At 41.5% G+C, this 144,179-nt stretch overlaps 3 protein-coding genes across 4 annotated transcripts; 2 read left to right on the top strand and 1 right to left on the bottom strand.

Annotated features, from left to right (window-relative positions):
• Positions 1-27,309: 27,309 nt before the first annotated feature.
• On the top strand, positions 27,310-52,580 carry HDAC10 (histone deacetylase 10). 2 transcript variants are annotated; one of them, XM_063445075.1, is made up of 21 exons: positions 27,310-27,503; positions 29,535-29,601; positions 32,306-32,440; positions 34,413-34,509; positions 35,149-35,246; positions 36,019-36,123; positions 36,726-36,794; positions 37,109-37,235; positions 39,521-39,586; positions 40,708-40,767; positions 41,088-41,177; positions 42,174-42,280; positions 42,711-42,778; positions 43,522-43,771; positions 43,951-44,041; positions 46,793-46,878; positions 48,079-48,135; positions 48,222-48,303; positions 49,182-49,370; positions 50,672-50,834; positions 51,997-52,580. In XM_063445075.1, the coding sequence occupies exons 2-21, from the start codon at positions 29,537-29,539 to the stop codon at positions 52,002-52,004; spliced, it is 2,013 nt and encodes a 670-aa protein (XP_063301145.1). In that variant the 5' UTR covers positions 27,310-27,503; positions 29,535-29,536; the 3' UTR covers positions 52,005-52,580. The 2 variants fall into 2 exon arrangements, with proteins under 2 accessions (XP_063301145.1, XP_063301144.1); XM_063445074.1 differs by having other exon boundaries at positions 27,310-27,528.
• Positions 52,581-55,728: 3,148 nt separating this feature from the next.
• Positions 55,729-88,689, top strand: TUBGCP6 (tubulin gamma complex component 6). The gene is made up of 26 exons (XM_063446800.1): positions 55,729-55,800; positions 58,363-59,189; positions 61,200-61,366; positions 64,162-64,372; positions 66,592-66,765; positions 72,046-72,167; positions 72,628-72,703; positions 73,804-73,913; positions 74,590-74,681; positions 74,763-74,902; positions 75,640-75,789; positions 76,604-76,685; positions 76,775-76,863; positions 77,668-77,783; positions 78,336-78,474; positions 78,606-78,728; positions 79,077-80,307; positions 80,879-80,934; positions 81,024-81,219; positions 81,573-81,741; positions 81,847-81,988; positions 83,543-83,737; positions 84,514-84,646; positions 84,819-85,032; positions 85,950-86,149; positions 88,117-88,689. Exons 2-26 carry the CDS (start codon positions 58,443-58,445, stop codon positions 88,206-88,208), a joined length of 5,166 nt encoding a protein of 1,721 aa, XP_063302870.1. The 5' UTR covers positions 55,729-55,800; positions 58,363-58,442; the 3' UTR covers positions 88,209-88,689.
• Positions 88,690-93,023: 4,334 nt separating this feature from the next.
• Positions 93,024-114,636, bottom strand: LOC134601589 (fibrinogen-like protein 1). Its single transcript, XM_063446113.1, has 7 exons — positions 114,481-114,636; positions 114,142-114,423; positions 102,463-102,490; positions 101,411-101,502; positions 97,810-97,933; positions 95,161-95,346; positions 93,024-93,322 (listed from the first exon to the last, which is right to left on the bottom strand). The coding sequence occupies exons 1-7, from the start codon at positions 114,634-114,636 to the stop codon at positions 93,024-93,026; spliced, it is 1,167 nt and encodes a 388-aa protein (XP_063302183.1).
• Positions 114,637-144,179: the final 29,543 nt, after the last annotated feature.

Genomic DNA, 144,179 nt, shown 5'->3' with positions numbered 1-144,179 from the left:
TGCTAGTCAGCCTAATGCTGCCATGTTCAACCTACATGGATCAATATGTAGAGTAGCTTTAGTGGTGGGACGATAGCCTCTAGACAGGGTAGACTGCGAGCAGTGTGTGTCACCTAAACATGGGAGTGATATGCACGAATAAAAGCAAATTAAAGATAATTAAAGAGTTCGAGCTTGAGTGGGTTAATCTTTACTCCATCCCTGCAGTCATGTTCTCCGTGAATGGTGTGATGGGTTCAGCCACCATTTAGCTGGGCCCAGTGCAGTCGGAGTGTGGGCTAGAACGGGCCGCAGGAGCCTGTGTGCCAGATTGGTGGGGACCAGGATAACTCCCGCCGGTTCATAGGGGGGGGAACAGAAGCTCTTAGTAGGATAAGCCGAGGATTGTGGCAGTGGGAGAGCGTCCGTCTCCCCCATGTCGCCCTAGCGTCGAGGCCTCAGGAGTTTTCCGAGCAGAGCTGATTGGAAATCTTCATGGAGGTCATAAAGTCCCCTGTCTTTTGCCAGCCAACTTTTGCCAGGTTCCAGCTTCTGCAAAAATTAATAAGATTTGCAGTATGTCGCAAGAGCTATTGCAACCTGCTTCCGCTCTGCTCTGTGGTTAGGCCCCGCCCCCCCACATATGAATTTTTACCCAACTTTTCTACTTTTAACATTTCATTTCATTCCATTCCTTAGCCACATGTCTTTCTTCCTTACCTCACCAACCCTTAGCCACATTTACTCTCTCAAACCATGCAGAAACGATATCTCTTTCCCATAAAGGAACACTCCAATAATCATAACCACTACAGCTCAATGTATTGTAAGGGTTATATAGTGTCATGAAAATGAGTTTATTTTCCTGACACTATAGTGATCCTTTAAGGGTGTACAGATTATACATTAACAATGCCACCTGTAAAACATTATCTATATACAGTGGTTTGGTTTTATTTCACTTATTGTATCTACTAAACAGTGATTTCTAATTTGGGCAGTGGAGTGTTCCTTTGCCAAGAATTGGGTAGGACGGGGTGGGATATCTGATGAAGTGGATCCTATAGGAGGACACTGTGCGCACTTTTAATTTAATGTCTTGTGGACACTTGCTATATTGATAAATTGCTTTATTGAAGTGGGTATAAATATGCAGGTTATAATGGAATTTAAATTTGATAAAGACCACATAGTGTGGTCGAAACATCGCTATCATGTATTTTGACTCCAGTTAAAGTCTACATTTTTCCATTTCGACCGATTGGATCCATTATTTGCATGTAAAATGCAAGAGTTTTCAATTCTCCACTAATCCAGTTCTCCACTAATCTCAAACCTCACCTGTCCTAGCTCTGCAACCTCCTTCTACAATTCCACCCTCTCCTCTCAACTAGACATCATGGCACCTCCTACATTTAAACGCAGCAAGCGCCCCCAACAACAACCTTGGCACACCAAGTTGACTCGATACCTCCAAAAATGCTCCAGAACTGCTGAACACTGTTGGAGAAAGTCTCACTGTGCGTCTGACTTGTTCCACTATAAATTTATGCTGAGCTCATACAGCCAGGCTCTTTCCTCTGCAAAAGTAAATTACTTCAATACCCTCATAACCACACACTCCCTCAAACCCAAACGACTATTTCACACATTTAACTATCTACTTTGCCCTATTGTTCCTTCTCCACCTACTAACTTGACCGCCTCAGACTTTACAACTCACTTCACTGACAAGATCTCTACAATCAGGGAAGAGATCTCTCATTTTTCTTCCATCCCTTACAATACTCCCTACCCCAACTCCCTCTGCTGTTCTATGTTTATTCGCACCCGCTACAGCGGAAGAGGTTTCTGCTCTGCTCCAGTCCTCCCGCCCCACCATTTGCTCCCTAGATCCAATTCCTTCACATCTCATCCGTACTCCGTCTTCATCTCTTTCTCTACCTCTCACTAAAATTCTCAATCTCTCTCTCTCCTCTGGCATATTTCCATCGCCCTTCAAACATGCAACTATAACCTCAATGCTAAAGAAGCCCAACCTTGACCCTAACTCCCCATCCAACTACTGTCCTATCTCGCTATTGCCTTTTGCATCTAAGATCCTTGAAAGAGTGGTGTATGCAAGATTGACAGACTTCCTGGAGTCCAACTCTCTGCTAGACCTGCTTCAGTCTGGTTTCTGCGCTAAGCGCTCTGTGGAAACGGCACTGACCAAAGTATCCAATGATCTACTCGCTGCAAAATCTCGTGGACACTACTCTATCCTAATTCTCCTTGACATTTCTGTGGATTTTGACACTGTTGATCATCAACAGCTTCTTCTCATCCTCTGCAATATCTGTCTACAAGATATTGCTCTCTCCTGGTGCTCCTCCTATCTCTCCCAGTGCTCTTTCAGTGTTTCTTTCTCTAGCTCTGCTTCTTCTCCCCAACTCCTCCCTGTTGGTGTCCACCAAGGTTCAGTCCTTGGTCTCCTACTGTTCTCCATCTATACTGCCTCCCTTGGTAAACTCATTAGCTCCTTTGGCTTCCAATATAATTTCTATGCAGATGACATGCAAATCTATCTGTCCTCTCCTGATCTCTCCGCGTCCCTCTTGACTAGTGTTTCTGACTGCCTCTCTGCTATTTCTAACTGGATGGTTGCCCACTTCCTTAAACTAAACTTGCCAAAAACTGAAATACTGGTCTTTCCTCCCACTCAAGTGTTGCTATTCCTGGGTCTGTCTCCCTCCAAGTCAACTGTGCTAACATCAGCTCCACCACGCAGGCTCACTGCCTAGGTGTTCTCTTTGACTCCGATCTCTCCTTCACGCCTCATGATCAGTCTATTGCCAAATCCTGCCGCTTCCATCTCAAAAACATTGCGCGCATCCAACCCTACTTAACGCCAGATGCAACTAAGATGCTGCTCCATTCCACTGTCCATTCTCATCTTGACTACTGTAATCCGCCTATCAGTGGGCTTACGTGCTCCCAACTTGCGCTGTTACAGTCCGTAATGAATGCGGCAGCGAGGCTCATCTTTCTGTCCACCCGCACCTCCCACGCCTCACCCTTCTGTCAGTCCCTACATTGGCTTCCTGTAAGATATAGAGCTCAATTTAAAATTCTGGTTCTTGCTTTCAAATCTCTACATAATGCTGCTCCCACCTACCTATACTGCCTAAAACACAAGTATGTCCTGTCTAGGCCCTTACGCTCTGCTAAAGACTTCCGTTTATCTTCTGTCCGTACTCCCACCTCTGATGCTCGCCTACAAGACTTCTCGAGGGCTGCACATTTCTTGTGGAACTCACTTCCCTCCTCCGTTAGATGCTCACCCAGTCTCCACTCCTTCAAAAATCATTAAAAACCCACTTCTTCATAAAAGCGTATCAATTAAACTGTTAATAGCTCCCGACTGATTCCTCTCTTGCAACTGTCTGTCTAATACTATCCTTACCTTTTGTGTCACTTTACCCCACTCCCTCTAGCATGTAAGCTCATTGAGCAGGGCCCTCAACCCCTCTGTTCCTGTGGGTCCAATTGTCTGGTTACAACTACATGTTTGTTTGTTCCTCCACCCACTGTAAAGCGCTGTGGAATTTGTTGGCGAAGTATAAATAATAACATAATAATAATAATAATAATAATAATAATTCTGTTTTTGATTGACTGCAATTCACTTTCTAATGAATAGACACTTGAATCAGGGAACGGCAAATCGTAGGCCACATAAAAACCGAATTTTTTCAGTATGGCTATTTCAGCCTACAAATATTGATTCATTGAATAACTCCATGTTTTCAAGTGACACTCGGGGCACCAATAGAACTTTAATGCATTTGATAGATTTTGGCCTCATTAATATTCTGTACTTTTTGCATGCTCGAATCTTTATAGTTTTTGCACAAAATAAATAAATGCTTTGCAGAATGCTGCAACATAAGCTTGCCTCTTTAACCACGCCTGTTCATGTCAGAAATACTTCCTTATTAACCCCTTAAGGACACATGACGTGTCTGACACGTCATGATTCCCTTTTATTCCAGAAGTTTGGTCCTTAAGGGGTTAAAGGCTCTCAGCCCCAACTGCACAGAGTGAATGGCTTTTAATTCACAACCTGACTGCAGACAGTCAGAGAAACTACAAACAGGTAGTGATATCCTGATTATATGTCTCCCTGGGTGTCCTCTGCATATAATGCAGCCTGTTTTGTTGTTCAGATCATTCAGTATTGTCAGTGGCTGAGCTGTGTACATTTGATAAGGAAGTCTTTTTCTGGAGTGAGTGGGTGTGGCTAAAGAGGCAGGCTTTTTCAGCAGGATTCAGCAAAATGTTTTTTCTATTTTATGCAAAAACGATAAAGATTTGAACATGCAAAGAAAAAAAAAACACACAGCATATTCATTAAGCTAAAACCTATCAAATGCATTAAAGTAGTATTTTGCATATTAAAAAAACAATTAATATGTGTTTGTAAATGATCTCTTACTCTCCAGACATTCATTGTCCCTTCAAACAAACAAAAAACTAATGCACAGGGCAGGTGAGAGTATAGAAAGCCATCACCCTGTCTGCCTCTGGTCTGCATATTAATGAGTCCCCCCCCCCCCCCCCCAATGAAAGGAGAAGGTCTGTCTGTCTAGCCATTGCTGCTTTGAAAAGATTTGCAAAGAACTAGCTGACTTTGAGAGATCTCAATCCCAATCATAGAAACATAGAATGTGACGGCAGATAAGAACCATTCGGCCCATCTAGTCTGCCCAACATTCTAAATACTTTCATTAGTCCCTGGTCTTATCTTATAGTTAGGATAGCCTTATGCCTATCCCTTGCATGCTTAAACTCCTTTAATCACCCTAGGACAGCTATGATAAAGCTATCAAAGTCTTCTTAAAGTTGTAAACATGGATTAAGTACAGCTGCCTGGGGTGACTGGGCAACTTGCCCCACTCATAATTGAGTCTATCACTTTTGAGTTGAAATGTTGGCAGCTCACCCCATGGTAACTGTAATAAAGGCATATTTATAATAATAATAATAATGCTAATAATAAATGGCAATAATAATAATAATAGTAATATTTGAAACTTTAAAGGGATACTTTGAGCCCCAATACAACTTTAGCTGAATGAAACAGTTTTAGTGTATAGATCTGCATTCACACCAGGCTAACATACCAGTAATATGGATGGACATGCCCCTTTTCCAGACAGGCACAATCTCTTCGGGACCACCCACTTTTCTCCCCTCCCACCGGCGTCCTAATTCTTGGACTGCCGATGTTGGAAGGTATGGCCTAAGGCTGCACAAACAAAGTGATTTAACTCCGAAATGGCAAAGAATTGGGCAGTTAGACTTCATTGAGTTAATGTTGTTTTTTTGTGAATGGTGTCACTTTAAGCGCCCATTTCACATAAAGTAAGAAGGCATCGGGCCATGGAGGGGCATTACAAGAGTTAAGATGCCTCTGTGTTAGACCCACTTGTCCCAGATTTTGTGGGGGAGTTCTGCTTTCTGTCCCATCTCTTGCCATGATAAGTTTGTATTGGGGATAAAAAACAAAAAACAAACAAAGCATAAATCACGGCACTTCATTTGATATGCTTACTATGTGCGGAAGAAATGCTGAGATTTTCTACCCATACAGAGCATATTACAGTATAGGTAAACCCCGAGAGTCAGGTCAGCATGCCTTCCTAACAGCCAAGGAAGAATGTATGCCAAGCTGACCCTCCAACTTCTGAGTCTGAACTCCCTCAAAATACGTTACCTGCTCAGCACCCCCTGCGCGGTTGCACACAGATTCACAAAATACACGAAATGTATTCTAAGATAAACATTATTACCCTACAAATGTTAAAATTGTAACACAATAGGAAAAAAATAATAACTAGACATGTTCCATATCCTGTGATGATACACAAAGAGAACAACATGAATCCAAAGACATTTTAAACTCCTTTCCTGTTTTCCCAGTGCTATAATTCTAACTTTTAAAGATGCGATGCAGTTTTATTTTTATACTCTAAGTGACATTTATTGTCCTATTAAAGCTAGGATGCCGATAAATTAGACACATCTAAACTCTCCCCCTGGCAGTCATTTTGTTCCAGTTTCGTGGAGACAAAATATGTTTAGTACAGAAATATGAAGCGTAGTCAGCCTTAATAGAATTATCTTGGTTCTTAAAAATAGCTGATCCCTGCATGTTAGAAGGGGTTTGATTAATTGCAAGTGGCGCAATACATTTTGCATGCCTTTTATATGTTACAACTAATGGAACCCTGCGGTCAGAAAATGTGATAATGTAATTAATGTAAGTCTAAGTAAAGTTATTAAAGTAAAATTTCTTTAGAACAAATTCCGCTCTTCGAGCTTTTTTAAACAGCATGTCCTGTGAATTACAAGGATGATCTTCAGGGCAAGTCTGAAGCCAGTCCGAACACTATGCTTACTGGTGGTATTGCTCCAAAGCACCACTACAAATGAACCCTTTCCCCATGCCTTGGCTTTCCCCTTACTGTAATTTTATAATGGTTTTATTTCTCACACAGGGTCCACGGGGTGCCGCTCCCTATGGAAAGAAACAGTTGTTAAAGAAACACTACAAGTACTATAGCTACTTCAGTGCTCTGTGCAGGGCCGGATTAACATAGGGGCTGATGGAGCTGCAGCTCCAGGCCCAGGCCCATGGAATAGGCCCATTTAAAAAAAATAATAAAAGAAAAAAAATTTTTTTTACTTTTTTGTTTTGTTTGTTTTTTACACACTACTCTTAAGTTTTCCTTCTGATTGTTTTTTTAAGGCACAGCCTGTATTTGAGGCTGCCTGGCCGTGCTGGTATTGCAGTATTACCAGCAATACAAATGCAAATATTTTTCTCCGTATAACCGGAGATTACTCTGCAATACCAGCACTGGCCAGTAGGGGTCACTGTGTATGGAGAGAGGCAGGGATAGGAAGTTACAGCATATCCCTCCCTGCCTCTCTCTACTCACTGATACGCAGGGGAGCAGCTACCCAGTACAGAGAGTTCAGACAGCTGCTCCCAGCCTGCAGAGACAGACTACAGCTCAGGGAAGTGAGGGATGAGGGGAAAGACATCAGGGAGACACGAGACACACAGACACTAGGGGACACTGTGAGACATGCGGACACAGACACATGGGGATGCTGTGAGACATAGGTAGACACATTGGGACACATGTCTCCCAGTGTCCCCATGCCTCCCAGCCAGTGTCCCTAGTGTCTGTGTCCCCATGGCTCCCAGTATCCCCATGCCTCCCAGTGTCTCCATGCCTCCCATTGTCTCCATATGTCTGTGTCCCCATGTCTCCCAGTGTCCACATGTCTCCCAGCCAGTGTCTGTGTCCCCATGTCCCTATGTCTCCCAGCCAGTGTCCCTAGTGTCTCAGTATCCCCATGTCTCCCAGTGTCTGTGTCCCCATATCTGTGTCCCTAGTGTCTGTGACCCCATTTCTCCCAGTGTCCCCAAATGTCTGTGTCCCCATGTCTCTCAGTGTCCCCATGTCTGTATCCACAAGTGCCCCATGTGTCTCAGTGTCTCAGTGTCCCCGTGTCTCTGTGTCCCCATGTATCCTAGTGACACAGGACACACTGAGACATGGGGACACTGGGAGAAATGTGGACACAGACACTGGGAGCAGGGCCGGATTAAGAGCACACTGGGCCTGGTGCTGACAATTATGATGGGCCTAATTACGGAATCTTATTGACCAAAAACACTAAAACAGTCCTACCTCCCAAGCGTCATGTATCTGATGGAGATGGTGCTGTAGGGAAACTCATAGGATGCAGCTATAAGAAAACATTCTCTATGCTAATCTCTCTAATTTATGCTTTCATCTTTCAAGTAAATCCATACCCCTAACAGCAGTGAAGCAGGAAGTCAATGGGCAGGGTAAAAAGTTGGGCCACTGCTGCGAATCACGTGACCAGACCTGCCAAAAGGGGAGAACATGCCCAAAAAGGGGGCATGTCTGTCCAAAGAATTTGAAGGACAGCCTGGCATGAATGCATGTCAGGCTGCCCACCAATCCTGCAGGGTGTCCAATTAAGGGCATATTATGCAGGCAGCACCCTGAGCTTGACATAAATGCATCTAATGATGCGCTCACTCCATGCTTTCTAAGGACTGTCCCCTAGCACTCACTGGTCCACTTGTCTCCTTACCTTCTTACTAGCAGGCAGAAGTTCCTGGTATATAGTCTGAGACAGAGAAAAGGTGTATGTAGTGAGTGTAGAAGAAAGGGGACATGCCACAGTGTTAGAGAGACCAACGTCTGCATTACCTAAACTAATTTTATTGTCAGCCAGTCCACATAAGTTTTGTTCACATACATCCCTCTTAAGCTTCCAAAACTTAAAGGGACACTATAGTCACCAGAACAACTACAGCTTATTGTATTTGTTCTGGTAAGTAGAATCATTCCATTCAGGCCTTTTGCAGTAAACATTGTCTTTTCAGAGAAAATAACTCCACTGGCCACTCCTTAGATGGCTGCTAGAGGTGCTTCCTGGGGCAGCACTGCCATTCAGTGTCTCCACCCTCTGCATGCAGACACTGAACTTTCCTCATAGAGATGCATTGATTCAATTTATCTTTATGAGGAGATGCTGATTGGCCAGGGCTATGTTGGACTTGTGCTGGCTCTGCCCCTGATCTGCCTAGTTGACAGTCTCAGCCAATCATATGGGGAAGTATTGTAATTTGCTCAGACCACCACTTCTGATGATGTCAGCAGACAGTCAGTTCAGAGGCAGAGCCAGCAGCTGCAGACCTGAATATTAGTTATATTTTACTATACTTAGGGAGGCAAGAAGGGGCCAGGTGGTTTTAACATAATCGGGTCAGAAATACATGATTGTGTTCCTGACCCTATAGTGCTTCTTTAAGCAAGAGTATGTGAAGAGTAGTTAGGGTTGCCACCTTTCTTGGAAAAAAAATACCAGCCTTAATCATTTGTATAATCACAAGGAGTGACATCAGAGAAAATTCTGTAAAATCACCAACAAACTACTCACAGTTTGATTCTGCTGTATAGATGGATTGCTCCCAGTGTCTCAGTCTCGCAAGTCACCCAGTGTCTCAGTGTCCCTATGCATTACAGTGTCAGTGTCCCCATGTCGCCCAGTCCCCTAGTCTCTCAGTGTCCCTATGTGTCCCAATGTCTCAGTGTGTCCCCATGTCACTAGGATACTGGGGGACACAGTGAGACATGGGGACACTGAGAGACATGGGGACACTGAGAGACCCGGGGACACAGAGACCCGGGGACACAGAGACCCGGGGACACAGAGACATGGGGACACAGAGACATGGGGACACAGAGACATGGGGACACAGAGACATGGGGACACAGACACTGGGAGACATGGGGACACTGAAACATTTGGGGACACTAAGACACTAGGGACACAGAGACATGGGAACACAGACACAGGGAGACTAGGGGACACTGGGAGACTAGGGGACACTGGGGACACTGGCTGGAAAACAGACACATGGGGACAATGGGACATATAGGGACACTGGGAGACATGGTGACACTAGGCACACTGAGACACTAGGAACACAGACACTGGGAGACTTGGGGATGCAGACACTAGCGACACTGGATGTGGGACACTGGGAGAAATGGGGACATAGTGTCTCCGTGTCCCAATGTCTCAGTGTCTCCTAATGTCCCTATGTCTCACAGCGTCCCCATGTGTCTCAGCATCCCCATGTGTCCCAGTGTCCCCTAGTGTCTCAGTGTCCCCATGTGTCCCTGCTGCCTTTCCCCCTATCCCTCACTTACCTGAGCTGTAGAGCTGCTGTCTGAACTCTGTGCTGTGTTGCTGCTCCCCCACAGATCAGTAAGTAGTAGAGAGAGGCAGGGATATTCTGTAACTTCCTATCCCTGCCTCTACCCACACACAGTGACCCCTACTGGCCGGTGCTGGTATTGCAGAGTAATCTCCATTTATTCGGAGAAAAATACCTGCATTTGTATTGCCGGTATTGCTGCAATACCGGCATGGCCCGGCAGCCTCAAATATTGGCTGTGCCAGTAAAATACCAGTCAGGTGGCAAACCTAAGAGTAGTGTGTAAAAAAAAAAAAAAAAAAAAAAAAATTTTTTTTTTTTTTTTTTTTAAATGGGCCTATTCCATGGGCCTGGGCCTGGAGCTGCAGCTCCATCAGCCCCTATGTTAATCCGGCCCTGACTGGGAGACTAGGGGACTGGGCGACATGGGGACACTGACACTGTGATTCATAGGGACACTGATGCCAGGCTGGCCTTCCAATTCTTTGGACAGACATACCCCCTTTTGGGGCATGTTCGCCCCTTCTGGCAGTTCTGGTCATGTGATTCGCAACAGTGGCCTACTCTTTTACCCCGCTCATTGGCTTCCTGCTTTACTGGACACTGCTGTTGGTATGGATTTACTTGAAAGATGAAAGCATAAATTAGATAAAGAGATTAGCATAGAGTATGTGTTTTCTTATAGCTGCATCCTTTGAGTTTCCCTCCAACAATTAGGCCCCATCATAACTGTCAGCACCAGGCCCACTGGGCTCTTAATCCGGCCCTGGCTCTGTGGTAATTATGGTGCCAGGAGTGAAGACAGGGAGTGGGGCCCAGCGCATCCCAGGTACAAAGTCACTCGTGCTAAAGTGATTTCACTCCTTAAAATGGGGGAGCGCCAGGCCCCCCATTCCTCCTGGCACCATAATCACCATAGAGTGCAGCAGTGGCTATGGTGATTGGTGTATGAATTTAACCACTGTATTTCTTTACCTGTGCGGCTGTTTCTCAATCCATTAAATATTGTCCCTCTCGCTGTGACTCCCTCAATCGTTGGTCTTTAGTGACCTTAAGTCTATATCCTCTTGTTATTAATAAGAACAATTGAGGTCACAGGTAACAACCCCTCCATTACAAACTGGAGTTACCAGTAGTCTTTGTGGAACAGAAGCAATAACTAAATACAAAGTAACCGAAGAATACCCATCGTCTCACTAGTTGAGAATGATGTAAGTTGGTAGGAGGTGAAAGATAAAACCCAACACCAGGCAAGCAGTGGCACTTGTCTTGTTGCTTAATCTTGCCAGAGTTTTAAGTGGCATGAGTAGTGTACCCACCCCAGGAGTCATGTACTGGGAGGGCTCTGCGGCTGTGAGTGCTGTGAGTGTATGACTCTCCCAGCACAGAGACATGAAGCAGGTGCAGGGATGCTTGTTTTTTTTTCAGTAAGTGACAATAGTGGCACAGGGACCTAGATTCAATACGTCTGCCACCAATAATCGCAAGTAAAATGCCACTTCCCCATTCATTTTCTAGAATAATTAAGCGCTGGTTTCGTTTATATATGCAATCACTGGCTTCTCTTGTTTGATGCTATTTGAATAAATTACAACGTGCAGTCTAAGAGCTTAGTATAGTGTCTATAGCATAGCTGGAATATACTTGGGAGAATGTTTCTTGATTGCCATTCACTGTTAGTCTCGGATCTCTTTTCGATGATTAATGCTCTTACTGTGAGTCGTTGAAGAATAGTACTTTCTATTAATTGAAAGAGCAAACATGGTGTATAAAATCCGTGGTAATTCTAATAACGGGGGTGGAGGGGGGGGGGGTGGAGTATAGTGAGAGCAATAACCAGCAGGTCATTCTACGGATCAACTTCTAATTAACAATTATTTCTAAGTGCCATAAAGACCTAACATACTGACATTTCTATATAAAGTATATTCGTATATTCCCATTGAATTCAGCAAGTCCAATTTACTTATTGTCTGTATATATATATATATATGCTCTCATTGCTTCTTTGTATAATGTTAGTCTGACAAATTTAAAAGATCCATTTTACAGCGCACCCCCCCTCCCCCCCAAAGCGATAACATGCATGCCCCCCAATGTGCTGTGCGTGGAGTGTGCTTGCGGTGCTTCATGTTTGTAGCTTGTGGTGTTACGTGTGTATGAGGATGATGCATGTGTGACTGCATGTGTGCTGGGACACTACTTGTGGAGTTACATGTGTGGGGGGATTGCATGTGCATGTGGTGTTGCATGTAGGAATGCTGAGTGTGGTATTGCGTGTTTGTAGGGATGCTGCTTGTGGGGATCAATGTTTATGGTGACACGTGTGGAGAGAGGCAGCTTGTGAGATTAAACTTCTTGGAGGGTTGTGTATGTGGATGGGCATGTATGTGGTATAGTGTGTATGGTGAGAGGTGTTTGTGGTGTACAAACACAAAATGACTAAAGTCATTAAATATATGGGATACGTGATATTGTGTAGAGATTAGTGCACTCTGCTATTTGTCCAATCCCTCCCATCTCATGTGCCAAACTTTATGACCAATTGTAAACAAAACAGGATATACCTAAACCTATAAAACAAAAGAAAATACGCTCATAGGGGATTAACGTAAAAACATAGATAGCCCCTTGTCAATATATTGCACTCACAAAATTGAGGTGATTTTCAGGCACATCAAATAAATGGATCCTCACGACTTCCTCAGAATCGGGGTGATGAGTATTTCATGAAAAAAATAAGAAATTGGCATAGTATAGCACTGTAATGAAGTATAAATCAGCTTTTAATGTTTGCACTTACAATGTAAAAGGTATAAAAAGGCCCATCAGTACAAATCTGTTTGTCCCATCGCTGTGGAGTATAATAATCCTCATAGAAATGTCCAGCAGGAAAAACAGGTATACAATAAAATAAATAAAACACAAACAAATAAACAGCTCACTCTACGCGTTTCGTCTGTCTCTCAGACTTCCTCAGGAGTGATGAGATGCTTTGAACCTTCTGTGGACACCATCTTCTTTTTATACGGGTTCCCGACGGTTTTTCGGTCTAATTTCCTCCATCAGCTGATTCCGATCAGCTGCGCTTTGAAAGTCCGTTCCCACTTTCCATATAAGGAGTTCCGGAAAACGTCAGTGGAACGCATATGCGTTCCACCAATCCAGAAGTGTCTTCGTTCTTGTCAGCCGTGCGGAAGTCCTATATATCGCTGGAACGCAAATGCGTTCCACTTCATTCACTCACGGACCTCACAGGAAACATAAAGTCCCGGGGTTCAAAGCATATAAAACAAAAATAAAACAAAATAAAATCAGATTATATTACATTCATAGCTTGTTCTCTGTATATTCTAGACAGTATCACTCCTAAGCCATTTCCTAGTATATATTCATGAAAGATCAAAATAGAACATAAAGTATAAGGTGTAAACATATACAAATATAGGATATCTATACAGCATTCCTATTATATAGTCGTTTAATACCTATATTATAATACATCATCAATTTTATATTAATGATTATTAATTAATTTCTTGGGGGTATGAAAAAAGGGCAACAGAAAGAGTGAAAGTAAATGAAGGGAAGGATTCTGGATCATTCAGAACTAACAAACTAATCAAATAAATAAATAAAAAATGAAAAATGAAAAAAATGAAAAAATGAAATAAAAGATGAATAAAAATATGATAAAAAATGAATAAAGGGGGCGGGGCCTGACTGCAGAGGGGAGCAGACGCATGTCGCTGCTGCTCCCGCTAATCAACTCGCCTAAAGCCGATTATCGATCACCAGAGGCAGTAAACTGGAGTCCCGGTGCTCCCAAGCGATAGGGGACATCGAGACCAACATGATGACACCACGCAAGTGGATCTATGTTCCGGACCCGACCCACGCAAGTTTGCGGCCTACAAGCATGGTAGCGGTGGGAGAGACGGCCGCTCCCCCACTGCTGACACACAAGGCAAGGCAAAGCTGGAAACCCCGTTCCCCCCCTATGGACCGGCGGGGGTTATCCCGGTCCCCACCGATGCGACACACATGGCTATGCGGAAGGCAACTGCCCACCCGGGCTTGGGCTCCGGATGCTCCGGGCCTAGCAACTCTGCAGAAGTCCCTAGCCTTATAATTCCTGAAACCGCACAAGCCACAAGCCTGGATTTAATCTTCCAACAATTCATGGAAAAGCTGGACAGAATTTCCAGCACCCCAAGTACACAACGTAGGTACAGAATGTGGGCCGGGGAAAAAGGGACGGAAAGGGCCTACTACGGGCACCATATACCCTTCAGCGCTAAAATCTAGCACCGACCGCCCTCCCGGGCCGGGGGTCACCAGGAGGCTAACTCCACAGCATCAGCCACATCGCCGGAAGCCTAACCGCCGCTGGCGGCGACGAACCACCGGGGCTATCCGAAGCGCCCTCACAGGGAAGAACTCGCCCTCTTGTGGCACCCGAGTTCGTGGATCCAGGATGCAGACCCCACACGGAGCCTGGGGCCAAGGGGAGACCCGACCGCCCCCACCCCCCCCCCCCGCACTCAACGCACACAGCCCCTCACAGGCAGCAGACACGGATGGAGGTACCCGTCAGGAACTGCCGGAGAAGACGACTCATCAAGGCATCATTCCGACCACGATACTTGGCCCGTCCAGCCAGCACTCAGAGCCGGCATAGGCTGAGCAAACCGAACTGTATGTACGATACTCCTGATGACCTCACAGTGGAGGCAAGACTGGACTCTGTCGGACAATATATCATTTAAAAACTTGTTAGCAGTATAGTGTTTAAGCATGCAGTATTTACCTTCCTTTGAATATTGCTAACAGATTCTCACTGCTCACAATGCTAATGAGTCTTAAGCTCCCGTTTACCAGTCTATAATAATTAGACTAGACCTCCAGCTAAGACTAACTAAATTTGTATACCAATAATACTTCTAGCATATAGCCTGTTACATCTGTTAATTGACGCATGGGACCAAAACAGCTTTAGGTAACCTTATCTATTTGTTCAGCTTGAATGTCTAGGCCTCTCCTTCTACATTGTCGATGTACATAAACTTGTGTAGCAGTGTTCCATGCCTGATCAGCCTGGCACCAGCTCAGAATACCTGATTAGCCAGGTTGTGGGCCCCATAGCCTGTTTATCTCTCTGTTTTTTCCATGCCAAATTAAGCATAGATTGTATATTGTAAGTTAATCATCAGTTATACTCTTGTTTCTTTTACTTTATCGCTGACGGTATCACCGTATAGTCCGAAGCTACCTTTCTCGTTACTACTTTACGCAGGATCTTAACTATTTGGAAAGCGAACTTAATAAAAAATAATGAGGCTCCCAATCGTAGGAGATGTACTACTGTGTTACAATGATCCCACTATGTATTTATACTATACATCCCCTCTTCTTCATTCTGTATCCCATTTAATCCCTGCCTCAATAAAAGAAAGATTGACAAAAAAAAAAAAGAATAAAAAATGAATAAATAGAATGAAAAATTGTAAAAAAAAAAAAAGGGGTATAAGAAAAACCAATTAGAACTAGAGGCTCAAAAGGATTAAAAATATTAATAGAGGGGACCTTTTGATCGATAAACCCAAATCATTAACCCCTTAAGGACAGAGCTTCAGAAGCTTGTCTTTCACTTAATGACAACGGCATTTTTTGCATTTTTTGCTATTTGCGTTCAACTGCAATTTGCATTTTACTAATTTATTGCACCGACACATATTATATACCGTTTTTTAAAGGACAGAAATGGCTTTAATTTGATGTAACACATATATATATAAATGCTTATTTATTATAAAAAAATACAGAAATATGCAAAAAAAGGAATTTTTGTGTGTTTTTTTTTACAGTTTTTGCAATAATAATGTGTACATAATTAGTGCAGGTTAAGGAAAGTAATTAAAAATAAATTCATTTAGTTGTTCTGAATTACAGAATATATAATGTGTCTGGGATTTTAAGTTTTTTTTGGTAGTTACAGGTCACAAAGCACAAGGAGTAAAATAAACTTTTTATGTGGAGCGATTTTAGAATTTGGTATGTTTGTCTTGTAAGCCTAATAGCCATAAAAGAAAACAAAATTGCCACACAAAAGTATATATTTATATAAAGTAGACACCACAGGCTATTTACCTAAGGTTGTTTTGACACTTTCTACGTAGCCATTTCACCGCCAACCTCTGCTAAATATTGGAGTAAAATTGTGTTTTTTGGGGGTTTTCGCACACAAACTTATAACAAAGAACTTCTCATGTGTATTTTGTAAAGTTGGTGTGTGCTATTCCTGTACAAAGTTTTATTATGTGTTCAGTTACTTCTGCTGAGTACAACTGTACCCCCATTGTATGTCTTTGGCACTATTTCGTGAAGCTACAGTGCCATATAGGAGACCTGTCCTTTTCAGTATTCACAGTAGAATTTTGAGAGACGGATTTAATGAGCCTATGCTTCCATTTGGGGTATTATAGTAGTTTGACTGTTCAAAAAAACCCCACAAAGGCCTACCATTTGTAAAAGTAGACACTCCAGGGTATCTCATAAGGTGCATATTGTGCCTTAACATGCCCCCATTTTTTTACCATTACATGCCAAAGTATGTGGTAAAAAATTATTTTGTGCATATTTTACATACGGATTGCATTTTTGCTGGGAATTTTGTATATTTCATGTGTGCCACTAAGTTCAAACCCCCCAAATTATGCTCAGCTAAGTCTTCTGAGTAAAAGGACACCCCCATTGTATGTCTATGGCACTATTTCGTGAAGCTACAGTGCCATACAGGAGACCTGTCCTTTTCAGTATTCACAGTAGAATTTTGAGAGACGGATTTAATGAGCCTATGCTTCCATTTGGGGTATTATAACAGTTTGACTGTTCAAAAACACCCCACAAAGGCCTACCATTTGTAAAAGAAGACACTCCAGGGTATCTCATAAGGTGCATATTGTGCCTTAACATGCCCCCATTTTTTTACCATTACATGCCAAAGTATGTGGTAAAAAATAATTTTGTGCATTTTTTACATACGGATTGCATTTTTGATGGGCATTTTGTATATTTCATGTGTGCCACTAAGTTCAAACCCCCCAAATTATGCTCAGCTAAGTCTTCTGAGTAAAAGGACACCCCCATTGTATGTCTATGGCACTATTTTGTGAAGCTACAGTGCCATATAGGCCATATCAGTTTTGACCGAACTTTGAATTTTTACGCCGGGCCTATGTGCAATTTCCAAGCATCTTTGCAGGTTTTAAATTCAAACTACCCCACAAAGGCCTACCATTTATTAAAGTAGACACCCCAGGGTATTTCAAAAGGCATATTTTGAACCTTAGCGTGGGATCATTTTTCCGCTAGCGTGTACCAGGTGTAGTGGTTATAAGCGGTTTTTTTCTGCCTTTTTGACACACAAAGTGAGTTTGCACAGTATATTTTGCAAACCATATGTGTACTACCACTGTATAATACTTCATATTTTGCTCAGCTATGTCTGCTGAGTACAAAAATACCCCCGTATGTACCTTTGCCAGGTATATGTGGACATCGGAGGGGCACATTTGGGACACAGCCATTCCATTTTTTTTCAAATTTTGAATTTTTACGCTGTGCCCATGTCCCATTTTAGAGTATTTTACCAGGCTATATAAACCAAATACCCCATAAAGCCATACCATTTCTTAAAGAAGACATCCCAGGGTATTTCAAAAGGCATATTTTGAACCTTAGCGTGGGATCATTTTTCCGCTAGCTTGTACCAGGTGTAGTGGTAATGAGCGTTATTAAATGTATTTTTTTACTTTTTAAAACTTTTTTTACTTTTTAAAACTATTTTTTACACTTTTGTTTTGATTATTCATTTTTTTAAAGTTTCCTAAACTTTCGTAAAACTTTTTTTTACAGATTTAACATTTTTCTAAGCTTTTTTTTTTACGTTAACCCCTAACTAGCAGTAAGCAGCACTAACAGTAAATTCCCCATTTTCCCATAACTCCCACCCACCCCAGCTAGCAAAATATTTAATTATACAATATTTAAATTAGTTAATTAAATAAATTTAACCCCTGAGGGTTAAAAAATAAATAAAAGTTAATCGTCAGGGGTTAAAAAAAAAATTAGAACAGTATAATACTGTGATCTGTATTTTGATCACTGTAGGCAGTGATCGACTGGCAGGGAAGGGGTTAATTTTTATTTGGACTGGGTAAAGGGTTTATTTTTTAAATTTTTTACTTAAATGTTATTAAAACTTTTTTTTTAACTTCATTTTTTAACTTTTTAAAGCTTATTTTTAAACTTTTTTTGACGTTAACCCCTAGTTAGCGTAATACTAAATCCCCCAATTCCCCACTAACTTCCACCCTCCCCAGGTAGCTAAATTTATAATTTTAAAATATTTAAATTAATTAATAAAATAAATTGAACCCCTGAGGGTTAAAAAAAAAGAATTAACCCTCAGGGGTTAAAAAAAAAATCAGATCTTAGTAAAATGTAATCCCTGCCAATTGATCACTGTAGTCAGTGATCAATTGGCAGGGAAGGGGTTAATTTTTTATTAAAATGGGTAAAGGGGGGTTAAAGGGGGGTGGGATTTTAATTTTACTATTTTTTTTTCCACCAGGGGGCAGGATCACTGAAGATCCGTCTCCCTGCACTTCACACAGAACCAGGAAGTGCAGGGAGGCGGAGGTGAGTATACAGAGCACATGTGCCCGCTCAGACATGCTGTCAGAGCGGGCACATGTACTCTGACAGCCCGATCCGGTGCTCCCGGTCTGCCTCTAATGCACAGGCAGACCGGAGCACCATTAACCCCACGATCGCCGCGATTGCGGCGATCTGGGGTTAATTTTAACGGGTGACGGACGAGGTCCGTCACTTGTCATTAACGCATTCCCCTGAGTGACGGACCTCGTCCGTCACTCGTCGTTAAGGGGTTAATGAAATCAAAAAATCATTTTGAATATTCATTTAACACACAATATAATTCTAAAGCCTTTTCAATCAACAAAATAATTAAGAAGCATTGGTCTATTTTGCAACATGACGAATTCTTGGGATGTCAACTGCCAGACATGCCCAAGATCATATATAGAAAAGGGAGGAATTTATCAACCTATCTTACACCCAGCCTATTCCAACCACCAAATAAAAATGGGGCGAAAAATAGTAGAAAGGGATTTTACACCTGTGGAGAATGTAAAGCATGTAGACTTATGCCAAGTCATGTACAAGGCTTTAAAAGTACAACAACTGGAGAGGAATTTAAAATTAAAGGATGTGTTACATGTCTATCTACCAACGTAGTATACCTCCTTATGTGTGGATGCGGGGACCAATATGTGGGGAGAACAGGACGGAAAGCGAAGGTACGCTTTCTGGAACACCTAAATAATATAAGGAAAGGCATTCAGAACCATTCAGTCCCCACACACTGTAATTCATGTCCCAAATTTAAAGTGTGTAATTTATCATGGACAATTATTGAACAGGTGAATCTAGATGCAAGAGGAGGGGATATTACCACCAAACTTAGACAAAGGGAGGGATTCTGGATCCACAGACTAAAAACCCTTCAACCATTAGGTTTGAATGTGGATTTTGATTTAATTTGTTTTTTATAATTTATATTTTTATAATTTACAATTTTTCATTCTATTCATTCATTTTTTATTAATTTTTATCATATTTTTATTCATCTTTTATTTCATTTTTTCATTTTTTCATTTTTCATTTTTTATTTCTTTATTTGATTAGTTTGTTAGTTCTGAATGACCCAGAATCCTTCCCTTCATTTACTTTCACATATTTTTCCCTTGTTAACTCTTGTCACTCATTTATCACTCTTTCTGTTGCCCTTTGTTCATACCCCCAAGAAATTAATTAATAATCATTAATATAAAATTGATGATGTATTATAATATAGGTATTAAACGACTATATAATAGGAATGCTGTATAGATATCCTATATTTGTATATGTTTACACCTTATACTTTATGTTCTATTTTGATCTTTCATGAATATATACTAGGAAATGGCTTAGGAGTGATACTGTCTAGAATATACAGAGAACAAGCTATGAATGTAATATAATCTGATTTTATTTTGTTTTATTTTTGTTTTATATGCTTTGAACCCCGGGACTTTATGTTTCCTGTGAGGTCCGTGAGTGAATGAAGTGGAACGCATTTGCGTTCCAGCGATATATAGGACTTCCGCACGGCTGACAAGAACGAAGACACTTCTGGATTGGTGGAACGCATATGCGTTCCACTGACGTTTTCCGGAACTCCTTATATGGAAAGTGGGAACGGACTTTCAAAGCGCAGCTGATCGGAATCAGCTGATGGAGGAAATTAGACCGAAAAACCGCCGGGAACCCGTATAAAAAGAAGATGGTGTCCACAGAAGGTTCAAAGCATCTCATCACTCCTGAGGAAGTCTGAGAGACAGACGAAACGCGTAGAGTGAGCTGTTTATTTGTTTGTGTTTTATTTATTTTATTGTATACCTGTTTTTCCTGCTGGACATTTCTTTGAGGATTATTATACTCCACAGCGATGGGACAAACAGATTTGTACTGATGGGCCTTTTTATACCTTTTACATTGTAAGTGCAAACATTAAAAGCTGATTTATACTTCATTACAGTGCTATACTATGCCAATTTCTTATTTTTTTCATGAAATACTCATCACCCCGATTCTGAGGAAGTCGTGAGGATCCATTTATTTGATGTGCCTGAAAATCACCTCAATTTTGTGAGTGCAATATATTGACAAGGGGCTATCTATGTTTTTACGTTAATCCCCTATGAGCGTATTTTCTTTTGTTTTATAGGTTTAGGTATAGGCCTCTCCTTTGTGCACTGTAATTATATGCCGCTTACTACCAAAAATCGATGCACTGCAAGCATGGTGTTCACACTACAAGCCCAAAATCATTGTGCTCTCTGAATCGTGGCTAATCGCAAAAATACTTGACTCTGACATTGCAATACATGGGTATTCATGCCATAGAAATGACAGAGCAAAAAGAGGAAGCAGCATAGTTATTTATGTTGACAATTTCATAGAGTTCACCCCCTTACAAAACTTTAGCTCTCCTGCCACCTTTGATTTCCTTTCTGGCACAATTGATATCCCGTGCAGTAAATCAATCATTGTTGCAGGAATCTACCGCCCACCTAGCTCCCCAGTGCATTCCCTAACTGACACAGCCCATCTCCTTAGTGAAACCATAGCTCAAAACCCCAAAAGTTAACTCTTGGACTTAATATTGATTGGCTGAATCCTAAAAATAATAGTTCTTGCTCGCTGCTTAAGACTTTGCAGCTAAAGCAATTAATCTCCTCCCCAACTTGCATCAACATTAAAAGCCATAACCATATCCTCCTCGATTGGATTCTCTCCACTTCTCCAGAATCCAGGAGGCAGGTGTTCTCCCTGAAAGTTTCAGTTACCACTGCTTAGTGTACTGCGTGCGCAAAATAAAGGCTACTAAATCCTATCCCAAGGTTAAAATCACCAGGTCCTTCAAAAAATGTAATCTTGAATCCTTTCTAAATGACATCAAGAACCTCCCATGGCACAGATAAAACCTATTCCCAGATCTAGACTGTGCAGTTGAATTCTTTCAGTCTGAACTCCTACAAGTTTGGAATGTGCATGCCAAACTGCATAAGGTGAGAGCAGTGGCGTACGTACCGCGGTTGCAGGGGTCGCAGCTGCGACCGGGCCCGGCACTCCATGGGGCCCGGCCGCCCTGCGGACCCCCGCGACCGGGTAGCAGCTGCCACGCTTTGCGGCCCCGGCCCGTGCGGCAAACCGCCGGGGCCGCATGTTAAGGGGTCCATCGGGTGGCCCATGCTGTCAGGGTGTCAGGGTACCTGTGGTCTCTACCTCCGAAAGAGGTAGAGACTTAGCTGTTCCTCCATCCAGATGGTCTGATGGCTCCCTTCCCCGCGGTCTATCCGGTCATGCTAGGCCGGCCGCGAGGGAGTGACTGCCTTTTACAGCATCTAGGCAGGAAGTAGTCATCAGGACACTCCCCCGGAACGACCTGTCAGTCAATTGCTGCAGGACCAATCAGTACGCCTCGGAGGTGTGGTTACTGCTCTGAACAGGGTATTTAACAGAGCTTCTTTCATTAGCTCATTGCCCTGTCGTGGTTCTAGCTTGTTCTAGTCACTCAGTGCTTGTGTATTCTATTATCCCTTTTGGTTTTGACCCGGCTTGTTTACCTTACTCTGCTTATCTCTGTTACCCTTGATTCGGCTTGTCTCTCGCTTACCTGTCTTCTGTTACCCTCGACCTCGGCTTGTCTTTGACCATTCTATACTGTACTACTTACGTTAGTCCGGCCATTCTAAGGTCCGGTATACGTATCTGGCTACTGTTTGTACTCTGCGTGTTGGATCCCTGTCCCGATCCTGACACAGGGCCACCCGATGGACATGGATTGTAAGGGGGCCCGGTCTGCGCTGGGTGCTTTAAGAGCGCGACCGGGCCCCCTGTGATTACATCATCACGGCTGGGAGGAAGTGACCGCACGTCACTCCTCCCAGCATACTGAGAGCCCGCGCGGGAGGAAACCGAAAGGAGGAGGGAGTCAGAGTCGGAACTCTGACTCCCATCAGGCTGAGCCACCACTGGACCCCAGGGAAAGTCACACATGGTAGGAAACATTTTGTGTATTTGTGTCTCTGTATGTCTTTGTGTGTGTGTGTCTGTGTCTCTGTATGTGTGTGTGTCTGTGTCTCTGTAGGTGTGTGTCTGTGTCTCTGTATGTGTGTGTCTGTGTCTCTGTATGTGTGTATGTCTGTGTCTCTGTATGTGTGTATGTCTGTGTCTCTGTATGTGTGTATGTCTGTCTGTGTCTCTGTATGTGTGTATGTATGTGTGTGTGTCTCTGTATGTGTGTATGTGTCTGTCTCTGTATGTATGTGTGTCTGTCTCTGTGTGTGTGTATCCGTATGTATGTCTTTGTATGTGTGTGTCTGTCTGTGTCTCTGTGTGTATGTATGTCTGTGTCTTTGTCTCTGTGTGTGTGTGTGTGTGTATCTGTACGTATGTCTGTGTATGTATGTTTGTGTCTCTGTGTGTGTGTATGATTGTGTGTCTGTGTCTCTGTATGTGTGTGTGTGTGTCTCTGTATGTGTGTATCTGTATGTATGTCTGTGTGTGTCTGTGTCTCTGTATGTGTGTGTGTGTCTCTGTATGTGTCTGCGTGTGTGTCTCTGTATGTATGTGTCTGCATTTGTGTATGTATGTATGTGTCTGTCGGGGGTGTGTGTATGTGTTTGTGTCTGTATGTATGTGTCGGGGGGGGGCACAGTCAGGGGGGAGTGGGTCAGGGTAGGGGGGGCCCACGGATCAGTTTCGCACCGGGGCCCCATGGAGTGTGTGTACGCCACTGGGTGAGAGTAAAAGAGGCACATATGAATTGTATCACAGCTGACCTTATTCAAATGTACCAGTTCCGGGACTCATTGTGGTCAACGTTCAAGCGTACTGGCTCTATGAAAGATCACTGTGCATATAGATAATGGCGAAATATATGAACTAAACAAACAAAATTGGCCAAGGCCCAACATTTCTGTGAATATTTGAATAATAACATCTCAAACCCTAGAAACATTTGGAAAGTCATAAATAACGTACAAACTCCCCCAATCCACTCCCAACCCTCCACTGTCAAACTGGACAACCAAATCCTGCAACTTCCCTTAGAAGTAGTAAATGCCTTTAAAAGGGACACTATAGTCACCAGAACAACTACAGCTTATTGTATTTGTTCTGGTGAGTAGAATCATTACCTTCAGGCTTTTTGCTGTAAACACTGTCTTTTCAGAGAAAATGCAGTGTTTACATTACAGCCTAGTGATAACTTCACTGGTCACTCCTCAGATGGCTGTTACAGATCCTTCCTGGGTCATGGCTGCCTAAAATGCATCCAAACATTCAGTATCTCCTCCCTCTGCATGCAGACACTGAACTTTCCTCATAGAGATTTATTGATTCAATTTATCTCTATGAGGAGATGCTGATTGGCCAGGGCTGTGTTTGAATCATGCTGGCTCTGCCCCTGATCTGCCTTTTTGTCAGCCTCAGACAATCCTATGGGGAAGCACTGTGATTGGATCAGGCCACCACTTCTAATGAGGTCAGCGGACTGCTTGTTTTTCTGAGTCTAACAGCATGCAGAGTTACAGCTTCAGGCTTGAATACAGTAAGATTTTGCTATATTTATGGAGGCATGAGGGGCCCAGGGGGGCTAGATGGCGGTATTAACACTATAGGGTCAGGAATACATGTTTGTGTTCCTGACCCTATAGTGATCCTTTAACAATTATTTTGTCAGATGCTCCACAACCCTGATTGCCAAGCTAATAAATGACATACATCCTGAAACTACAAATGTGAATCAGGCCCCACTAAATTTGCAAAGACCCAATAGAAACCCAATAGAAAAAGTTAAATTTTAGACCTGTACCTATTAGTGTCATTAAGAAACACCTTAATAATCTAAAAATGAAAAGCCAATCTGGACCCAATCAAATCCCAGCAATGCTGTTGAAGCTCAGTGCGCCGGCAATTGCCAAACATGTCACAACCCTAATTAATGAATCCTTGGTGTCTGGATACATACCCAAACATTGGAAGACTATGAGAATAGCGGTGACATTACTTTGGTTTCTAACTGTGACAAACGCTGCTTTCCACAGACGTTTGCCACGGACTCCTGGAGGAGTGTGGAAGCTGGCCTCCTGCCCACCGACTTTGGGCCAGGTCAGTGACTGTAAAGACACATATTTTATTTCCCCTGGCTCCCCTGGTTCGGCACTTTCCATTTGTGCACATAGAACCGAACGCTAGCTCCCTGGCAGCCATCGCATGGACCAAAACCACGAATAGGCTTCAGGGGCCTTAGCCGCGAATGCCCTGGAACTATTTTCGTCATGAAGACTTTACGGTTCCCGGTCAGTCCCCAGCGGCACTCTGACTTCCAGGAGATTCCTGAACCCGTTGAACCGATTTGGGTGATTCTTGGATATGTTGGTCACCCAGATCAGGGCTATCAGGCGATGTAACTTTTAGGGTGTTTTATATATTTTTTAAGGTATTTTTGGGGTGTTTGGTGTATTTTTTGTACCTGTAATTGAATTTAATACAGTGCTTGACTCAATTATCTCCCAGGCACAGGGGAGGGATTATCTTGTTTTGTATGGACCTGAGAGCCAAAGTAATCGTGTGTATGTTTTTACTGTAGTCTACTCTCAGGTCCAGGGAGTTGTGCCCCTTGCATGGGGACCTGCATATAAGGCCAGGTATGGCTGCCAATCAACGTATTCCAGCTTGTACTCCCAGAACTATGTGTCGTCTGGTTACTGGGAGGGGAAAGGGCTAATCACTGTTCCAGCTTGTTCCAGTGTGGCAGATTTAGCGGGGAAAGTCCTTGTAAGGACTAGAGCTCCCAGGACTGAGTGTTGTCCAGTGCCCGGGGGTGTCTAGAGCGAATTCCCTATTCGGCTCCAGGAGGGAGCGGTTCCAGGACCCCAGTCAAGCCACGGCGACTGTGGGCAGAAGTGCCTTGGCGGAGGTACCCAGCCGGGGTATAGGGAGCTCCGCTACACTAAATATCATTGCTCCCAGTATTGTCAAAAATCTTAGAAAAATGCGTCCACACACATCTATGTGAGTATTACCAACAATCTAACACCTGATCAATCAGGTTTTCGCCCGAATCACTCCACTACAATTCTGTCCTCTAAAAAGTTTGCAATGACATTCAAACTGGCACGGAACAAGGAGACCTAACTGGAGCTATTTTAATTGATTTTGCAAAGGCCTTTGACACAGTAGACCACGACATTCTACTGCACAAACTAAAAAACTCTGGCATTGGTGATCGTCCGCTAACCTGGTTTCAATCACAAGTATCGGATCGATCAAAATATATGTCCATTTCTGACAGGGATTTCCTCCCTTTCCCAGTCATGTGTGGTGTTCCCCAACGTTCCATTCTCGCCCCCTACTATTCACATTATTTATAAATGATCTGCGTAATGTCTGCAAATCCTCAAATGTACACATGTACACAGACGACACAGTAATCTATGCAAGCAATTCCGATCTACCGCAGTTTGAGGTTGTGCTCCAAGACCAATTCACAGAGGTAGAAAAGTGGATCGCAAAAAACAAACTCTTCCTAAACACTGACAAAACTGTCACAATGATCTTTGGAACAGTACCTAAATTACACAAATTCCAAAATTCCCATCTATGCATCAAAATAAAATCAAATAGCACACTGACTGCAATCCACTCTTTCAAATACTTGGGTATGTTGTTAGACCCCAATCTATCTTTTGGCCTCCACATAGAAAAATTTGCATCTAAACTTTATCCAAAACTAGGTGCCCTGTACAGAAACAAATCCTGCCTAAGCCCTACAGTAAACTAAAAGATTGTACAGCAAATGCAGATGCCAATCATTGATTATGGGGATGTAGTACCTGCACCGCAAGCCCACCTTAATAAACGTAATACATTGTATAATGCGCTCTGCCAATTTGTGCTACAATGTAATTACAGGACCCACCATTGTGACATGCTAAAAGAGCTAAACTGGCTATCGCTGGAATCCAGACGCACCCTTCATCTTTCCAGCCTTGTGTTTAAGAGCTTTTCTGGGAGGCTCCCACCCTACCTGAGCAGAATACTCTCACCAGCTGTTCCCAAGAAATTCGAACTGCATTACAATTATTAAAGCACACATCACTACTATCTGCCATTTAATTTGTTTATTTGGAATTTAAACTGTCCACTACCAGCCAGCAAAGTGCTAAGAACCAACCGTGGACCCATTACAATGTCTGCATGATTTTCATGATTGGACCCTAGTAGGGGACAGGTGGAACCGCCAAAGAATAGAATTAGACTTGACTACATGATGAGGGCCTGACTGCGGTCTGCACCAGGCAGAATATGAATGCTTTCCTATTGTATCCAGGACTGTTGAAAATCTGTGAAAATCTGAGATATTGTGGTCTGGCAGCATGTGACTTCCATGCAGCACTTTTCATGCACCTTTCAACAGACTCAACTCATAGCATTCTGGGAAAACCTGGGACCTACTGCTAAAGTGACAATATCCCCCACCCCACTAGCATTTCTATTTTACCCCAATATATTAAAATTATATTTCATATCATAGGAGCTATAGTTTTAGTGAAAACTCCTAATATAGGGTGTAAATGGCAGATAGCCTCCTACCACACCATAAATTCTGCAGCCCTACATTTTAATTATATTATTAAAATCCTTTCTATATTCAGAATGACTGAATGGGTACAATATTTTTAGGTGCCCTTATTAAAGATGGCGGCACAGGAAGTAGATTCCCCCACCCTCAGAAAGCGAGTTCTAAACACACCAAAGATGTGTAATATGCTGAACCACCTTGTGAGCAGCGCTAGTCTAGAGCTTGGTCTCCATGCAAATGGTCGCCCTATTGTACTCTGTGATCGGCAGCAGCTGAGAGGCTCTCTATGGCCAGGTGCCAGACATGTCTCTAGTACTTTGAGCTCATTCGTGTTGCAGCCTTTAGAGTACAGAAGTCATTAATTACTTTGGGGAAGTTGCAATACCTGCACCCTCTTCTCCCAGCACTGCCCAGGGACAGGCAGCAGTGAGCAGACAAGAAAGACTCCCAAGTATGTGCACCCCAATTGTTATTTATTATCATCCTATAGTGCCCAACATGTAGCTTTTAGCTGCAGTTAAACTACACTTCCCACTATACTTTGCCAGGCTGCAGACTGGGAGAGCATGATGGGAGTTGTAGCACAGTGGCATCAAGCTAGATAGATAATATTTAAAGGGACACTATAGTCACCCAGACCATTTCAGCTCAATGAAGTGGTCTGGGTGCCAGGTCCCCCAGGTTTTAACCCTGCAGGTGAAAACATACATTGCAGGGTTCATCTAGCCTCTAGTGCAGGCTTCCCCTAACTCCGGCCCTCCAGATGTTGCTGAACTACAACATGATTCTATGAATGAAATAGACTGAGAATCATGGGAGTTGTAGTTCAGAAAAATCTGGAGGGCCGGAGTTTGGGGAAGCCTGCTCTAGTGGCTGTCTTCCTGACAGCCGCTAGAGGCGCTTCTGGAATGCGAAAATCGCATTCCAGAAGCACACAGAACGTCCATAGCAAAGCATTGAAAATCTTCCCTATGGACTGTTTGCATGCGCATTTCGCTCCACTCGGGAGCTGACATTGCCGGGGGAGCCTGGCGCTGGATAAAGGTAAGTGGCTGAAGGTGTTTTAACCCCTTCAGCCCAGCAGGAGGGGGACTCTGAGGAGTACATAGTGTTAGGAAAACTAGTTTGTTTTTCTGACACTATAGTGATCCTTTAACTATGTAGAGCCTGCTTTACAAAATGTAGCAATGAATGATTGGTATCGTTAAAGAGGAAGAGTCCCCACAGAGATTTCAGCAAACAGTTTAGCTATAGTTTTAATTTAAAGACAAGATGAATATGTTATTAACCCCCACCGTGCCATACATGTGGACACAGAGTTAGTGAATGAATGACCAGGTTTGCAGCACAATAAAGTCCTATAATGCTTCAGCAGCATCTCATGGTGTAAGGAAACAAAAATAATTGTCACTATTAGACGAGTGACAGGTGCGCTTTTGGGAATACTCAAAGTACCGTAACCACTAGTGCCCTGCCCGCTGGGCCCCCCATTCTCCAAAATACGCATGACCTCTTCATAAGAAAAAAAAAAATCAAAGGTTTAATTGTGGTGACTGTAAAACAGAGCGGGCATATTCAGTGAACACCAAATCGTAGTGTCCTGGAAACTGAATTGCAGAATTTAGACCAAAATAACTGATTTAGAAACACTCTTTATCTTCACATAATTATACCCCAATTACTTGATAAATCAAATGCATTACTTGTGCAATGGCTTCTACAAAATTAAATTTTGTCACTTTTTTTCTCATATAAAATGCAGTGCTTTTATAGAAAGTTCCACAAGTATAAGAAAACAAGCACCTTGTAAACTCCCAGTAAATTACTTTAAAGGGACACTCCAGGCACCCAGACCACTTCAGCTCATTGGAGTGGTCTGGGTGCCAACTCCCACTACCCTTAACCCTGCAAGTGTAATTATTGCAGTTTTTTTAAAACTGCAATATTTACCTTGCAGGGTTAAGTCCTCCCCTAGTGGCTGTCTATTAGACAGCCACTAGAGGACACTTCCTGCTTCATAGCACAGGTTTTCTGTGCTAGAGCGTCGCTGGACGTCCTCACGCTGTGTGAGGACCTCCAGCGTCGCTCTATTCCCCATAGGGAAGCATTGAAATTCATTTTCAATGCTTTCCTATGGGGTGCGCTAATGCGCATGCGCGGCATTGCCGCGCATGCGCATTAGGTCTCCTCGGCCGGCGGGCGAGATCAGTCTCGCCCACCGGCCGACGTAACCAGAAGGAGGAGCGGCGGGGGAGGAGGAAGCAGCGACGTGGGACCTGTCGCTGCCCCTGGTAAGTGACTGAAGGGGTTTTCACCCCTTCAGTAACCGGGGATTGGTGGGTGGGAGGGAGAGGGACCCTCCAGTGCCAGAAAAACGGATCGTTTTTCTGGCACTGGAGTTTCCCTTTAATATTAAATTAAAATATATCTTTTTTTTTTTTTTTTTCCCCTTTCTAGAAATGGCTTTGGGGACCGCTCTGGTTTATGATGAGGAGATGACGACGTATAAACTGCTTTGGGACGAGTAAGCATTCTATGCCATATTATAAAGTCTTTGGATACTGGTTTAAAAGAAAATTAAATCGTACTTTTTCAACTTGGATTTGACCATGACTTAATGTTTATAATACATTCATACTTAAATATATGTATTGTAACAAACCACCTCTTTTACCGGTAGGATTTTGTCACAGATCATATGGTAACCACAGCCTTCTAGGGTAATCAAAGTCCGGGACACATCCAGCTCAGTTTTTCTGATTTATTTGGTGCAAAATAAACAGGTGCTTCAAAATAAAATAAACAAAACAAAATTCCTTGCTCTTGTTTGAGCACTTACTAAACACAGTAATCACTATCTGGAATTGGGTGGCTTTCCCACTTACTAATTTACAATAACAAAATATAGAGGCAAGTCACACCATTCCTCTGGCTCTTTCTCCCTCTCTCTGCAGCAGGCAGATCCCTTCTTTTAAAAGCCTGCCCGCTAGTTGACCAGCTACATGTGAGTATCAATTAGTTCACATCTCTGCAACTTATAAAAGGTATGCACAAGTCCTAGTCTGGCTATTACATAGCAAATAGTGCTATTGGAGCACTAGCCCACCCTGCTCTCCAAATGCTCTGCTCCGGGGACCCTTACAATGGTTTGCAGAGTACCAGCAATGTATCTTGCAAACCTAACATCTCTCCCTGGGACATTTTAATTGAGAAACCTCAGGCTGCTGTTTAGTAAAGCAAGCCTAATATATCTTCCACCGACAACCATTCCACATTTTCTCTCACAGTATGTAAAATTAAAACCCTAAGTAGTTACTGTTTTCAGGCAAATTCCAGACCTTTAAGAAACATCCCAAACCAAACCAGATTGTTTATTTTTTTTTGTGTAAAAGAGGAATTGGAACTTCTATAAAACTTTTGGGTTGCACCCTCCCAGCTGTTATTCATACAGCGCAGAAGGTGCCTTTCCTCACTCTCCTTGAATACTCACTCATGGTGGAAATGAGGACTTCTCTTAGAGAAGCATTGGTTACAATGTTTCTCTATGATAAGCATTGACGCGCATGCACCCTCCTTCCAATGCTTCTTCTATGAGAATTATTGGATAGGCTTGGAGATCATCCTCAGCTATCATCTCCCGGGCACAGAGGGGAGCAGTGGCAAGATGCTGTCTTACTTCTGGTTTAGAGGTAAGTAATGTGTTTTTATTTTGGGGGGGAAGGAGGGGGAGAATCAGGGGAGAAGCACAATACTCCTAATCATCATTTAAACAATCCATGTTATAAATAAAGGTATTTTTATAGAGTGTTTCCAAAAAAAAAAAAAAAAAGTTCCTTACCTGTGTAGTGTTTCTAAATGCATTCCCTCTCTTTCCCCTACACAGGGAAACATCCTGCACACTTTAAAACCCCACCCACCCTTTTTAAAAAATTTTTTTTTTTTTTTTTAAACTTATCTTAATTCCGGCACCGAGGCTCCTTTGGCACTGACTAGGTTTCCTCCTACCACATCGTCACAGTGCTGGTCTGAACTAATGCCCATTCACGGAGCTTGCCACATGCTCATTGTACCTTCACCATAGGAAAGCATTGAATCAATGCTTTCTTTTAGGGAAGTTGAAAACGTTAGACATCCTTATGCAAAGCATGAGGATGTTCAACGTCGGATGGCGAAGTAAAACTCTGTTAGGGAGCAGGTAACACCTGTAGTGACTGTCTGGAAATTGCAATGTTTTACATTGCAGGGTTATACAGTCAGGGGCACTGCACCCAGACCACTTCAATGAGAAGAAGTGGTCTGGGTGTGTAATAAATATATATATATGTTAAGGTTGAATTAAGTATTTTTATGTAAATATCTGCATAGTGTCACTTTAGCAAACATGTTTGGGAAATTTGATCATGTAATGATGTAGTTATGGTAAATTACCAAGTATACGTGTATTGATGCCCTGTTATAAGTTTTTCAAGTTATTTTTGTGTAACACACAAGGCTCAAGTCATATTATTATGTGTCTTTATAAAACCTCTCTCAGATATACTCTATTGATAGCAAATCTTTTTGTGCAAAGGAACTGAATCTTTTAGGCCAAAGTTGTCAGACTGAAACAATTCTTCAAATACATAATCTTTTGAGAGCAGGTATTTTGGCAAAATGGTTGCTGATCTTCCCAAGGGCAGGCTAGTTCAGCTGCTGCCCGTTCTCAGTATTCTCTTGCGACCCATTTTTTGCTCTCCACTGATCTTCACAAATTCCAACATTCGTGAAAAACGCTGCATGAATCCATTTGATCAGTCGATACAGTGGAAAATTGTCAAGGGAGATACTTGCATGTCCAAAATAGCTGAATTTATCTGGTCAATTTTTCACAATTCCTGGTTTAATGAATAGTTATATTCAGGCTTATTTACTGAAGGGAGAATTAAAGTTGAATTTAAAAATGTAGGGCCAAATTAGTCAAACATGAATCAAAACTGACTTACAGGGTTCTTTGCTACAGTGCATTCAAGGTGAATTTTACATTTAAGGCCGAAAACTGAAAGCACAGCTGACAGATCATTTTTTTTTATCAAGTTTGACTATTTTCACCTTACATTTTATTTTAATTCTTACTTTAGTTAATAACTATTGTTTTTGTGACATAGTCCATTCAATCGTAATAGTCTCCAAATGTAAAAAAAAAAAAATTTAGTTTTAAAAGATTTATCTGTTTTTCATTTTGTTCCAAGCCCAGAGTGTGCCATCGAAGTCCCTGAGCGGTTATCTAAATCTTATGAGCGGTTGCAGCATTATCACCTCGTGGAGAGATGTGTCCGGTTACCTGTCCGAGAGGCTTCCGTGGAAGAGATTACCTTGGTGCATAGGTATGAGCCCTATTCTGATGAGCTTAGACAAAGAAGGACAACTAAGAACGGTCACTTATGAGAATATTGCCCAAATGAATAGCTAACTAAAATGTTGTTGCAGATTTTGCTATCTTTTTATTTAAAAACCTCACTAGTTTTCTAGTTGCCCCAAACGAGGGAGTGAAGCACACAGAAGTGTTTGATTTTTTACCTTTTCATCCCAGTAAAGAATTCAATAGCATTTACTCTGGTGAGGAAACAGGGAAGCGTCACTATGAGAGAAGTGACAATTTTTTTGAAAAGGGCAATATGTCAAATTTATATGCAACATAAATTAACATCAATTCGTTAATCATGGATCATTGCCAAGGAATTTGTCTCTCGTGTAATGAATTACGGTCATCTTCCAGAATTTTAATTCTACTTATAAATCTATTTTACTGCCTGTTTGAAGTAAGAGAGATCTAATTTTTAACCCCTTAAGGACACATGACATGTGTGACATGTCATGATTCCCTTTTATTCCAGAAGTTTGGTCCTTAAGGGGTTAAACTGTAAGGTAGGTATTTCTGTTGCTTCATTATTTCAAGGAGTAATATTTTCTGACGTGTTTTTGATCATAGCTAGTGGCTAAAGTTAATGAATGTGCCATTAAAGCTCTGCACAGCTGTAATATAGATACGTCAGAAAATTCATAAACCTCTTGTCACTTTTTGCCATCTTTCCCAACCTCTCTGAAATGGGGTGTGCTGTTATTCGGGCAGATTGCTGCATGCAAACATGTTCATAAAACTTTGACCTGTGTTTAGAATAGGCTGATGGCATGCACTGGATGAGTGCTCTTGGCTTACTAAGCCTTGTAAGACGTCACTGAAAAACCATGACTTTGGGAAAGCCTGGGGGATTCTTCATTCATTATATTTGCCCTCCTCGTTTCCTTTGCTTCTGTAACCCAGCTCTCTCTTCACCCTCCCACTCTTCAGATCTTCCATACAGAACATTTATTAGCTTATTTTAACACAGGCATTTTATCCGTCAAACACCCCTCCCCTCTGACATGCTGTTCTTCCTCTTGTGTGTATTGACTTCTTGCTTGGAGATTGTAAGCTCATTTTGAGCAGGGCCTTCTTTGCTTCTTGTTGCTTTTAACAATTTATATGCCAGTCACTCGTTGTCAGATATCCCCATTCTATAATAGTAAAGCGCTACAGAGTATGTTGGCGATATATAGCTGAAGATTATAATGCTAATAAGTAGTTCCTCTTGTACTTGTTATGGAATTGGGACTGGAGGATAAACTAAATAAAATCTTATTGGAACACAGGTTTGAGTTTAAAACAAAAACTGAACCCATAGACCAGAATGAGAGGTTAAGTGAGGTATGTTTTTTTTTTTTTTTTCACATTTTGTCAATTCATTATGTATGTTCCTGCCTGTTGTTTCCCTTTCCAAAACCCTTACATTTGATTTCTCTGCAGGCACCCAGCTTGTAAAACAACCTTGTTGACATATTATTTTTGTGAATACAAAAAATTGCTTTGTTCACTGAGAATTGACAAGAAAATTATTTTATTTACACCGAACTACACCAAGAACAAAAACTATTTCTCTTGCATAGCTAACTTGGCCTGAAATTTGCAATTTTCTTTTCAGTTCCTCATCGGTCTCATTGCTTGCATTAACCCCTTCTTTGTTTTTAAGCAATGCTATCTGATTAGATCAGTTGTAGTACACCCGTGTTGTGAAGCACCTTACGCGACGTCAACCGTCCAGATTAAGGAATCACCCGGTTCTATTCCAACAGGGATCTTTGATTAAAACAGTGCTTTTTTTGAGTTCTAGAAATAAATCATAACATTTTCATTTTTATGTGACATTCATATTTAAACCGATTTCACATTATTTTAATGTAATACAAACACTGTTTGTTAAGCATAGTAGGTTAAAGTATCTTACTTTGGTGTAATCACACCTCCCCTTCCTCTCCCAGCCCTGATTATCTGGATGTTGTTAAGAGCACGCAGACCATGAATGAAGAAGAACTTAGGACAACGTCGAAGAAGTACGTTGCTGCTTATTTTCACCAGGTAATCTGAATCGTATCATCTGTATTTAGAGTTTATGGATATGGACGTGTCCAGTTCAGTTTTCTCTTTAGGTTAATCAGTTTAAAACGGTACTGCCGACAAATAAATATTTTCACCTAACCTGCTATATTTAGTAAGGCTGGCGGTAATTACCACTTGACAATCTGTCATTTTAACTCTGTGGAGGTGGTTGTAAGGGAACTTCAAATGGTGACAATTATCAATTAAATAGAAAAAGTAATTTCGACCAAACCAGTTTAAAGTGAACTGCTGCTCCTCATGTTTTAGCATTAAGTCCCTCAACTACCTATGAATTGTCAGTACTTACCCTGAACTTTTACAAAAAAATAATTCTATATAACCATGCAGTGCCACCTGTTGAGCGTTTGCAGTATTGCATGTATAGATTTAACAAGGCAGAGACTATATACTAGAGAACAAATAAGCACATTACACTGCTACCAAGATAACCCTTGTCATGTGAAATTCTTTACAAATTATATGTCAGAATTGGTTCTTTTAATTCAGGTTCGCTAGTGAGCTCAGTGGAGATCAAGAGTTAATTTTGAAACAATGCATTTTCGGCAATGCCTCACAAAATTTCTGAGCGTTTGAGTTAAATCTGTATTTATTTGCCAGAATTCCTATCGCTGTGCCAAGCTGTCCCTTGGTGGCACCTTACAGCTGGTGGATGCAGTCCTGTCTGGGGAGGTGCAGAACGGAATGGCTCTTGTAAGGTAAATAGGAATGACTAGCTACATCTCAGTTTGAACAGCAGTGTTTCATTAAGTTTAAAATATATAATGGCTTTATAAATGTGATGCCTGTCTTGATGGCATCATGCTCAGTAAGAGATTCGTGTCCTTATCTACGCAGAAGCATATGTTGATATATTTTAAACATAACCAACATCACAGCAAAAGTAACACATCCATAATAGCTCCCCTTTAACTCATTATTCATTATACTGCAGAATATGTGGTCCATTTCTAAATGACGACAATTAATTTACAAGCAGCCTTAGATTTTATTTATATAACACTAACAGGTGTACTCAGCACTTTGCTGGATGCATTACAGTAGAGGGAGATACAGTGAGTGCAGTAAGTATACAGCATATGTGTAGTTACATAGCAGGTGTACGTAGCAAATAACAGGTTGAATAGGATGAATTGTACAGTAAGTTCTGTAGTTATACTTTTATAACAGAGGGACATTGCATCAGCCTCTCCGTCTGTCTCTCTGTCAACATAGACTGCTCCTCTCGAGGTTACAGAGTAATTGGAAATGGAAGGCGTCCAATGACGTAGAAGAGAAGGGAAGTGGAGTTTGTGATCGTTCTGCAATAAACAGACGTTGGTTTTGTGATATTGTTATCTTTGTTGAGTAATGTTTGCACCTTCGACTTTACAACTTAACAAAGGTTTTCTTGTTGATTTTATGTGCAAACTCACACTCTGCCATTAATGCTGCTCTTTGGCCGTATTTATCAATAGTAATATCTTTCAGACCTCCAGGGCATCACAGTCAACGCGATCAAAGTAATGGATTCTGTGTTTTTAATAATGTTGCAATTGCTGCAAAATACGCCCAAAAAAAGTACAATTTGCAGAGGTTAGTATACAGTTGATCTGTTTGATTTTGCCATTCTTATTGTTATGTGTAGTATTTTTCATATACTTTCATTGGTCCCTATCCTATGTGTGTGGACATTCTTTAACCCTCACTTTTGGTTTGACCTTCCAGTATACAATGATCACATGTTTGCATGTGTCTGCATGATGCTCATTTGATCAGGAGGATGAACCACTCCTAAAAGTGAACAACAACAGTTTAATCGGGCATGTACAGTTGTCCCATAGACGGATGATGAGCAGAGAACATTTGTCACTTTCCCTGTTAAAGAGATCTGAGACGGAAAATCATTTGCTTCAAAAAAGACTGATCTTATTTTTATTAATGATTTAATGCATCATCTCCATAATTGGTATTAAAAATAGCAAATTCATGCTGGTCGGTTAATTCTCATGTGGCTTAGTTGATGCTGACACCTTGGCAATAGAAATGCTTCAAGATTTTTCGTAATTGGCCATTTTGAAATAGATTTTGTCGTTTTTTACATAACTATATAATCCTGTACAATGAATGAACGTCTTGCCCGAATGAAGTTTCACTACCACCAAACATAAGCTTTTAACTTTCCTCCTTTTATTTAGAATCCTGATTGTTGATTGGGACGTACACCATGGACAAGGAATTCAGTACATCTTCGAGGATGATCCCAGGTTTGTTTTGTGCTTTTAATTCATTAAATATTTTTATTTTCTTTAAAGAAGATAGTAGTATAATTAAGGAGGACATTTAAAAATGAGTAAAGAAATGAAGGGTGCGCCAAGGATGAGTTAGATCTGGTATATTACAATGGAGACAATGGGTTTTACCTGTCTCCATTGTAATATACCATATCGAACTCATCCTTCAAATGCCAGTTACTTCTATTGGTATTTATGTTGAAAAGATTACTACATAGTGTTTTGAACGGCTGTATAAATAAGTGCTTCAGAAATTAAAATATCATTTGTATCCCCTTTCCTTTCAGCGTTCTTTACTTTTCTTGGCATCGTTATGAACACAAAATATTTTGGCCAAATCTCACCGAATCAGACTATGACTGTGTCGGAAAAGGGCAAGGAACTGGCTTTAATATAAATCTCCCGTGGAACAAGGTGACAGTCGTTAATGTTATCTGAGTAAATTCCCCTATTCCCCTGTCAAATGCCAGATACTTCATGGTTGCTGAATTATGGAAATAACTGGACTAAATACACACACTATATGTTATCATAGTCTTATACATGTCAAATGATGTCCATATTGACTTTCAGTTAGACTATGATAACTACATGTCATAAAAATAAACAATTTATTATTTATCGCAGTGGTTCCCAAACTTTTTAGCTTCAAGGCGTCCTTAATATTTCAATATCTTTCCAAGGCACCCCAAGTCAAACCTATTTTCTAGGTTGTATATATGTACAGCGCTGCGGCATATACTGGGCCCCTAATCTTGGGACTGTGTGTGAGGGTTGCAGTGTGCGTGTGTGTGGGGTGCAGTGTGTGCATGAGGGGTACAGTGTGTGTGTGCGTGTGTGAGGGTTGCAGTGTGTGCATGAGGGGTACAGTGTGTGTGTGTGTGTGTGTGTGTGTGTGAAGAGGGCAGGTTGTGTGAGGGTTGCCGTATGCGTGTGTGTGTGTGAAGAGGGCAGGTTGTGTGAGGGTTGCAGTATGCGTGTGTGTGTGTGAAGAGGGCAGGTTGTGTGTGTGTGTGTATGGGGTGGTGCGTGGTCTGTGGGGGTAGGAGGGCAAATTAATAAATATATACTTTTATTTATTTTTTAAATTAAAAATAAAAAGGATATCCCCCCCCCCCCTTTCCTGCTTACCTTTGCCTGGGAGGGGAGACATTTCCTATAATCCCTGGTGGTCCAGTGGGGATTTCCTTCACTTCATCGTTTAGTGGTTTTAATGTTGTGAATGAAAAAAGAAAGTATCAGATAAAATCCAATAAATATTTTAGGAGTGGTATACCTTTAAATGAATATTTTGCAGAGTTGAACAGACAATATAAAGCTAGTAAAAATAGGTAATAAACAATATGTGCAGATATATATCTTGAACTTATTTTCATATAATGTTAAAAAACATAATATTGTTACCAAGTAAAATGCAATATAAAATGTCTCTGTATAGATACAATAGTATCTTTCAAGTAGAAGTTCACAACAGTCCGTTTTATGTGAGCTATTACAGCTATTTCCAGTTATAGTCAAACTGGAATAATAAAGCTGGATAAGCGGAATTGATATTGTACAAAATTATATATTTTAGCAAGTATTGCAGTGTATATAACATTATAAAAATGTACCTGATCTAAAACTAAGTATAATAACTAACAGATCATATTATGTGGTCTGTAGTTTAGTAGATAAATTCTCTTTTGCTAGTGGAAAGTGAATTCAAATCCAAAGTGCTTGGTGCATTAAAATCCGTTTATTAGATAAAAAATAAAAAAGAGGAATAAGCACTCACAGTATTGCAAAGAGTTTCTAGTGCTAAACTGGAAACTGGAAAGTTCGGCGTTAGCAGCTTGATTTCTTCAGGTCTGCCGGCAGATGAATGGACCTGTGGATAGCCGCGTGCGTGTCACCGATCTCCCTGCGTTCCAAGTGAAGCCCAGTCTTCTTTGCGACGGATTTTAATGCACCAAGCACTTTGGATTTGAATTCACTTTCCACTAGCAAAAGAGAATTTATCTACTAAACTACAGACCACATAATATGATCTGTTAGTTATTATACTTAGTTTTAGATCAGGTACATTTTTATAATGTTATATACACTGCAATACTTGCTAAAATATATAATTTTGTACAATATCAATTCCGCTTATCCAGCTTTATTATTCCAGTTTGACTATAACTGGAAATAGCTGTAATAGCTCACATAAAACGGACTGTTGTGAACTTCTACTTGAAAGATACTATTGTATCTATACAGAGACATTTTATATTGCATTTTACTTGGTAACAATATTATGTTTTTTAACATTATATGAAAATAAGTTCAAGATATATATCTGCACATATTGTTTATTACCTATTTTTACTAGCTTTATATTGTCTGTTCAACTCTGCAAAATATTCATTTAAAGGTATACCACTCCTGAAATATTTATTGGATTTTATCTGATACTTTCTTTTTTCACTGCATTCAAAGAGACTTTTTAGTGGAGTCCTTCTTTCAGTTGAGAGGTTTTTTCCTTTAGCCGTTTTTTATACTCTTTTATATTAAGGTCCATATTTGGACCTTATCTTTTTATTTTTGATTTAATGTTGTGAATGATCAGTGTATATGGAGGTGGTGTTAAGCTCATTCATCCTGTGACTACAACTTACATTATTCTCTGCAAGAAACTAAACAGACCATCCCCTATTTATTGAATTTATTTTCAGATCGGCATCGGTAACGCGGATTACATTGCAGCCTTTCTACATGTGCTCCTGCCTTTAGCCTTCGAGGTAATTGCTTTATTAACCTTTGAATTGCATGTTTTACTCTCTTCATTTCAGTTTATTTGCACATGGATGCACATTTTATAGTTCGCATTGGAAAGTGACCAGATAAGAGAGAAATCCCTTTTAAATTAAAAACATTTTTGTTTGTAATTTCCAAGTCAATTGTCGTTTTATTTGGGGGGGGAACGAGGGGGGTTTGTGTGTTTCTTTTGTGTTTTTTTTTTTTTTTTTTCTTTATCCATGTTAATGTTGATAAAAAGGTAGAACAAAAACCAGCTGTATAAAGTTATACAAGTGGAGCTTACATGTCTATTTAGGGATATGATAATTAGGTCACCAAGTATTGGCATAAGGATCGTCTTCACATAATATAATTACATTAGGCTGAGGATAATTCATCATCTTGTCAGCTTCTGCTTTGATGAGCTGACATCATTCTGGTAAGTAGGGCTAAGTAACCCACCCATAGTATGCGTGAGATTCATGAAGATCACATTCATGCTGGTAGACAGAGCCAATGGAAAAGAGATGCAATGAATGGGAAAGGACGAAAGACCGCGAGCGAGTAGAGATGAGACGTGATAAGTAGCCAAAATGATCCAGGAGAACAGAAACACCATATAATTCCAGAATTCAGGCATTTACACATTTTTATAATGAAAGCAATGAAAACGTAGGGAACGGGAGGAAGTTACTATGGCAGGATGTATCGCTAACTATCTGGGAAATTGTGAAGCACAAGCTCATCCCACCAGATCTGGAAATGACACTAATCTTCCATGCAGAAAGAAGAGAGGATCCCCACCCAGGGAACGTGTGAGCATTATAGAGCAGTTTTACGTAGTTGGTCATCCCAGTGGGTGTTTGCCAGCGATTCTGTCTCCAGGGTGGGCATCTACTGGAGGTGGTGTAGCAGACCTGTAGCTCAAAAAGAGTCATGGAATGTGATACATAAAACAAAATCTTCCTGTCTTATATCTTAGTGGTCGTTGTTATATTTTTGATTTTTTCTTTTAGGGGTAGAGCAGACTGTGTGTGTGTGTGTGTGTGTATATATATGTGTGTATATATATGTGTGTATATATATATATATATTCTAAAACAAATCTTCTCATTTCTCACAGTTTGATCCTGAATTGGTTCTGGTGTCTTCTGGATATGATTCTGGAATTGGTGATCCAGAGGTGGGTGGTGAGATTTGTTTCACTCTAGATTTTTGATTTAGATTTGTGATCAAGTATTTTGTAATGAGGTTTAAATCCTCTAGAATGTAAGCTCATGGAGCAGGGCCCTCCACCCCTCTGTTCCTGTACGTCCAGTTGTCTGGTTACAATTACATGTCTGTTAGTCCACCCATTGTACAGCGCTACGGCGAGTCTGATGGCGCTATATAAATAAATAATAATAATGTGTTTCAATGATGGGTCTCAAACACAGGATGTAACCGTAAGATGGAGTGCTAAATTAATCTGTGTATAGTAACAGCATCCTTCTTTATTTGCAGGGCCGTATGAACGCCACCCCAGAATGCTTCAGTCATCTCACCCATCTGCTCACAAACCTTGCTGGTGGGAAACTATGTGTTGTTCTCGAGGTAAAGCCAACTGTACTTTGCATCTCTGTGTATTGATATGCAAAAGGAACATTAGAATATTTGTTGATGTAGGTGTTTTGTAATTGTACATAGTGTTTGATGGGTGTGTGCGTTTCATCTAAAACATTACAGTATCTGAAAATAATGAGCTCCAGTCCATTTTTGAATAAACTATGTAAAATGAATAACATTTTAAATTCACTTTTATATAAGGCTGTAGATTAACTCTGTAAAAACTGTTATGAATAGCAATTTCTGTGGAAATGTCTTGCATAGCCCAGGGAGAAGAATACTGTAAACTTGTTAGGATTAGTGTCTTTGTGGTAATGCTCACAGAGCTATTTGGAGAGCTCTTGGTTTCTGTGCTCTTTTTGCTTTTAATAATACTATTACTCCAAGCTAGTGTGTTTATTTTTTTTGTTTGTTTTTTTCTGTTGTAGTCTGTTTTATTGGACCAGGGCTGTATTCTCCGAGAATGGTTCAGGACACACAGAATGCTCCAGCTACTCAGAGTATTCTGTCCAGACATGCTACCTGACTGCTATGCAGAGAGTGATAGGGGTTTGCTTTCCTTAATCGTCCAGTTTAGTAAACACTTACCAGCCCCTTCCTGTGGAAACTATGCTTCAAAATATTATAACCAAAATCTCTATATAAATATTTCTAAATATTACATTATTTGAAAAGCTTATCCAGCAATATTAAATAAGGCCTTGTAATTGTGTCTATTATTGGATTATTTTCTGTAATACACAGGGAGCTGATTCACTAAGCTGGAAAGTGCAGAGAATTGACACTAGAATATCTGAGCTGAAAACATACCTGCGCTAGGATATTTATCCAGTCCAGCTATAAGTGTAGAATTTAAATTTCCCTTGTTAATTCCCTGTATTGCCTGGTTCAGTAAATGAACCCCGCAGAGTTTATTTTTCTATTAAATGTTTGCATTATCTGGATATACAATGTTTCATGAGATCTAATATGTCATCCATTCAGGGTGGATATCATCTGACGTCACTGTCTGAATCTGTCTGCATGACTGTAAGGACGTTACTTGGAGACGCAGTGCCCAGGCTATCGGGGGACATGACTCCGTGTCACAGGTAGACATTGAAATCTATATAATTTCCTTAAGAAGTGTTTAATATACACTGTGATTCCTGACAGAGTGCCAGGACATATAAATGCTTTTTTTGCTTCGTCAATGTTTGAAAATGCATTCCGGTAGGTAGGTAGGTGCCTGTCTCACGAGAATGGGGAACTTTGTGCACCACCATGTAGTGAGCAGATGTCCCCCGCCTAAATGCCATGAAGTACATCCCTCGTTCATTCAGGGGGCGGGTCAGTTGCTCACTCACCCTTAGTTATCCAGTCTTTTACTTATGGCATAGCAGTATCCTCTTTTATATGGGGAAAATGCTCTATTTTTCAGCTCCTACGGTGGCAACAGCTGACCCATTCCTAAGGTAAATGATGCCTTTACAAGGAAACAAGCGTTTCATTAATACATTTTCACTACCTCTTTTTTTTTAGTGCTTTAGAATCAATACAGAATGTACGCACCGCACACACTCCTTACTGGCAGTGCCTATCCATGGATGGTAATTATTTTATTTGGGAGATACTTGGGAGTGTATTGGATCAGTGTGAAGTAGTATAGTGATGTATGGTATTTGTAAAATGTTTTCGTATTTGATAATTGTGTTTTGAACATTTATATTCCTTGTTTTCAGTTGCAATGTTATTTATTTCCTTAATTAATTTTTTTTAGTGTACAGATAACCATAGCCTATCTCAAACATTGTTGAAATAATTTACTACTTGTTCTAAAAAAAAATACATCTCGGAGTGATCTTGTTTTAAATGAAAACTCCCCATAAAAAGCAAAAATTCTCCAAGACATCTGTACACTAAAGCATGACGTCTCTTGTATTTGTTAATGATATTATAGCTTGTTTACGTTGGATGTGAAACAGCCATTGGCCACAATTGGGTTCTCAGATATTGTCTTCATAGGATCTAAGTATCCTACATTATGATTTATAAGTTATGGCTTTTCAGAATTGTACATGTCATGGTACACACACACACATATCTTGTAAATTGAAGTTCACAAACCTCTTTACACACTGCTAGCTTTTATAAAAAAACACAACTCTCTATTAAATTATTTACTACATTCTCTTAAAATAATGATGTGATGTTTACAAACCGTAATCATCGAAGTACAAAATATGAAAAGGCATATTTAATAATTACGATTTTCACTTTGCTCTTTCATTCACTCACATTTATTAATATAGTAATATAATTATATAATATTTTCATGTCATTTTATTTTAAGAAACCAAGCCGGTGCAACAATGCAGTACTAAAGGCAGTTCCACTCTAGAGCTTCCTTACGAACAGCAAGAAAGCGCTGATACAGCCAGGTTTGACAGCTTGATTGAGTCTCACATGAAAAACATCCTGTCCCCTGCACCTCCTTTCCGAACCTCTGCTGTAACCCCTGATGGGAACACATTTATTATACCCGCCGGCGTGCATGTTGAGGACCAGGTTGCTCCAAGGGAACAAATTGATGCGGCCTGCAGGTATAAAAAAAATTATATTTTATAAAAATGCAGAATTCACACTAGGCTTTAACTTGAAAAAGTGTTTGTGTGTGTGTGTGTATCTATCTATATATCCTAGTTAGATAGCTTTATTTAACTGTTCCACTTGACTTGATCTACATTAATATTACAATATTTCTTTTTGTTTGTCTCTGCAGTGGAATTAGTATGTCACACTTAAATGAAGGGCATCTAGTACATTCTGTGGGCAAAATGTTAACAGTCATCAACAAACTGGTGAAAAAGCAGGTAAGGCGCACAGCTCCAAAGAGAACTTCTGCCATTTTTATAGTTTCTTATTTAATTCTTTATTTTATTCGTGCATAGGCTAGGTATACAAGATTGCACTGCCACAACAGCTGGGGCATGAATAACTGCAAATAGAATATAACAATTGTGTGACATGAGGAACAGTGCACATTTTATAATGTGAAGGGAAAGGCATGGTTACAAGAAAGGCCTATATGTCTCAGCAGTTAGTAGCATTAGAATTGGCTTGTCTTAAAACCCTTAAGGTTAGCATGCTTAGGTAATATAGTTAGGTGGGGTTTATTATGTAGAGTCTCATCGTATTAATATCTAGGCTTATAATAAGATAACTGCATGCTTCCCAGGTATAGCCAGCTCTTGGTCAATTGTAGGTAAACATTGAAACATTCAGGCAATTTTGATATATATATCGCTTTTCAAATGGGAAGCATGTTAGGTCGTTAGGTAAGGTTACTCCTTGTATAGGTAACTAGAGCAGAAAACCATATCGTGTTATGCCACTGGGTAGTAACCAAAATACACAAACTATAAAAATACACAAAATATAAAAAACAAATGCCACTGGGTAGGACAGTGTGTAAAAAGAAAGAAAATAATGACTGCTTGTGCCACCGCAGTTGTAACATTTAAGTATTAAACTTCTAGTTCAGCTCGTAGAGCACTGCTGGAGCCTAACTATGGGAGAATCCGTTACACTGGTAACTTCAAAACCGCTGCACACTGCAAAAATATATATGGCTAATAACAGTGAGGCCACTAAACACCTCCAACAAGGTTTGTGTGTAAGTCAGTGAGTTCCCCATGAGGGTGACAAGGCTAGGGCAAGCGGATGTTTGTTTACTGCAGTTTTATGCCGTTTGCATCTACACTTCTCCTCTCTCCTTAAGGTGTTGCCTACAGCTAAATCTGCAAGTGTGTATATCACCTTAATGAAATATTTTCAATATTGTACGGGTAGGAAAACTTATGCATTTTTTTACCACGCTAAAACTAATGGTATCATAAGAAAAAAAAAACAGTAAAGGAACGTAACCCAAAAGTCAATTCACTTTGGTCGCATAGTGACCCCTGTCTTGTAATGGATGTTCAGCTATGGTGCCCTCTTTAAGTGTGGGGGTAGCCGTTCAGGGGTTACGAGTCCCAAAGAGTCCCGCCGTGTTTACCCATCAGCCTATGCCCTGTATGTTCATCTCTTCGGGCCGTGGCGTGCTGGTCAGGCCTTCCCGCCACAGTGCAAGTCGGACGGTCAGTGGGCGAAAGAGGTGTATTGGTAGTCCTTTTTGGCCTGCGGGTTGTTGCACCTGAGTATTCCGGACAGGTAATTGCATAGTGGCTAATTCGGCCCATCCGTGGATTCCCTGAGCAGGCCTTCCTCTGCGTCTTAGGTGCTGGATGGAGGTTGTCGTCCGCTTTTGGTGCCGGCCTCCTGATGCTGCCGTGTGTGGGTCCTGCTGGCTTCGCCGGACGGGAATCCTCCAAGTGTGTCTTTTTGGTTGCCGCTGCGCAAGGCTGTGTATGGAGACCCTCCGTCTGTGCCGAGGCTCTGACATGCAATGCCCGGTGAGTGGTCTGCGTCTCATGAACCAAGGCATATTCCCCGCCATCTTCTTATGTTTCTTCACTGTTAATGGTCTGGCTTTGCTGGCTTTGCTTTTCGGAGTTGGTTTCAAGGTATGTGAAGTGCTGGGCTGTCGAGAGGTTGTTTCAGTCGCTTGGGTCTGTGCCCTTATAGCCCCCAGTTGTGCCCAGAAATGGTCAAAGGCTTGTGCTATGCGGTCCTCGTGGGGGGTCCCGCCTGTTGGGCTCCGTGGTGCCGCCATCTTGGCTAATCGCTTGCGGTTCTGTCGTTTGGCCTCTGAGGACTTTGTGTTTCGGGCTGTGCCCCAGTGGGGACCGGGATGACCCCCGCCGGTCCAGAGGGGGGGGGGGGGGGGGTAGGAGTCCGATCAAGATGGGTGGTGGGTCTAGGATCGGGGAGAGTGGCTGCTTCTCCCCGGTTTCAGCTCTGCTAGGCCGCAGTGCAGCGTTACGGTCTCCCGGTCTCGACAAGCTCTTGCGAGGTATCTGTCGGTTTGGTAGTGCACCCCCAGCATTGGTAGTGCACCACTGTGTAAATGTGAGCCCTCGAGCTTCAGGTTTTGCCCCAAAATCGTCAGGCCGCACGGGAGCTCGCTCTGCATGCGACCGCTCTGCTCAGAGGTCAGGCTCCGCCCCCTATAGTTTCTTATTTAAACAAATCCCATACTGTACAGGGGTGATGTCACTCTGTGCATTATAAACTATAATGCACAGCTTTGATAACGTAAGGCAGAGAGTGCGGTTGTCTTTCCTCAGCACCTCTCCCGACATATAAGTAGGAGCTGAATAAGACTGCTGCTTAGGGATATAACTTACACCAGTTTCAGGAAGACCAAGGATACGCATGTCCCACTGCTGCCCTAAGATTAAAGGAACTATAGCCCTAACCATATTTTTTCTAAACAGAACTGGGATTAAAGATACTGAAAACGAAAGCCTGTATAATGGAAAAACATCTTCTCGAGGTCTCTGGAGACATTAGGACTTTGAGTTCCTATGATGTCTCAGAACCCAGTTGCACTATTTTCCTAATAATTGCTTTCACCATTATGCATGCGCTATGAAGCATGCCATGAAGTAAATGCTCCTTTTTCGATTGTTTCTATAATAAGCATGATTCACAGGAGATGCCAATTGTTTTTACTCCCACAGACAAAGAATGCTGTGGTTTTATCACCAAGTACGTCACTATCGGCAGCTGTGGCTCTGCAGACTTCTTTGAATTTGGGTATTGAGAGGTACGTATATACTTTTAGAAGGCACACGGTGTAATATATTAATAAAGTGTGTTTTTTTCTTCATTTGTGTTGTATTGAAAATGATTGGCTACAGAGAAAGGCAACAAAACAATGAGGGGGCGTTGCAACAGTATCCCAACAAACACACCTTTGTATTCCATACTGTGCTTTTAAAATAGCACATACCCTAGGCTCTAACTACATAGTTACATAGTAATCTAGGATGAACAAAAATAGTCCATCAAGTTAAAGGGACGCAACAGGCACCCAGACCACTTCACCTCATTTAACCCCTTAAGGACACATGACATGTGTGACATGTCATGATTCCCTTTTATTCCAGAAGTTTGGTCCTTAAGGGGTTAAGTTGTGTGGGTACAATGTCCCTATCACCCTTCATTTTTGAGAAACTACTAAGACAGTCACTAGAGGCGCTTCTGTGAGTTTACCGGACTCTGGGTCGCCTAACTGATGCTGAATGTCCTCACATGCTGCATTAGAATATCCAGCGTCTTTAAAATCCTCATAGGAAATAAATTGATTCAATGCTTTCCTATCAGGAGGGCCTAATAAGCTTGTTGTGTTCAATGCGCATAAGGTCCCCTCCATTAGATGACGTTGGAGGAGGCAGCTCACCAATCAGGTAAGTAAATAAAGTTTTTTGTTGTTTTTAACCCCTTTATGTACTGCAAGTTAGTTGGGGAGGAGGGCGCAAGGGAGGGGGAAAACCAGAGGGCACTATAGGGTTATGAATTCAACTTTGTATTCCTAACGCTATAGAATCCCTTTAAGCCTTTAATATTCTATTTAAAAAAACAAACAAAAAACATCCAAGTCTTTATATTTTTTTAATGCTTATCTGATAAAACAATATGAGAAAATTCAGCATTGTTATTGTTCTTACTTTAAAGAAACAATTTCCTCTGCTGTATAAGCTAACTATGAAACTATATTGAAAACTTCCTCCACACACAGCATGGCACCTTGGACTAGAAAACAGTTATGTTTTCAGATTCAATATTTTTAAATTCACTTTGAATTCCTTGCATTTCATACTGTGTATTATGTAGCTCTCAATATTAATTTATAGAACGGTTGTTGTTTCTATATCTCCCCTTTTATCTGAAACTGAATGAATTGTTATTCCTGCTAATGGAATGGAGAAAACTCCCGATTAAATGAATGGCTTTGTGCTTGCAGGGTGCTCTATGTTCATGTTGGGGATTTGGATTCAGAACGTGATTTTGAAAATGATCAGTAAGTACCTTACTTTATTTTTTTTTTTTCATAAATGGTAGTGCATTTAGTTGTTAAAACATCTCTGATATGTGTTTATTTTGCAGGAAAACACTGTTTGTTAAAGTTTGTGGAGACCAACCATCCAAAGTATTTTCAAAATATCACATTTCTCTAAAATGGAAAGACGTAAGTTGTGTAGAGAAAAGGACCATATGGTTGGACATTACATATGGAGTGATGCTGGTGAATTTCATGCAAAAATATAGCTTGATCTTTATATATATATATATATATTTTTTCCCTAGTAATTCAGTTAATAATTACAAGTATACTTGTATGTTCACACAATCTGCAAAGTCATCAAAGCTGAGTTTTTTTATCATGCTTTTTGAGTGGACCTTCCACCATGCTTTTTGAGTGGGCCATTAAAGGGACACTATAGTCACATGAACAACTTTAGCTTAATGAAGAAGTTTTGGTGTATAGAACATGCCCTTGCAGCCTCACTGCTCAATCCTCTGCCATTTAGGAGTTAAATCCCTTTGTTTATGAACCCTAGTCACACCTCCCTGCATGTGACTTGCACAGCCTTCCATAAACACTTCCTGTAAAGAGAGCCCTATTTAGGCTTTCTTTACCGCAAGTTCTGTTTAATTAAGATTTTCTTATCCCCTGCTATGTTAATAGCTTGCTAGACCCTGCAAGAGCCTCCTGTATGTGATTAAAGTTCCATTTAGAGATTGAGATACAATTATTTAAGGTAAATTACATCTGTTTGAAAGTGAAACAATTTTTTTTTTCATGCAGGCTCTGTCAATCATAGCCAGGGGAGGTGTGGCTAGGGCTGCATAAACAGAAACAATGTGATTTAACTCCTAAATGGCAGTGAATTGAGCAGTGAAATTGCAGGGGAATGATCTATACACTAAAACTGCTTTATTTGGCTAAAGTAATTTAGGCGACTATAGTGTTCCTTTAAGCAGTTGCTGTAGCATTTGGTCAGGATAGGTGACTGCCATACTTTCCACAATTCCACTAAACCTTTTTCTCTGTTTGCTTTTTAGACTCCTGATGAAAGTAGCAGCTTCTTTTATTTGGTTTTGCAAATTCTACTTCCTTTGGCTTACAGCTACCAGCCTGACTTTATTCTACTGAGTGCAGGAAGTAACAGGAGCGTTGGCAATAGAGATATATTGCTGCTTTCCAACATGCTGCAAGTTTTGGCGGAAGGATGGATTCTTGCTATAATCCCGGTAAGAAACTGGCACATTAAGCGAATGCTCCCTGTAAGGACTTGGCAAGAGTTATTCTTTTCTTAGAAAGTTCCGATCAGTATTTGTGAAAAACAATAAAAACACAGTAATTCCTCTCCCTACAATAGTCTACCTGTGTCCTACTATCTACCTTATATATATTTATATAAATCTTAGTGTATCCGTCTTGGTAAATATTTTATAAATACTTATATTGGTATGCAGTCTTTTTCAATAATCCTTGGGCAACCTTTAAGTGTTTGCTTTGGTAATGAAAAAAATAAATAAATGAAATGTATCCTACACCCATAAAATAACCACATTGACCTCACAAAGCTTCTGGGCGTCCATTTAAAATCTGGTCACAGATAGAACCATACAGGACAACGTGACCACTAAAAAAAAAAAAAAAAAAAAAAAATACATCTGCAATACCTGCTTTATTGAAATGCAGAAATTCTTAAAATTAAAGAATGATTGCCATGACCCAGCATCCCAGTGTTCAGTAAGGTGTGCCTCGGTGTTGTAACCCCCCCCCCCCCCCCACCCAGGTGAGCTATTAAAACAGATGACAATTGCATGAATCTTTGTTCCTGAGCTAGCTACAATTTCTGTACTCTTTTCAACAGTGTATTGTGGCCACTGTACTTATGAGAGAATAATTTGCTGAAAGAAACACTTCAGTGTTAAAAACGTATATTTAATCTTTTTTGGGGGGTGTTGTTGTCTGCTGTGCCCTTGTTCCCTCCAGTTCCTGTAAAATGAAGAAAATACTTGCCTCTAACCCACCCGCGAGAGGCTCTCCTAAACACAGTGACGCTCCGCCTCCAGGAGATCACAGGGAAACATGGGAGGCAGCAAGTATGTGCAGTAATGCTTCTAATAGAGAACTATTGAATTCAATGCTTCACTATGAGAAGCACTGCTTCCTTCTATAGCACAAAGGAATCAGGAATAGCATCCTTCCAGCTACAACTTAGGAACTTTATAAAATGTCTTGAAACTGGCACTTTTTGTAAAATAAGAAAAAAGGGGCACTTTGACCCCTAATGCCCTTCAGCAAGCTTTGTTTTTTGTTTTGAAGTGTTCCTTTAAAATCAGAGTTTGGAAATCTTCGCTGTCTCATTTACACCTTAAGAAATATTTTGCCATCTTCAGTAACTTGTGTGAGCAGCTAACGTTACATTTCTTTTTTTATGTTGATTGTAAACCCCCCTCAGACTAATTTGCTGTAATCACTAGTGTCACCAAAGTTCAGTTTTCCTGTATTTAGTTAATTATCGTGGTTTCCTAAAAAACAGGATACTGAACCAGAGCTGGCAGTGGGTATTTCCAGCAGCTTAGCGGGATGTTCAACAGCAATGCACTACGGGCCGTATAAATGTCCTACTAAAGAGTGCGTGAACAGCTTAAAGGAGATACAGCGCGCCCTGCAGGAGGACTGGAGAATGCTCAGGAATTATGGTGAGTAGGTTTAGTATTATGCGAAATTGTTTAGCAGTAGCTCACCTTATACATGCAAGATACATAATGTTCTAATGCAGATCCAGGAAACAAATGTTTATTCTATCCAAATATACTGATCTGTATAAAACTATATAATGTCATTTTTAAAGCAAAATCTAAGATACTTAACAAGTACTGTTTGGGGTAGTGGTTATTTTTGCCTAGAATCTATGGATGCTGTCCTTGGGTTTTTTTGTCAAATCATATCGAAGCAGTTTGAACAAAATTGGGGCCCTCAATAGCCCAATGCACAGACTTCGCATCAGCTGCCTTGCTTACACAGAAGTGACACATTCACATTGTCACTGTCCTTTTCCTGCTACCTGGTTGGTGGTAAATGTGTGTGAATGCTGGTGGGCAGGTTAACCCATTGCTCTGAGCCTATAAAAACAATGCACGTTGGAAAAACTGATGTTCTATATGTATGTTTGTATTGCGTATATGTACTGTATGTTTATGTAAAATTTAGATATAGTGGTTTTAATTAAAAATTATTATTGTACAGTAGCATGTGTTGTCACTGGTGCTCAAGTGGGTTCGAAGTACAAAGATTAGTGCAGTCGTAATAGTTACCGGAGAATTTCTAACTAGTGCAGACCACTATGAGAATGAAGTCGATAAAACACAGGGGATACCAAATACTAGAGTACACAGTATTATTGTGAGTAGTTTTTACCGGTTATCCTAAAAGTAGAAATGGGAGGTCGTATCTAATTTAAAGATTTGAGGTCCACGCGGTCTGCTACTGGTTACATAAAACCTGCTTCAAAATCGTATTGTCAAATGAACATTGCATACTAGAATATTGCACAAGAGAAGGTGGGATTTTAGGACTTTGTAAAAGTCTTCAGTTTCGTTGTCTACAATATGGTCTTCATCACTTGGTGGCAAATAATGTTTCCATTAATTACACCACTATGTCAAATTTTGAAGAGTCATTTACCAATGAATAGTGTTTGTACACCCCTTTTCTACAAGAACAGCTATAACTGCTGATTGTAAGGGGATTTCTGTTTTTAATATTTATTGCTAGCGTATATTGGACGAGCATCTTTAAAAATGCCATTATTGTATCATGTAATTCTTGTCCCTTTTTTTTTTTTTTCTTTTCATGCTGTAGCTGCGTAAAATACATTCTGCTGTGTACACGGATATCCTTAGAAAGCTCTCTGAAATCCTTTCTTGCAAAGCCTCTGTGATGGATAACCTGGCACTTGCAAACGAACAAACCACCGAACGGAGTCAATAGTCTTACGCTTGAGCTTGTTCCCTTCATCTTGACGAATGATCTTACTGAACAGTGCCCTTCTAAGCTGAATAGAAACAAATGCAGGCGATGATGGAACTTCAGCTCGGGGAATTTATGTATCCGATTTCAGTTCCATGAGATTCATGCCCAAACACCGCTGCCTGCATTCATACGAACAAGATGGCCGCCACCTTGTGGTTGTTGACTGGAATCGCGGCCACCTAGACGAACAATTAGAACACTGCAGTGAGAAACGTTCCAAGTTGTTAATAGGTGTTAACAAGGTCCCGGTGGTCCCTGTTTGAAGTATATTAACCAGTTCTATTGCAGAGCCCATAGTCACAGGGTAAAAGGCTGGCAAGTAGTCCCCTCCAAAAACCAGTGGCGAAGTTGCTTTCGTCGCAGCCTCTATCGTCTTTCACAATCAAGTGCTGCAGCATCAAGTTACAAGGGACTGTTAAAAGTGTTGAAAGAGAAATATTTGCCCACGTATTTCAAATAAAGCACAAAATACAAATGTCTTCACATTGTGGTGGGTTATTCATTCAAGATGTTGGGCTAGCCTGTAGGGTCCAAACATGGCAGAGCTGTTGTGGAAACCTCAGTAGGCGAGACACTTCCACCTTCCACTCACAGGTTAGGCTGTTGGACCCATGGTGGTTGCTGGGATTTTATCGATTGACCCAGCCACCAAATGTATTAAGACCTATCTGCACGACAGAAACTTGTAGTCATATTGACCAAAATTGCAAATAGATAATAATGACAGGCTTCAGGTGGGTAATATAGTCCAAAACAGACTGGATCGGCAACTGAAAATGGATCAGTAGAGTTAGTGTAATGAAGGAAAAAAATAAACCAAATGGGTGGTGGGGAGTCAGAGATGGGTAGTGGACTACAAATTCACTGGATGCCAGATTGTAACGGTTGCTTCCCTAATTTAGAGGAATGACCTGTAATATCATAACTTCCTACTTGACACCATGGCATTTTGACATGATTCACTGCTTTGCCAAGGACTTCATTGGGAACAAGCCACCAGAGCAGCAGAGATGCTAACCTTTGAGTTGGAAACCATTGCTTCCCCCCAACCTGCCCAGCAACTGCTGAGCGTATACCAACTTGTATATTTAAAGTTAATGGTGTATGTATAAATGATCCAGGTGAGTACCTGTTCTAGTAATTCTAAACCTTATCCAAATAAGAAACAATACAATAGACACATTTATATAGACTAATTTATACCTCTGTGTCCCAGATTAAAATGCCATTTACAATATCGTCTAAAGCAGTCCATGGTATACCAATTGGATAGGGCTACACAGTGGTGACAGAGTTCACAAGACACAATGGCCTCGACTTAATTCTTGTTTTGGATAAGCTTTTAAATTGATCAAAATCTGTTAGAAACACTTTTCAATTGATTTATCCACATAAATCACTATTGGTCTATGGGATATATGTAGAAAATAATTTGAAAAGATTGTGATGATTTAAATAAGCTTATTCGAAAGAATACAAATTGCAGCCTCTGTGCTATCAGAAGCTGGAAAACACATATTCATGTGCTTTAAAATCTGGGTACGACTATTTCACAGCTTTTTAGTTACAGACAGGACAATTTATCCAGTATGCAAAATGAACATGGTAAGCTACAGAGTGAGGCATACTAAATATATCCACTTGTCATGCCAATATTCTTTATAATACAGCAATTAACGGCAAGGCCTATGTGCACATATAGCATTCCCATCAGGTATGATCATCATATGCAAAGTATGATACCCAGATCTAACCAGGGATCTAGGGATCTTGAGGACTTTTTTTTTTCTTTTTAGCATAGATTGCATTGTCAAAGTGCCTGTGGTTTACTGGAGGCCACATGGACCCAGAGACTAGCCATATCCTTGAGCGATAGAGGAAGCATCATTGTTGTAACCCAAGGAACCAATGGTTTGGAGTAGTTGGACAAATGTTGGTCTGTGGTCATGGGCTACTCTGAGAAGGGTGTTTCAATGGATGTGGAGAAACTTACTTTAAAGGTGATCTCTTGCCTAGTGGAAAAAACAATGCAACCCACACAAAGTCTGAAGAGTTTACGCTACTTGTTTCCAGTTTGCATATTTTTGTCTTAAACCTGAATTCACTTTGATTACAGGCATTTCACACTTTTAGTGAATGTCTAATCTAGTTGTACTCTTCAATAGTGATGCCAAATTTCATCAAAGCTTGTGGAATCTGTACCCACTGTTGTCTAATTTTCCTGCATGCGCACCAAAGCATCTAACCTATATCCAGAACTTTAAGCCTTGGAATGACCAAGCTGAGGGATATAGGGGGTCATTCAGATTATGGGGCATATAAATTAGGGGCACCAAAGTTAATTATACAGGGTATACCTGTAACCTCGATTAACTAGTATAATCCTGATCTGGGGCCCATTTCCCACAATCTGGGGTCCCTGGTGCACCACTTTACTGTGAGACTATATATAAATTCAGAAAGAGTGCATTGTAAGCATCAACAATCGTGCTTGTGGCCATATTTGGAATGCTCAACCAGCAGTGCCCTATGCATACATGTGCAGGTCTGAGAAGGATGTCAGTACCTTACATGGCATACGTTTGCATTATACCCTGAGCACATCAGTACTGACATAAGTGTATATACACCCTCTTACGTGCCCCTCAAGAGCTATTTATGCAGCCATATTCTCCCTTATAACATTGTATTTGGTTGAAGTCAGAGAGTATGCTAACAGAGAAAAACTCTGATATTATTAAATGCAGTGATATTATTATTTGCAGGTCAGCCGATAGCTGTGATATTATTATATGCAGGTCAGCCAATGGCAGTGATATTATATACAGGTCAGCCGATAGCTGTGATATTTTTATATACAGGTCAGCTAATTGCTGTGATATTATTATATGCAGGTCAGCCAATAGCAGTGATATATGCAGGTCAGCCAATAGCTGGGATATGATTATATGCAGGTCAGCCAATAGCTGTGATATGATTATATGCAGGTCAGCCGATAGCTGTGATATTATTATATACAGGTCAGCTAATTGCTGTGATATTATTATATGCAGGTCAGCCAATAGCAGTGATATTATTATATGCAGGTCAGCCAATAGCTGTGATATTATTATATGCAGGTCAGCCAATAGCTGTGATATTATTATATGCAGGTCAGCCAATAGCTGTGATATTATATACAGGTCAGCTAATTGCTGTGATATTATTATATGCAGGTCAGCCAATAGCTGTGATATTATTATATGCTGGTCAGTTAATAGCTGTGATATTATTATATGCTGGTCAGCCAATAGCTGTGATAATATTATATGCCGGTCAGCCAATAGCTGTGATAATATTATATGCCGGTCAGCCAATAGCTGTGATAATATTATATGCTGGTCAGCCAGTAGCAGTGGGGGGTTGGATGGGCGTAGTTAGTTTCAGCTCAGCCAATAGATGACGAGGGCGTGGTGGAGAGCAACCAATAGTTGCAGAGTTCAGGGCGCTACCAGTATCCATTCGTTGCTAAGCAACCAGTGGCGGCTGCCGGAAGTTGTGCCTCTGCTGGGCAGCTGTCAGCCGTGACCCGGAAGTAGAAGCTTGTTTGCTTTGAGGCAGAGAGCGCTGTCTGTGAGGGCTGCACCGGCCGAGGTAAGGGCGGGAAACCGAGCACGGCTACTGTAACTCCCACCATGCTTAGCCAGCCATTGGAGTATTACAACTGCCGGGCACTATTTAACCTGCCTGTGTAATAGCCACACACTCCCATTATCCTCACTGCCACACACTCCCATTATCCTCACTGCCACACACTCCCATTATCCTCACTGCCACACACTCCCATTATCCTCACTGCCACACACTCCCATTATCCTCATCCTCACTGCCACACACTCCCTTCATCCTCACTGCCACACACTCCCTTCATCCTCACTGCCACACACTCCCTTCATCCTCACTGCCACACACTCCCCTCAGCCTCACTGCCACACACTCCCCTCAGCCTCACGGCCACACACTCCCCTCAGCCTCACTGCCACACACTCCCCTCATCCTCACTGCCACACACTCCCCTCATCCTCACTGCCACACACTCCCCTCATCCTCACTGCCACACACTCCCCTCAGCCTCACTGCCACACACTCCCATCATGCTCAGCCTCACTGCCACACACTCCCATTATCCTAACACTGGGAACCATGGTCTGAGGGAGCTGGTCCTGGTAACACCCTTCTCAGGCTGTTTGCTGACACACAACTCTACCTGGACCATTATCACATGTACAGGTTGATTGTATTTATATATTACTGGCAGTTATAAAACGCCAACATATTCCATAGCGCTGTACAATCTAAACAGACCCATACAAAGGGTAAAGAGGGCGCTGCCCGTGAGTGGAGATCGAGCCCCTGAAGATATGTTATACAGAGTGCTTTGCTAGATAGCCCGGGAGCTTACAATCCAAAGGTTGGACCGTATGTGGTATTCATATACTGCAGGAGGGAAACAAAGTGGCGAATGCTTGAGGGCACACGTGACATGAATTCTATATACTGCAGGGGTATTACATTTTCATGTGCAGTCCATCAGCATTGAGATGTTCTTTCTGTCCAGGAAAATCATGGTGAATCCGAGAACCCTAAGTCCCGTATGCTTTGGACACAGTGCTTATTCTAATATAAATGCTTAATGTGAAACATTTCTCTGGTGACCATTCCTTGTTCCGCAACATCAGTAAATGTTGTTGTGTTTTATAGTGTAAATAAAGCAGCTGGAGAAAGTGTAAAACATTTTTACCTATCCAAGTAACTATGACTTTCCCACCCCAGCTAGCTTCAGATGCCTTCATGCTGCCTTGGGCTTCTACACAGAAATGGCAAAGAAATGTGTTCACACTCTGGCATTCTTTCAACAATGCCATACACAGGCGTGTGCATGGCACTGTGTGGTTAATCTAAAGTGGCTGGAATGGAATGTAAAGGGTTAAAATAGGACGCAATATACACAACCATTTTTCACAAATCTCACATGTAAACAATTCAGGTTAACTGAATGAGCTCATACAAATCCTAACACTGACATCCGTGCTGAGATGGTGCAGGATTCACCATGTCTTTCTGGGCAAACATCACTTATGCATGGTTATGGGCAGCAGATTTAAAGTGCTGCTATGTAGTATTAAGAATTCATATGGGAGGAGAGTGGAAATCTATTAATTGATGAAAGATGAATCCCAGAGGAACTTGATTAGATAATTACATTGGCTCCTGCAGCATTGGACTTCTATATACTATGGGGCAGCACTTTGCAAAAAACAGACCATCAATTTGTAGAAGTGAAAAGTAACTAGGAAACCAAAGTATCGTAATTACGCTATTGCTATGACCTGAAAAATAAGTCTGCACATCATCTATTATACATTATTGCATAAAATAATTGATATCTGTAAAATAGATAATAAACATGCAAAAACTGTAATAAGTCTCACAATTTTCTGTATTTTTTTAAATTCTCTTTTAGTATTTACTAAAGTGACACTCTAAGTTGACATTGTCTCCCTCATTCCAATTTTCAAGCATTATAAGAGAATGTATACGCCATAAATCTCGCCCAACATTTACCTAATCGTTAAGTCGACATCTCTCGAGTACTTTCATTATAAAAAGTCACACCTTTGCTACTTGCAGTATCGCTTTATTCATGGATTTTATTATGTGTCTTATTAAATATTTAATATCCTTATTCCACTTTTAATACATTAGCTACATAATGTCTTATAGATTGTTGGTTGCAGATCAATTCCTATTTAATAAAACAGTCGGTGTGCTGTCTTTGGCAGAGTCATGATCTCCAAGTTTGCAGTTTGCATCTCCACTGCTTCTCCTGGGAAGAGATGGAGCTCACTTCAAGTTATTTTATTTTTTTAAAACAAAAATGATTTCTCCAGCAAAAACAAAGGCATTTTTACAGCATTGTGTTTATATATTTCAAGAACTGCATTTAGAAGGTCTACAGCAGGATAGGCAACCCTCAGCACTTTCAATGTTGTAGACTACATCTCCCCTAATTCTTTGCCAGCTACAATCTATGACATCTGTAGTGCTGAAGCTCGCCTATCTCTGCTCTATTGGGTTTTAAGTTGTGCTGTGCTTATAATACTTAGTGATATGTTTAGTGATATAATGTGTTAACGTGCTGTTTATGTTTTGCAGATGTAGCTGTGTATAATGTCACCCATTAAAATGAAAGAATGTAGATTCCTTCTAATTAGCTGAATAATCTAACAATCAAGATGAACAGCATAACCCAGCTTTTTAATGACCTTTGTGAATCTCACATGGTGGGGTTCCCATGGACAACGGGAATTGGTACCAGAAAGAGGAACAAGAATAGGACCAAACAAAGTCTTAAGAGGCTGGCCTATGACTCGCTTTTTGTCCACTTATTTCAAGAGGAGGTCCGTAGGCTGCAGCCGAATGCCACAAAACTCCCAGTGAAAAATAAGATGCTTATGTTGTCTTTTAATCTACGTATGGGTGGGATGGATTTAGAGGCTGAGCGGCTAGAAGAACTAGTGGAACATCTAGAAAAGACCAGTGGCACTCAAGTTGGGGATGTTTATGCAGTTCTTGAGCTTTTAATAGATCTTGCAGGAACTGGACCACCTCAGGTTCTTCCACCAAAACGAGATCTCTTCCAAAATAACAAATATGTGGGGAGAAAACCACGCTACCATGGCTATGATTACTATGATGTTAGCATATTTGAAGCTGACATTGGGACATTTCTGGCTCATCAAGAGTGTGAGATAAGCAACACTGTGCACAGAACCCTTCAGATAATGGAAGGAGAACCTGGTACTGGTCTTCCAGCCATAGGCCTCTTTTCTCAGAACTTTACCACCATTGACAAATTTGAAAGAGACACTCGTGTGTCACTTTTTGGGGCACTTGTTCACAGTCGAACAAATGACATGGATATTAAGCTGGATTTGCCTCCTGTGCCAGACAGCGCAGACCTTTCCGGACTGGCTATAAAAGTAAAGTATATTCATTATTTTATTTATTAAATTTCTAGTTGTGCATTTATGTTATGGATATCTGGAGAATTGCAAAATTTAAAGGGAAACTCCAGTGCCAGGAAAACAATCCGTTTTCCTGGCACTGCAGGTCCCCTCTGCCTCCCACCCCCAAATCCCTGGTTGCTGAAGGAGTGAAAACCCATTCTGTGACTTACCTTAGGCAGCAACGGTCCAACATCGCTGCTTCTTCCTCCCAGTGATTGCGTCGGTCGGTGGGCGAGGCTGATCCCGCCCACCGGCCGGGGATACCTAATGCGCATGTGCGGCACATTAGAGCTCCCCATAGGAAAGCATTGAAAATGCTTTCCTATGGGGAAATGAGTGACGCTGGAGGTCCTCACACAGCCACTAGTAGACAGCCACTAGAGGAGGAGTTAACCCTGCAAGGTAATTATTTCAGTTTATAAAAACTGCAATAATTACACTTGCAGGGTTAAGAGTAGTGGGAGTTGGCACCCAGACCACTTCAATGGGCAGAAGTGGTCTGGGTGCCTGGAGTGTCCCTTTAAGCAACATTTGCTTATTTGGGAGGAAAAGATCATGTACTTGGCTTTTTTAACCTAAGTGTTGCAATTTGGGTTTCAGTAAATAATCCTGGCAATGTTTGAAGTAAGCTAAATACCTGTTTACAGTGCTATTAAACAGGTACTGCTATGATCATAGGGTGCTTTTACTTATAAAATGCTATTACACTTTAAGGTGTACCTTTCTGGCCATATATAACATGTTTTCACTTTGAAGGGTGTTGTCTGATGACACCTCCATGTACCACATACATGTTTGTATAATTCATAATTCAAGTTGGAGTTACACACAGCCCTAGCCATACCAATCCATACCAGCAATGAGCGGCTGAGATTGGCTGGGACTGCTGGAAGTTGTCAGCTGATGTTCCCAGCCAATCACTACTATCGTCGCTGCTCGCATTAGCACTGCCTCGGGAAGCACCTCTCGTAGCCATCTGACTAGTGCCCAGTGGAGGTATCCCTAGGCTGTAATGTAAACACTGCCTTTTCTCTGAAAAAACAAACAAACTGTGTTTACTGCAAAAAGGCTGAAGGGACTGACTATACTCACCAGAACAAATACAACAAGCAGTAGTTCTGGTGACTATAGTGTCCCCTTAATATCCTCTCTCTCTTCTCCCCCCCCCCCCCCCCCAAAAAAAAAAAAAGTAAATGTGAACAACATTCTCAAAGTGGCACAATAACAGACCTCTCAACATCGGGAAATTATTTGTGCATGTATGTACACTGTGCATTGTGGAATTGTTGTAAAATGTTGTTGTTTTTGTGTTATGACCACAATATTTATTCTATTTCTTGTAAATGGGATCACTTTGTGATATCGTTTATAGCATTTTCCTTCTTCTGACATCACAGGTTCAGTTAATGTGTTGTTTTTGCATAGCCCTTTGGGAAACAGCTAGTGTTTGTGGTAATGTTTTCTGTAAACTGTTTTTTTTTTTTTTTTTTTTGTGTTTTTAGTTACTTCTAATCACCTGTGTTATTTTGCTCTGTTGATGGTCAAGGTGTAAACTTGCCTTGCCTATCATCATTTGAAGGATGTGTGTTAATGTATTGTGTGGCACAGGAAACACTCCAAACACCTAAAGCACTTTAGATGACTTTGTTTTCCCATTTTAAACAGGAAGGACAGAAATAGGCACTTTTATAAATTTATCTTATCAAACCCCTTGGCTGCCAATCAAACAACTAGTCCTGTTACTTCCTGTAGTTTAGTTCTGTGCTTGGACAGACACAGCAGGTAGGGGAGGGCTTGCAAAGGCTGCAGAAAGCAGATCTGTATCTTTTGCAAGCTATTTTTTTTTTATACCCCAATGAAAAATACTCAATTTAATGCTTGCGTGTTTTCATTAGAGATTTATCTACTAAATGTTTTTCTGCATTTGTTATTTGTAATTAAGGTTTTATTTTGACATTCTAATGACCTATGTCTGGTCTTCAGGTTCCGCAGAGTATTGACCAGTCTGAAGATGAAGGTTTCCAGTCTGCTTCAAATATGACCCCAGATTCTCAGTCCGAGCCAAGCGTGACCCCTGACATGGGAGACTTATGGGAGGCAGTTCTCACCTATGGACCCAGCAAACGTCGCTGCTGGGAAAGAATTGGTTGGTGAGTCACAGTCAGTAACAGGAAGACTTGAATTGCTCTATAGTGATAAAGACAAAAATCAAACTAGACTGTTTGTATGTACACACACACTTCACTCTTACATTAAACCCCTGGTCTTTGGTACTCCTCTATTGTTGTTCTTGTCAACCAAGCTACAATAAGTGGTTGTGGTATCTAAGCCAATCTCTAGGCTCCCTTCTCTTCCAGTGAGGAAATAATGAAGATTTGCGATCATGATGTCATGTCCCTCATTGGAATGAATACAAACTTCACTGACTCTGACACTGCAGGCTGCAAATGACCAATTTGTGTGTATCATGTAGATAATAAGAATGATATATTTAAGGCTGTTGCAGTTAATTCCCAAATTTCAGGTACTCCATTTTCTTACAGAAATCCTCTTTGAACAATTGTCACACTTTATCCAACCACTTTTACCATGTGTAATAGAATGCATTTTTGCCCCTAAGTTGTTCAATCTAACATGATCCAGTCATTAAATCGTAATGGATGTAATGTGGATATGCAGTGTTTTTATTATCTGACGTTAAAATAAATAGTTTCTCTTCTATCATTATAAATTGTGTCACATAGTTTACAATCCTTGATAATATTTTAATAAACCGTGAATTGAAAATCAAGTACTACAATTCAGAAGGAAATATCCAAACTCTAGATATTTTAATATTGTTGGATACACTTTCCAAATCAGTGTTAATTTTGTCGACTAACCATTTTAGTCCGGTTTTAGGCAACTAAAAATGTTTAGATTAAAAATAGCTTTTTAGTCAAATGACTATAACTAAAAATAAATTGAAATATGCCACCGAAATTAACACTGGCGTGTAGACACGTGGGGGGACTGTGGGGATTGAAACACGTGGGGGGGTGGGCTGTGGGGATTGAAACACGAGGGGGGGGGGGGGGGGGGGGCTGTGGGGATTGAAACACGTGGGGGAAATGCATGAAGGGCACAAAGCGACAGAGTGGCTGAGGGGAAGAGACTCACAAATAGGGTAGACATAGCAGGGCTGTGGAAGGGGCAAAAGAGACAGACCTGGGGCTTGGGAGAGAGATAACCAGAGGGGCTGGGGGGGCACAAAGAGATGCTGTGGGATGGTGCAAAAGAGACAGACAGAGGCTTTAACAAAACCCATGAGTTTTTAGTTGTGTCGACTAAAATCTACTGGAGATTTAGCCGACTAAAACGAAAACAATTCAGATGACTCAAATACAACAAAAACAAAATGGCTTTTTAGTCTAAAGACTCTTTCAAAACTAAATTGAAATTTGCCGCCAAAACACTTTTTTTCCAAATGATTTAAAAACTGTCAAACTATTGCAAAACGAAACAATTTTTGCATAATATTAAACAAGCTCAAAATTGCCTCCTATGCTGATGTCAAGAAGGTGAAGTATAGACTGTCTGGTGTTTGGAAATCAACCTGTGTCAGTCTTTTCAGAGATTTCCGACAAGTCTGTTTGTCCTTGTGCTACATCATGAAGGACTGGCCACACAAAGAGAGGCTAGGTTGGCACTTTGTATTGAAGCCTGGCGTCGTTCTTTCATTTTATAACTGTGTGGAACTGCCAGGCAAACGCATCCTCTCTTAGCAGAAGCAACATATTTCAGACAGGGAGAGAAGTAAAACCAGCATCTATCCTGTGATTGTCTGTGTCTGCATACTGCGTAAAATGCACCAAATATATAGCAATAATAATCAAAGGCAGGTTTCTGCACTTGTTAATGGAAAAGGGCCAATTCATCTTCTGAGTAAGTGCACATAGGCATCTCCAGCCAATTCATTTTGTTAATACACTCTGTCCATTTGCCAACATGATCTGCAGTTGGTTTTACAGTAGGTCCGACTCCCCAGTGACCATGCAGCACATTGCAGAGCTAGTGTACCTATTACTTGTATTAATTATTGTTTTATGTGCTTGTGAGTCAATTCTCTGCTTCAATGAAATAGTCTTTCTATGGAGGGTCTTATTTTGCATTCAAGGTAATCTTGTTTTGGGTCAGTTTTGTTTTTACATGTTGCTGCAGTTCACTGTTTCCTTGTTGTAAATGGGCCTTTTGCACTTTTTTAAGGCCTTAAATAGGAAGGCATGTGTGTCAGTAGCATCAGATACTTTCTTAACGCGTCCACTTTAAAATATTTTTATAGTCTAAACTGCTTTTTGTAATTTAGAATTATTGTTTGGAGCGAATGCGTCCCAGAAGACAGGTTCATCATGGTTTTTAAATTATTATTATATATTTTTTGTGTGTGTGTGAATTCGTTGATTTAACGTATAATGCCCATGAGAGGAAATAGATCTTATGTGCACCTTCTGTTTATTTAAAGGTGTCCCCATTCCAATTTGTTTTGTCTTATTTAGTAACTGCAGTATTTTTGTAGATATCTGATTCTTAAAGTGCACTTTTGAAAATATGACGTCGGTATTTAATAAAACGTGAACAATTTAATCTAACCATTGTGCTAGCCAAACATTCAGAGGAAAGCAATCAGCGCGTGAATTTTGCAAATCCCTGGAGGCACAATGCTATGGATCCAAATTTATTTCATATTTGTCTCCTGCCGGTTTAATTCGACAATATTGAGCCTGTGAGAATGAATCCTAATGAAAAGTTTTCTATGGGTTATATGAATATGTGTATGTAGATCAATGAAAGATGCAGTGGATGTGTTATTATTTATTTGTATTTTTTGTTTCTGTTGTTTTTCATGAAACTCACTGAATGTAGTTGTGTATTTTCTTCTAATTAATGCATTTTGATTTTTATACAGTCCACCTGGCAAGAGAGAAGATCCGTACCTTACCGAAGCAGGACGGGAAGCTTTTGACAGACTATATAAAATCTATGAAGGGACTCTGCAAATCCTGAATAACACGGTCCCTCAGCCATCACAAAATGTCATGGTTACAGAACCAGAGCTGGTGAAGGATGCGCTCAATGCTCTTCTTGGTGTTGTGTCCTCTACATTCTCTTTTAATCAGGTAACTGAACACCGTCAATGCTGTACCTTTATGCATAAAGTTAGTGTATAAAAGATTTATATTGGGTGGCCCAGTGCTTCCCAAACCTGTTCTCAAGGCACCCTACCAGTCCAGGATATAGGGATTACACGGTTGTGTCTAAGGTATTTTTTTTAATTTCTAAAAACGCCTTGGACATAACTGGGTAATCCTTAAATCTTGGACTGATAGGGTGCCCTGAGGACTGGTTTGGGAACCACTGAGATAGACAAAGCAAGTCCAGTTCCCCAGTGATCATTAAAATTTGCCCCACTAGGTGGCAAGGGTGGAACATATTCAAAAGTTTTCCTTAAGTTCTTACAAGCCGGTCAAATCTTTTCAGACCTCCACCTTAACCCAATTGCTGCCATATTTTTTTTTTTTTTGAATTCTTTATTTTTGGGTGCATGGATATACAAGACCGCTTACTCTGCCACAGTAGCGTTCGAAAGCATAAACATATCACAACGATATTACAATAGTGGCATTTGAGCAGTGCACATTTTTATATATGGTTCTAGAAACAAAACATGAGTCAACATTGCTTGCTCGTTACCGTCGAAGCTACTAGGTTAATCTGCGCTAAATCAGCTTGGCTAAATAGTCACTCATAAACTTTCTATCGTGTCGCTAAGTTAAAGAGTTGGGTGACAAGATGAGTAGCGCTTGTGCGCGTCCTGGCTTAAGTGTGTAGGCTTAATTTGCATATTATAAACAGGTTCAAGTTTTCTAGCATGTCACATATGTAAAGAGTTGGATGATGACATGTCTTGGTGTTAGTTTTACAGGCTGTGTGCCTAAGAGTAAGCTCAATAAGGTAGGTGATACATGAGGGGTTAACATGCTGTGCTGGTCAGGTTAACTTGAACCCACAAGGGTGCTGAATTTGAATATGCTAACTGACTGTTTGATTATTGAGAGTGCCTTCAGATATGGAAAATAAAAAAGTAAAAGGAGATTTAAACAAAAAAGAAAAACTGTTGATTTAGCAGGTATTATGAGTTAAGATTATAGGAGTCATCCCCTGGGATAACTGGGGAGATTGAGAAAGTCCCCCTTCTTGCCGGGCTTCATCCAAAGCTGCTTCTGTAGGGCCTCAAGTGTCTTAGGTATAAGTCCATCACGATCTGGACCAGGTCGAGGACTAGGGTGTTGTGTGCTGGGCTCCTTACAGCTCACCCTCCGCGTTGTCACTGTGTGGCTGTCTGCAGGAGCTGTAGCTCAGTCACAGAAGGCACTGCGGTCTAGATCGAGGGTAGGGTGAGCCAAACGCTTCGGTAAGCCTGTGTCTGAGTCGCTCGGTGATGTTTCATGCTGTGCCTGTCAGGTGCTGTCTCCTCGCGTACCTTGCCTCATGTGAGCCCGTGCGTCGTGGCAGTTTTGATCCGGCAAGCATCGGAGTGGTGTGTCGCGGAGATCCCTCCTGTCAGGCTGCCTCATGCAGGTATGTGGCTTCTGCCTTGCATGTGTAAGGGCCTGAACCAGCGAGGGAGGAAAGATAGCTTGGTTTCCATTGCGAGCTGGTGGATTTGCGTTTGCCGCCATTTTAGTGGGGCCTCGTGGTCTGGGCAGTGGGATCACTGGTGCGGTAAGGGCTACAGCGTGTGGGCCGGGATCACCCCCACCGGCCCAAGGGGGGGGGAACGGGGCCCTGTTTGCACATCCGTTGGAGTCCAGCACGATACAGTCGGGCAGGATAGCGGGGTAGCGGCCGTCCACCCCACTCACCACCTGAGTAGGCCTCATCCTGTAGGGACGACTGTTATCGTCTCGAGGGACTAAAACAAAAGGTTTGCAAGCCTCTCCTCTGAGCCAGTGCTCCCTTGTGCCTCGGACCACAACTGCTGGTCGTTAATCAGGTGTAAGATCTGCTTTTGTAGGTTTATAGTTTCGGGGTTGCAGGAGCTGCTGTTGTGTGCGACCATTCGAGTTGGCGGTCAGGCCCCGCCCCCTTGCTGCCATATTTTTATCCAACTTAATATGCTTGTAGGGAAGACAAAATAGTTTTAATTTCCTCCATATTGCAAGAACAATGCAAAGAGAGTATAGTGCTTTATAATGAGGGAGAACCAAGAAGAGACACTGTAAGTAGATTGTCTGCTATCCCTAATGAATGTAGTGTATTTCTTTGACATGGACACGTTTATAGCACCTTCTGACTTCAATGTCAATTTTTTTCCTTTCTCTCTCTCCACTGCTAGTCCACTCAAGCTTTTATAGTGAAACAAGGAGTGTACATATCTGGAACAACTCCCGAGAACATCAGCAATCTGTTGACCCAGGTTGGGGAATACGGGACCTATTACACAAGACTGAGCTGCTTCTCGTTACAGACTGTTCTGGACTCGTCACATAGTAATGGACTTGTTTTTCAGGTAATTTTAATAATGTTGCCTATGACCACGTGCAAGTCTGCATGATATGTATAAGGTGATTGTAGCGGACCCAGGGTAACCCGACCGTTTACCTCCACTAATTCCCTTCCTTCAGCCAGTCAGTTAGAGTAGAAAGAGACCCATTTTCTCCCCAGTAACTGGACAACACACAGTCCTGGAGGTACAACACAATTTTATTGGCCACACACGGCTTTTATGCATATCCCCATGCAAGGGGTCTCCCACACAACTGTACAGGGTCACATCCCAGGATCCTCCCCCTCTCTGGGACCCTAGCGCGGGAAGAGGACTCTGTTCCCTTTGTCCCCAAAGCCTGCCACTAAAACACAGGGTTTCCCACACCAGATGCCAGGGGGTCTTCTCCCCAGGAGCCTCTGTGCCTGGGAGTCCAGGTGGGGGAAAAAGGGACTGTCCCTTTGTCTCCTAGGCACAGAAAAGCCCGCCCGTGAGAAAAGAGCTAGTCTCTTTGTCCCTCGGGCACAGGAAAGCCCGCCAAACTCGCTAGTGCCCCTAAAGCATCCACACCAATCTCAGGGACCCGCACAATGGCTCATCTCTCGGCTAGCCTCCGTTCGTGAGGTCGCGGTGTGAAACCCAGACAAGGGAAGCGTCTCCTTTCGGGGTATGAATGCTCCCCCTGGCTGATGCTAGTCGGTAAGAATGCCAACCTGAGGAGCACTCATTAATTACTTCTCTTGCGGTTTCACACCTATGTTGCAAGTGCGAAAGTTCTGATTAATTGGTGTGAACATTCTAATCGGACGCTGGGGAGATCCTCGTTCAGGGAACGAATGAGCCGGGAAACAACCCACGAACGCTCCTCCTGGTTGGTGTTCGTCTAACAAAATAGCGTCCACTCAGGGGGGCGCTCATAGTTTCCCCTGTGGTTTGACACTTATGTTGTGAGGTGAGAACGTTCTAACCTGGCATTCTTAATGATGTATCGGGGTGGTCCCCATTCGGGAGACAAATGAATTCCCTTTGTGGAAGCACTCCCGAACTGGGAACGGGCACAATACACGAAAGGATCGGGAAACACACAAATTATAAAACTGAAAATTCACGAACAGGCAGTATTTCCGCCACAGTGATGTTTCAAGTGCTTATATGATCCATACTGGGACCCAGCCTCGTGAATTGTTAATAATGGCCACAGTAAAGTTGACTTTTTAGTTTAACAAAGGAGATCTAGTTTACAAAGTGTAACGGATCAACTGGCACCCCAACTGGGTACCTCCGTTGAAAGATGCTCCTAGCGCTTCCAGAGGACTCCAAGCACTCCACCAGACACCATAAGCACCGCAGGCTGCAGCTATCTCCCTTCAGAACGAAGCAGGAACAAGCTCTTACAAGAGCTCAGTGATTATAGCAAGGGAATATGCCTAGCATAGCAATCCCTTGTAGCAGATTCCCCCAATAAGAGACAGGACTCAAGTTGAGGGTAAAAATAGAACTCTCTGGCTGCTAGCTTGCAGCCCTTTTTATTAGGTGCTCCCATGAAGGGGAGGGACACACACAGTAACGTACATTAACCAATCACACAATAGTTACATCCCACACATAGCCCTCCCCTCTACCTGTAAACTAATTATCTGTACACACAGGAAAATACAATTATCCTAGGTAGGGAAAATACAGTTTTTACACAACATTCATAACTCCCAAAATATACACCACATTGTATAAAAATACATATACACAATCAATCCATTCGGGGGAACAACATACTCAAAAATCATACGAATTGGACCAGGGGTTAAAAAGTTAGTACAAATGTGCATTTGACCTTCTGGAAGCATGGTTTTTAGAAGCTCAAACTAGTTCCCCAGAATCCTCTATCCTGGAGACAATGGAGAAGCTGATTTAATTATATCCAGGGACAAACACAGCCTCCATTAAGCACATGTTACCAGCAACCACCAAAAGACATAAAAATACATAACTCCTGTTATACTAAACAGAACCCCCACATTCAACCCATCCCCAGATGGCTTGGATCTGAGCGCTCAACATATCCAAACAGCGTTTAGATGACACAAACACAGTTCAAACGCCATGGGGTTTAAGTTTCGTATGGGCTGATGAGAGGGCCCATAATCCTGGGGCAGCCCAATAACCCACAGTATGCCCAAATACCGTGCATAAAGGGCCAAATCGCCCAGGGACCGTAGTCACAGGGTAAGAGGCGGGCAAGCAGCCCCCTCCAAACCACAGTGGCGAAGTGGCTTTCGCTACATATCTTCCCATTCGGGGGTAGACTAACCAGGTACCTGACCTTCTGCCGGTCAGTACCTAGATTAGTCGGGCAGCCCACCCATAAAATAAAATTAGCAGAGTAGCCCACCCACAAAACAAATTTAGCAGTGTACCCCCCCCCACAATAAATAATTCACAGAATAGCCCCCCAACAATAAGTCATACTGGCCTGTAGGTCCCAAGTTGTGGGGTGAAACTGTGGCACCCTCGGCCTTGCTGGGCAAATGGCTGTGAGTACTTGGGGGCCAGATGCCCGATGTGCTCTGCTCCGGGGTCAGAGCTGGGGTAGTCTCAGGGTAAAGAAAAAAGGAAGGACAGAGGCCAGCGGCGCTCTGCCCAGTTGCCAGCTCTTCCGCTGAGGCAGCCTGTAGAAAGTCAGGCTCAGGGGAAGGAAACAAGGGAGGACAGAGGCCAGCGGCGCTCTGCCCAGTTGCCAGCTCTTCTGCTGGGAGGTCAGGGAACAAAGGAGTTGACTGGGGAGGAGAAATATCACTTACCTCCCCCTGGTACTCCGGCTGCTGCTGGGGGGGGGAGGTCGATGCTCTCCACTTTCTGTAACTCCAGCTCTAGTTGGGGATCTGGGCCGGTTGCCCAGCATCCCTGTAGGGCCGGTGGAGAGATCTCGGTCCCATCTCCACCTGCCTGCAGGGGGTCCTCCCAGGACCAGTCTATGAGGTCCTCTACCTCGGGTACCTCTGGTTGCTGTTGGGGAGGGAGACCGGTTGTCTCTTCCTCCAATAACACATTCTGCCGCTGGGGAGTGAGACCGACTGTCTCCCCTCCCTGTAAAACATACTGCCGCTGGGGATCTGGGCCGGGTGCCCAGCATCCCTGTAGGGCCGGTAGAGAGACCTCGGTCCCATCTCCACCGGCCACCTCGGTTTCTTCCTAGTCCCACTCTACCTGTGGCTGGAGTTTCTCCCAACGTGCCCACTGGCCTTCCCTCAACGCCCTGTGTTGTAGGTTCCGGGTCACCATGTCCCACACGAACCGCACGTATTTCTCCTCTGGATTGGGTCCGTAAAACTTCAGGCGCAACCCTACCATCGTGCCAAACTCTAGTACGGAGTAGCTATACGCCATGCTTGCTGTAGCCACTGCTGGTTCCATTATGTTGCTGAAGATAGGGACGCTGCACAACTCCACACGTTACCGGTGTCTCTGAGCTGCTTCTCCTCGCACTAGGACGCCATCCCACCGCTTGCCACCAATGTAACGGATCAACTGGCACCCCGACTGGGTACCTCCGTTGAAAGATGCTCCTAGCGCTTCCAGAGGACTCCAAGCACTCCACCAGACACCATAAGCACCGCAGGCTGCAGCTATCTCCCTTCAGAACGAAGCAGGAACAAGCTCTTACAAGAGCTCAGTGATTATAGCAAGGGAATATGCCTAGCATAGCAATCCCTTGTAGCAGATTCCCCCAATAAGAGACAGGACTCAAGTTGAGGGTAAAAATAGAACTCTCTGGCTGCTAGCTTGCAGCCCTTTTTATTAGGTGCTCCCATGAAGGGGAGGGACACACACAGTAACGTACATTAACCAATCACACAATAGTTACATCCCACACATAGCCCTCCCCTCTACCTGTAAACTAATTATCTGTACACACAGGAAAATACAATTATCCTAGGTAGGGAAAATACAGTTTTTACACAACATTCATAACTCCCAAAATATACACCACATTCGCATAAAAATACATATACACAATCAATCCATTCGGGGGAACAACATACTCAAAAATCATACGAATTGGACCAGGGGTTCAAAAGTTAGTACAAATGTGCATTTGACCTTCTGGAAGCATGGTTTTTAGAAGCTCAAACTAGTTCCCCAGAATCCTCTATCCTGGAGACAATGGAGAAGCTGATTTAATTATATCCAGGGACAAACACAGCCTCCATTAAGCACATGTTACCAGCAACCACCAAAAGACATAAAAATACATAACTCCTGTTATACTAAACAGAACCCCCACATTCAACCCATCCCCAGATGGCTTGGATCTGAGCGCTCAACATATCCAAACAGCGTTTAGATGACACAAACACAGTTCAAACGCCATGGGGTTTAAGTTTCGTATGGGCTGATGAGAGGGCCCATAATCCTGGGGCAGCCCAATAACCCACAGTATGCCCAAATACCGTGCATAAAGGGCCAAATCGCCCAGGGACCGTAGTCACAGGGTAAGAGGCGGGCAAGCAGCCCCCTCCAAACCACAGTGGCGAAGTGGCTTTCGCTACACAAAGCTTTGTTGGACCTTTCAAGAATGTATAACATTCTATTTGTGTCCAACAATACATAGGATTGCCTATGGTATGTCTCATATTAAATTAGTTTTGTGACCCATTCTTCCATTGTTATATAATATACAGCAACATCAGTTCTGCAAACCCTCCTCTGTTTGATCCTTCCCAGAGTTAAAGGGGTCTCCATTAAACGTACTTCTGCAACAGTAAATGTGTTGTGGACAGCTGCTTAGTGTCTGACAATACCGATTTCTACCAATTGTGACCCACTTAAACATTGTTGGAGACCCAAAATTTGGGTCTGGACCCCAAGGTTTACAGTCACAGTATTAGTAGCATGTTTGGCTTCATGTAGTACAACATTTTTCAGCACTGTGCTTACAGTATGTCTACAGTATTTTTATTTGAAATACACTAAAGTTCTTTTATTTTTATTTTTTTTGGTGCAGATATCTCATTTATTATTCCCGAATGTGGGGATTAGGTACAATAGCTATTTTGTCCCCCAATTCCTTCACATTAGATATTTTAGAGATTAGGCAGCAGAATCTGTGTTATGATTTCATGGGAAATAATATGCTCCATGGTGTTTTAACACAAAGTGTGTAACGACCAGACGAAGAATAGTAAAATTAGAAACATTTACACATTTGAAAACGTTATATTTTTTTTTTATTTATACTTCCATATTGTTATTGTTTACAGAGCACACACTGTTCTCTATTATAAAGTGTATTGTGTCTCTTTGCAGGCTTTTACAAGTGGCCTTAGGAAATACCTGCAGTATTATCGCGCATGTGTTTTATCAACTCCTGGAACACTTACGTTGCTCACAATCAGCTTCCTTTTTAGGAAATTAGGACGTCAGCTAAGGTAAACATGTGAACCTTCATATGAATTCTGTATTAAAACGATTGAAGCATAGATACTGCACACTCAAGCCAGCCTACATAGGGTTCAGAATAATGGGATTTGTTCTAGATATGTCAGTACCCTCTTGAATGTTTGTAGCACATGATCCAGGGGAACATTGACCAAGATACAGCTATCACGTGAACATGTTTTATTTAATCAGAACGTTTCACTTTCAAATACATTATAATAATATAACTGGCAATTGAAAACTAAATTTGCACATTTTAGGCCAACCAGTCTTAGCTTAGAAAATGATCCTACTTGTTTATATGTCAAAACCTGACTGTACAAAATGTATTGCCCAGCTCAGGAAGGATCACTGTTGAATACCGTGATTACTAGCACTTGCATGATCTAGGCTGTTGTGATAAAATCAGAATTGTATTTTAATAATGGTTTCCTTATGATTTGTATTCAGATACCTAGCAGAGCTGTGCTGCATTGGGACGCTGGTCTCTGGTGTGAGCAGGGGAAATAGTGCTTCCTTTCCCACCGTAAGTATGGACTTTGTGTCTGACATCACTGCATGGGTATACTGATAGTCAGACTCTACTAACTTCTTATAACCATAGAATGGGCGCTGTTTAGCAACAAAAAGGGAGACTAGTGGGATTAACCCCTTAAGGACCAAACTTCTGGAATAAAAGGGAATCATGGCATGTCACACACGTCATGTGTCCTTGAGGGGTTAAAGGAGACATCTAACGTTAGAAATACAAAAGTGTATTTCTAATGTTGGAGTGTTCTTGTGCTTTTTTTATATTTAAGAGATGAAAACAATTATTTTTACTCACATTCTTTTCCGTGCCAAGACAGTTTTAGCTAATGTTCTCAACCAATCCAATGCTTTCGCATAGAGCAGCATTGGGGGTCTACTGCACACAAGCGGCAATTGGCATTCTAAGCCAATCAGCATCTCTTCATAGAGATGCATTATCTATATGGGGAACATTTGGTATCTTCATACAGAGTGTGAAGTCACTAAACATCGGTCTTGCAAAGATTGCAGGACCACAATAGGAAGTCCCCCTAAGGGCTGCTTGAGTGACTGTCCCTAGAGGTGTCCTAGATAGATCAATGTTGACACTGCCTTTTCACAGTAAAAAAACCTTATAAACTCTACATTCATGCGAGACTGAGTGGATGCCATACTTAAAAGTTCCTGCAGAACTTGTGATAAATCGCCAAATATCTCATGCTGTATGTGCCAGCAATCTGTAGGTGATCCTATATTTACCTCAAGGAGTCCTCCTGACCTGATTGATGCTATTCGAAAAGACAGAAACGCTAGCCTGTGACCAACTTCTCACCTACGGGGATTCTTAATATTGAGAAGCATCTGGTTACTTGTCACTTCACAGGCAAACATAAATAAATGGAGCAGTATTTAGGCAAAATCTATACAACATGGCATTCATACCATAGATGGAGAATTGTGAACATTTTATAAGGCAATGCCCCTCCCCCCCATTTTCTTATTTTATTTCCATCTTGTTCTTTACTCCTTTCATGCTCCTTTCATTACCTGTATCTCACAACTGGTGTGCTCGATCAGGGTATCTGTGTTCATCGAACAATCCTTTGTTTCTTCCAGGGAGTCAAACTGCTTTCTTATCTCTATAAGGAAGCTCTTGAAAATGGCAGCAATGAGAATTACCCAGTCTTGTTATCACTATTGAAAACTTGTTGTGAGCCTTACACAAGGTAATTTAGAGTAGACCTTTATTCATGCATTGATGGGGGGGTTTAGTATATGGGACGTTCAATCTCACATTTGGTGAACAGGCTTTCAAATTGAATTATTTAGAAGATATTTTACCAGGAAGGATGCATTGAGATTTCTCTCGTTTTCAAGTATGTCCTGGGTCCACAAAACATTGCATTGTTACAATAGGATACAATATTACAAACAAATACAAACTATGTATATATACACACACACACAGATATATAAATTTAGCACATAATCGGTAATAAATCTAGTCAACCATGCCAGGTGCATTCTGTATTCGGGCATATTGCCAGACCTCTATACAATGCTTTTCCTATTAAAGACATTTGCGGTAAACACTTTTCATATTGGAGTTGCACAGCGGGAAATAATGATTAATTACCCTAATAGATTTCTCACTTTGTAAAGTGTTACATTGTAGTGCGGCGATTCCAGGGTTATCTGGGAGATTAATTATATGTGCCATTGATGCCACAATTAGTAACAGTCTTCTGCGGAGACGCTAAAATATATATATATATTTTAAAAATCTTTCAAAACAATAAGCAGTTTCTCATACACGTTTAATAGAAATTAGATTAGCTCATCAGCACCGTTATGTTTGATGCTATTCTAGATAACAAGATTTGTTGTTTTTCCCACCCCCAGATTTGTCTACGATTGGGTATATAGTGGTGTTTTCCGTGACGTCTGCGGGGAATTTATGATTCAAGTGAATCAAGACTTTCTTGGCTTTCGAGGTATTAACGTGTTATCTCACACTACATGTTTATGATAAAACACATCTATTTCTAATTAACATTTGGCTCCCATTTCATTAGATCGACGCTACTGGACACATGGATATACTTTCATTTCCAAGGAAGTGGAAGACTGCGTTCCTGTGTTTTTAAAGCACCTTGCTAACGAGATATACATTTGTGGGAAAACTATAAACTTATTGAAACTGTGCTGCCCCAAGGCAAGTCGCTTTTATAGGTTACATAGTATGTGTATTTCTTTTACTTCAAGGGACTTTTGGTGGTTTCTTTTTGGTTTTTTTTTAGAATCTGTTTAGCTTTGTAAGCCCTCTCTTTCTGCTCTGTCCTTCCTTCCTGCAGTGTTTCCCTTTTTGCTTCAATAATGCAGCTGTATAAAATAGTTTGTGGATGTTGTAGTTATTTATCCCCTACCCTCATTCCAGACATATTATTTGGAACATTTTAAAACGAGTATTGGTATGTGTTACAGTGCACTGAAAGGGCTTTAAATGAGTTGTATTGCTATACATACATTTGAACAATCTTTGTAGGAGCGCACCACAGTAAGGATGAAATACTCAACACTTGGTAGGGTACTATATGGAGAAATCCTATGACGCAGTTAGGAAATAATCAATACTTATTATAATGTACCATAGCGTATGTCATACATATTTTGGCTTATGTAGGTTATTTATTGTTTGTGTTTGATATTTCTCGCATACTACATAATGGATTGTATCATATATATTTCTGCTTTCCTCCTATTCTGATATCAATAAAAATATATGTTTATGGTAAATTTTAAGTACTGTAATACATGACCACTTATATAACACATACATAGTATGTGGATATATATATATATATATATATATATATATATATATATATAGAATGTTGAATAATAAATTACATTTATGAATGCTGACTTGTTTCTATATATTTGATATTGCAGCATTACATTTGCTGGTCTGATATCCCAGTGCCCAGAATATCTGTAACATTTTCCTTAGAGGAGCTGAAGGAAATGGAAAAGGATTGCGCTGTGTATGTTGCTCAAATGGAGAGGATCGCACGCTATAGCTCTATCAGCAGAGAGGAGAAAGTAAGACCCAACATAAAAATGTATTGATGACATTTTGTTTGTTACCTGCAATTACTGGATAAAATATTTTAGAATGTAAACAATCGAACCCCGTTTATAAAATAAAAACCGTCATATGGTTGATGGTTGTAGGTACCTAGAGATCACCAGTGTGTCACTAAACATGTCTACATTAAGGCAAAATCCACATTCTGGTTTTCCTACAGATTGTCCTTCATTTACAGTGGTTACAACGCAGTAAAGGATTCTGGAAGGAATATACAGGTTAGGTTCGTAAAAGCCATCATGCGGAGTGTGATTTTGCCAAACAGAGCTTTAATTTTCAAAATTCTTAAAGAGGAAATTGAGAAAAGGAAATTGGTTTTCCCAATTAGTAAATGTACATACAAAATGTGGGATTCAATGTTGGACATACTGCTGGCGAGGAGGAGGTCAAGAAGGCTCGAGCTCTCCAGCTTGAATCGGGTAGGCCCCGAAGGCACAAAACTTTTGTATTTTTTCTGTGCACATCTTGTTTTATACTTTGATATACTTCACTGTGTGTTATTTGTTTAGCCCTATTTTAGATTCATAGCTGAATCCCAAATTCTGTATGTCCATATATCATTGGGTATCTTGCCCAAGGAACACTTACTGGTGAAAACGAGTATTCCTTGGGCAAGAATTTCCATGTTCCCGTGCGATGACATTACCACTGCTCTAAACCATATAAATATAATACAATTTACCACCAGTTTATTAATTGGCAGGTAATGAGTGTATTCACTCGTTATCCATTATTTAGAGCTGACCAATGTTTGTTTATTTACTTTAGATTTTGCAAACTGAAATTGCGAAGCATGAACTAATTATCCAGGCTCATGAGACCGCAGAAAAAGTCATGGAAACGTTTAAAGGTCTTCCTCCTTTTCTGACATTCTGCCAGTCCTTTAAGTGTTGTTTATCTGTTTTGTAATGGCCATGTTTTGTGTTGTTTCTTAAACAGATCAACGATTAGCAGAGAAGAAATATCTGAATACAAAGAAGAGTGAACTGTTTATTAAATTGAAAGAGCAATACGAAAAGGACCAAGAGGTATGTTCTGCGTTTCATTAACTAGGGGATAGTTAAAATATTAACCAAGTATATTTCAAGATTGAAAATGTCAAAACACGGTTGTTGTTTTTTTGTAATATATTTTTCTGAAGTGGAAATGTAACACCCTTAAAGGACCACTATAGGCACCCAGACCACTTCAGCTCAATGAAGTGTTCTGAGTGCCAGGTCCCCCCCTAGTTTTAACCCTGCAGCTGTAAACATAGCAGTATCAGAGACACTGCTATGTTTTCATTGAGGGTTAATCCAGCCTCTAGAGGCGCTTCCGCGATTCTCAGTGTTAAAATCACACTGAGATGATGCTGGATGTTCATAGGAAAGCATTGAGAAATGCTTTCCTATGGGCGGTTTGAATGCGCGCGCAGCTCTGACTGCGCATGCACATTCAGAGCTGACGTCGGCAAAGGGAGGAGAGGTCACCGGCGCTTATTAAGGTAAGAGGCTGGAGGGGTTTTAACCACCCAGCAGTTTTATCCTCCTGCTTCAAAACGAATTTACAAGCGTTGAGAAAAAAAAATAATTTTTCATGTCACAACCCTTCATATATAAGGCTTATTTATTAAATCATTTGTTAGTACAGGACAAAAGATTTGCAAATTGATGTGCAGATAACTGTGTTAGAACAAATCTGTATTGCATCCCAGTTGTTTTTTCCTAACACTGCTGTTTTGGGTTAGCAACTTGAAATTTACTGAACCTCGGAGTGTCATATTGTAAAAATGCCTGAAAGTCACTGCTCTAAAATGTAAGATGGTTTTTGTTTTCATGTCTTTATTGCTGTAGCGGAGACTTGCCGCCAAACAAGAAGAAGCAGATGATGATTTCAGTTATGCGCGGGAGATGCGAGATCGCGAGAAGAGGCTGAAGGCTTTGGAGGAAGAGCTAGAGTCAAAGGCCAAGTAATTATTTTTATATCTTCATTGACTATCATCATCATGTATGTGGGATTAGTGTGCCCTCTTCTTCATTTTCCAAAAAGTACATATTTCAGTAGAAATTGGCATTTTTATAAATTAACTTTGTTACACCCACCATCTGTCAGTCAGCCAGTCCTGTTATTTCCTGACTTGGTGGAGCTAAACCCAAGAGGCAGCAATTACTCTGAGCACGTGCCTTGCAGAGACTTTTTATTGAGCTGCATTGAGAAAAGTGATTGGACAGCCACAGACAATCTAGACCCCAAATTATTTCCTACTGTGTAGATCCAAAAGTGATTTATGTATAGCCTCATTGCCAATTGATGACCAGCGTACCTGGTAAAGATAACTCTGTGTAATTAAAATACCAGTGATTCACATTCTGGTGTCTGAAACAAAGCTTTTCCTTCTGTCCCCACTTCAAATTCTGTTCTTGGACAAGATCAATAAATTGACAGGCATATTTTGTTCCTCTGTTGTTTCTTGATATGAATGTTTTTTCACCAAGACCTTTGTGTGTGTGTGTGTGTGTAGGCAGGAGCTAATAGAACATTACAGCAGATTGTCAGAAGAAGCCACTCGTAAAGAACAAAAAGCACTCTGGAAACTCCAGCGCCATAAACTGGAAACTGCTCGCTTGTCTTTTTTTATGGAGGAAGAAAGACGTCTGCAGGTATATAATGCTTTATTATACGTGGGGCTAGAATAGAAGCTTTTTCCTAGCTGTATTCTTGTTAATTACCTTCAGTTTTACCTTTTTATTTTATTTTATTTTTTGTTAATGATACCTGTTTACTATTTTAGGATTTAATTGCACATATTCCAGTAAATGCTTCTAGAGAAACATTGGATATTTTACCGCACGTGAAGACTGTCCGGATTGAAGAACACACCTTAGATGATGTTTTAGGCGATGATGCTCACAAGGTTTGTTGTGTTTTTAATCATACTATTTTTTTTGGAATAATTCCACTCCCTTTCAAATAAAACTGTTGAGTATGGGGAGTCTATTTTCCCAAACAAGGAGTCAGTCTGTTGATGTACAATGTGTCAGTCACAACACTGGTTTACGGGAGTGTCTGCCTGTTTGACTAATTCAGTGATACAATAGTGAATTAAAAAAGCTCTACTTGCATAGTATGGCTGTGCATGTGTTTCTTCCCTTGTATACCATCTCACAAGACCTACAATACAACTTTTCAAATCCAAATTTCTACTGCTGCTATAGTCTGCATCGTGTGTGAATGCTAATATATAAACAATTATATCACACAGGATGTTAATGTTGGAAAATCTAAAGAAGATCTACTTGCCTCCAGTAACGAAACACCAACTCCACCGATTTCGCAAAGTGACAGTGTAACCGTAGCAGAAACTGTAGTTGCAAGCAGCAATCCGGCTTCATTATTAGTAAGCCCCTCATTGGAACCCAGCTGTTGTACGCCTGATGTGGACATTGCAGATTTCATTCCAGCTTCACCATGTGGGGAGCTGCAGGTTGAACTTAATGTAGAACTGTCTCTTGTTGACGATGCTTTAAAAGATATTGGTTCAGATATTTCTAAGGACACGGAGATCACAGAAACTATACCTGCAGTAGAGGAGGAGGGCAGTTCTCCAAATGATTATGATTTTAGCACCGTTCTAAAACCTGTAGCATTTACTCATGTCTCTCAAGGACATGTCATAATTGGGGAAAATATGCCCGATGCCCAATCTACAAGGCCACGTTGGAATATTCATGGACATGCATCAGATGCTAGCATTAAAATCGGCAACTACATTCCAGATGGCAAAATATTGCATCCGCAGGCCAGCCAGTATGGACATTCGTCAGATTCGCACATTGATATTGGCGCTTATGTGTCGAACATAGAACCTGGTCTGCCCCTGTCTAATATTCACGGCCATGTCTCCTCTGGACACATTATGGTAGGGCAATATGCTTCTGATGTAGAGGTACCACAACCAAGACAGAATATCCATGGACATGCCTCCCAGGCCAACATAAAGGTTGGTGAGAATGTTTCAGATGTTCAACAATCAAGACCACGGTGGAATATTCATGGACACGCGTCAGATGCCCACATAAAGATTGGAGAGCACATGACAGATGTTGTAAGTTCACGACCTCGCTGGAACATCCACGGTCATGCTTCACAATCACATATACAAATTGGAGAACATGTTTCCGATGTTGAACCTTCAAAACCCCGTTGTAGCTCCTTTGGTCACGTGTCTCACTCCAGTATCGAAATTGGAGAGCAGGTACGCAATAGTGACCGCACTGCAAAGCCAAGCCAGAAATCTGAATATGGTCACTCTTCAGACTCCACTATTCAAGGTCTAATGTATGGAGAACAGTCCAACCTCCGCAAAAAAAACAGCAAAGAACGTGATGAAGTCAAAGAGCAGTCTTCAGAGCATAGCATTCCATCTGATGCTGAAACTGTGTTATCACCAAGTGCAATTGGAGGTGATGAGAAGGAAAGAAAACCGACTGCAGGTATTGAACATAACCCACCACTTCACCACTTACAGGTTTTGTTTTCTCAAGACTTTTTTTTTTTTTTTTTATGTAAATCCTTTACTAGTAAAATAATGTATGTCTATGTTCTCCTAGTGTTAACACCATATTTTCCCCTCATCACTTCTTTAACACAACCTTATCATTCTCCACTCTTCCATTTAAAATAAAGGTTATATATTGGCCTTACATAACCGTATCACAAAATCTCTTTATCTAGAATTTACTTCATGGCAAAAATTCTACCTTCCAATACTTTGTGAAATCAATTGATATGATTATATAATACCGCTATCCCTTCTCGCTTCCATGTTTTACATATGTGTGTCATATTTTCCATCCCGATTCATTGCTTGTGCTTTATATTCTTGCACCCTTTGAATTCACTGAATGTCTTGTCATCTGACTACAGGATTTTAAATGATCTCTTTCAAGTGACGTATACATTTGCATCATCCTGTCCTTATTTGTGATTCTAATACCTTGTGATATGCAACCGTGTTAAAGGTTTTATATTTCTTGGCTTTCCCGTGTTTGTTCCAACCATTAGAAAGTCTAGAGAAGGAGTCCGGGCTTATTTCTTCGGTTTCCATCCAGGATGATCAGGTAAATTGTGACCAGCTAATACTGACAACTATTTAGCAATGGGCACTCTAATGTCAGTATGAAGTTATTTAACCTCACTTTTATCTTAGAGTTCTGCTACTGCATGTAAAGACAAAGCCCAGACTGAATTAAATGCTGTCCCTCCATGTGATGATCTACATCCTGCATTGGAAGGAGAGGAAGTTACTGCTCCTGATGAAACCTGGGAGAAAGAACAGCGGTATCTCCAGGCCTTGGCAAACAAGTATTGCCTGGAAAAATACCAAGACAGTTATGGTTTAATGTGTATGTATTGAGAGACAGAAAATGCACCTTCCCCCATTTATTCTCTCTTACTCTTCTAATTCACACCCACCATCTTCCATTCCAAAGCTGGGAGTAATGATGTATGGAATGAAGTCCTCCCTTTCTAATTTGTTTCTTTATTCCTTCATCTTAATTCCTCTCCCACACTTTCTCTCTTCGGTTCCTCTTCCTACCTTCTGTCAACCATTTCATCCACTCCCTTCCCCTTTTTATGCCTCAATCCATTTCTCTCTTTCTGTACTTGGTAAGATGACTGGTAGATTGAGTATGAGAGTGGTAACACTGCATCATAGTTAACACAAGATCTCCAATTTGCTTTATATTAAATACAGCTGCTCCTCCAGTTCTCCAATCTCTGAACAAAGGGATTCTCAGACAGTTTGAATTTCCTGTGGATCCTGATGTACATTCAGCAACCGATGAAACTGCAGTTCAGCTCATTGAACTCCTGTCTCTCCCAGTGCTGATGAAATACTCTATTACTGCTCCCATGGTGTCTCAGTAAGTAAAATCGAGTATTGATGGCTTTTGGTCCCTGTTCTATTCTTTATTACATATGGTAATTTGTGTGTTTTTTGTTTGTTTGTCATTTCCCTCTGTTTGTAGTGTTTCTCTTGTAAATAAAGCCATAGTAGATTTCTATTTTGTGGAACTGAACATGGAGAAGCACTTTGAAGCTATACGACATTTCCTTCTGATGGAAGATGGAGAGTTTGCCCAATCACTCAGTGACCTCTTATTCGAAAAGGTAACCTGTTTCTAAAAATCTTGTAATGTAATTACAGGTTAAAAATAAAGTGTTGCTAAATAAGTACTCATTCTTGAAGGTATCAAGTACTCTACTTGACACATCCAGTGTTGCTTCATTTGAGCATTGCGCATAGTGTACACCAACACTTTCTGTAGAAACTCTGCCCTGGAAGCTCTGGCAGTAGTAAACACACCATCCATTTTTTTGTTAGCATAGTTTTTTCACTCTCGGATAAACAACTCAATAGTTTTATTTCTGTGAGTTCTACCCTCCAGAATTTTTATTGCATACTAAAAAAAAACAACCAACCAATCAACTAGACCAATCAACTGAAAAAGGGCTTCACAAAATACCAGGCCTAAGTTGGCCATCGCTCCTAAAACTGTAACTCTCAGTACCCCACAATTTGAGCGTGTTGTGTTACTACCAATGGATGTGTGTTACACTAGCCTTCATAAAGGTGAACATCATTTGATCCCTGTTTCCCTAAAAGTAAGACATCCCCCGAAAATAAGCCCTAGCTTATTTTGGGGGGATGCTCGTAATATAAGCCCTACCCTGAAAATAAACCCTAGTTGCTAGTTCGCTAATCTATGTTCGGGGAATTTACCCCGAAACATGAATTCTCGGGATTATATTGGGCGAGTAAGCTAATCTCTGTTCAGGAAAGTTTCCCAAAGTGCCCTAGTAAACTCGGGGGAATTCCCCCAAATGGAGACCTGCTTTCTAGCGCATACTTGCTACCGTATCCCCCGAAAATAGGCCTTTGTGCGTTTTTCGGGGGAAAAATTTATGTAAGACCCGGTCGTATTTTTGGGGAAAGTCGATACCTGGATGTGTGTTAAAGATGCTTGAAACGGAGTCTGAACTCCCCAAAAACATGATAAGTGTACGAAACAGTGTTGCAAATGCTGTGCCCTCTCTCTGCTTAGTAGCCTACACCATAGACCGCTATGTCCACATCTAAGGATTAAAGTGAACATGTCCTCCACTGATCGACAAATCTACTAATAGCTAGCTTTCTGGGTGTTTCGTCTTCAAATTATTTGGTTAAAAGCTGCAATGTTCGATCTCTGTAGATTTTTGCAAAAGCTTAGTGTTATACTATCTTGCTAAAATTCTTACACTTACATTTTCAAACTGGCTGTTTGGTTAGTTTAATTTCAGACTGGGCTCTCAGCTCATTTATGGTGGGTTGCAGTCTAGAAACTGAGCAGAACTCCAAGGGTACAAGAGCAAACAACAAACCATGGTCTTTTATTAAAAACATCCTTACGAGCAGGTAATCTTAGGATCCAGAATTCTATGTAAGCTTTAAAATAGATACAGAATGTTTGATCATTCTTTCATAACTCCCTTGGTGCTCAGATTGCAGACAGAGATCGCTACAACCACAGTCATTGAGACCAGTGTTGGCACAGGAGACATGTAGATAAAAGATACATATTCATTGCAGATCTATTGTACTTTTCAGCCTGTGGATCACACATAGCGGTTTTACTTGAGGTCAATCAAATATTCTAGTTAATTGATAAATATTTTCTTCTACAGCTTGGATCAGGACAAACTCCCAGAGAGATGCTCACTCCGTTGGTTCTGAATTCTATACTGAACAAAGCTCTGCAGTACAGTCTGCATGGGGATTCTCATCTCGCATTCAATCTCTCGTTTGCACTCAAATTCCTTCCAGAAATGTTTACACCTACTGCCCCGGATACATTAAGCTGCTTGGAGTTAAAATATAAGGTGAGCAGCTGTTCATTTGCTTCCTGTAAGATTTGGTGTGTTTTTATGTAAAGGTTTGCACTTCGCTGTCCTGAAAGCATGGACCCTTTTAGAGAACAACATGTACTGAAACATTGAGATCGACTTCTCTAACTGACAGCTGGATGTGAGACCGATCACTCTCTGTATGGTTCAGCCTGATATAAGACAGAACTAACTTGTAACACCTCACTCCGCTAAGCTTACTGAAAGCATATTATCACAAACTGAACCCTTCTGCCATTGCATTCCATCGTATGTCTTTGTCTGAGCCTTGGAGAGCTAGCTGCTAACCACTTCAGATTACTGGCCAACCTTGATTGCCTGTGACTGTTTAAAATCTAGCTAGCTGTCTAGCAGCGGTGAACTCATTGTGCACCTAGTGTACAGGAGGATTGTATCACGGGGATAGATTAGACAGTTATAATGACATGCACAGATACCTCCTTTATTCTATCTTTACGTTTTTCCTAATGTTATAATATTCTACGGCTGCTTGGTTAACTTTGGTGTAGTTTCATAACGGTGATAACCCTTATGGTCTAATGGAGGTGCAAGGTCTATTTTAACCAGCGCTGCGGAATTTGTTGGCGCTTTATAAATACCAGTAATAAATAAAATAAACCAACCTTTTTTATCTATGATATAAAGATTACGTAGGGTACTAACGGGAGCAGCTAATACGTCATGATCACGCTATCACAGAATGTTTCAAAATGTAAATCTAATGATGAGTGACTTTTTTTTTTTCCTTCAAGATTGATTGGCCTCTGAGCATTGTGGTAACCGAGTCCTGCATGAATAAGTACAATAAGATCTTCTCTTTTCTGCTCCAGTTGAAGCACATGGTTTGGACTTTGCGAGATGTTTGGTTTCATTTGAAACGGTCCGGTAAGTGCAGCCCATTGACAGGCAATAAAATAAATAGCATATTGACACTTTCACAGCAGATCACGTTTTACTGCTAATCTTTTCCGCCTTGTTCCTGTCGGATTTGCAGAATGTGGTGTGAAATGTGACTGCTAATGTTTTGTGCTCATTTTATTTCTTGTTCTGCTCACAGCTTTAGTGAATCAAGCCTCTTCTTCCATTCAGCATCGCCAGCTGCAACTTTACCGCCACGAAATGCAGCACTTTGTGAAAGTTATTCAGGGATATATCGCCAATCAGATTCTGCATGTCACATGGTCTGAATTCCGAAACAAACTGCGCACAGTCAGCAATCTGGAAGAGATTTACAGGACGCATGCAGAGTATCTTAACAAGGCCCTTTTTAGGTAAGTATGCTACGTGATTGATAAACGAGCAGGTAACAAATAATATCCGGGTTTATATTTCGGTAATGTTAGATAAATGCTTGCTCAAATATAAAATGTGCTCTGTTTGTTTCCCTGCTACTTTGGAACACTTTAATAATCTCGCCCCCTCCCATTGTGTAATGTCAGGTGTTACATGACAATGTTGTGGATGTGTAGAGTTTTTTTTATGCATCCATTGTTTTTCTTAGAGTGCACAAAGTAAGTGTTCTTCCCATAGTTATAAAGAATACAGCTGTGGTGGTAGCAGTGCAGGGGGGATAAAGTTTGTAACGTTGGCTGTTTTGACCTACTTGATATAAATGCACAGTGTGCTTGGCAACTGAGAGGATCACAGATCATTGTCCATTTGGGGTCTGGGCATTTTTTTTTGTAAAGATCCCCTTCCCAGGTCATATATTCACTACATCGTGGCATCTGGGTGGGGGGATGGTGAGATGTACTTACCTGAAGCACTTCCTCCCCAGCACTGTTAATTTTTCAGACTTGATAAATGATAATCAATCCCTTTAAAATATTGGGCTCTTTCTACATTATTCGTATGCCAAAGAAATCTTCAAATTTGGTGTCATTTCTTGTAAAAATAGATATTGTAGTAAATTACTAGATTCATGCAAATCAAGAAGGCTGAGCTACATGGGGCTAGCTAGTTTTAGATACTGTACAAGTTGTTGGACAGGTGAATGGAAATGCTAGACTTCCCCATATGATGTCACTGGGTATGAAGGTGGAGCTTGGGCATCCCAAATTAAGGACAAAATTATGTAGAGAGCTCTAGTTAGATCCATATTGTTATGGTGTTTGTAGTTTTGTAGTTTCTCTTTTGGATTTGTGGTGTCAAAAGTTTTTGGTGGAAAAATTCTCTTTTTTTTTTTCAGAGGGCTTCTCACGGAGAAAGCTGCCCCGTTGATGAATATTATCCACAGCATTTTCAGCCTCATTCTCAAGTTCCGCATACAGTTAATCTCTCAGCCGTGGACCTGTGACAAAGGGAAACAAATGCCTACACACCCTAATTTTGGATTAATGCAACAGTCTTACAATACCTTCAAGTATTACTCTGATTTTCTTTTTGTAGGTAAGATCTGTATGGTTCTAGACAGAAAGTTATATATAAAAACATACAGGGTTATCCAAAAGGCCATTAATTGAGCTGAATATTTTCCGTTTTAGACCAAATTAGCTGAACTCAAGGGAGAAGGGGCTGTCCTTACGATATTCCTGATATAGGAGTGTTGGTATCAGAAAAGATCTTCCTACATTCTTCCGACATTATTCTACACTAGCACTAGATACGCTGCATACCTAACTGCTCCTAAGACAAATTTCAACAAACTCTATCTGTTCTGGATACCGACCAAGGCATCAGGGCACTTAGGCCAGCGAAAAACAGTGCAGGATAATTGACTGACCGACCGATGGTCTCCACTTATTAATTAAATTGCCTTACTACTCTGTTAACTCTACCACGACTTGACTTCACTCACTGGTAAATCACTTTTTATTCTTGCTTTACTATTACTGATGCCCTCGAAGGCATCTTTCTCTCTCCTCTTTAAAGCCTCGACGATTAGCTGCAGGAGAGAATCTGACGAAAATAATTGGGCAGTCCATCTAGCTGGTAACGTTATGTGACTGATAGTGGTATCCGCAACAGCAGGCACCAACCCGAGAAACAACCTAGCAGTGATACGGCACACCGACCAGACTAAACACCTGATCACTTCCCAGCGGCTATCCCCTGCTATCTGCCCATTGCGGGAGAAACACCCGCTAGCATTAAAGCGGTCACCCAGTCTACAGATCTCTCCGAACTGGGAAACAGTAATACCTTTCGTGCTGTCTAACTGGAGGTCATTAACACTTCCAAACAAGTGCTGAGTTACGGGAAACCGGCATACTACGTCTAGCATTTTATGTTAATTAAGTATACCAAGCGGTCTATCTCTTACCACACTGATTACAGCGGCAGCCAATAAACTAAGCACCTACTTCTAATAGCCTACAACGGCACAGAACCACAAGCTAACCCCCAGAGGTTACTGGGAAAGAGAGTAGCCACACATTTATCCTCTGGGAAGGCTTTTGAAATACGGCCTTACCCGGAACACATGTTGATAAATAAATGTGGCTACAAGTGCATTATGCTATACAGGGTGATTTGACACCTGCATCCATTTACCCGGTACACATGGTGATATGTAAACTTGGTTACAAGTGCATTACGCTACACATTGTGATTTGACACTTGTATCCATTGCAATTGAAGTATAAGAGAGTAGCACATATTTGTTCTCTGGAAAGGTTTTTGGAAAACTACCTTACCCGGAACATCTGTTGATATAAACACTTGGTTACAAGTGCATTACACTACACATGGTCATTTTTGACACTTGTATCCATTTTAAGTGTAGTACAAAGTTATCCCTCATTTAGACCTATACTAAAGGAATAACGATATCTGTGCACACAGAGTTGGACTACCGAAAAACGTGTGTCCACACTTAATGTTGTGTCTTTCCCTCTATGTTTACCCCCCTACCTACACACCCCGATTTTTCTTGTGCAAGTAAGTCTGGATGCTAGCCAAGAGCTAGCCAGCACACTACTGCGACTTTAAATTGGCGACTGTTTACGTTAGGGTCGTCTATTTCCCTATTAAAGTATTATATTTTAACGCTTATCGCTACAGCACACCAAACTTTTTTGGTGAATAACCCTAACAACTTTTGGTTCCTAACAAATTAGGAAGATCTTTTCTGATACCAACACTCCTATATCAGGAATATCGTAAGGTTACCCCCTCTCTGTCCGGTCACACTCGATAATCTCATGGGCCAACCCACTTTCTTATTAAATTAGCTGAACTGGAAGAAGTCTGTCAGCTCCCTTGTTTTCAGTTAATTTCTCCTTTCTTTTTTTTTTTTTTTGACTTATAATTTACATTTTTTTTCTGATCCTATTAATATTTCATTTGATTGCATTCAGATTTTTTAATGTGGTGTAATCGGTAGGCTAAAACTGTGCTGTTCTTTTGCTTTGTAGTTGTAACAAAACTTGTAAACCGAGGATATCAACCGCATCTGGAGGATTTCCTTCTACGAATCAACTTCAACAATTATTACAAAGAAAGCTAAGCACCGCGCACGTTTGGCCTTTTGTTTGTCAGTTCAAATCTATTTCTCCAATCTCTCATGTGTTTATTTTTGTAAATACACATTTCTCAAATAAAGTATAAAATATAATTGTGATGAAAGTAAACATAAATATATAGGGTTTGTGAATGGTGTTTTATTTTTTTGAAAATTGCGATGCATCAGTGATATTTATTATAAGCTATATATTTTATATTGATGGGAAGAGGATTCAGAGAAAATTTAAGGCTTTTAGGAATACTTTAAGCACTATTACCACAACAGCACTAGTGAGTATGGTCCACTCTGCAGTGAGTATGGTGCCAGGCGTCTCCTGTTGTCATTCTTCAGTAAACTGTCAAACCGATTAGGCATGGTTTGATCGGGCACCTGCGGTCCTTTCGGTCTTCACTGATATGCTAATGCGGACATTTAGACTTCTGAGTATGCACATCAACTTTAGACACTCTTCATTGGCTGAGGAGGGACAAAAATACAATTTTGTATTCTAATTTAGAGGTCTAAACTTCAGCAAAAACATATCCGTGCAGAGTGAAAGGACGGTGACTCCTGACAGAGCCAGGTAAGTGCTAAATCATTTGTAAACTGTTTGACAACGTAGCATGGGACAGTGCTCCTCTCACCATAAATAGTGCAGCAAGATGAAGTGGTTATGGTGCTCAGAGTCCCTTAACACATTCGTCATTAAGACATTTAAACAAAGTAAGAAACGAAAGGAAAATTAAATCTGACAGTCTGGAAAAAGAATAATAATAAGTGTGTTGGAAAGTGGAGTATATTTTACATGTATTTATTGCTCAGACGATATTAAGCAATGTGGACTCATGCTCGATCAGTTTCTCATATTCGGCTTTGTATCTTGTTTTATACTTTGTGTATAATGTTGGATATAACAGTTGGTGCATCCACAATGACCACAATATAATTTGTTTCACAGCCAATACAAAGAGAAATGGTGTTTTTGTTTTTGTTGTGTCAATAGTTTTTATTATAGCACAATTCAGAATATCACACTTGATCAGTTTGAACTCGCTGGCTTGCAAAGGCTCAACTGGTTTCCAGTGTTTGACAGAAGCCTGTAGTATATCATTTATTTGGATACCAGTCGCCATTTAACTCTGTCATACCACAGCAATTATACCACTGTCACACATTAAGTAATTTGTGCACTGCTACGTTCCCTGTGAGACGTCTTTCACATCAGTCATTATCTCTATCAAGTATGCTGAAGAGACCTTTCTTCTTGATTTGTGTCCTAAGTTTCACATCTAAAGCTATCCTTTACAAACAGACACCATGTCTGATCAATTACATGGCAAATAAGTTTTTGTTTTTAGAACATCCAATTTAAACATTTATCTTCCTGATCTATGGGTTACATGTGATTCAGGGAATATACCAGGCATGACCTACAACAAATTGTGTAAATCAATAATGGACACACTTTGATATTGAGATACCTGTGTGGACAAAGACAACCAATCTGGTTAGAAATATGTGCAAGCAAAATGAAGGTGCGGTTTTGGGCAAGCTGTGTAAAGTAGTCTGCTTTTTGGTATAAATGCCTGGGCCTATTTTAGCCCCTGTATAGCATTCTGTGTAACTGCTGGTAAAGTTTTAAATTCATTAAATTAACTACAATGTCCTTTTTGTATTTTTTTAATCGCCATTCACCATCAAGAATTAAAGGGCCACGCTAAACACTATAATTATTACAGCACATTGTTACTTTATAACTGGCACATTAAATTTTTACTTTTTTTTTTTTATAATTCTTTATTTAGTGATGACAGAGGAAATCACATAACACAGTTGTGCGGCTTATGCAAAAGCCTATGCGGAGTTTGAGCATGGGTAGGCCGTTTGAAGTCGAGCAATGATACAGCGCTCTTTTCTGGTCTTGGATAGCGTCAGTGCTCGTTTTCGCCCGTCAGTGTTCATAAAAGTAATACAATTGGTAGTAACAATAATGACAGAGGAAATTACATATCACATTTGTACGGCTTATGCAAAAGCCTATGCGTGGTTTGAGCATGGGTAGGCGTTTTTCAGTCGAACAGTGTGTACAGAGCTACTTGGATAGTGTCAGTGCTCATTTTCCACCTGTCAGTTTTTATAAATGTAACCCAAATGGTAATAACAATAGAGGAATATTCTTAACAGAAAACAGTATTAACTTATTGTAAAAGTTCGCTTAGACTGCCATCTTGTCTTGGTGGCTGTATTGTGTTGCACTATAGGCCGGAATACCCAGGTGCAGAACCAAAGAGAGGGGAGGTGGGGGAGGGGGTCCGTCATGTCCGTCGGTCAGTGCTTTAAGTCATGTACATTTTTACTTTTAAATTACTATTTTGTCACTTATTTTCTTCACTTTTGTTTTTAACTTAGGGTTGTTTTTGTTTTTTTTTGGGGGGGGGGGTTAGCTTGACCTTTATCATTATATAGAATGTAAGCTCGTTTGAGCAGGGTCCACTCCAACCTATCAATCCTGTAAGTTTTTTGTAATTGTCCTATTTATAATTAAGTCCCCCTCTCATAATATTGTAAAGCGCTACGAGATCTATTGGCGTTATATAAATGGCAAAGGAAAAAGAGTTACCTGCGCTCTTTCCACATCCCTATGTATTTTTAACCCCTTAAGGACACATGACGTGTGTGACATGTCATGATTCCCTTTTATTCCAGAAGTTTGGTCCTTAAGGGGTTTAACAAATTTAGGTTTTTAGTTACCTCCAATGGCCATGAGAGGGTAAGCCCACCTGCCACATCAAGGCAGACCTCTTAGGTGGGTCCTAACTCTAACCATTTGCCTTACCTTCTCATGGCCATTGGAGGTAACTAAAAACCTCCATTTGTTTAAAAATACATAGGGATGTGGAAAGAGCGCAGGTAACTTTTTTTTCTTTGGTTTTTATGATATGTATTTTGGCTGATGTGTACTATAGTCATTGCTGCCACCCAGGAGTAATGGGAGTTTGAGCGCAGGACTAGTTTCTTTGTATTGTATTCACTTTTGTATCACACAGCTACCTTGCAATGCTGCTGCCCATCCCATGTGTTCCCTATTAAGGGTTAATAAGCATGTAGGGATGTATATAAAAAATACCACTTTCTGTCTGATTACAGATATTTTTGTCAGAAGCTCAAGGAAGCAAGGTGAATGTTTAGAGTTAGGACCCACCTAAAAGGTCTGCCTTGACGTGGCAGGTGGGCATACCCTTTAATGGCCATTGGAGGTAACTAAAAACCTCCATTTGTTTAAAAATACATGGGGATGTGGAAAGAGAGCAGGTAACTTTTTTTTCCTTTGGTTTTTACTATATGGATTTTGGCTGATGTGTACTATGGTCATTGCTGCCGCCCAGGAGTAATGGGAGTTTGAGCGCAGGACTAGTTTCTTTGTAGCTATATAAATGGCAATACTAATGTGGCAATGTTTGGAACCTAAGATAAGTTATCTGTCTGTTGCCAAGCTAATATACCCACAACCCACCCATTGATGGATTTACTTACTGCTCTCCTGGCTGTGTTTTCACAAAGTCCAAAGCAAACAAACTAAAAACCTAGCTGCTGATGGACTTTTTTTTTATAATTTGGCAATTTTTACCTGAAAATTGTTAAAATCCACACTGTAGAGAATAACTTTGCGAGTGGTTTTTATTTTTCAAACACTGTTAATATGGTTTAATCGAATTATTAATCTGGTACTGTTGTAGCTCTCATGTGGCACATTCTATGCGACGTAGTTCTGTTCATTTGCTTCCGGACTGCCATTTAGCAAGAGTTTTATTTGACAGGTGTTGATGACATTGCACAGTGTTTGTTTACTGGCAGACCTAAGTTATCTGGAACTTGGCTGGCCTTTTTATATATGTTCTCTCAAGTACCTGTCTTTTCAGGAAAGTATATAATATTCAGGGCTACAACAGCTGTTAGCAAGATATTCGCACCTTGCAAGACCAAGGACAAACCTTATTGTCCCTTTTTAATGAAAGGGACACTATACAAACGCAGAATATTTCATCTCATTGAAGTGGTGTGGGTGAAGTGTAACTGTCCCCTTAACCCTTCAATGTGAAACATTGCTGTTTTAGAGTAATGCATTAGGTTACCCCATTAGCGAATCATTGCTGGAGGAGACTGATCCAGCGCTGACAGTCCTTGGTGCTGGAAACCGATAACCCTTTATAAACCGGGGGGGAAGGTTACCTATAGTAAGAGGCAGAGGGACACTATAGTGGTAGGACTACAGTTTTGTGTTCCTAACACCATAGTGTTAGAAAGTCCCCCCACCACTGCAATTTATGACAAATTGAACAAGATAGTCTTTAACCTTATTGCATCCTGTACTGTGTGCAACACTAGGGGATTTCCTTACTGATGACAAAGCATCCCATTACACACACACACACACACACACACAGGCTTGTTTTACAGCATTCCATGAGCAGAGCGTTTTATTAGACCGGAAATTTCAGTTAATAGAACAATTAAATACAATACTTGGGCAACAATAGCCAATTTGAAAAATAATCTCCAACTCTAGTTCAGTTTTCCAGTGACTACAATGTTGTGTTTAATAAGTGAGCCCCATTATAATTTACTATGCCATTTAAGCCCTGAAGCCCGTTCCTTATCATTGAGTACATTTTTACATTCTAACATTTACAGAGAGTCGATCACACCTTCGTATTGTAGCCTTTCAAAGAGTAATTTTATTGTTTAGCAACACACAACCTATTGCCGCAAAATCATTAAAATATTTTGTGTGTTGAAGACTTAACATTTCTCCAATTATTAGTGGATCGCATACATCTTACTAAACTTCATTGACTCCACCAAACTCCATGTTTCCCATTTCAGAGAGGAACTCCAGCCTTTGTACTTATTCTCTGGGTGCCAGTTGCCATTCAGGTTGGCTATTCCACACCTGTTAAACCACCAGCCAGAATAGAATCGATCACGGGCGCAGCTGTTGTACATTATGCCTCCGGCCACACAAGGATCACACTTGTCATTGTCATTGTCAACTGTGCTAAAGAAACTTCCATCCTGATTATTGCCGTCCCCATTAACTCTTCCTCTGAAAGCATCACCTGCAAAAAGATTTCATACAAAAAAAAAACATTTTTAAAAGTCAAACTAGGAACCTGAAGCTATGACAGTTAATTGCAAAATAAGATTTTTCTGATATCAAAAAGACCAAAGGCATTTAATGAAAAAAATAAAATAAAATATATATATTTATTTTAATCTACAGCCTATGTTACTTGTAGTAGTAAAGGGATAACGACAACACGTGCAGTGGATCACAGGTGCTTGTGCTGACTTCGATATAGTGCAATGAATGTCTTGCAACCTTAAAGGGTTACTCCAATCAAAAAACAGTGTTTAAAAAAAAAAAAAAGAAAAGAAAACAACTGCTTCTCCTCAGTTGAGATCATTCCCTTTTGCTGGAGAGCGAGGGAAATAAGGGGTGAGGGGAGGACATGAGCGGCACAGATGGGGGTGTCTCCATTGGAATCCTGTGGCCATGCAGTAGAGGGGCAAGCTCTGTGCTTTGCACTTTTTAGTAGTCTGTTTCCTGTCTGAAATATAATCTCATGATTGAGCAAATAAATTTACCAAAACTGGTCAATTTACAGCATATGCGACCACAGCCCTCTTATCCTACTTATCCTATCTTTGCTACCCATGGTTGGACAGCTAATGCAGAAATCCACTTCTGCAATCAGTAAGCCACAGCAGATTGTCTGAGATTTAAATGAACATTATAGCTTCAGGAAGACAAACATGTATTCCTGACACTATAGTGTTAAACCCACTAGGTTACCAGACCCCCTTGCAGCGCTTTAAACATACCTTCTCATCCTCCACGGCTGAGATCATTAAACTAGATGATCTCAGCCAATCCAATGCTTTTACCGCATTCTCAGCAAAACACTGCACTGTGCCAATCAGCATCTCTTCATAGAGATGCATAGAATCAATGCGTCTCTATGGGGAATGTTCCGCGGTTTCATGCAGAAGATGACACAAAACAACTTGTAACATCATAACCACTACAAAGAGCCCACTCTAGAAGTTATGACGCTAGGAGTGCTCTGGCACAACCCAACATTAAAATGTCAAACCATTTTAGGAAGGTTTGACAACTCGTCTAAGTCCTGCTAGTTGCCCACGCTGCTTCCTCTGCATTTGGTCTTCTCCAGGATGAGAAGTGGTCTGTCTCTGTAGAGCAGAGTGAATCCCTGGATTGGTCAGGATTAGCTCATTTCTCTTGCAGCATGACATCGGATGCGGTGCAGGTGCCCAAAGGATTGTGGTACTTTTTTTGAATACATTAAACAGAGGACCGAATACAAGCCATCCACTATATATATATGTATATAACTGTCAAAACTGTAGTCTATGGCTTGTTTCAATCACAACCATCTTTGTTTTTATTTTTTATTTTATTCATCTTAGTTGATTATACACAGGAAAAAGTAGGGACTCGTTTTACTTATGGGCAGCATGATCTTTGGAAGTAGGTGGAGTTTAAGCAAAGTTATATTTTTAATTGGCTACGCTAATTTACCCACAATGCATCAGTCAAATGAATCTCGCAAAAGGCAAACCGCAGACATCATGGACAGAGGAGAACAAAATGGCGGCACCCAGATATTGAGATCCGGCACAAAGAAGAAAAGACAATATATAGACATATATAGAAATAAAAGCAAGTGTCAAACAATGGAGCAAAATCATTATTACACTTTGGGCATAAGGAATGAAAAACTGAAATGAAGAAACAAACAAAACAAGATAGTATCTGGTAAAGTCTTACCAGGCTATATATTTTTAAAAGTTCACCTTTTTCGATAGAAAATACAAAACATTTTTATAACGCAGAAAGACTCCAATTTACTTTCGAATATATGAAGGGTTTTACCTGCATTTCCAATATATTTTCCTAGGGATAGCTGGTACAACCTGTACTCTGGACCAATCTTGAATTGGTTATAGAACGCCATAATGGTCGATCCACCAAAGTCACCAAGGACAACGAGCAGTTCCGAGGGCCTACCAGCCTGATTTGTCAACCAATAAATTTTCTCAAGTCCCAGCCATTGCTCACCTTTAACAGGAAACGGAAGTTTAGTTCCCATACGCCATCGAGACATAAACAGCTTATTAGTACCGGTTATTAGATTTCTCAAATATTGTCAAGGGTCAAGCAAGTATTTGGAAATGCACACCATACTAAGACCTGCCCTCCACTCTATCGTATAAAGCACAGCTCTGATCACTGTTTATGAGTTAAAGGGGAGGCTTAATTTCCCTTGGGGTTTTTAACATTATGTTTGCTTTTCCCCATATTTACCAAATATGTATTTGTGAAGTATACAAATATAATTACATTCAGAAATCCACACCTCTTTATCCTCTCTATTAGCCATGTTTGCCAAATTTCAGACAAGTGGCAGTTACATTTTAAGACAAAGTTCTAGAGCTATGATGTCATATCTTAAAGTAGCACTGACATCAGCAATTTAATATAATTTAAAACTAATTATTTCTCGTTAATGTCTGTAGTGTTTGTAGGTAAATTTTAAATCTATACTTTTGTTTAAACTTATAAAAGCTTTGTAATATCAAAACACATCTGGGGCAATATTTCTTTTTTTTCTATACTTTTTATTTTCTTATCAATTACTGTCCCTGGGGGGGGGGACGGACAGTGATATCATGAAAAAAGCTATACAATCAACAATCTTCATGTTGATTTTAGATGATAATTATGCAAATCGACTATAGCTTGGTTAGAAGAAATAATGTTAATCTTCTGGGATGACTCATAGCACTATAACCACTACAATAAGTTGCAGTAGGCTTTACACTGGAAACAACCTGCCTGGTATTCTCAGTTACATTATATGGACCATTTTATATAAATGAAAAATAAGGAAAGGAAAAAATAAGTATGTTAAAAAAAAACAAAAAACTAAAACATATACAACAATCCCAATCCCAATCCCAATCCCATATACAACAATCCCAATCTTGCGCTAATACTATAAAATATAGATCAGAATGTAATCCACAGGGGCTACTATAAATATTAATTTATAAACATTATGCTTAAACTGTGTCTGTGATCGGGCTTAGGATAAAACGTCTTCCGAAAGGAGTAAAAACAGACAATTGTGCAAAATAGACAATACAAAAGATGTCTACATAATTAGTTGAAAAACAATCTCGTCATCTGTGATGAGATACAGAGCTGTCTGAAATGGGTGTCATGGCTATCGGTTATTAACATTTATCACATATCAAAAGGTTTCCTCTATCCTTTTGCCTTACCCTTCCTTCTCACCTCTCCTCTTTTCTGTTTCTCATTCTGTTTTTTTGTTGTTGTTATGTTTGTGTGATACCTAAAATGAGACATGCTATAATCTGTCTTCTGTAGTGTTGTGGTTTGTCTCTTAAATAAATAAATAGATTAAAAACACAAAATCAAATGATCCATTACAGGAGCGGCTCAACCTCTAAGGCATTGGTTGCGACCTTGATCTCATATCTCCCCAACAGTCCAGGGTTTAGGCTTGGATGTGCCTTGAGGAATGGATTGGGAAATGTTTTGCGACTCCCCCTATAGGCACGGCACCCCAATATTCTCTTGCTGGCAGCGCATGGCCCACCTTCCGATGGTAAAGTGTATGCTGCTCGTGCATGGAGAGCATCCTTTAAGAGAGAAAAGACGTGCTGAGTCACGTCCAGTACGCCATTGTCCACATCACTCCAGCGACCCTTTTCCGGCACATTCTGGAGGTGCGATGTGTGATGTGGACCATTCAGTAAGCACCAAACACTATTTCAAGTTTTTTGGTTTCTTTTTCCAGTACCCATTAAAGGGACCCTGTAGGCATTCAGATCAGTTCAGCTCATTGAATTGGTCTGGGTGTAGTGTCCCTTTTGCACCTAGTGCTGCAATGTTAAACAATGTTTACATTGCAGCACTACGTCTGCCCCCAGTGGCTGTCACTGGGGGCGCTTCTGAAATCGATAGATTCAGGTAAGTGACCGAAAGGAATTTTAACCCCTTCAGCACCACGGGAGGGAGGGGGGGCATTAGAAATCTATAGTGCCAGGGAAACGGCTTTGTTTTCCTGGCATTATAGGATCCCTTTAAATGTATTTTTATATCTTGTCTGTATTTTCTTGTATTGACTTAAGCTTGTTTCTGGATATTATTGACTTCTGTAACCATGACAGTTTATATGTTTTCCTGATTTTCTGTATTCCTGAACCTGGCTAGTATCTACGTTTATTCTGTCTCTCTGTTACTCTCACTTTGACTAGTATTTGACTACGATTTCTCTTTTTACGTATGTCTATTCTATTTGTCTTTATTTGTTCTCTTAAGTTCTGTGTTTTAGGGCATACTAACCATGAGAGGTACCACTGCCCCAGACAGCTATTCACGATTATCCTAATACAGCAGGTGTGGCTCGGGATTGTACCTAGCACCTCATTCATTATATCAGAAGCCTAACATTAGTATCATGTGTAAGAAAGAAAAGGAAACCCCAGCATTTACCAGAAGAATGTCCAAATCCCTCTTTATATTCATGCCAAGTTCTATCGAAGGACAACTGATTATTTCCATTGTGGCTTTGGATGAGGGTCCATCCACCCACAGCAGAAGTCATTTCACAGAACACCTGCAATAAGGGTAGACTGACAGTGTTAATTCTGGACAGTATTGTAAATATCTATATGTAAATCATTGCAGCAGAAAATAATAACAATATGATGAATATAACAACAACCCAATAACAATATGGTGAATACTTGCAAAAACCTCAAATTTACGGATAGAATTTGAATAGGTGGGGTAACAGTTTCTTGATCCAAGGAGATCTCTGACTGCCACTCTGAGACCGAGAACGTTTTTTTCCTCTAGTTTGTTGCAAAATTGGAAAGCACTTTAAACTGGGTTTTTTGCCTTCAAATTCGGATCTTTGCTAATTTCCTGTCCTGTATATTGGAGAGGCAAAGGAGGTTGGAGTCCATTCCCAAGAAACTGTCATGAGGTAAGCTTATTGTGAGCTTGTGGCAGCTATTACTATGTGGACTACCACTTGGGTTTCTCATGTGCACTTTCCCCCCTGCTTTTGCATGCAAGTAACTCCAGGTGGTTTGGTGCAGGTATGCTTGAGTCTTACATGGTTTGGAACTGAGCTTGGATCCAAGGTCCTGGGGATTCCTAGTATACAGCCTTTCAAGATGGCGGCTGCTGCTTGGAGGCATGTGTCATCATCTGACTTATTGATGAACGGATCTCACTCGGGCTCAGGTGCGCACACCTTCAAGCCTACTACCAAATGGAGAGAGATCGGATTAAGTTATGTTGTATCCCCAGTCGCTATCTCATGCACTGTATAGGTTTTATGCGTTATGGTCTATTCCAACATAGACTCCATTCCGTTATCTGTTTTTCTTTTTTTTTTTTTTTTTTTTTTTTTTTTTAATTCTTTATTTTCTTTGTGCATAGTGGTAACACCCGTTTGCACTGCCACAACAGCTGGTGCAAGCAGATACATAAACATCATAAAACATTAGTATGGCATCAAAAACAGTGCACATTTTTTAATTTTTGAGAGTCAAGACATACGAGTTACAAGCACTAAAATTTAGTTTGCGCATGCGAAGTTACATAGATCATTCTTTAAACTGTTAAACTAATGAGACATACGTTTCTATCTTAGCTAAAACATACGACTTTAACTGGTGTTGATCTAGCTATTATAACACATCCCCTCTGTACGACACGCTGAAAGTGCTAGCGATACTTAAAGGCTATGGGTCGGAGTAGAGTAGTCTGTGTTGCCGTGGTGTATTCAATATAGGTGCTCTTCAGTTTAGAGGGAGATGCTGTGTTACCCAGTTAATGGTGAGTCTTATCTAGGCAGTTATGTTCTTAGATTTTAGGTATAGGGAGGAAAGGAGGGGGGGGGGAGGGCTGTCTGTTTGTGGTCTCGTTGGTATGCTAAGGTGCTCGCGAGCGGGCCTGTGAGGTTCTAATGTCTAATAGCTACCCCCAGTTCCCTAGAGTAGGTTCAGAGATAGACTGTTTAAAGGCCACATATAGAGCTGCTATATTCAGGAGATTAATCAGGCAGCCTGTGGGCTTTTCCCAGAAATGGGGGTTAGCAGGCCTATGGTCCGTCGTCTAAGTGCTAGCGAGCCTGTTGGTGAAGCTAACGGTGCTTGCAATAATTTGGCGTATAGGTCTCTTGTAACACATCTTAATACGTTGTAACCTTAAGAACAATAATATAGACATTTAGAGAGCAGTCAAATCAAAAGAAAAGAAAAGAAAGGGAAAAAATCTTGAGAAAGTTCTTGAGAAAGTTCTTCCGGGAGGCAGGGGTGACTCTCATCTGATCATTTTGCCCCTCTACCGTAGCTGAGTATCATACAGTCCCGGTTAATGTGGGTTGTGTGGGATGGGTCTCTCGAGCCCTCTCAAGCTCCGGTATCCTCAGAGGGAGCCTGCCTAGGTCTTCGTGGCACAAATGTCTTGGTGCGCTCGGGGTCCCATCTGAGTGGCTGGGTCGGATGCTCCCGGGGTGTCGGTCCAAGTATGGTCTCTCTGGGTATTCCTAGGACGTGCTGTAAGTCTTTTGCGTTCTGGAGCGAGTGGACCACAAACTTGTCTTCGCCCTTCAGGACAATGAGCGATCTGTCAAGGCGCCATCTATATTTAATGTCCTTTTGCCTGAGGAGGGCAGTGAAGGGTTTCAGCGATCCCCGCCATGCTAGCGTGCCGCCTGTGAGGTCAGCAAAGAAGGTTAGAGAGTGGCCTTCGAAATCGACCTGGGGTCTGTTTTTGAGTGCTGCTTGGAGTGCGGCCTTATCTTTGCGGTGGGTGAAGCGGACTATAAGGTCACGAGTGGCGGTGGTCGGGGCTTTAGCCGGTTTTGGGACCCTGAACACAGACTCGATGGGGATAGCCTTGGCCTGTTTCGGCGTGAGTAGCGCCGTCAGGAGTCTGCGGACATAGTGCGGCAGCTCCTCCTCCGGTACATCTTCCGGCAGCCCCCGTACCTTTATATTCGTGGCTCTGCGCTCTTCTTCGGCAGCGATGGATCGCCGGTCTTGTTCTTCGGTTTTGCGCTGTAAGGCGGTGATCTCTGCCTGCATAGCCGTGATGTGTGCGTCTCGTGCCGCAGAGGCGTCCTCCAGGGTTCCCAGCCTCCCAGTTATGCCCTGTAGCTCGGTGCGTAGGGCGGCCATATCCGCCTGTAAGGTGGTCTGGAGGCCTGCTAGCAGAGATTTAAGCACGGAGGTGGTCACCGGAGCGTTGTCCGGGTCCAGAGGCTTGGTCACCGGATTAGGTAAGCGTGCAGTAGTCGGCATGTCTTCTTCTAGGTAGAAGTCGTCAGAGTAGTCGGAGTATGTGTCCGCGTTGTCGGCCATTTTGGGCCTTGCTGCCTCCCGAGCCTGTCTCCATAGGGCCCCAATGTCTTGGCCCTGTCTCGGTTGGTCAGGCTTCACTTTCTTTGTTTTGCGCCCCATATCGGTTGCGCCCTCTTTTCCGGTGTCTTTTGATATTTTGGGGGTGATATAAAGGGCTGGAAACGCCAAATATTCGCTTTTTTCGCAGGAGCTTCAGCTGCATGCGACCTCTTCGCTTCGTGGCTTGGCTCCGCCCCCCATCTGTTTTTCTTTTTGCATCGTTTATCTGCATCTGAGTTTATTGATTTACCAAGGGCAGCAGTGTGTTGCAACCTTCTACCTTCGCGTACCACTCTATCTCAGTTATTTATATATGTGTGTTTTGTTATCTCATAAAGTATCTCTTTTATTACAGTTGTTGTCAAAATTATTCAACCCTCATTGAAAATCAGGTTCATTGTTAAAATCTAGAGACGTTCAGCTGTTTTCAATGAAGAAATCAAACAAAAGCAATTGAAATTGCTCAACACAACAAATGCTTCAAGTGGTTTTCCCAAAATTCAACTGAAAATGCAACCTATAGTGACTTCTCCAGTCTCAAAATGATATGGAAACAATACTAATTCTGATTAAAATTGTATGGGTGACTGCACATCAGTAAAAGTATTTAGCTTTTTATTTTTTAAGCATAGCAGCTTTGTAGAACTGAAACAGCGGGTTTAGCTGCAATTTCTTACCTCGAAAGATGTATTGGCTCCAATAGGTTTAACTGTGTAAACCCCACTGCGTGCTGTGTGATTCCTCTGCCATATGTCTGAACAATCAAGTCCTGACAAGTAAATCAAGTTATTTAACATTTCATCTTTGAAAATATTGTATACGATGGAACATGAAATAAACAAAAACACAAAACTTATCTTTTTTCACGGTCTCTGCAAAACAAACTCAATAACCAGTGCCATTCAACCCTGAGAACTAATGGCAGTCCTGATCTTAGTGTGAGGACACTGAGTGTTGCTGCACCTGGGCCCTACAGTTTGTTCTGACCTACAATGAAATCACACTTTTTTAGTGTATGTTATGATATTTCTCAGATTATAGTCTCAGTGTGAGTGGGTGGATTATAGTCTCACTGTTAGTGGATGGATTATAGTCTTAGTGTGAGTGGGTGGATTATAGTCTCACTGTTAGTGGGTGGATTATAGTCTTAGTGTGAGTGGGTGGATTATAGTCTCACTGTTAGTGGGTGGATTATAGTCTCAGTGTGAGTGGATGGATTATAGTCTCAGTGTGAGTGGGTGGATTTGTAGTCTCAGTGTGAGTGGGTGGATTATAGTCTCATTGTGAGTGGGTGGATTTGTAGTCTCAGTGTGAGTGGGTGGATTTGTAGTCTCAGTGTAAACTGGTGAATTTAATGTGTTAGTGTGGGTGGGGGGATTTTTTGTGTTAGTATGAGTGGGATAATTTTAGTGTTAGTGTGGGTGGGTGAATTTTTAGCCTCGGTGTGAGTGCGTGGGTGAATTTTTAGTGTTTGTGTGAGTAGGTGGATTTGCAAGGTAAGAGGGTGATTTTTTCCCAAGAATGAGCTCATCATGAAATTTTCTGTTAACTTGACACCTGTCCCATCTTTTACAATTGCTGGTTTATTGCAGGTAATACAGAGTCTGCAATGCCTAATCCTCTACTCTGGTGAGAATCATTAGGTGAGAGAGAGACAACAGCTAACAACAAGACTGCAGCTATTTTCTTCTAATTTAACATGCGTTTTATGCGTTTAAATACAACTCACCTGATGGAGTCCCCTCTATATTCAGTTTCTGAAAATAAAATAATAATTTATGTTACAAATGGCTTTGGTGACTCTGGTAACCCAAACTAGGATGGTATTGATAAAATCCCAATAACGAAACATCATGCCATATGTGGCGAAACCGACCTCGCCACGTGTCCTTGGAGGGGGCTGCTTGACCGCCTCTTGCCTTTGGACTATGGACCAGACTTTATGTGAATGTGTTAACCCAGATAGCTATACCATGGAGCCTATTCATATAATGAAAGACTATGGGAAAGACTGTAGCTCCATGGCAATTGTACTGTGTGAATAGGATCTGCGCGCTATTCGGTAGTTTTGTGCGCTCAGATCCCAGCTATCTGGGGATATGTGAAATGTCTGTGTGTTATGGATAAAAAGTAACTTTCTGTATTTTAAAGTGTTTTATGTCTTTCTGTAACCATGTGGTTAATGGAGTCTGCTTCTAGCCCTGGATAATTGGATTACTTCCCTCTTTGTCTCCAGGATACTATTGGTCATTTTATGCCTCCCCCTGGGTGTGGCCTGTATGTGTGAGATGGAAATAAAAGCCAGGCTGGATGAGCCAGTCCAGAGTTCCTGTTTAACCCTCAAAGTGAAGTGTCGTCTCATTATTGGGGGAGGATTTATTGTATGCTGTTCCAGTTTGACTGCTAGGAGTGCAAACCTATTCGTATGGTTCCTATTCAACTGTCTACAGCATTCAGAGGCTTGAGAGGATTCATATGCTTCTCTGATTCGGTGATTGTGGTGTCGGCTAGAGTGCTTGGAGGCCTCAGGAAGCACTAGGAGCATCCTTTAACGGAAGTACCCAGTCGGGGTGCCAGGCGATCCGTTACACCATATATACTGTATTTACTTGAATCTAATGTGCACCTTTATTGTCAAAATAAAGTCTCCAAAACTTGAATGAGCATTAGATTACATGGGCATACGACGCAAATTCGCTGGCTCAAAATTTGCATTTGCGTCACTGCGACTGGGATGCAAGACTTGGTTTCTGTGTACAGTAAAGTAAAGCTGTACCGTGCATATTTGTCGCAAATGCGAATTTCGCACTGGTGAATTTCACACGGGTGAGTTTTGCCCCGGTCAGAGGGGCCGGTCCTTGTTTATCAACCAATATGTTAAATAGCAGTATCTTCTTGTACAAATGTGCATTACAATTGCCGAAGAAAACATTTTTCGACTTCCAGGTTTCAAATTTTAAAAGCACATTAGAGTTGAGTAAATTATAAAATGGAACTGCAGTAATTCATTGAAGACACTAGGGGGCAGTAAGATCAGTAGTAAATCGTCTACATAATATATCACTTCACAGCACCTTACTAAGAGAGCACTGCTCAATTATATTCCGATGATGAAGTTCCACTGTCTCCATTATTTTAAGGTCAGCAAAATGTATGCTAGCATGTTTTTAAAATGTGTTATTTTCACTTTTTTAATCTCAAATATGGTCTAGTTCTTTTGAACTTACTATACGTCGGTCAGCCACAACATTAAACCAACTGACAGGTGAAGTGAATAACATTGATTATATCATTACAATGGCACCTGCCAAGGGGTGGGATATATTATGCAGCAAGTGAACAGTCAGTTCTTAAATTTCATGTGTTGTAAGCATGTAAAAATGGGCATGACAAAAGATTAGAGTGACTGATGGCTAGACGACTGGGTCTGACCATCCCCAAAATCACCAGTGTTGTGGGGTGTTCCCGGTATGCATTGGCTAGTACCTACCAAAGGTAGTGCAAGGAAGGACAACTGGTGAACCTGTTATGGATAGAATACTAAAATGTCTTTTTTTACTATTATACATTTGTGTCACACATTCCCTAATATCCTTGTAAGAGGGTCATAATGTCTTACACATGTGTGCTCAGTAACTATTTCCTCTGTAACAAATTCCTGTGTTAAAAGAACAGCTTCCTTTACTAACCCCCCCCCCCTCACACACTTCCTTTGTGCCAGTTAACAGCTATATGCCAAGTGTAACAAAATGGAGAATCACTGTTAAAGTAACTGAAAGAAACTACTCACTCCCCCTCCCATCGTGTATCCATCCAAGATGGAGCTGGAATTTGGGTGGGAGAACTCTGTAATGATGACATCACATCCTGTAGGGTGGGTTTAGACAAGAACCCTTAGACTGTTAACCAATTGTTGAATGTATACTGTGTGTTTAAACTGTGACTATGTACATGACGTATTTTTGCTTTAAGAAGGAGCTCCCACTCCAGGGAATAAAGCATTCCTTGGTTTTTCACTGATCAGAAACTTTGTCTCCGGTGTGAATTACTTCTAGGTAAAGCGTGCACTCATTAATCAATCAATTTGGAAGGAGTAGATAGACAAATAATCAAAGTTTTCTTTGATCTAAAACAAACCAGTGTCAGGGTCATGGGTGCCCAAGGCTCGTTGATGCACATGGAGAGCAAAGGCTAGCCAGTCTGGTTCAGTCACACAGAAAAGCTACTGTAGCTCAAATTGGTGAAAAACATAAAGGAAAACTATAGCGTTAGGAGTACACTAGAGTGACCTTGGTGGGTCGTTTGAATTCTGTAACTCCGAAGAGCCATATGGACATATTGTGAAACAAACAGAATGGTCATTGGACCATAAATTCCTGACTGACACGTGTTTCACACTTTGAAGACTCTATCCAAGGCTACAATGCAAATACACCTGGTCCCCAATATAAATCTTTTCACCAGAGCCGGATGTAACAGCTAACGCTGAAGACACAATATAATAATGTCAAAGAATCATGATAAACTGTAGCCAGGCTGCTAAAGAGTTGCTGGATGTTTTTACATTGCCAAAAATACTTAATAAACCCATAGAAATTCTTTCTAGTTTTACCACCATTCTCCTACACTATAATCCAAACAGTTTTTGTTTTTTTTTGACAAACCAAATTTGCAATTGAAGATTATGCTAGCTTTAGTGTACAGATAATCTTAATTTTAATAATGACAGGAGGCGAGTATTTTGCTTAATCTTTCTTTACTATCTCCATAGCAGCAAAGAAAAGAATGACATAACTTTTAACCAATCACAATATAGAATAGGGTATAAGAGGTGTGACCTATGACATCATTTCCTCTTTAAAATTGCGACATCACAAGGTAATAATGTAGAAAATAACAGAACATTAGAAAAGTCCATAAAATAAGAAACTGGAAACTCAATCAGAATAAATTGAACCGGAACAGGTAGAATGCAGATGAAGGCATCCCATTTTCAAACAATGGTCTCCCTAGACCTGATGATAAATCTCCTGATGTGATGACGACTACATCTTGTATGGAGACTTTAATGATTCCGTGTAACTTCTGTTTAAGCTGAAACAAGAGTATAAGGTGCGTTAGAGTCCAGAAATGATTGTCTAAAACAATGAGTGTCTGTCCCGTAATTCAACTCAATATTGTCTAATAAAATGTTAATAAACTAAACGTCCTCCCTTAATGGTGTTAAATAAGTATCCCACCCCAAACAGTATATATATAGAACCATAAGTGAATGAAAATAAGGCATTGAAACAAGTGCTCCCGAGTTAGGCATTATACCCCCATATGAGAGAGCCAAGTGTAATAAGTAGAAGTGAAGATGAAAGGGAGGGAAGAACGAAAGAGAACAGGGAGGGAAAATACTCTCCTCCTGTCATGATTAAAATTAAGATTATCTGTACACTAAAGCTAGCATAATCTTCAATTTTATCACATGACAGGAGGCTTCGTATTTTGCAATTTCAACGCTGTGAAAGAAAAGAAAATGCCGGGTTATCAAGAGGACGAAAGTAGAATGTCCTAAAGGTAGATTCTCTGGTCCAGTCCGCCGCTCGTAAGATGTCCGAAAGGGACGCGCCTGCCGCATAAGCGGAAGAGGCCGCTGCCCCACGCACGGAGTGTGCTCCGAAAGCTTGGTCAATACCGGCAAGGGATAATAGCCATCTAACCCATCTGGCCAGTGTAGTGTCAGGATCGGGTCAGGGATCCAACACGCAGAGTACAAACAGTAGAAAGGTACGTATACCGGACCTTAGAATGGCCGGACTAACGTACAGAGAATAATAGAGAATGGTCAGAGACAAGCCGAGGTCGAGGGAACGAGAAGACAGGTAAGCGAGAGACAAGCCGGATCAAAGGGGTAACAGAGATAAGCAGGGTAGTACAACAAGCCGGGTCAAAACCAAAGAGAAAACTAGAATACCAGAGCACTGAGTGACTAGACAGGCTAGAACCACGACAGGGCAATGAGCTGAAGAGAGAAGCAAGCTTAAATACCCTGGCTCCGGGGAGTAGACACGCCTCCGACGAGTGCTGATTAGATATCAGACAATTGAGTGACAGGTCACTCGGGATTGGCGTCATGACGTCGAGTGCCGAGCGTCATGTTAGAAAAGGAAGTGGATCCCTCGCGGCCAGCGTTTAAGTGACCGGATGGACCGCGAGGAACGGAGGAAACGGCTCGTCTGGACGGATAAACGTCTAAGTCTCTACCTCTCTCAGAGGTAGAGACTTCAGGTACCCTGACAGTACCCCCCCTCTCAGATACGCCCACCGGGCGGAAGGAACCGGGGCGAGATGGGAAGCGGGAGTGAAACGCCCTGCGGAGGCGAGGGGCATGAACATCCTCTTGAGGTACCCAACTCCTCTCCTCAGGACCATATCCCTTCCAGTTGACCAGATATTGTAGCCTCCCTCGAGAGAATCGGGAATCGATAATGGAGTTGACCTCGTATTCCTCCTGACCCTCCACCTGGACAGAACGAGGTGAGGAAACCGTTGAGGAAAATCTGTTGCAAATTAGCGGTTTCAACAAGGAGACATGAAAGGAGTTAGGGATGCGTAAGGCAGGTGGAAGAGCTAGGCGATACGCAACCGGGTTGATACGAGTCAGAACCCTGTAAGGACTAATGTAGCGAGGAGCGAATTTCATAGAGGGAACTTTTAAACGAATGTTCCTAGTACTCAGCCATACTCTATCCCCAGGAACAAAAACTGGAGCCACCCTTCTGTGCTTATCAGCGTGTTTTTTGAACAACAAAGAATTATGCAGGAGAATTTGACGAGTCTGATCCCACAACTTCTTCATATTGGCGACATGATCATCAACCGATGGTACTCCTTGGGAAGAAGAGACCGAAGGAAAAATGGAAGGATGAAAGCCATAATTCATGAAGAAGGGGCTAGAACGAGTAGAATCACAAACGAGATTGTTGTGTGCGAACTCCGCCCAAGGAATCAAACCGACCCAATCGTCCTGGTGTTCGGAAACAAAGCAGCGCAGATATTGTTCAATCTTTTGATTGGTACGTTCAGCAGCTCCGTTAGACTGAGGGTGATAGGCAGAAGAAAAGTTCAATTTGATGCCTAATTGAGAACAGAAGGATCTCCAGAATCGTGAGACAAATTGAGAGCCTCTATCAGAGACAATTTCAGAAGGTATCCCATGTAAGCGAAAAACTTCTCTCGCGAAAATCTCCGCCAATTCAGGAGAAGTCGGAAGTTTAGGTAACGGCACGAAATGAGCCATCTTAGTAAATCTATCAACCACCGTGAGAATAACAGTCTGTCTCTTGGAAACAGGCAAATCCACAATAAAGTCCATAGCCAAACAGGACCATGGTCTCTCTGGAATGTCCAAGGGGTGTAATAGGCCACATGGAGATGTATGAGGTTGTTTAGTCTTGGTACAGATCTCACAAGCTCCGATGAACTCCTTAATATCCTTTCGTAAGGAAGGCCACCAGAAATCCTTGGAGATCAAGGAATATGTCTTGCGAATGCCAGGATGACCAGCCACCTTACTCTTGTGGAAACACTGCAAGAGCTCCAGTTGGAGTTCAGGAGGAACAAAGTTTCTTCCCTCAGGAGTCTGTCTAGGTGCCAGATGTTGTGACTTCATGATCTGGGCAAGCAACGGAGAATGGATTTTGAGACTTGTGTTAGCAATAATATTGCATTTAGGTACTATAGAGGACAGAACCGGTTCAGATGAAGCAGAAGGTTCATATTGGCGAGATAGGGCATCGGCTTTAGAATTCTTTGAACCAGGTCTATAAGTGAGAACGTAATTGAAATGGGTAAGGAATAACGACCAACGAGCTTGCCTGGAAGACAATCGCTTGGCCTCTCCAATATAGGACAAGTTCTTGTGGTCCGTTAAAATAGTAACAGGGTGTAATGTCCCTTCCAATAAATGTCTCCATTCTTTTAAAGCCTTGATAACAGCTAGTAGTTCTCTGTCACCAATGTCATATCTGCTCTCGGCACCAGATAATTTTCTAGAAAAAAATCCACATGGATGTAATGGTTTATCCACACCTAACCTTTGAGATAGGATAGCACCTATACCAGTCTCTGAGGCGTCTACCTCAAGTAGGAAAGGCAGAGTAGTATCGGGGTGAACTAAAATTGGAGCAGAAGCAAAAAGCTCCTTGAGAGTTTTGAAAGCAAGGAGAGCTTCAGTAGACCAATTCTTAGTGTCGCCCCCCTGTTTGGTCATATTGGTAATAGGCGCAATAATAGAAGAGTATCCCTTAATGAAGCGCCTATAATAATTGGAGAATCCAATAAATCTCTGAACGGCCTTGAGACCCTTAGGTAAAGGCCAATCTAGAATGGACTGGAGTTTATCCGGATCCATCTTAAATCCCTCCCCAGAAATCACATAACCAAGGAAGTTTACTTGGGATTGATCAAAGCTACATTTCTCCAATTTGCAGTACAAGCCATGTTGAAGATGTTTGTGCAAAACCCTTCTGACTTGTTTGTGGTGAGTCTCAATCTCTCTAGAATGTATGAGTATATCATCCAGGTATACAATAACACAATCATGCTGAAATTCCCTAAGAACCTCATTGATCAGATCCTGAAATACAGCCGGTGCATTACATAACCCAAAAGGCATTACTGTATATTCATAGTGACCATATCGAGTATTGAACGCCGTCAACCACTCGTGTCCCTTCTGGATTCTCACCAAGTTATATGCCCCTCTGAGATCTAACTTGGTGAAAATTTTAGAACCCTTTAAACGATCAAAGAGTTCGGTAATCAAAGGAATGGGATAAGCATTCTTAATAGTTATCTTGTTCAAACCTCGATAATCAATACAAGGTCTCAATGTACCATCCTTCTTTTTAACAAAAAAAAATCCAGCCCCGGCAGGAGAGGAGGATCTCCTAATGAATCCCTTGTCTAAATTCTCGTGAATATACTCCTCTAGAACTGAGTTCTCTTTAGTAGATAACGGGTATACATGACCCCTGGGAGGCATGGTACCAGGGAGTAGGTTAATCTTGCAATCAAAGGACCTGTGTGGAGGTAAGGTGTCGGCTTTCTTTTTTATCAAATACCGCCTTTAAATCCAGGTACTGAGGCGGTATTTGTGTCTCTGTAGAGTTGGAAGAATTAGCCGATGTGTTAGCTAGACAAAGGGGCGAGACCCTCCGCAAACATCTCTCTTGACAACTCTGACCCCATGAAACTATCTCCCCTAACTCCCAATCAATGATAGGGTTATGTATTTTTAACCAAGAATACCCCAGGACTATGGGAATAGAAGGAGAGGAAATAAGCAATAAAGATATGTCTTCTCTATGTAAGATACCAACAGTTAAGTTAACAGGTATGGTCTCACGGAAAATAACAGGCTCAAGTAAAGGTCTACCATCTATGGCCTCAACGGCCAGGGGTGTCTCCCTTAACTGGGATGGGATAGCATGCTTGGTAACAAAAACTTGGTCGATAAAGCTCTCAGCAGCTCCAGAATCGATCAATGCCATGGTCTTTAATACTCCCTTCTCCCAAGTTAAAGAAACGGGTAACAGAAGCCTGTGATCTTTATAATTGTGAATAGAGGACAAAATAGAAACACCCAAGGCCTGTCCTCTAGAGAAACTTAGGTGCGTGCGTTTCTCGAACGATTAGGACAATTTAGGCGTAAGTGACCTCTGACTCCACAGTACATACATAAACCCTCCCTTCTCCTGTACTGTCTCTCCTCCTCTGTGAGGTGAGTGTTACCTATCTGCATAGGCTCTGGAAAACGTAAGGTTTCGGTCTCAGAATTTTGAAATGAGGGAGCTAGTTTAAAGGAAGGTCTACGGGTCCTATCTCGAGTGTTCTGCCTCTCTCTTAAGCGTTCATCAATGCGAGAGATAAAAGAAATTAAATCCTCCAAATTCTCAGGGAGCTCTCTAGTAGCGACCTCGTCAAGGATTACATCTGATAACCCATTCAAAAATACATCTATATAAGCCTGTTCGTTCCACTTAACTTCTGCCGCCAAGGACCTGAACTCTAGTGCATAATCCACAAGTGTTCGATTCTCCTGTCTAAGGCGCAACAGTAATCTAGCTGCATTGACCTTTCTACCAGGGGGGTCAAAAGTTCTTCTAAAAGCAGCTACAAAGGCATTATAATTATAGACTAACGGATTATCATTCTCCCATAAAGGATTGGCCCATCTCAGAGCTTTCTCAATGAGTAACGTAATAATAAATCCAACCTTCGCTCTATCTGTAGGATAGGAGCGGGGTTGTAATTCGAAGTGGATGCTGATCTGGTTTAAAAACCACGGCACTTCTCAGGGGAACCGCCATAACGTACTGGTGGGGTAATACGGGAAGAGGCTCCTACAGTGGCTACCTCTAGACCTGAACTTACAGGAGAAATAGAAGGAGTACGCGTCTCCTCTGGTGGGTTACTAGCACGAGACAATAGCGCCTGTAGTGCTAGGGCCATCTGATCCATCCTGTGTTCCATGGCGTCAAACCTGGGGTCGGAAGAACCAAGCTGACTGTTTGTACCTGCAGGATCCATTGGCCCTGTCGTAATGTCAGGATCGGGACAGGGATCCAACACGCAGAGTACAAACAGTAGAAAGGTACGTATACCGGACCTTAGAATGGCCGGACTAACGTACAGAGAATAATAGAGAATGGTCAGAGACAAGCCGAGGTCGAGGGAACGAGAAGACAGGTAAGCGAGAGACAAGCCGGATCAAAGGGGTAACAGAGATAAGCAGGGTAGTACAACAAGCCGGGTCAAAACCAAAGAGAAAACTAGAATACCAGAGCACTGAGTGACTAGACAGGCTAGAACCACGACAGGGCAATGAGCTGAAGAGAGAAGCAAGCTTAAATACCCTGGCTCCGGGGAGTAGACACGCCTCCGACGAGTGCTGATTAGATATCAGACAATTGAGTGACAGGTCGCTCGGGATTGGCGTCATGACGTCGAGTGCCGAGCGTCATGTTAGAAAAGGAAGTGGATCCCTCGCGGCCAGCGTTTAAGTGACCGGATGGACCGCGAGGAACGGAGGAAACGGCTCGTCTGGACGGATAAACGTCTAAGTCTCTACCTCTCTCAGAGGTAGAGACTTCAGGTACCCTGACATGTAGTAACCGAAACCGGACCATAAGGGCGGACGTAAGAGATGAGAAGCTCATGAGTGGAAGGCTGCCACAACGTCGCGGTGGCTTCCATGTATTGACGGAGGGTTGAGACCACGCAGAGTTGAGGGTCAGAAGGGAAGAAAGGGTAGAAAACCGAGTGAGAGTTAGACTTAGTGCGACGTGAGATCCGAAAGGTGACACCCGCCGGACAGAAGGTAAACGAGTTGGCGTCAAATGCGCGTACGTCCGATACCCGTCGGAAAGAAACCAGACAGAGCAGGAGGGTGAATTTTGCGGTAAGCTGGCGGAGTGACATTTCTTCGTTGGGAGGCCAATTTCGTAAGAATTGAAGGACCACACCAACATCCCAAAGTCTAGAGTATTTGGGTTCCGGGGGGCGCCGTAGGCGCATGCCGCGGAGCAGTCTGCAGATGAGCGGGTCCTTACCAACAGGAGTCCCCTGAGTCGGAGTATGAGCCGCTGAGATGGCCGACCGCACCACATTGATGGAACGGTATGATTTTCCGGCAGTGAAGAGTGAGGTCAGGAAATTCATGATGGAGTGAGTAGGTGCAGTAAAGGGATTGAGGTCCCGTCCCACACACCAACTTGTCCAGGAATGCCATGCTGATAAGTAGCACCTCCTTGTTCCTGGTGCCCATGAATCCCATAACAGGTCCTTAGTTTCCTGCGATAATTCCTCGTTCTCCAGGAGCCCCGGAAAGAGTCCAAGCCACAAGGAGCAAGCGTTCCTGCAGGACTAGTGGGTGAGGTAGGCCCAATGGGCTCCTGAGGATGGTTGGGGCATCTGGTAGGAGGAGGGGATCTTCGATTGAAAGTTCCAGAAGGTCCGGGTACCATGGCTGGCTCTGCCAGAGCGGCGTGATGAGAATTATTCTCACTCCCTGTAGACGGATCCGGTGAAGGACCCTCGTTATCATTGCGAAAGGAGGGAATGCGTAGGCACCGTCCCTTGGCCATTGTTGGAGAAACGCGTCCGTTGCGAGGCTCTCTGGGTCTGGGAGCCAGCTGAAGAAAACCTCTGTCTGTCGATTGTTGTGGGACGCAAATAGGTCTATGGAGAGAGGGCCCCTCTGTGCATCCAGTAGCGCGAAAATATGAGGGTCTAGCTGCCAGTCGCTGGCGTCCCGCCAGTGGCATGAGTACCAATCCGCCGTCGTATTGGAGTCTCCTGGTAAGTGCTCTGCCAGCAAGGTGATGTTGCGTGGAAGGCAGTAGTCGAAGATCTCTTTCGTGACATCCGCCAGTGCTCGAGAACGAGTGCCTCCAAGGCGGTTGATGTATCTGACCGCGGAGACGTTGTCCATGCGGAGTAGGATGCAGCAGTTGGATCGATCCTTTGCCAGGCTGCGAATGGCGAAGGACCCGGCCAAGAGTTCCAGGCAATTTATGTGCATCGAGAGCTCTTCTGAAGTCAAGACTCCTCCTGTGGAGGTGGTTCCGTCTGTTGCTCCCCAGCCTGAACGACTGGCATCCGATTCCAGCACGAAGTCTGGCTGGTTCCCGAATATGGCCCTGCCATTCCAAGCCTGCATGCAGTCCAGCCACCAGTGTAGTTCTTCCCGAACCTCGGCCGACATTGGAACCGGTTGGTCGTATGTTGGTTGCCTGCAAAGGAAACTTGCCTTGAGGCGCTGCATGGCCCTGTAGTGCAGGGGTCCGGGAAAAATGGCCTGGATGGATGCGGAGAGAAGGCCCACAATCCGTGCCAGTAATCGTAGGGGTATGGTAGTCCGACGAAGAACTTTTCGGATCTCCCTGTGGATTGCCGTAATTTTGGTAGCCGGGAGGTGGAGAGTGCATGATGTGGAGTCTATTACGAATCCGGGAATTGAACTGATTGAGCCGGGGTCAATGCGGACTTGGGACGGTTGACGACAAAGCCCAGAGAGTCCAAAAGGTGTAGTGTGTTTTCTGTGTGTCTCCGCAGAGTCTCTGCATCCTCGTCGAAGATCAGGATGTCGTCGAGATAGATGATGCATCTTATGCCTTGGGATCTGAGCTTCGCCACTACTGGCTTCATAATCTTGGTAAAGCACCACGGGGCCGAACGGGAGACAGGTGAACTGCCAGGGAATCCCGTGCCAGAAGAAGCGGAGGTAGGGACGGCTGCTTCTGTGTACCGGAATGGTAAGGTACGCGTCTTTGAGGTCCAGACGAGTGAACCAGTCGTCGCGTCGAAGCAAGTCCCGGAGAAGATGTATACCTTCCATTTTGAAATGACGGTATACCACGTGAGAATTGAGCTCCCCGAGATTGATAACAGGGCGAAATTCAACGGTTTTCTTCCTGACCAGGAAGATATTGCTGTAGAAACCGGTGGCATCCGGAGCCGGTTGGATGGCACCTTTGGAGCGAAGTTCTCGGAGTTCCGCGTCTATGAGGCGGGCATCTGCCCGTGTAGTCTGGATCGGACGTGGAGGGGCCAGCTGGAGCGGGGTCGAGTCGAACTCTATTCGATAGCCCTGCACCGTCTGGAGTATCCACGCGTCTGAAGATAGTTCTTTCCAGTTCTGGAAAAAAAGAGAAACACGACCTGCGTCATGAGACAGAGTAAGATTCCGACTTACCGTTGGAGAATCTTGCCCGTGAGCGTCCTCGGCTGCCTCGGCCATGATCAGATCCCCTGAATTTGTGGAATCTATGTCGGCTAGATGACTCCGGGTAGTACATTTGCTGAGTCCTTGTTGTACGGGGGCCAGATGGCCAAAAACGGCTGGCGGCATGGCCCCTCTGCCGTCCAGCCCTTCCAAAAACACCACGGGTATGAGAGCCGCGGAAGACTTTCCGCATCGAAGATTGTGCCTTGTTAAGGGACGTGAATATGTTGACCCTTTTATTTACTTCCTTAAGGAAGGCCTCTCCAAATAATTTACCCTGTGCTAAGGGTCCTAATTCCTTGTCCCCCAGTTCGACCAGTTTTTCGTCGATACGGTAAAGTGCTGCTCGGCGCCTCTCCGAAGAGAGCGCTACGTTGGTGTTCCCTAGGAAACAGAAACACCTTTGTGCCCATTCCCGGGTATCTCATGCCCATTCACGCACCGTATCTGGGGTAAAAGTATCAGCCCTCTCGTAGGCTTCATCCGCCATATCCATGATTCTGGCTAGTGGCCCAATGGCATCTAGCAGTTTGTCTTGCGCTCCTTTGAAACCGCGCTCTATGCCCTTGCGCGGATCCCGACCCCCTCGGGACATGAATATAGTCATGAGCGGGTCAAATTCGGGGGTGTGCGTTACTTTGTCTGGGAGACTAGGCCGAGGGCATTTGGATCTCATCCGGTTTCTAACTTCCTTGTCCAGCGATTTTCTGAGCCAGAAGTGCATAAACCTTGCCAGATGCTCAGGTGGTGACCATTCTTCCGAACGGGGGTGCCGGATGTTTCGTGGGTCAAACATTTGGAGTCCCGAATTATCGAGGAAAATCTCCATGCCCTCCTGTGGGTTATCCATGGATGTTGCCATGGAGTCCTGGGGCTCACCCAGACCCTGTTCCCTTATACAGTAAGGGTCAGAGTTGGCCGAGGAATCCCTGTCTGAGTCCCCTTGGTCGGAGGCTGCCGCCTGCCATTCATCCAGCACAGCTAGTGCCTGAGTGGGTTCTACATCTTCCTCGCCTGAGGAAAGTTGTGTGAGTTCGTGGGTTGCACGCACCGTGGCTTTCCTGCGATCAGCAGGGGCTTTCCCTTTAGCCTTGCGTGGGGTTACATTGCCCTTCCAATGGCGCTTTCGCCGTTGTGAACGTTCCCTGGAGGAATCGGAGTCCTCGGAGTCCGCTTTATAATGAACCCGTTTAGAGATGGGCTTGGGGACTTCAGAGTCTGTCTGGAGCAACTTGGAAGCGGCTTGTTCCATAGCTGCAGCCACGGCTGCTGTTATCATGGCCTGGAGGTCTGAGGTTTGTGATTCCTCCATTATAAGGAATGAGAATTCGGGGCTCACCCGATAAATTGCGTGAGGGCACTTAGGCACAATAAGTGGAGAGGCCTGGGGACCGGGGTGGTGTAGTATCAGGACTAAATAACCTGAGGTTAGAGACCGGTAGGTCGTAAAGAGGAGAGGGCTGTTTACTGGGGCTCACCCAGGTAATAGGAATCCTGCATAAACAGGTCCGTTTAGCAGCATAAAATGGGGGCTCACCCCGGCCAGAATAAGGTGCAGACCAACTGGCTAAACCAACCCCTAAAGTAAGGCACTAACCTGGTCCCACTGAATGAAAAGGGTCAAAGATTTTCAATTGCTTGCAGGATTGCTGGAGCAGAAAAATCAGGCAGTGTTTATCCCTTTAAGATGGCCGCCGGACTGACAGCCTTAGTGTGGGGAGGATAGTACCTCCCCTAGTTTGGGCTGCAAAACTGAAAGTTTGCCGTTCGTATAGTTAAACTGCCGAACGTGCGTAATGTAAAATGGATGTGAACGCCTTAAAAAGGCGATCGCGTCAAACTACCAAACGAAGCGTTCGGTAGAAAGAAACGAAAGAAACAAAAGTCAATGAGCGATCGCATAGAAGAACTGCGGCATTCGCATAAAACAGGCGAATGCGCAAAACTACCGAATAACGCGTTCGGTAGAAAACTACCGAAAATTTTGTGCGCGAGCGCACAGAAAAGCCGTTGGCAGAAACAGAGACATGGAGGGAAAGTATAGACGGTGGTGAAGCCGTGAAAGACACCTAGGGAGCCAGTCAAGGTCCCATGGTATACAGATAGGGTATGAGAAATAAAAGTGTAAATATTAAAAGGTACAGTAATAGAGCAAGTGCATGAATAAAATATGTTAAGTATAGAGAACACAAAATATAGTACTTAGCTTGTGATGGAGCAGCAAAGAAAGAGGAAATGATGTCATAGGTCACACCTCTTATACCCTATTCTACAGGGAGTGCAGAATTATTAGGCAAGTTGTATTTTTGAGGATTAATTTTATTATTGAACAACAACCATGTTCTCAATGAGCCCAAAAAACTCATTAATATCAATGCTGAAAATTTTTGGAAGTAGTTTTTAGTTTGTTTTTAGTTTTAGCTATTTTAGGGGGATATCTGTGTGTGCAGGTGACAATTACTGTGCATACTTATTAGGCAACTTAACAAAAAACAAATATATACCCATTTCAATTATTTATTTTTACCAGTGAAACCAATATAACATCTCAACATTCACAAATATACATTTCTGACATTCAAAAACAAAACAAAAACAAATCAGTGACCAATATAGCCACCTTTCTTTGCAAGGACACTCAAAAGCCTGCCATCCATGGATTCTGTCAGTGTTTTGATCTGTTCACCATCAACATTGCGTGCAGAAGCAACCACAGCCTCCCAGACACTGTTCAGAGAGGTGTACTGTTTTCCCTCCTTGTAAATCTCACATTTGATGATGGACCACAGGTTCTCAATGGGGTTCAGATCAGGTGAACAAGGAGGCCATGTCATTAGATTTTCTTCTTTTATACCCTTTCTTGCCACCCACGCTGTGGAGTACTTGGACGCGTGTGATGGAGCATTGTCCTGCATGAAAATCATGTTTTTCTTGAAGGATGCAGACTTCTTCCTGTACCACTGCTTGAAGAAGGTGTCTTCCAGAAACTGGCAGTAGGACTGGGAGTTGAGCTTGACTCCATCCTCAACCCGAAAAGGCCCCACAAGCTCATCTTTGATGATACCAGCCCAAACCAGTACTCCACCTCCACCTTGCTGGCGTCTGAGTCGGACTGGAGCTCTCTGCCCTTTACCAATCCAGCCACGGGCCCATCCATCTGGCCCATCAAGACTCACTCTCATTTCATCAGTCCATAAAACCTTAGAAAAATCAGTCTTGAGATATTTCTTGGCCCAGTCTTGACGTTTCAGCTTGTGTGTCTTGTTCAGTGGTGGTCGTCTTTCAGCCTTTCTTACCTTGGCCATGTCTCTGAGTATTGCACACCTTGTGCTTTTGGGCACTCCAGTGATGTTGCAGCTCTGAAATATGGCCAAACTGGTGGCAAGTGGCATCTTGGCAGCTGCACGCTTGACTTTTCTCAGTTCATGGGCAGTTATTTTGCGCCTTGGTTTTTCCACACGCTTCTTGCGACCCTGTTGACTATTTTGAATGAAACGCTTGATTGTTCGATGATCACGCTTCAGAAGCTTTGACATTTTAAGAGTGCTGCATCCCTCTGCAAGATATCTCACTATTTTTGACTTTTCTGAGCCTGTCAAGTCCTTCTTTTGACCCATTTTGCCAAAGGAAAGGAAGTTGCCTAATAATTATGCACACCTGATATAGGGTGTTGATGTCATTAGACCACACCCCTTCTCATTACAGAGATACACATCACCTAATATGCTTAATTGGTAGTAGGCTTTCGAGCCTATACAGCTTGGAGTAAGACAACATGCATAAAGAGGATGATGTGGTCAAAATACTCATTTGCCTAATAATTCTGCACTCCCTGTATATTGTGATTGGTTAAAAGTTATGTCATTCTTTTCTTTGCTGCTATGGAGATAGTAAAGAAAGATTAAGCAAAATACGAAGCCTCCTGTCATGTGATAAAATTGTACTCTTCCTTCGAGCATGGTGCACTTAAAATAGTTATTTCTGTTTAAAGTTAATTGATCATAACAGATTCACTTTCTATAACACTTACCTTTCTCACTATTCTAGGTCATTTTCCCCTCACTTATCCCCATTGCCGCTAGCCCTCAGAGGAGATCTTTTGTCCCACTACGAGTTGCTCTCATCACGAGGAACAAAGAGGCCCCAGAAAGGGGAATCAATAAAGTTATAATACATCACATTGCTATATTTCAAAATATTTAGAGCAAAACCTGGGAAAAATGTTCTGAGAGTAAATGTGTTTTTTTTATTTTTATATCTGTAAAAACATCTAAAAATGCCGACACAATATATCAGTTTGCATGAGCATGGGTAAGAGGTTCTCCTTGATACAGCTGGAGGAACAAATATCAAAAAACTAAATAAACAGTAAAATTAACCCAATCAAACTCCAAACTATTGCTGTGAAATTAAACTAAAATGTTGGCTAAATCAGTAAAGGTGTGACTATTGCTTCGTTGAATTTTTCCCGATCAGTAATTTTTTGCAATTTTTCAATGGACTAGAATCGAGATGTTATAGAATAAGCCAAATAAATGTTGTTTCATCACTTACCAGGGTGTTAAAACAATTAAAATAGGAGTAAAATACCAGCAGGCATCCAAAGAAATGAAATGCCGACATTTTCATATTCCTGAGAATAGAAATATATAAAGAGATATTGTTTAATGAGAAATCAGTGGCTTAATTTATATCCTGCATCCGGGAACAATACAACAAAGGGAACCCTTTTTCACAGAACACTGTGACCCATGGACATTGGCCACAACTCCATTTTGGCGAACTTACAGAAAAATACAATAGACGGACTTATTCACTAAACGGAGAATCAAAGAGAGCTGAAGGAAAATGGCGATATAATACAAATCAAGCTATTTTTACATTATAGCTAAAGTCTGCAATTCCCTCATCTATTCACACATTCATAACTTAGTAAAAGTAAATCGTCAGGAAATCCCGCAATCTGAAACAACCCCCTTTTCCCCACGAAAAAAAACCTACGAAACATTTATCATCCACCAGTAAGTGAAGCTAAAATAAGTAAATATCTATCGACTTGCGATCATTCTAACTTATGTTATAAAATGCACTTTGCGCAACACCGATCAGATAACATTGAAAGCACAGAAAGGGAAGATGAAAACACGGAAAGGTTCAAAGAGGAGCCCCATACCTGTCAGCCAATACAGTACAGTAGCAAGATCCTATATCCCATCTACTTCCTGATCCCTGCCCTTTAATATACCTTGCGGACACCTATAACCAAGGCCTGGCCAATCAGATGGCTGAATTCTATTATTATGTTCGTTATTAAACAAACCCTTCCCTGCTTACCAACCTGGAGATCATAAAGAGACTTCTAGTTTCTAGTCTAGTAACAAAATGTTTTAAAGTGGAAGCAATGAGCTGGTAACGTTACAGTAGCAAAAATAAGGCTGCTTCACGTTCTCTAATAAAAATTCAAGAAGTGGAGGGATATTTAGGTGACAAGCCCCATACCACATGCATATAAAATTCAAAATCGCAATTATACTTATAGTCCCAGTAGATGACAATCACAGAGCCAGGGCAGTATAATACATGCAAAAAATAAATTGATAAATGATAATAGTGCAGATCTGTATGGATAGTTTTGTTGCATGTATATTGATTGTACTGTAATCACATTCAATATGCTGGTTGGTAGATTAATGATAATTTTTTTTTTTATTAGAAACCAATAAGTTAAAAAAGCACTAAAAATAGAGTATGGAAAACTCTAATACAGCAAAGAAATATGCAACCAGGTTGCCGCTTACAGAATTGAATGGTGAGTTAAACGGTGCATATACCCGCTACTCACAACCACGCTTTCCCACACTGGGGGTTTCCCATGCAGATTCGTGATTACGGCAGGGTACGCCTGGTGGTGTCAAAGTTCTGAGCTGTGTAGCTGCCGTTTGTATTCCCGGTCACACTTGGCTCCGCTCACCTGGATGCGTAATTGCGTCACGTTTACACGTTTCGCCGTGCACAGATGGCTTCGTCAGGACGTTTGAAGCTGATCCAGTCCTTGCTTCTAAGGGCTCATATATGGGCAAATGTCCATTTTTAATTGGTTAGGTCCAGAATCTTGGATTTACATATTTCAATCTAACCCAAGCTTTTCAGAACAGCTTCATAATTTAAAGTGACACCGACTTTCATACATTAAGCCGTATTTACTAATCAAAAAAACATATACAGACGTAAAAGAGAGAGACTATATGGGGATTAAGTTTGAGAGAATACCTATTTTCTACTTCCTTCCATAATTGCACAAAGATAGGTACAACCCCCGGGAAGACCTACAGTATTGATTCAATATCCTGTAGACATTCAGATTATGTAGACTATATACTACAACCTTTAGTGAAAACCTGCCCATCGTATCTAAAAGATACAACTAGTATTTTAAAGGAGCTACACCAATCCAAGTGGCAGGAGGATTTTCTCCTAGTCACGGCGCATGTGTCCACTCTGTATACCAATATTGGCCATGAACTAGGGATCAGAGCTATACGCCATTATTTAAATAATACATCTCCCTATCCTAGCAATCAAATCCAATTTGCTCTGGACTCTATTAAACTTATTTTAGAGAATAACTATTTTTGCTTTAACAACAAGTTTTATCGTCAGATATGTGGCACAGCAATGGGCACCAAATTTGCTCCCAGCTACCCCAATCTCTTCATGGCCCATTGGAAATCTTTCCATATGGGAGAGGGTAGTGGCTGGGAGACGAACTTTGTGCTATATAAGCGCTATATAGATTACCTGATTTTTATTTGGAGAGGGGGAGAAGTACTTTTGAATTCTTTTAGTCAATATATTAACTCCAATAAGTGGGGTATTAATATTTAACTATAGTGCGAGTGAAGTCAACGTTTTAGATTTAACTATCTATGTGGAAAAAGGGAGAATTGAGACCAAGTCTTTTTTTAAATCCATCGATGTGAATAGCTACATTGAAACCAGCAGTTGTCACTATAGTCCTTGGTTGAATAACATACCAAAAAGCCAGCTAATTAGGATCAGAAGAAACTGCACGGACCAAAGTATATTCACTCAACAAAGTCAAAGTATCATAGCAGACTTCAGGGAGAGAGGTTATAATAATCATATTTAGCAAAAAGCTGTGGAAGAAGCACAATTAGTAGATAGGGATATTCTGGTAGAATATAAAGCTCAGGGTGTAATAAAGCAGGAACAACATGTGCTGTTCATCTGCCAATTCTTAGGGAGCCATAATAATAAAGTAAGGAACATAATCTCGAATCATTGGCATTGGCTATTGAAAGACCCAGTCCTATTGACTATTTTATGCCCCAACCCCAGGATTGTATATAGGGGAGTACAAAATATGAAGAGAATTTTAACTAACACCATCCCAAATACCAATAAAAACAAATCTAATTTTTTAAACCAACTAAAAGGATTTTTTAGATGTGGGAATTGTAACGCCTGCTGTAACACTCAGAGTAGAAAAAATAAAATGCATTAAAGAATTTGAGGCTAATGGAAAGATATACAAAATAAAAGACCTTAAAACCTGTAACACAAACAACATGGTATATATGTTAACTTGCCCTTGTGGACCGAATTAGGATATGCGAACACACATATAACATCAAAAGACAGTACCAACAACAAGTGTCTACATTTTCAAGAGTTCCACAATTCAGATCCATCTTTATTCGAATTTATGGGCATTCAACAGGTTAATAGAAACTGGAGAGGAGGGAATTTTATACAACGTCTGGGCTGTACAGAGATGAGGTGGATATTTGAACTAAACACCCTCATCCCCAATGGACTCACTAATGATTTCGAGATCTCCCATTTTTTAAACTAGACGCCACCCCCTCTTTTTTCTTTTTTCTTCATTTGCTTTTTATATCCCCCTATCTTCCAATAACACCCTGCATATTTATATATATATATATATATATATATATATATATATATATATATATATATATTTTTAGATGCACATATTTTACATTTTTTTTATATTTTCAATACATTAATTTGCATAAGCTGGCGTTCCATAATGTTCACCTCATTCTCTCACTGTTTTGGATATTAATTCTCACTGTGGCACTCTGCTAAATAGAATGTCCCCTAGTGTTTTAATGACACATTTTGCAAGATCACCTGCTTTATAATAAATAGAGTACATAAGAAGGTGAATATTTCCAATATGTGAATAACATTTATTAACATTCATTTTTTGCTCTTTTCCTTCATGAGTTCAATAGGATGAAATTTTAGAATGTTTAATTCTTTGTTGGTCCATAATATTGTTTTATCTTTAGGCTGTATGTTTAAAGAAGTACTATTTAATCTCTTTTTAGCTGTTTGCATTATATTGTGTAACAGCACGCCCAGGCATAAAAGGGGTTAAAAGCCGTTTAGTAGATCTTCCCCTTCCAGAGATACAGGCACAGCCACTGCAGAACACCAAACTCCCGAACTGAATACAAGGGAATGCTCCAAACTCCTGAACTGCATACAAAATAGCACTCCAAACTCCCGAACTGGAACCTCACGAATAGCTGCTAGCAGACGAACAGGAAAAGCACCCAAACGGCTTACACTCCTGGCAATCAGTCTCTAACAGCATACAGTAAATCCCCCCAAGAACGAGACAGAGCTCCGTGTTGAGGGTCAAGCAGTGGTCTGTTTATTGGCATCAAAAGAACCTTCTTTTATGCAGGTTTCCCTTAGATAGGACCACCCACAGGGTGTTACAAAACAACCAATCATACACGTACATTACCGAAAACACTCCCAGCAATTACACACAAAATCCTCCCCTCTGCCTGTGATATAATTATGTTACACAATGGGTTAACAATTATCACAGACAGTAAAAATACAGTTTTTACACATACCCTGTAGCTTTAAAACCATACTTATCCAATCTCCATAAAAATTACACATTTGAACTCAGCATACTTTAAACATAAACACTCTCAAAAATCCAATCCCTCCAGTGGATAAAAAGATAGACGGAAGTCCTTTATGTCCGACCACAAGCACATTTTCCTGCCCAAAACAGTTCCATATATTTGGGCTGTGCGGTCGGTCAAAAAAAAAAACCGACTAAGTCCCCTTCAAATGCACGAATGGGCCAGTTCATGCAAATAGCACATTGTAACATGGTGTTCGAATTGTCGAACGTACTTCGACTTTAACCAAAGCGTTGAAGTGGAGGAGACGGTAAGGGTCAGGGCAAGCACATTTTCCTGCCCAAAACAGTTCCATAGATTTGGGCTGTGCGGTCAGTCAATTTCATGCAGAAAAACGACTAAGTCCCCTTCGAATCCACGAACGGGCCTGTTCGTGCAAATAGCACATTGTAACATGGTGTTCAAATTGTCGAACGTACTTCGACTTTAACCGAAGTGTTGAAGTGGAGGAGACGGTAAGGGTCAGCGGTGTTCGTGTATTTGCGTAGCCGATTTTAGTTCCATGGATTTTTTAGCATACACCGCCGACCGAGTTCGACTAAATTAAAATGACCGCCGCCGCGTGTTCCTTTGTCGAATGGCAGCCACTTCGACGACTTTGGCACTTCGGCTGCATCCGAAGTGCCATATAAAAAGTACCAATCCTTCCCCACAGTATTTAAAGGGCCAGAAGTAGTGACATACACTCTGGTATGGCTGAATACTGTTTTTAAAGGGCCCAATCTCCCAGGGCCATAGTCCAGAGGCAACAGACGGGCAACCAGACTCCTCCAATGCAATGTAGCAAGATTGGTCTCGTCACATATTGTATATGTTTTTTGATTAGTAAATACGGCTTGATGTTTGAAAGTCGGTGTCACTTTAAATTATGAAGCTGTTCCGAAAAGCTTGGGTTAGATTGAAAAATGTAAATCCAAGATTCTGGACTTAACCAATTAAAAATGGACATTTGCCCATATATGAGCCCTTAGAAGCAAGGACCGGATCAGCTTCAAATGTCCTGACGAAGCCATCTGTGCACAGCGAAACACGTAAGCACGACACAATTACGCATCCAGGTGGGCGGAGCCAAGTGTGACCGGGAATACGAACGGCAGCTACACAGCTCAGAACTTTGACTCCACCAGGCGTAACCTGCCGTAATCACGAATCTGCATGGGAAACCCCCAGCAGGGCTGCCATCATAAATTTTGGGGCCCTTGACAAAGCACAAGGTCTGGGCCCTCCCCCCTCCCAGGCCCGTCCACGCCCTACCTAGTCCGCTGACAATGATGCAGGACTGAATGTGGTGTGTATAGTGGAAGTGAAGTAGAATGTGTGTAATGGATGTAGTGTTTGTGTGTATTAGATACTGTTTGTGCAGTGAATGCAGAGTGTGTGTTTGTGTAGCGGATGCAGTGTGTATAGTGAACGCATAGTGTGTTTGAGTAGTGGATGTAGTGTGTGTACAGTGATGTAGTGTGTGTTTGTGTAGTGGATGTAGTGTTTGTATGTACTAGATGAAATGTGCTTAGTGGATTCAGGGTCTGTAGTGGATTTAGTGTGTGTATTAGATGCAGTGTCTGTGTATAGTGAATGCAGAGTGTTTCGATTTGTGGTGAATGTAGTGTGTGTACTGTGAATACAGGATGCTTGTGTAGTGGATGCTGTGTGTACAGTTAATGCAGAGTGTGTGTCAGTATAGTGAATCCAGAGTGTGTGCATACTTTAGTAAATGCAGAGTGTGAGTTAGTGTGTAATGAATGCAGAGTGTGTGTTAGTGTGTAGTGAATGCAGAGTGTGTCAGTGTAATGAATGTAGTGTGTGTGTTAGTGCAGTGAATGCAGAGTGTGTGTTAATGTGTAGTGAATGCAGAGAGTGTGTTAGTGTGTAGCGGATGCAGAGTGTGTGTTAGTGTAGTGAATGCAGAGTGTGTTAATGTGTAGTGAATGCAGAGGGTGTGTTAGTGTGTAGCGGATGCAGAGTGTGTGTTAGTTTAGTGAATGCAGAGTGTTAATGTGTAGTGAATGCAGAGAGTGTTTGAGTAGTGGATGTAGTGTGGGTACAGTGATGTAATGTGTGTTTGTGTAGTGAATGTAGTGTTTGTATGTACTAGATGAAATGTGTTTAGTGGATGCATTGTCTGTAGTGGATGTAGTGTGTGTATTAGACCGCAGTGCCTGTGTATAGTGAATGCAGATTGTTTCAATTTGTGGTGGATGTAGTGTGTGTACTGTGAATACAGGATGTTTGTGTAGTGGATGCTGTGTGTACAGTTAATGCAGAGTGTATGTTAGTGTAGTGAATGCAGAGTGTGTGTCAGTATAGTGAATCCAGAGTGTGTGCATAGTTTAGTGAATGCAGAGTGTGTGTTAGTGTGTAATACATGCAGAGTGTGTGTTAGAGTGTAGTGAATGCAGAGTGTGTCAGTGTAATGAATGTAGTGTGTGTGTAAATTTATAGTGAATGCAGAGTGTGTGTTAATGTGTAGTGAATGCAGAGAGTGTGTTAGTGTAGTGAATGCAGAGAGTGTGTTAGTGTAGTGAATGCAGATAGTGTGTTAGTGTGTAGTGGATGCAGAGTGTGTGTTAGTGTAGTGAATGCAGAGTGTTAATGTGTAGTGAATGCAGAGAGTGTGTTAGTGTGTAGCGGATGCAGAGTGTGTGTTAGTGTAGTGAATGCAGAGTGTGTTAATGTGTAGCGAATGCAGAGTGTGGGTCAGTATAGTGGATGCAGTGAGTGTGTTAGTGTGTAGTGTATGCAGAGTGCATGTTGTATTAGTGAATGCAGTGTGTGTATTGTATTAGTGTATTAGTGTATGCAGTGTGTGTTGTATTAGTGTATGCAGTGTGTGTGTTGTGTTAGTGTATGCAGTGTGTGTTGTGTTAGTGTATGTAGTGTGTGTGTTAGTGTATGCAGTGTGTGTTGTATTAGTGTATGCAGTGTGTGTTGTGTCAGTGTATGCAGAGTATGTGTTGTGTTAGTGTATGCAGTGTGTGTTGTATTAGTGTATGCAGTGTGTTGTGTCAGTGTATGCAGAGTGTGTGTTGTGTTAGTGTATGCAGTGTGTGTGTGTTGTGTTAGTGTATGCAGTGTGTGTTGTGTCAGTGTATGCAGAGTGTGTGTTGTGTTGGTGTAGGCAGAGTGTGTGTTGTGTTAGTGTATGTAGTGTGTGTGTTGTGTTAGTGTATGTAGTGTGTGTGTGTTGTGTCAGTGTATGTAGTGTGTGTGTGTAAATGTGCAATCTGGGGGGCAGGGGCATTTTCACATAAAAATGTTTAAATTCTTTTTACATTTAATTAAATGTTTCTCCCCCCTCCCTGCTTACCTGTGTCCAGACTCCAGGGAGGGGGGAGATTCCATCCCTGGTGGTCCGCAGAGGGGGCCCAGGCAGCAAACAGCTTCTTCTCTTCTCTCCTCTCTTCCAATAACTCTCGTGAGACCCACGGAGCGTTGCCCTGGCAACCGGGTCTCGCGAGAGTTATTAGAAGAGAGAAGAGAAGAGGCTGTGTGCTGGGCCCCCTCTGCTATAACAGGGAGCCGGGGGCTGCACACATAGATCGCGATATTCGCTATCTATGTGTGCAGAGAATGAAAGTGTCGCCCAGGACTGCCAGAGTAGTCCGGGCCCCCCAGGGCCGCCGGGCCCGGTACAACCGTCATGGTTGTCACCCCCTGGTGGCGGCCCTGACCCCCAGTGTGGGAAAGCGTGGTTGTGAGTAGCGGGTATATGCGCCGTTATACTCACCATTCAATTCTGTAAGCGGCAACCTGGTTGCATATTTCTTTGCTGTATTAGAGTTTTCCATACTCTATTTTTAGTGCTTTTTTTAACCTATTGGTTTCTAATAAATTGTTATTTTTATCATTAATCTACCAATCAGCATATCAAATGTGATTACAGTACAATCAATATAGGTGCAACAAAACTATCCATACAGGTCTGCACTATTATCATTTATCAATTACTTTTTTGCATGTATTATACTGCCCTGGCTCTGTGATTGTCATCTACTGGGAGTATAAGTATAATCGCGGTTTTGAATTTTATATGCATGTGGTATGGGGCTTGTCACCTAAATATCGCTCTACTTCTTGAATTTTTATTAGATGTCTTAAGATGTAGTGAAGGGTGTCCATCGAAGTGTTGTAGCTGAAGTATTGTTATAGATTTCTCCAAATTTTGTGATTATTAATTTTACAAGACAAACAACAGGCTCCATTTTGTGCTCATTTAAAAATCTATTTGTCCCTTAGCGCTTCGATATATTCTAACTTTTTACTCTATCAATATAATTTTGGGTGATGGGACACTGTCATCATTTTTTGTTCATTTGAAGATAAGATTCCATGTGTTATAATATGAGCAGTACTCTTCAATGCATGCAAATATTCAATCTTGGTACATTTCCCAATTAATGCTGGCCATGGTGCGCCACGCAGACTCTTTTTGCTTTGAAATTCTGGTTGTATACTAGACTTGAGCAAAAGTTTGTTCTGGACAATTCGTCCGAATCAAATACCTATATTTATAGGACAACTGCCACCTCAAAACAATTTTTTAAATGGAAACTATAAACTCCCAGACCACTTCATCTCATTGAAGTGGTCTGAGTGCAGAGTCCCTGTCCCTCTTAGTCGTGCAATGTGAATGATTGCAGTTTTAGAGAAATTGCAATGATTACATTGCAGGACTAAGACTGCCTCTAGTGATTGTCAGTCAGACAGCCACTAGGGGCACTTCTTGCTTGCTAGGTGACTTTTGGTCGAGGACATCAGTAAATCCGCTTTAAAAAATCCCTATACAGGGAGTGCAGAATTATTAGGCAAATGAGTATTTTGACCACATCATCCTCTTTATGCATGTTGTCTTACTCCAAGCTGTATAGGCTCGAAAGCCTACTACCAATGAAGCATATTAGGTGATGTGCATCTCTGTAATGAGAAGGGGTGTGGTCTAATGACATCAACACCCTATATCAGATGTGCATAATTATTAGGCAACTTCCTTTCCTTTGGCAAAATGGGTCAAAAGAAGGACTTGACAGGCTCAGAAAAGTCAAAAATAGTGAGATATCTTGCAGAGGGATGCAGCACTCTTAAAATTGCAAAGCTTCTGAAGCGTGATCATCGAACAATCAAGCGTTTCATTCAAAATAGTCAACAGGGTCGCAATAAGTGTGTGGAGAAACCAAGGCGCAAAATAACTGCCCACGAACTGAGAAAAGTCAAGCGTGCAGCTGCCAAGATGCCACTTGCCACCAGTTTGGCCATATTTCAGAGCTGCAACATCACTGGAGTGCCCAAAAGCACAAGGTGTGCAATACTCAGAGACATGGCCAAGGTAAGAAAGGCTGAAAGACGACCACCACTGAACAAGACACACAAGCTGAAACGTCAAGACTGGGCCAAGAAATATCTCAAGACTGATTTTTCTAAGGTTTTATGGACTGATGAAATGAGAGTGAGTCTTGATGGGCCAGATGGATGGGCCTGTGGCTGGATTGGTAGAGCTCCAGTCCGACTCAGACGCCAGCAAGGTGGAGGTGGAGTACTGGTTTGGGCTGGTATCATCAAAGATGAGCTTGTGGGGCCTTTTCGGGTTGAGGATGGAGTCAAGCTCAACTCCCAGTCCTACTGCCAGTTTCTGGAAGACACCTTCTTCAAGCAGTGGTACAGGAAGAAGTCTGCATCCTTCAAGAAAAACATGATTTTCATGCAGGACAATGCATGGCCTCCTTGTTCACCTGATCTGAACCCCATTGAGAACCTGTGGTCCATCATGAAATGTGAGATTTACAAGGAGGGAAAACAGTACACCTCTCTGAACAGTGTCTGGGAGGCTGTGGTTGCTGCTGCATGCAATGTTGATGGTGAACAGATCAAAACACTGACAGAATCCATGGATGGAAGGCTTTTGAGTGTCCTTGCAAAGAAAGGTGGCTATATTGGTCACTGATTTGTTTTTGTTTTGTTTTTGAATGTCAGAAATGTATATTTGTGAATGTTGAGATGTTATATTGGTTTCACTGGTAAAAATAAATAATTGAAATGGGTATATATTTGTTTTTTGTTAAGTTGCCTAATAATTATGCACAGTAATAGTCACCTGCACACACAGATATCCCCCTAAAATAGCTATAACTAAAAACAAACTAAAAACTACTTCCAAAAATATTCAGCTTTGATATTAATGAGTTTTTGGGTTCATTGAGAACATGGTTGTTGTTCAATAATAAAATGAATCCTCAAAAATACAACTTGCCTAATAATTCTGCACTCCCTGTAGTCCAACACAGAGGGAGGCCGCCGTGGCAGCTAAATGACTCACTTTTATGTGACCACACATTTTCTACAACATTATCAGAAGCCCTGCAATCGTACTTCCAAATTAACGACACCCCAGATGTACACCCGACCACTGTGTGGCAAGCAAATAAGGCGGTCATCAGAGGACTTATCATTAGTCGAGCCTCCTACCTAAAAAAGAAAGAACAACAAGAACACTTACACCTGTTGCGCACCCTAAGAGATACGACGGCGGCAAACATAGCAAACCCATCACCACAACTAGCACAGATAATACAAGACACCACAACAAGTATCAACAACATGGCAATCTCTAAAACAGCACACATATTACACAAACTGAAACAGAAAACATACTCACAAGGCAATAAAGCAGGAAAACACCTAGCAACCCTATTACGTCAAAAACAATCCAGCACAAAAATTCCATATTTACTCACACCCAAAGGCTCTAAAATTAATAACCCACAGGACATCAATGACACCATGGCAAACTACTACCACATACTATACAATCTTAAAGGCGACTGTAACGGCACCCCCAGGCATGAAAGGGGTTAAAAGCCGTTTAGTAGATCTTCCCCTCCCAGAGACACAGGCACAGCTACTGCAGAACACCAAACTCCCGAACTGGATACAAAATAGCACTCCAACTCCCGAACTGGAACCTCACGAATAGCTGCTAGCAGACGAACAGGAAAAGCAGACAATCAGCTTACACTCCTGGCAATCAGTCTCTAACAGCATACAGTAAATCCCCTCAAAGACGAGACAGAGCTCCGTGTTGAGGGTCAAGCAGTGACATTAGTCACTGGGTTTTGGAAAACAACCAATAAACACATACAATACACTCAGATACTCCCACACCAAATCATCCCCTCTGCCTGTGATACAATTACCTTACACAATGGGTAATGTAATTATCACCAGCAGAGAAATACAGTTTTTCCACATTATTCATAACTTAAAAAGTATGCATCACATTCACATAAAACTTGCATTTTCAGAATCAGCATACTCCAAATACGAACATATGTCAAAATCATCGGTCCATTGGTTCAAAAGATAGATCGAAGTCCTTTGTGACCAAAGGAAGCATGGCTTTTCTGCCCAAAACCAGTTCCACAGAGTCTTCTATCCTGGAGATAATTGGGAAGTAATCCAATTATCTCCAAGGACAGAGGCAAAACTCCATTAAGCACATGGCAGTAAAAAGACAGCAAAATACAATAAAATACACAAGGTTACATTTATTACATAAAATAAAGACTTGCAACATATCCCCAGATAGCTTAGGTCTGAGCACACATTATTACTGAATGGCGCTCAGACCACACACATACAGTTCAATTGCCATGGAGCCAAAGTCTTTCCCATAGTCTTTCATTATACGAATGGGCTCCATGGCATAGCTATCTGGGGTATCACCACTCAAACAGGGCAAGCAGCGAATAACCCGGCTTTCATGTCTTTGCAGGGGAAAATTAAGCATTTCAACATGGGGCCATAGTCTAAAGGCAGCAGGCGGGCAACCAGGCTCTTCCAATGCACAGTGGCAAGATTGGTCTCGTCACAACGACCCTAACCTACACCAACCCACGTCCCAGGAAATTCAAAGTTTCCTCCAACTGTCCTCGTTGCCAACACTGACGGAGCAACAAAAAACCGTATTGCAAGACCCAGTTACACATAAGGAAATACAACAAGCCATACACTCACTCCCCCATGGCAAATCTCCAGGACCCGACGGACTCACAAATTCCTATTATAAAACGCTGACCACAGTCCTCACTCCACATTTAGAAAAAACCTTTAACCATATCCTCACGACAGGCCAAATACCCCAGGACATGCTTATGGCACATGTAGCTACGTTGCCAAAACCAGGCAAACCCCCTACGAAATGCCAAAACCTAGACCAATTTCCCTTCTTAACACAGACATCAAATTGCTAGCAATTTTTTTTCCAATAGACTAACGAATATTATTCCAACCCTAATACATGAGGACCAGGTGGGATTCGTCAGTGGTAGGCAGGGAGCGGATGGGACCCGAAAGGTTTTAGAACTGCTGCAAGGGGGCCGGGGGAGCGGCTCAGTGCGTCATGTCATCTTGATGCTGAAAAAGCCTTTGACAGACTGCACTGGCCCTTCCTCCAAGCGGTCCTGCTCAAATACGGCTTCTTGGATGCCTTCTTAAGTGTCAGGATCCCGCGGGCGGCTGCGAGGGGAGGCTGCAGTCCGCTCGCGGCACTCACCCTCCAGCCGTCCGCGGTCCCCTTCCTGCCATGTGTTCGGCGGGCGGCATCCTCCCAGCCACGGATGCCGCCCGCGTCTTCCTCCAAGTCCCCCAGCGGCAGCATGCATGACGCTGCACGCTGGGAGACTGCCCAATTTGTTACACGCCGGGGTCAGTCACCTGACCCGGCGTTAAAGGCACAGTGCCTCAATCACAGTGGGAGGTTTAGATATCTCCCACGTGTGATTGTTAATTCTGATTGGAAATTATCCAATCAGAATTAACCTTCTGGTTTAAATACTTACCTTTCCTGTTCCTCCCTGCCCTGTTGTGGTCTTTGCTTTATAGTATTGATTCTGAATGTGTGCTTTCTGGTTACGTACTCTCTGGCTTGTTAATCTGACTTTGTGACTTTCTCCTACCCTTTGACCTCGGCTTGTTTCTCGTTATTCTGTCTTCTGGTTCCCCTTACTCGGCTTGTCTCCTGACCATTCTGTGTGTGCTTAGCCCGGCCACTCTAATGACCGGTACTGCACACTTTCTGTGTGTGTGTCTGTGTGTGTGTTAGCGTGTTGGGTTCCCCGAATCGTGACATTAAGGTTGGTGGGAGCGTTATATTCCAAGCCAACAGCGAAAGTCACAAATGGGGGATTAAGCTCTAAACAATTCAACATAACCAACGGATCAAGACAGGGCTGCCCACTATCACCTCTCCTTTATATTCTATCCCTAGAACCACTCACACAACTCATTAGAGACAATCCGAACATACATGGCATCACAAGAGAAGGCAAGGAGCATAAACTCACACTATTTGCGGATGATGTCCTCTTAACACTGAAGCAACCACACATATCCCTACCTAACTACCACAATACACTTTCCCAATATAGCAAATGCTCCCATTATAAACTCAATGTTAACAAAACTCAAACAATGGGCGTAAATATCCCAGCAGAGGATATGGATAGGCTACGTGCCTCCTTCAAATACAATTGGCGCAATTACCATCTTAAATTCTTAGGAATCAATATCACACCAACTTCAGCAAACCTCTATAAAACAAACTATCAAAAAACACTGACTGAAATAACAAATTTACTGCTAGGATGGAAGGGCAAATTTATATCTTGGTCAGGAAGAATAGCCGCTGTCAAAATGATTGTCGTACCAAAACTGCAATATCTATTTAGAACATTACCCATAAAGATACCACCCAAATTCCTACAAGACGCACAACAAATACTACTAATCTTCATATGGGACAAACACAAAGCGCGAGTGGCGAAGAGCACGCTATACATGCCACGCAAGAAAGGGGGAATGGGAGTACCCAACTTAGACAGCTATTACAGAGCAGCTATCTTAGGCCCCCTATTAGCGGCGTGCTACCAAGTTCATCCAACCCAATGGATGGAACTGGAGACGCAACATGCTAATAATATACCCATCACTATATTGGCATGGCTTCCTCGACACAGCAGGCCAGCAACAAACGAGCTGCTCCCAACCACAGCTGTAACTTTGTCCATATGGGACAGGTATTGCCGCATATTGGGCTGGTCAGGCAAAATATTGCCTGCCATGCCTATAAAGGTATAACATCATATGATACCAAACTTTAACTATACCTTGTGGCACCGACATGGAGTGACACACTTACACCAACTATTTCAGGAACACACGCTTAGAAGTCTCACAGACCTAACAGCCTGTTACCATTTGATCCCAATGGCTTCATTCTCCTATATGCAATTGCATTCATGGTTTAGCAAGCAAACCTTAACAGGGACTGATAATGTACAAGGGCTACAGCTGATGGGGGTAGAGAAAATATGCTCACGCCTCTCAACCCCCAAAAAACTTATCTCTGAACTTTACCAAACGAAGCATACTCAAAAAGACCACACAAAACTCTCATTCATTGCAGCATGGGAGAAAGAATTCACATACGCTCTCGAAAGCAACAATGGAATAAAATTCTCCTTGCACACAACTCACTTTCCAAATGTGCCTCCCACATGGAACTATCCCGAAAAATCTTATACCGGTGGTACTTAGTGCCTACACGTATAAAAGCAACTTACCCACAGGCCTCCGATATCTGTTGGAGAGGCCAACAACACAAAGGCACAATGCTCCATATCTGGTGGGATTGCCCCTCCCTAACCTCCTATTGGGACAACATAACTACAAGACAGCACAAAAACGCTTCTACCCCGCAAACCAGAAACGTACCTTCTCCAACTTTTTCCAAAGGAAATGCAGGGTAGACAGAAATATTTAACTTACCACATACTTATGGCTGCATTAACTGTCATTAGCAGACACTGGAAATCCGCTATCCCGCCCACAATAACAGAATGTATACAAACGATAGAAACAACTAAGCTCTATGAGCTAGCAGCCAGACTCTCAAGTCACTCCCAAAAAGTTTGGTCACAAGCCTGGGAAACCTGGCAATTATACATGGGGCATGATATTATGCCCTCCAAATGAGCTGACTGGCGCAAGGACCTACGGACCGACAGCTGTGCCCTTTAGATAACAAAAACTGTAAATAATAATAAAAACTGTATATAAAAATGGTAACACTGTAAATAAAAATAACATACAAACGAAAGAATAAAAGTTCAATAGAAGCGACCACAAGAAACCGACCGCCTGGGAGAACCCTACCCCCACCCTTCATTTCTTCCCCTTCCCCCTCACCCCCTAATTCTGTCCTTCCTCCACCGTTTCCCCCCCTTACCAGTGGTATATGGAATACTAAGACTCTACACCCTTTACCAAAGACAAACCCAGGTGACTGTGGACCCTGACAGGTTTACCATGAGTCCTCCTTACTGTAATAGGAAGACCAAAATGCTAGATTCACCTAGAGTAACACAATGTTTGCATACCAAAATGTTGTATATGATAAATGTGTAAAATGCCCTCATGTCAATGTATAGAAGATACTTTACCTTACCACTGTTCCCTATCCCTATTCTCTTCTCTACCCTTATAAAACTTTAATAAAAATTGTCGAGGTTAAAAAAAAAAAATCCCTATAGGAAAGCATTGAAGCGCATTAAACCCTATTGGAAGAGCAGCACTTGCCGCACGTGCGCATTATCCCCTCCTTAAGGTGACGTTGGAGGAGGCGCAGCGCCGATTCAGCACTGAGGGAGATCATGATGGAATCAGGGGAGTACGGAAAGGTGTTTTTTAACCATTTCCATGCTGGGGGTAAGGGGCAATGGGAGGGGGCAGAGGGAACTATAGTGTAATGCGCATTAGGTGCCCCCAGTGGCTGACGTCGACAGAGGAGGAGAGGAGGCGGAGTCTAAACCAGAGCCACGGGACATTGGCTCAGGAATCAGGTAAATGATAACGTTTTTTTTAACTCCTTCTGCAACCGGAAAGGGGGAGGGGAGAATTGCCAGGATTGACGGTGGCACTATAGGTCACTATAGTGCTAGGGAAATTTTTTTGTTTCCTAGCAGTATAGTGTTCCTTTAAACACAATATAGATTTTTTTCATTAGGTTTATATGACGTATGGAGAGTGATTTATGAGAGTGAGAAAGATTACACATTAGTATCATTCAATACAGTATAATATATACTCTTGTATCGACAGATTTTTGGTGGACAAGGCAACTCTGTCATCCGTTTTGAGTTCTGACCTTTTAAATATTCAATGGTCAGATCATGCCCCGATAGTACTCCATCCCTTTCACTGACTCATGGGTCATGGAAACTGAGTGACAATCTACTATCAGATTTAGAGAACTACCTATTAGCAGAAATAACCCTTGCCGAATTACCTTAATTTAGATCTGGATCTGACTGCTGACACACACTGGAATGCTCATAAAGCAGTGATGAGGGGGTCACCTTGTTCAGCGAGCATCCTACTTGAAAAAAAACTAGATCTAAAAATCTGAAAATGTTGGAGAAAGATTTATATATTATGAACTAAGCAAATAGGGTTGGCCCATTACCTTCATTATTGGCTATGATCAAGGATATCAAGCACAAAATTGACACCATACAATTAGAACATACAAGCTTGATGTAGAAACATTTAAAGCAAACTTTTTATTCCAAGGGGAATAAATCCTCATGAATGCTGGCTTATAAATTGAGACAAAAGACCCCTCAATATAGCTTGAGCACATAGTTAATGATAAAGGTAAAAAAGTAAAACACCCAAATATAATTAGTAAGTTATTTGCCAAGTATTATAAATCCATGTACAATGTCAATTTTGACCCAAATACCACCCAACCCAGTTTGGAAAATATGAAAATATTATATTCTTTTTAGATAACGTTAACCTACCAAAAATTTCCCCTGATAAACTGGATATTTTTTATTGAACCATATCTCAAAGGGAGGTGCAATTAGTCACACTCTTCTAGTGGTAAAGCATCGGGTCCTGATGGTTTTGCCATGTATTATTACAGGATTTATATACTAGCCCCACACCTAACTAAATAATTCAATACATATTGGAATACAGGTGGAATGCCCTGCAAAGCATTGTGTGCCCAGATTGTCACCCTTCTTAAGCCAGGTAAGGACCCGAATAAATGTTCAAATTTTAGGCCTATTTCATTGTTAAATAACTACACAAAACTATATGCAAACATTTTGGTCACTAGATTATCTAAAATTATACCGAATTTAGTCCAGAATGATCAAGTAGGGTTTGTCATGGATCATCAGGCAACAGTTGGCACGACACGGTTCATCAATATTATTCACCAAATCGAAATTGATAAAGTGCCTTCTCTGCTCCTCTCTTTAGATGTGGGGAAAGCGTTTGATCCGATCCATTGGAGATACTTGAGGGAGGTACTGTTTAAATTTGGTTTCACAGCTCCAATAGCTAATGCGGTGTTCGCACTGTATCATTGCCCACAGCAAGGGTTTCGGCCTTGGGTTTTATTTCAGAATGTTTTTCTCTCACAAACGTTATGAGACAAGGTTGTCCTTTGTCCCCTTTGTTAATTATAGTAGCGATGGAACACCTGGCCGAAATGATTAGGAATGATTCAAAAATTGATAGTATCAAAATGAATGATGCCACTCATAATATAGGATTGTTTGCAGACAACATCATATTGTCTCTGAGGAATCCAACAACCTCCCTTGACTCTCTGGTGTCCATCTTCAAATTATTTGGTGACATTTCTCATTATAAACTTAACAACCACAAAATCCAAGCTTTGCCATTTTTTATTCCATTGCCTGTTTTGGATTGTCTGAAGTCTAACTTCAAATCTGAGTGGAGGGACTCACACATTTCCTATTTTGGTATACGTCTAACCAAAAATCTGGCAAACATGTATATGTGCAACCTGGTGAAAGTTTGTCCAGATTCACAGAAAGAAATGGAAAGATAGAGGGAATTAGAAGTGTCATAGATGGGTATGATGCATTCATTTAAAATAAATATTCTCCCAAAGATTTTATACTTCTTAAGGGCCATACCCCTTTCCATCCCCTTATCATTTTTCTGGAAAGTTGGTTCGACCATATTAGCGTTTATCTGGTCAAGCAAGCCTGGCACAATACGGTTGGTGGATTAGGTGGGCCTGATTTCAGAAATTATTATTATGCAACAAATGCTGTACAAGCACTAACTTTAATATGGATAATAACTCATTCCTGTAGATACGAATATCCATTTTGCTATCTATCCTAGCTGTTCATATAAGGGTTAATTTGAACCAAGAATAAATTATCTAAAATCCTAGTTACGGGAAAAGTACTTGTAAAGGATCCTGCTATCCGTGCAGCTCTGATCCTTGTAGCGTCTCCCGAAATCCAAGCTGAAAAGAGTGAAGTAGTGATTATAGCTCCCAATTCCCCAAACATGAGTCGAGACTTCATGAAGGGGTAAAATGAATGTGTTTATTGATGGCCAAACTCAGCCCTTTTATGAGGGTCTCCCAGCAAGGGAACTCCCACATGGGACCTTGTGGAAGACTGTAACAAAATATGCAGAACCAATCAGTATACAGTACAATTCTTATACACACCCACAGGAAGAGTGTAACCCCTCCTCTCTATCCTGGAGATAATTAACTTAAGTGGTTGCAGAGAACCTAATTATCTCCGGGCAGAGAGAAACATGTGCTTTTTGTGTATAGTGCATGTAGTGTGTGTGTGTGTAGTGGATGCAGTGTGTGTGTATGTATAGATGATGCAGTGTGTGTGTATAGTGTATGTAGTGTGTGTATATAGTGGATGCAGTTTGTGTGCATATCGTGGATGTAGTGTGTGTGTATAGTGGATGCAGTGTGTGTTTGTGTGTATAGAGGATACAGTGTGTGTGTGTGTGTGTGTACTGTCAGGGTATTTATATCGGCAGACATTTTGTGCTATGATAGAAGTACAAAGTGTATATTCTGAAGTCATTGCTAAACAGACCAGACTCCATTTTGTATCTTCAAGCTAACAAAAGAGACACAGAATTTCTTTCCTTTCTCTAAAACTGACCGCTTAGCCAGAGCTGAATGGAATGTCTTGTATAAACAAACCAAGTGATAACAGACCGTCTAGGTACTAATGGAATATAATAAATTCTAAAAACCCAGACCTGGGTGACAGAGGATTAAATAATTAAATTTTACTTTCGATATTGCACAACGTCCCATTATAGTTTAAGGTGAAACTTAGTTCACAAACTATCAATTTTAGGAATTATAGCAGAAAATGGAGACGCATAGTCTGAAGAAAACTCAAGAAAACTGTGTGATCTGACAGAAGATTTGAGTTAGGGCAAACATAGAGATAACGTAAATGACGTCAAAAATAGCCACCAGGAAAAGTTAACTCTTTCCTGGATAGGTATGCTTAGTGGGACAAGACTGCCCCCTTGAGTTCAAATAATAAATTTATGATTAGAAGATAACCACGCCTACAGTGTTTTGATTGGTCATAAACCACTGACGTACTGAGCAAAATTTCCCTTTAAAAAGTAAGACAAAGGAAAGTTTGAAAAGTCAGATTGAGAGTCAGATGGGGATGCAGATTCAAATTCGGAGAGATGCAGAGAGCAGGCTCAGAGAAAGAGACCCATGACACTTAGCTACCTGGGAATACCTGATGAGAAAATATCTACATAACTGGTAAATATACTGGCATTTAATTAATTAATTAAAATTAATTAAAATTAATAGCATGATATATGACTGAATAATTCACGATCAGATTTCGATTTAGAAATCTTAGCTAAATAAGAAATACATAATTAAGCTTTTTATTCTGCAGATAAAAACAATAATAATGTATTTATGTGATTAATCACATATTAGAATATCGTGATATTATCCAGCGGTGTTGATTTGCTATAAATAAGATTAAATATCTGTTTAGACAAATTAATAAAATATCAGCTAATATAACATAGTAGATTTCTCTCATTGGATAAAATCAAGGAAATGGTTGATGACTGGTTAAATGTTATTTATTTAAAATTACATAGGAGTAGATCTTAACTATTTAGGAGGTCTAGCCAGCATTGCAAGGGTCATTTCTAAACTGCCAGCTACGTTTTTTTTTTTTATTGCTTCACGCTGCACGCTGAAGAGTTCTCTCCCCTCTGTGAAACATTCCCTCTGTGAAGCCCATCGTAAATCAATCTTGACACCTAATGTGTAGATTCTAAACTACCTCTTAGTCATTAGGAAATGTTTGTTTTAAATTACCATATTGTATTGCATATCCATGTTATACTCGAACTTCATTGATTATTATCACGCATGTTACTTAATATTATATTTTAAAATGTCACAATAAATTATCTATTTTTATAACAATCTGTGACTTAATTATATGGTTTACCTTTCACTTATAACGATAACGATTAGGGATCTGAGAATTGAAAATCGTGGGCAATTTCTCATCTGTTTACTATTATTATCCCATAAATATCCCCACAAATTGGAGGCACACTGCTGAGATCGTTTAAGTTGAAATTATATTCCATATACAATAATATTTGTGTAATTCATGCAATATTAATCTTAATATAGAAAAGAGTTTTGTATTGAGATTAAATCACTGTATAAAAAATGGACAGCGATAAATCTGTAACAGATAATTGTGAAATAATTGAAGACCTAAGAAAAAATGCTCTAATCAATATTCATAAACATATGAAAAATGATTTAAGCTATGATGTTTGGTTAAAAAGTATTGAATGGGATGCTAAATGCACGATGACAACTGATGAACACATACTAAAACATCTTAAAGTAATTGCTGAACAAAAGAACATAGAGAAAAAGATGGGGTACATAATACACTCCTGGCCTTTCTTTATGACAGCACTTCTTAAGGCGTTAGATGAAAACAAGGTATTGAATACCAAACTGGACACGTACAGTGAACAATTTGGCATTCAAGATGGGAAATACCACGATTTACTTGCTGAGCATAAAACTCGTCAGGCTGATCATGAAAAAGAAATGACAGCTTTGATGGATAAATATGCACAGGAAATAAATCAGCTTAAAATACAATTGGATGAGTATGAAAAGGAAAGCCAGGAATCAGGCAGTGAGGTTGATAGCCATCATTCTGTGCCAAAAAGTTGCACAAAAATGAAAGAAAAGACTATCTATAAATCCCCTCCTTGTCATGATTTTCCCACACCAGACCAGGTTTTCATAAAACAGTCTGTAATGAATGAGGTGAGTAATTCAGGAACATCACCTGTGAAACAGAATTCTCCATCTCCTGGCATTGCCAAACAACCTTGGCAATCTTGGGCAGAACAGTTTGAAAAAGCTGTCTTGGCCAAACTTGAGAGGGAGAGTCCAGTTCAAGGTGATAGGAATGAAAACAGACATGGTTCTGTGCACTGGCAGGATTCTGATGCTGATCAGAATTGTGACAGTGAACAAGAAGCTCAGAGTGATGGGAGTGAAAGTGATTGCACTGTCCACTCTGAAGGCCATGAGACTGATATGCCATCTGCACTGTTGTATGGGTCTAATTCCTCTTCAGCAGACAGATCGCATAGATGTTTACCCAAACAAACAGAAACAGAGGTCGTAAATCAACGACACCTGTTTATGAATCGCCAAAGGTTGTTAAGTTCCTTAGAGAGACTGTCCCACAATTTTCTAGAGGTTCAGGAAACATATCTGAACATCTGGAAAATTATGATAGAGCAATGAATTCATTGGGCATGTATGATGACATTCAAAAGAAATGGTTCATTACATGGACCTTTGATTCAATGTGCCGTGTTTATCTAGAGAGTCTTCAAGCTATGCAGTTAATGTCCTGGTCCAAGATGAAATATGAAATAATCATGGAATATGGTAAGTATAAAACCGTTGCTTCTGCAAAGAAGGCGCTTTATAACTTAAAGTGCCGTCCAGATCAAAGTCCCAGAGAATTTTTAGTAATTCTTAAGAATGCATACTCCGTGGCCCAAAGAAAACCCAGGTATGAAAGCACAGATTTCAAAGATCTATATTTTCATGCCATGCCAGTAAGTATACAAATGAATCTTGCAAGAGATTATGATTGTAAGTTACCATTAGAATGGCTAGTCAGTCAGTGCATGAAATTGTATACTATACACCATGCACATGACGAAAATCAGCCAAAGGTTAAGAAACCTGGTGATAAAATGGTGTCAGAGACTAAAATTCAGTTAGGTTTAGAAACCCAACAGAAAAAGAGGACCTATTCTGAGGTTTTGAAAACACCAAAACCTCAGAAACAGGAAATTGCCAGAAGCAATTCTGCAAACTCCTCTGACAATAACTCTGAAAAATCCAATACCAATGGGAATAAACGCCCCTGGGTCAATAAGAACCAAGGCAATTCCCAATGGAGAAGGAATCCTCAGGGAAATAGGAGATATGGAAACAGAAACAACCAATCTGCTTCCAATAACTCCTAACAGTCTCAGCCATCCCAACCAAATTCTAATGGGCAAAGACAAAACGGCAATGGGGGAAATAATTTGCGTCGTCAGGTTGGTCAATTGACTGACCAGATGGGCAAATTAATGGAGCAAATAACAAAGATTAACAAAGCCTTTGCTATCAATCCTTTTTTAGGGACAGCTCCAATTGCAGAAACACCTGTGCAATTGCAACAACAACAACAAGTGCCGCAGCAAATATAGCTACAGTGACTAAACAGGATAGGTTGTCAGTAGATGTAATACCTAACCCTGTTTCCTTTCCAGGTACTAACAGTCAAATAAACAATAGTTGTGTTAGGAAACCTATTGCCTATCCCGTCACTTCACTTCCGGGTGAAGGAGGCGCAACGTGTTCCTCTGTTTTTTCATTTCAGCCAAAGGCTAAAATAGCCCCAGCAACCACTAGTTTCCAGGATCCAGACCTGAAAGGGTTAACTGATGAGATGCCGACCACTAGTTCCCGCTTGACAGTTCAAGATATTCCTAAAAAGGATGGGCCTGTGGGTAAGACTGAGCATTCCTCAGTACAGGTAGAAACTACTGCTGTGACCGGTAATGTATGGAAAACAAGTAATATGTTGACACATTTTAAATTCTTATGTGAATTAGAAGAACATGAAGGAAGGTACTACATGTCTGTAGAAATACAGGATTCGCTACCCCAGCCTTTCAAAGGGTTAATAGATACTGGTTCACAAGCCACGATCTTATCCAATACCTACTTCCAGCAGGTAATGGACTTAGCAACGGATAAGCCGAAGCTAAGAGATTTCCCCAATGCTCTGTTGAGTGTTGGAGGAAATGCCCTTCATGTTATTGGCAATACCTGGTTAAAGTTTAAAATAGGTAACAAAACCTTTAGACACCCGGTGATAGTGGTAGATCTCCCCTATAACCGACTAATTCTGGGTATAGATATACTCAGAAGACTTAACACAATTATTGACTGTGTGAATGGAATTGTATGGTCACAAGCTAAGGTTCCTATAACCTATGAGAAATCACATGTACAATCTGATCGTAACTGCCATGTGATAGAAGAAAGACCTGACTCGATTGAGGTACATTTTAGGAATAGTCAGTCACCTGACGTGACTATCCTGCAGGTGAATGACGCAATCGCACCTGTAGATGAGCATTCCGTAAGAATTGCTCCAGAGAGAATCCAGAATGTCTCTCTGGAAGGTGATGTTTTAACCATTTCTCTCCACAGGGACTATGTTGAATCTGTAGATCTGGCAGGTCATGCTCAATTCCTTGCCAGAATTGAAAGGGTTAATAACAACTTATTCTTTCCTATTCAGATAAATGACTTAGGAAGAAATAGGAATGCAAAGCTGGACTTAAAGAGTGAGAACAGCTATATTAGCAGTAGTCTGTTAAAGCAGATCGCTAATCCTAAAATGATCAGGTACGCTTCCCCACATGACAGGTGGATCCAGAACCTGGATGGTGAATCAGAGAGTCACAATGTGATAGCAATATGTTTACTATCTATTTTCATTGGAAATAAGACAGTTAAACATTTATTCCTAGTGATAGACGAACCTCGCTATCAGGTTTACATTGGCAATGATGTCATACATCGCTTTGCCATTGTCAGGGTACCTGAGGCCTCTACCTCTAAGGGAGGTAGAGATTTGGTGGTTTGCCCGTCCAGGCGAGCTGTTTCCTTCGTTCCTCGCGGTTCATCCAGTCACTTAAACACCGGCCGCGAGGAATCCACGTCCTTTTCTAGCGGGACGCTCAATACGTGACGTCATGACGCTATCACGAGCGACCTGTCACTCAAGTGTCCGATATCCAATCGGTACTTGTCAGAGGCGTGATTACCATCCAGAGCCAGGGTATTTAAGCTTACTTCTCTCTTCAGCTCATTGCCCTGTCGTGGTTCTAGCTTGTCTAGTCACTCAGTGCTCTGGTATTCTAGTTTACTCTATTTGGTTTTGACTCGGCTTGTTGTACTACCCTGCTTCTCTGTTCTCCCTTGACCCGGCTTGTCTCTCGCTTATCTGTCTTCCCGTTCCCTCGACCTCGGCTTGTCTCTGACTATTCTCTATTACTCTCGGTACGTTAGTCCGGCCATTCTAAGGCCCGGTATACGTACCTTTCCACTCTTTGTACTCTGCGTGTTGGATCCCTGTCCCGATCCTGACATTACGACAGGGCCAATGGATCCTGCAGGTACAAACAGTCAGCTTG

The sequence above is a fragment of the Pelobates fuscus genome, chromosome 3, assembly GCF_036172605.1.
Source record: "Pelobates fuscus isolate aPelFus1 chromosome 3, aPelFus1.pri, whole genome shotgun sequence".
NCBI classification, from domain to species: domain Eukaryota; kingdom Metazoa; phylum Chordata; class Amphibia; order Anura; family Pelobatidae; genus Pelobates; species Pelobates fuscus.
This window is presented reverse-complemented; position numbering and strand designations above follow the sequence as displayed.

Coding starts and splice junctions, on each gene's coding strand:
- TUBGCP6 (XM_063446800.1), top strand. CDS start 58,443: ATGAACAGCATAACCCAGCTTTTTAATGACCTTTGTGAATCTCACATG. Junction 75,790..76,603: donor CTATCAGCAGAGAGGAGAAA/GTAAGACCCAAC, acceptor TATTTACTTTAG/ATTTTGCAAACTGAAATTGC. Junction 86,150..88,116: donor CTCTGATTTTCTTTTTGTAG/GTAAGATCTGTA, acceptor TTTGCTTTGTAG/TTGTAACAAAACTTGTAAAC.
- LOC134601589 (XM_063446113.1), bottom strand. CDS start 114,636: ATGCCGCCAGCCGTTTTTGGCCATCTGGCCCCCGTACAACAAGGACTC. Junction 114,424..114,480: donor ACGGGCAAGATTCTCCAACG/GTAAGTCGGAAT, acceptor CTTTTTTTCCAG/AACTGGAAAGAACTATCTTC. Junction 93,323..95,160: donor AAAATATATTGGAAATGCAG/GTAAAACCCTTC, acceptor ATCTTTTTGCAG/GTGATGCTTTCAGAGGAAGA.
- HDAC10 (XM_063445075.1), top strand. CDS start 29,537: ATGGCTTTGGGGACCGCTCTGGTTTATGATGAGGAGATGACGACGTAT. Junction 40,768..41,087: donor CTGGAATTGGTGATCCAGAG/GTGGGTGGTGAG, acceptor CTTTATTTGCAG/GGCCGTATGAACGCCACCCC. Junction 42,779..43,521: donor GCAGTGCCTATCCATGGATG/GTAATTATTTTA, acceptor TTTTATTTTAAG/AAACCAAGCCGGTGCAACAA.